This window comes from Eleutherodactylus coqui, chromosome 10 (assembly GCF_035609145.1).
Source record: "Eleutherodactylus coqui strain aEleCoq1 chromosome 10, aEleCoq1.hap1, whole genome shotgun sequence".
Lineage (NCBI taxonomy): Eukaryota > Metazoa > Chordata > Amphibia > Anura > Eleutherodactylidae > Eleutherodactylus > Eleutherodactylus coqui.
This window is the reverse complement of record NC_089846.1, coordinates 77,274,376-77,409,011: the sequence shown is the minus strand read 5'-3', so window position 1 is coordinate 77,409,011 and position 134,636 is coordinate 77,274,376. Positions and strand designations below refer to the sequence as shown.

General features: G+C 47.8%; 1 protein-coding gene across 2 annotated transcripts; it reads right to left on the bottom strand.

The window, feature by feature from the left end:
• Positions 1 to 52,017: 52,017 nt before the first annotated feature.
• Positions 52,018 to 107,997, bottom strand: LOC136580639 (mucin-3A-like). 2 transcript variants are annotated; one of them, XM_066581362.1, is made up of 10 exons: positions 102,955 to 107,997; positions 102,660 to 102,845; positions 97,593 to 97,711; positions 82,919 to 82,977; positions 80,724 to 80,878; positions 77,689 to 77,754; positions 65,039 to 65,192; positions 64,551 to 64,724; positions 52,703 to 52,764; positions 52,018 to 52,600 (listed from the first exon to the last, which is right to left on the bottom strand). In XM_066581362.1, exons 1-10 carry the CDS (start codon positions 107,900 to 107,902, stop codon positions 52,554 to 52,556), a joined length of 5,970 nt encoding a protein of 1,989 aa, XP_066437459.1. In that variant the 5' UTR covers positions 107,903 to 107,997; the 3' UTR covers positions 52,018 to 52,553. The 2 variants fall into 2 exon arrangements, with proteins under 2 accessions (XP_066437459.1, XP_066437460.1); XM_066581363.1 differs by lacking the exons at positions 52,018 to 52,600; positions 52,703 to 52,764; positions 64,551 to 64,724; ... (1 more) ...; positions 77,689 to 77,754; positions 82,919 to 82,977 and having other exon boundaries at positions 80,730 to 80,878.
• Positions 107,998 to 134,636: the final 26,639 nt, after the last annotated feature.

The following is a 134,636-nucleotide window of genomic DNA, read 5'->3' as shown; positions in this document are numbered from 1 at the left end:
CAGGCGAAGACAAAATGTATTTTAAACACAGCAAAGAAGAACCAGACACAAGGCCGTGTACTTGGCCATTTTCCCAGAAGCGCCATATCTAGATGAAGACCGTTCAACTATGCATCTGAACTTTCACTGTCTCAGGCCGGAAATCCGGACTTCCCATATATGGTTATGCGGTGAATTTGAGCCAATGAGCCCATCACCCATTCCTGGTGATGAGACCAAAGGGTATAAGATCCCATGTAATCTGTAATAAAGTGCGCAGTCATGTCCCCGTGTGAGGAACTATACCAGACCTCCGTGTGTGGTGTTTTCTTCTTTACCGCCGGCAGCGGGGCATTGGGGTGGGCCTGATTGGTGCTGTACGCAAGAAATTTCCCTGACAACCCCATCACAGTCACAGTGTCCCCATCACAAAAGAAGATAAATAGTCCAGGCAGCATGAGATGAAGCAAACTTGTATCTTTTATTCCTCCATAAAAGAAACACCAGCGAAGTTGAATAAAGGATACAAGTGACGTGGATTCATTTTGGTGTCCACAGCGTAATCGATAGGAATGTTTGCACCCTTCCAGATTTATGCTCAGAGATTGTGCGCACAATGTAAGAGATCACACGGAGACAAGACTGTCAGTGTAGAAAGTCTTCCTGACTGTTTATTAGTAGGCATAAAGCATCTTTTATAGCATTAAGGGTTAATTGCTCTTTATGGGCAGCAGGAAGCAATACGTGGTTGAAAGTCAAAGCATGGGATTGGGTGGTCCAAATATGGTCTTTTTGCATCCAGTCCTGCGTGAGTTGCTGTTGTCATAGATGTTCGACATCACGTGTCAAATGAGGCCTGAGGGTTATGTGCGGGTAAAAAATGTGCCCTGAGGTTATGAGCGCGTGTTTCTATCAAGCTGCATATTCTGATAACGGTTAGCAGTACAGGCACATTCCATTCTATTCTACTGGCTCAGATAGTGAAATAGACATTTCACCTTGTATATGTATATATATATATATATATATATATATATATATATATATTCCACAAACCCCCCTTGAAACTGTCTGCTTTACTAACTGTCCCTACACTAACCCGCAGTCCTCAACGGTTGACCCTTCTCGACGTCCCAGATCAAGGCAGGCCCTTCGAGCAAACCAAGACAAGCGCTCCGGGTCTACCACGGGGTTGTTCACAGCCCTTGCAACTGGACCACAGCTAGCCTGAGTCCCCCGTAGACACTGACTCGTTCCAAGGAGAGTGATCTGGCCCTAAGGCTGGAGTGTGTTGCAGACTGGGGTCAGAGGCTTTAAGGGGTTATGAGGCTTGTTCACATTCTCTAAGGACACGTTCAGCAGGTTCATGGTGGGAGCAGCACTGGGAGCAGCGGTTTTAGAGGTCCTCTGGATAAAAGGGGATTATGCAGCAGGCTACAACGATAAAAATAATTAATACACACGGGGCAGCGATCCCTACTTGGGCCCTGCTACCATGGGTCTTAGCTGGTCAGCAATTCCCTGTAAGGCATCTCTGGTGTAAATCAAGCTGCATATTCTGATAACGGTTAGCACTAGGAAATGTGCCAGCACATTCCATTCTATTCTACTGGCTCAGGTAGTGAAACAGACCTTTTTTTTTACCTTGCATAGATATACACACACACACATATATATATATGTATATATATATATATATATATATATATATATATATCCTCCACACAAGTTTGCTTCATCGTATGCTGCCTGGACTATTTATCTTCTTTTGCGGTCTTCAGTTGCTGCTGTGTGCATTATCTTTTCTACAGTGTCCCCATAACGGTCACAGTGTCCCCATCACAGTCACAGTACCCCATCACACTCACAGTGTCTCCATAACAGTCACAGTGCCCCACAACAGTCACAGTGTCCTCATAATAGTCACAGTGTCCCCATAACAGTCACAGTTTCGCAATCACAGTCACATTGTCCCCATCACAGTCACAGTACCCCATCACACTCACAGTGTCTCCATAACAGTCACAGTGTCCTCATAACAGTCACAGTGTCCCCATAACAGTCACAGTTTCGCAATCACAGTCACAATGTCCCCATCACTGTGCCCCGCAACACTCACAGTGCCCCGTTACAGACACAGTGTCTCCATCACAGTCACAGTGCCCTATAAAAATCGAAGTGCCCCCATTATAGTGCCAGTGCCCCACAACAGTCACAGTGTCCCCATCACAGTCACATTGTCCCCATTACAGTCACTCTGCCCCATCACAGTAACAGTGCCCCACAACAGTCACAGTGTCCCCATCACATTCACAGTGTCCCATAACAGTCACAGTGCCCCGCAACAGTCACAGTCTTCCCATTACAGTCACAGTGCCGCGCAATAGTTACAGTGCCCCATCACAGTCACAGTGTCCCCAAAACAGTCACAGTGCCAACCAACACTCACAGTGTCCTCATAACAGTCACAGTGTCCCTATCACAGTCACAGTGTCCCCATCACAGTCACAGTGCCCCACAACAATCACAGTGTCCCCATCACAGTCACAGTGCTCCATCACAGTCACAGTGCACCATCACAGTCACAGTACCCCACAACAGTCACAGTGTCCCCATCACAGTCACAGTGTCCCCATAAGTCATAGCGCCCCTTCAGTCACAGTGCCCCTTCACAGTCACAGTGTCCCCATCACAGTCACAGCACCCCACAACAGTCACAGTTACCTATAACAGTCACAGTGCCCCGCAACAGTCACAGTGCCCCACAACAGTCACAGTGCTCAAGCACAGTCACAGTGTCCCGAAACAGTTACAGTGTCCCTATCACAGTTACAGTGACCCCATAACAGTCAAAGTGTCCCTATAACAGTCAATAAGTCCCCATAACATTCACAGTGTCCCCATCACAGTCACAGTGCCCCACAACAGTCACAGTGTCCCAATGACAGTCACATTGTCCCCATCACAGTCACAGTGTCCCAATAACAGTCACAGTGTTCCCATCATAGTCACAGTGCCCCACAACAGTCACAGTGTCCCAATAACAGTCACATTGTCCCCATCACAGTCACAGTGCCCCACAACAGTCACAGTGTCCCCATCACAGTCACAGTGCCCCACAACAGTCACAGTGTCCCAATAAAAGTCACATTGTCCCCATCACAGTCACAGTGTCCCAATAACAGTCACATTGTTACCATCATAGTCACAGTATCCCACAACAGTGCCCCACAACAGTCACAGTGTTCCCACAACAGTCACAGTGACCTCATCACAGTCACAGTGACCCACGACAGTCACGGTGTCCTCATCACAGTCATAGTGTCCCCATCACAGTCACAGTGTCCTATAACAGTCAAAGTGCCCCACAACAGTCAAAGTGCCCCACAACAGTCAAAGTGTCCCCATCACAATCACCGTGCTCAACAACAGTCACAGTACCCCATCACAGACACAATGTACCCATCACAGTCACAGTGCCCCACAACAGTCATACTTCCCCCTCACAGTCACAGTGTCACGCAACAGTGTCCTCATAACAGTTACAGTGTCCCTATCACAGTCACAATGTACCCATCACAGCCACAGTGTCCTGATCACAGTCACAGTGCCCCACAACAGTCACAGTGTGCCCATCATAGTCACTGTGCCCCACAACAGTCACTCTGCCCCATCACAGTCACAGTGTCTCCATCACAGTCACAGTGCCACAAAACAGTCCAAGTGTCCTCAAAACAGTCACAGTGTCCCTATCTCAGTCACAGTGTCCCCATCACAGTCACAGTGCCCCGCCACAGTCACAGTGTCCCTATCACAGTCACAGTGCCCCATTACAAACACAGTGTCCCCATCACAGTCACAGTGCCCCACAACAATCACAGTGTCCCCATCAAAGTCACAGTGTCCCATCACAGTCAAAGTGCCCCACAACAGTTACAGTGTCCCATAACAGTCACAGTCCCCTGCAACAGTCATAGTGCCCCACAACAGTCACAGTGTCCCTATCGCAGTCACAGGGTCCCCATCACATTCACAGTGTCCCCGTCACAGTGCCCCACAACAGTCACAGTGTCCCCATCACAGTCACAGTGTCCCACAACGGTTACAATATCCCCATCACAGTTACTGTGACCCCATAACAGTCAAAGTGTCCCTATCACAGTCACAGTGCCCCGCAACAGTCACAGTGCCCCATCACAGACACATTGTCCCCATCACAGTCACAGAGCCCCACAACAGTCACAGTGTCCCCATCACAGTCACTGTGCCCCACAAAAATTGCAGTCTCCCCATTATAGTGCCAGTGCCCCACAACAGTCACAGTGTCCCCATCACAGTCACAATGTCCCCATTACAGTCACTCTGCCCCATCACAGTAACAGTGCTCCACAACAGTCACAGTGTCCCCATCACATTCACAGTGTCCCATAACAGTCACAGTGCCCCGCAACAGTCACAGTCTTCCCATTACAGTCACATTGCCGCGCAATAGTTACAGTGCCCCATCACAGTCACAGTATCCCCAAAAAAGTCACAATGCCAACCAACACTCACAGTGTCCTCATAACAGTCATAGTGTCCCCATCACAGTCCCAGTTCCCCGCAACAGTCACAGTATCCCTATCACAGTCACAGTATCCCTATCACAGTCACAGTGCCCCATTGCAAACAAAGTGTCCCAAAACAGTGACAGTGTCCCCACAACAGTCACAGTGTCCCCATCACACTCACAGTGCCCTATAACAGTCACAGTGTGCCCATCACAGTCACAGTGCCCCACAACAGTCACAGTGCCCCCATAACAGTCACAGTGTCCCCATCACAGCCACAGTGCCCCACAACAATCACAGTGTCCCCATCACAGTCACAGTGCCCCATCACAGTCACAGTGCACCATCACAGTCACAGTGCCCCACAACAGTCACAGTGTCCCCATCCCAGTCACAGTGTCCCCATAAGTCACAGCGCCCCTTCACAGTCACAGTGCCCATTCACAGTCACAGTGTCCCCATCACAGTCACAGCACCCCACAACAGACACAGTTACCTACAACAGTCACAGTGCCCTGCAACAGTCACAGTGCCCCACAACAGTCACAGTGTCCCGAAACAGTTACAGTGTCCCTGTCACAGTTACAGTGACCCCATAACAGTCAAAGTGTGCCTATAACAGTCAATGAGTCCCCATAACATTCACAGTGTCCCCATCACAGTCACAGTGCCCCACAACAGTCACAGTGTCCCAATGACAGTCACATTGTCCCCATCACAGTCACAGTGTCCCAATAACAGTCACAGTGTTCCCATCATAGTCACAGTGCCCCACAACAGTCACAGTGTCCCAATAACAGTCACATTGTCCCCATCACAGTCACAGTGCCCCACAACAGTCACAGTGTCCCCATCACAGTCACAGTGCCCCACAACAGTCACAGTGTCCCAATAAAAGTCACATTGTCCCCATCACAGTCACAGTGTCCCAATAACAGTCACATTGTTACCATCATAGTCACAGTATCCCACAACAGTGCCCCACAACAGTCACAGTGTTCCCACAACAGTCACAGTGACCTCATCACAGTCACAGTGACCCACGACAGTCACGGTGTCCTCATCACAGTCATAGTGTCCCCATCACAGTCACAGTGTCCTATAACAGTCAAAGTGCCCCACAACAGTCAAAGTGCCCCACAACAGTCAAAGTGTCCCCATCACAATCACCGTGCTCAACAACAGTCACAGTACCCCATCACAGACACAATGTACCCATCACAGTCACAGTGCCCCACAACAGTCATACTTCCCCCTCACAGTCACAGTGTCACGCAACAGTGTCCTCATAACAGTTACAGTGTCCCTATCACAGTCACAATGTACCCATCACAGCCACAGTGTCCTGATCACAGTCACAGTGCCCCACAACAGTCACAGTGTGCCCATCATAGTCACTGTGCCCCACAACAGTCACTCTGCCCCATCACAGTCACAGTGTCTCCATCACAGTCACAGTGCCACAAAACAGTCCAAGTGTCCTCAAAACAGTCACAGTGTTCCCATCATAGTCACAGTGCCCCACAACAGTCACAGTGTCCCAATAACAGTCACATTGTCCCCATCACAGTCACAGTGCCCCACAACAGTCACAGTGTCCCAATAACAGTCACATAGTCCCCATCACAGTCACAGTGCCCCACAACAGTCGCAGTGTCCCAATAACAGTCACATTGTCCCCATCACAGTCACAGTGTCCCAATAACAGTCACAGTGTTCCCATCACAGTCACAGTGCCCCACAACAGTCACAGTGTCCCAATAACAGTCACATTGTCCCCAACACAGTCACAGTGCCCCACAACAGTCACAGTGTCCCCATCACAGTCACAGTGCCCCACAACAGTCACAGTGTCCCAATAACAGTCACATTGTCCCCATCACAGTCACAGTGTCCCAATAACAGTCACAGTGTTACCATCATAGTCACAGTATCCCACAACAGTGCCCCACAACAGTCACAGTGTTCCCACAACAGTGACAGTGACCTCATCACAGTCACAGTGACCCACAACAGTCACGGTGTCCTCATCACAGTCATAGTGTCCCCATCACAGTCACAGTGTCCTATAACAGTCAAAGTGCCCCACAACAGTCAAAGTGCCCCACAAAAGTCAAAGTGCCCCACAACAGTCAAAGTGTCCCCATCACAATCACAGTGCTCTGCAACAGTCACAGTACCCCATCACAGACACAATGTACCCATCACAATCACGGTGCCCCACAAGAGTCACAGTGTGCCCATAACATTCACAGTGCCCCACAACAGTCACAGTGTCCCCACAACAGTAACAGTGTCCCAATCACATTCACAGTGCCCTACAGCAGTCACAGTGTGCCCATCACAGTCACAGTGCCCCGCAACAGTCACACTTCCCCCTCATAGTCACAGTGTCACGCAACAGTGTCCTCATAACAGTCACAGTGTCCCTATCACAGTCACAATGTACCCATCACAGCTACAGTGTCCTGATCACAGTCACAGTGCCCACAACAGTCACAGTGTACCCATCATAGTCACTGTGCCCCACAACAGTCACTCTGCCCCATCACAGTCACAGTGTCTCCATCACAGTCACAGTGCAACACAACAGTCCAAGTGTCCTCAAAACAGTCACAGTGTCCCTATCTCAGTCACAGTGTCCCAATCACAGTCACAGTGCCCCGCCACAGTCACAGTGTCCCTATCACAGTCACAGTGCCCCATTACAAACACAGTGTCCCCATCACAGTCACAGTGCCCCACAACAATCACAGTGTCCCCATCAAAGTCACAGTGTCCTATCACAGTCAAAGTGCCCCACAACAGTCACAGTGTCCCATAACAGTCACAGTGCCCCACAACAGTCATAGTGCCGCACAACAGTCACAGTGTCCCTACCACAGTCACAGGGTCCCCATCACATTCACAGTGTCCCCGTCACAGTGCCCCACAACAGTCACAGTGTCCGCATCACAGTCACAGTGTCCCGCAACAGTTAAAATATCCCCATGACAGTTACTGTGACCCTATAAAAGTCAAAGTGTCCCCATCACAGTGACAGTGCCCCACAATAGTCACAGTGTCCCTATCACATTCACAGTGCCCCGCAACAGTCACAGTGCCCCATCACAGACACATTGTCCCCATCACAGTCACAGTGCCCCACAACAGTCACAGTGTCCCAATAACAGTCACATTGTCCCCATCACAGTCACAGTGTCCCAATAACAGTCACAGTGTTACCATCATAGTTACAGTATCCCACAACAGTGCCCCACAACAGTCACAGTGTTCCCACAACAGTCACAGTGACCTCATCACAGTCACAGTGACCCACAACAGTCACGGTGTCCTCATCACAGTCATAGTGTCCCCATCACAGTCACAGTGTCCTATAACAGTCAAAGTGCCCCACAACAGTCAAAGTGCCCCACAAAAGTCAAAGTGCCCCACAACAGTCAAAGTGTCCCCATCACAATCACAGTGCTCCGCAACAGTCACAATACCCCATCACAGACACAATGTACCCATCACAATCACGGTGCCCCGCAAGAGTCACAGTGTCCCCATAACATTCACAGTGCCCCACAACAGTCACAGTGTCCCCACAACAGTCACAGTGTCCCAATCACATTCACAGTGCCCTACAACAGTCACAGTGGCCCATCACAGTCACAGTGCCCCGCAACAGTCACACTTCCCCCTCACAGTCACAGCGTCACGCAACAGTGTCCTCATAACAGTCACAGTGTTACCATCATAGTTACAGTATCCCACAACAGTGCCCCACAACAGTCACAGTGTTCCCACAACAGTCACAGTGACCCACAACAGTCACGGTGTCCTCACAACAGTCATAGTGTCCCCATCACAGTCACAGTGTCCTATAACAGTCAAAGTGCCCCACAACAGTCAAAGTGCCCCACAAAAGTCAAAGTGCCCCACAACAGTCAAAGTGTCCCCATCACAATCACAGTGCTCCGCAACAGGCACAATACCCCATCACAGACACAATGTACCCATCACAATCACGGTGCCCCACAAGAGTCACAGTGTCCCCATAACATTCACAGTGCCCCACAACAGTCACAGTGCCCTACAAAAGTCACAGTGTGCCCATCACAGTCACAGTGCCCTGCAACAGTCACACTTCCCCATCACAGTCACAGTGCCCCGCAACAGTCACAGTGCCCCAACACAGACACATTGTCCCCATCACAGTCACAGTGCCCCACAACAGTCACAGTGTCCCCATCACCGTCACAGTGCCCCACAACAGTCACAGTGTCCCAATAACAGTCACAGTGTTCCCATCACAGTCACAGTATCCCACAGCAGTCACAGTGTCCCCATCACAATCACAGTGCTCCGCAACAGTCACAGTACCCCATCACAGACACAATGTACCCATCACAGTTCCCCACAACAGTGCCCCACAACAGTCACAGTGTGCCCATCATAGTCACTGTGCCCCACAACAGTCACACTGCTCCATCACAGTCACAGTGTCCCCATCACAGTCACAGTGTCCTCATCACAGAGCCCCGCAACAGTCACTCTGCCCCATCACAGTCACAGTGTCTCCATCACAGTCACAGTGCCACAAAACAGTCCAAGTGTCCTCAAAACAGTCACAGTGTCCCTATCTCAGTCACAGAGTCCCCATCACAGTCACAGTGCCCCGCAACAGTCACAGTGTCCCTATCACAGTCACAGTGCCCCATTACAAACACAGTGTCCCCATCACAGTCACAGTGCCCCACAACAATCACAGTGTCCCCATCACAGTCACAGTGCCCACAACAGTCACAGTGTCCCATAACAGTCACAGTGCCCCGCAACAGTCACAGTGCCCCACAACAGTCACAGTGTCCCTATCACACTCACAGGGTCCCCATCACATTCACAGTGTCCCCGTCACAGTGCCCCACAACAGTCACAGTGTCCCCATCACAGTCACAGTGTCCCGCAACGGTTACAATATCCCCATCACAGTTATTGTGACCCCATAACAGTCAAAGTGTCCCCATCACAGTCACAATGCCCCACAACAGTCACAGCGCCCCCATAACAGTCACAGTGTCCCCATCACAGTCACAGTGCCCCATCACAGGCACAGTGCCACACAACAGTCACAGTGTCCCCATCACAGTCACAGTGCTCCTTCACAGTCAAAGTGCCCCACAACAGTCACAGTGTCCCCATCACAGTCACAGCGCCCCACAACAGTCACAGTGTCCCAATAACAGTCACATTGTCCCCATCACAGTCACAGTGCCCCACAACAGTCACAGTGTCCCCGTCACAGTGTCCCAATAACAGTCACATTGTCCCCATCACAGTCACAGTGTCCCCATCACAGTCACAGTGTTCCCATCACAGTCACAGTATCCCACAACAGTCACAGTGACCTCATCACAGTCACAGTGACCCACAACAGTCACGGTGTCCTCATCACAGGCATAGTGCCCTACAACAGTCACAGTGTGCCCTTCACAGTCACAGTGCCCCGCAACAGTCACACTTCCCCCTCATAGTCACAGTGTCACGCAACAGTGTTCTCATAACAGTCACAGTGTCCGTATCACAGTCACAATGTACCCATCACAGCCACAGTGTCCTCATCACAGTCACAGTGCCCCACAACAGTCACAGTGTGCCCAACATAGTCACTGTGCCCCACAACAGTCACACTGCCCCATCACAGTCACAGTGTCCCCATCACAGTCACAGTGTCCTCTACACAGTGCCCCGCAACAGTCACTCTGCCCCATCACAGTCACAGTGTCTCCACAACAGTCACAGTGTCCCAATCACATTCACAGTGCCCTACAACAGTCACAGTGTGCCCATCACAGTCACAGTGCCCCACAACAGTCAGACTTCCCCCCCACAGTCACAGTGTCACGCAACAGTGTCTTCATAAGTCACAGTGTCCCTATCACAGTCACAATTTCCCCATCACAGCCACAGTGTCCCCATCACAGTCAAAGTGCCCCACAACAGTCACAGTGTGCCCATCATAGTCACTGTGCCCCACAACAGTCACACTGCTCCATCACAGTCACAGTGTCCCCATCACAGTCACAGTGTCCTCATCACAGTGCCCCGCAACAGTCACTCTGCCCCATCACAGTCACAGTGTCTCCATCACAGTCACAGTGCCACACAACTGTCCAAGTGTCCTCAAAACAGTCACAGTGTCCCTATCTCAGTCACAGTGTCCCCATCACAGTCACAGTGCCCCGCCACAGTCACAGTGTCCCTATCACAATCACAGTGCCCCATTACAAACACAGTGTCCCCATCACAGTCACAGTGCCCCACAACAATCACAGTGTCCTCATCAAAGTCACAGTGTCCTATCACAGTCAAAGTGCCCCACAACAGTCACAGTGTCCCATAACAGTCACAGTGCCCCGCAACAGTCATAGTGCCGCACAACAGTCACAGTGTCCCTACCACAGTCACAGGGTCCCCATCACATTCACAGTGTCCCCGTCACAGTGCCCCACAACAGTCACAGTGTCCGCATCACAGTCACAGTGTCCCGCAACAGTTAAAATATCCCCATGACAGTTACTGTGACCCTATAACAGTCAAAGTGTCCCCATCACAGTGACAGTGCCCCACAATAGTCACAGTGTCCCTATCACATTCAAAGTGCCCCGCAACAGTCACAGTGCCCCATCACAGACACATTGTCCCCATCACAGTCACAGTGCCCCACAACAGTCACAGTGTCCCAATAACAGTCACATTGTCCCCATCACAGTCACAGTGTCCCAATAACAGTCACAGTGTTACCATCATAGTCACAGTATCCCACAACAGTGCCCCACAACAGTCACAGTGTTCCCACAACAGTCACAGTGACCTCATCACAGTCACAGTGACCCACAACAGTCACGGTGTCCTCATCACAGTCATAGTGTCCCCATCACAGTCACAGAGTCCTATAACAGTCAAAGTGCCCCACAACAGTCAAAGTGCCCCACAAAAGTCAAAGTGCCCCACAACAGTCAAAGTGTCCCCATCACAATCACAGTGCTCCGCAACAGTCACAGTACCCCATCACAGACACAATGTACCCATCACAATCACGGTGCCCCACAAGAGTCACAGTGTCCCCATAACATTCACAGTGCCCCACAACAGTCACAGTGTCCCCACAACAGTCACAGTGTCCCAATCACATTCACAGTGCCCTACAACAGTCACAGTGTGCCCATCACAGTCACAGTGCCCCGCAACAGTCACACTTCCCCCTCACAGTCACAGTGTCACGCAACAGTGTCCTCATAACAGTCACAGTGTCCCTATCACAGTCACAATGTACCCATCACAGCCACAGTGTCCTGATCACAGTCACAGTGCCCCACAACAGTCACAGTGTGCCCATCATAGTCGCTGTGCCCCACAACAGTCACTCTGCCCCATCACAGTCACAGTGTCTCCATCACAGTCACAGTGCCACACAACAGTCCAAGTGTCCTCAAAACAGTCACAGTGTCCCTATCTCAGTCACAGTGTCCCCATCACAGTCACAGTGCCCCGCCACAGTCACAGTGTCCCTATCACAGTCACAGTGCCCCATTGCAAACACAGTGTCCCCATCACAATCACAGTGCCCCACAACAATCACAGTGTCCCATAACAGTCACCGTGCCCCTCAACAGTCATAGTGCCGCACAACAGTCACAGTGTCCCTACCACAGTCACAGGGTTCCCCATCACATTCACAGTGTCCCCGTCACAGTTCCCCACAACAGTCACAGTGTCCGCATCACAGTCACAGTGTCCCGCAACGGTTAAAATATCCCCATCACAGTTACTGTGACCCTATAACAGTCAAAGTGCCCCATCACAGTGACAGTGCCCCACAATAGTCAGTGTCCCTATCACAGTCACAGTGCCCCACAACAGTCACAGTGTCCCATAACAGTCACAGTGCCCCTCAACAGTCATAGTGCCGCACAACAGTCACAGTGTCCCTACCACAGTCACAGGGTTCCCCATCACATTCACAGTGTCCCCGTCACAGTGCCCCACAACAGTCACAGTGTCCGCATCACAGTCACAGTGTCCCGCAACGGTTAAAATATCCCCATGACAGTTACTGTGACCCTATAAAAGTCAAAGTGTCCCCATCACAGTGACAGTGCCCCACAATAGTCACAGTGTCCCTATCACATTCACAGTGCCCCGCAACAGTCATAGTGCCCCATCACAGACACATTGTCCCCATCACAGTCACAGTGCCCCACAACAGTCACAGTGTCCCAATAACAGTCACATTGTCCCCATCACAGTCACAGTGTCCCAATAACAGTCACAGTGTTACCATCATAGTTACAGAATCCCACAACAGTGCCCCACAACAGTCACAGTGTTCCCACAACAGTCACAGTGACCTCATCACAGTCACAGTGACCCACAACAGTCACGGTGTCCTCATCACAGTCATAGTGTCCCCATCACAGTCACAGTGTCCTATAACAGTCAAAGTGCCCCACAACAGTCAAAGTGCCCCAAAAAAGTCAAAGTGCCCCACAACAGTCAAAGTGTCCCCATCACAATCACAGTGCTCCGCAACAGTCACAATACCCTATCACAGACACAATGTACCCATCACAATCACGGTGCCCCACAAGAGTCACAGTGTCCCCATAACATTCACAGTGCCCCACAACAGTCACAGTGTCCCCACAACAGTCACAGTGTCCCAATCACATTCACAGTGCCCTACAACAGTCACAGTGGCCCATCACAGTCACAGTGCCCCGCAACAGTCACACTTCCCCCTCACAGTCACAGCGTCACGCAACAGTGTCCTCATAACAGTCACAGTGTTACCATCATAGTTACAGTATCCCACAACAGTGCCCCACAACAGTCACAGTGTTCCCACAACAGTCACAGTGACCTCATCACAGTCACAGTGACCCACAACAGTCACGGTGTCCTCATCACAGTCATAGTGTCCCCATCACAGTCACAGTGTCCTATAACAGTCAAAGTGCCCCACAACAGTCAAAGTGCCCCACAAAAGTCAAAGTGCCCCACAACAGTCAAAGTGTCCCCATCACAATCACAGTGCTCCGCAACAGTCACAATACCCCATCACAGACACAATGTACCCATCACAATCACGGTGCCCCGCAAGAGTCACAGTGTCCCCATAACATTCACAGTGCCCCACAACAGTCACAGTGTCCCCACAACAGTCACAGTGTCCCAATCACATTCACAGTGCCCTACAACAGTCACAGTGGCCCATCACAGTCACAGTGCCCCGCAACAGTCACACTTCCCCCTCACAGTCACAGCGTCACGCAACAGTGTCCTCATAACAGTCACAGTGTTACCATCATAGTTACAGTATCCCACAACAGTGCCCCACAACAGTCACAGTGTTCCCACAACAGTCACAGTGACCTCATCACAGTCACAGTGACCCACAACAGTCACGGTGTCCTCACAACAGTCATAGTGTCCCCATCACAGTCACAGTGTCCTATAACAGTCAAAGTGCCCCACAACAGTCAAAGTGCCCCACAAAAGTCAAAGTGCCCCACAACAGTCAAAGTGTCCCCATCACAATCACAGTGCTCCGCAACAGGCACAATACCCCATCACAGACACAATGTACCCATCACAATCATGGTGCCCCACAAGAGTCACAGTGTCCCCATAACATTCACAGTGCCCCACAACAGTCACAGTGCCCTACAAAAGTCACAGTGTGCCCATCACAGTCACAGTGCCCTGCAACAGTCACACTTCCCCATCACAGTCACAGTGCCCCGCAACAGTCACAGTGCCCCAACACAGACACATTGTCCCCATCACAGTCACAGTGCCCCACAACAGTCACAGTGTCCCCATCACCGTCACAGTGCCCCACAACAGTCACAGTGTCCCAATAACAGTCACAGTGTTCCCATCACAGTCACAGTATCCCACAGCAGTCACAGTGTCCCCATCACAATCACAGTGCTCCGCAACAGTCACAGTACCCCATCACAGACACAATGTACCCATCACAGTTCCCCACAACAGTGCCCCACAACAGTCACAGTGTGCCCATCATAGTCACTGTGCCCCACAACAGTCACACTGCTCCATCACAGTCACAGTGTCCCCATCACAGTCACAGTGTCCTCATCACAGAGCCCCGCAACAGTCACTCTGCCCCATCACAGTCACAGTGTCTCCATCACAGTCACAGTGCCACACAACAGTCCAAGTGTCCTCAAAACAGTCACAGTGTCCCTATCTCAGTCACAGAGTCCCCATCACAGTCACAGTGCCCCGCAACAGTCACAGTGTCCCTATCACAGTCACAGTGCCCCATTACAAACACAGTGTCCCCATCACAGTCACAGTGCCCCACAACAATCACAGTGTCCCCATCACAGTCACAGTGCCCACAACAGTCACAGTGTCCCATAACAGTCACAGTGCCCCGCAACAGTCACAGTGCCCCACAACAGTCACAGTGTCCCCGTCACAGTGTCCCAATAACAGTCACATTGTCCCCATCACAGTCACAGTGTCCCCATCACAGTCACAGTGTTCCCATCACAGTCACAGTATCCCACAACAGTCACAGTGACCTCATCACAGTCACAGTGACCCACAACAGTCACGGTGTCCTCATCACAGGCATAGTGCCCTACAACAGTCACAGTGTGCCCTTCACAGTCACAGTGCCCCGCAACAGTCACACTTCCCCCTCATAGTCACAGTGTCACGCAACAGTGTTCTCATAACAGTCACAGTGTCCGTATCACAGTCACAATGTACCCATCACAGCCACAGTGTCCTCATCACAGTCACAGTGCCCCACAACAGTCACAGTGTGCCCAACATAGTCACTGTGCCCCACAACAGTCACACTGCCCCATCACAGTCACAGTGTCCCCATCACAGTCACAGTGTCCTCTACACAGTGCCCCGCAACAGTCACTCTGCCCCATCACAGTCACAGTGTCTCCACAACAGTCACAGTGTCCCAATCACATTCACAGTGCCCTACAACAGTCACAGTGTGCCCATCACAGTCACAGTGCCCCACAACAGTCAGACTTCCCCCCCACAGTCACAGTGTCACGCAACAGTGTCCTCATAAGTCACAGTGTCCCTATCACAGTCACAATTTCCCCATCACAGCCACAGTGTCCCCATCACAGTCAAAGTGCCCCACAACAGTCACAGTGTGCCCATCATAGTCACTGTGCCCCACAACAGTCACACTGCTCCATCACAGTCACAGTGTCCCCATCACAGTCACAGTGTCCTCATCACAGTGCCCCGCAACAGTCACTCTGCCCCATCACAGTCACAGTGTCTCCATCACAGTCACAGTGCCACACAACTGTCCAAGTGTCCTCAAAACAGTCACAGTGTCCCTATCTCAGTCACAGTGTCCCCATCACAGTCACAGTGCCCCGCCACAGTCACAGTGTCCCTATCACAATCACAGTGCCCCATTACAAACACAGTGTCCCCATCACAGTCACAGTGCCCCACAACAATCACAGTGTCCTCATCAAAGTCACAGTGTCCTATCACAGTCAAAGTGCCCCACAACAGTCACAGTGTCCCATAACAGTCACAGTGCCCCGCAACAGTCATAGTGCCGCACAACAGTCACAGTGTCCCTACCACAGTCACAGGGTCCCCATCACATTCACAGTGTCCCCGTCACAGTGCCCCACAACAGTCACAGTGTCCGCATCACAGTCACAGTGTCCCGCAACAGTTAAAATATCCCCATGACAGTTACTGTGACCCTATAACAGTCAAAGTGTCCCCATCACAGTGACAGTGCCCCACAATAGTCACAGTGTCCCTATCACATTCAAAGTGCCCCGCAACAGTCACAGTGCCCCATCACAGACACATTGTCCCCATCACAGTCACAGTGCCCCACAACAGTCACAGTGTCCCAATAACAGTCACATTGTCCCCATCACAGTCACAGTGTCCCAATAACAGTCACAGTGTTACCATCATAGTCACAGTATCCCACAACAGTGCCCCACAACAGTCACAGTGTTCCCACAACAGTCACAGTGACCTCATCACAGTCACAGTGACCCACAACAGTCACGGTGTCCTCATCACAGTCATAGTGTCCCCATCACAGTCACAGAGTCCTATAACAGTCAAAGTGCCCCACAACAGTCAAAGTGCCCCACAAAAGTCAAAGTGCCCCACAACAGTCAAAGTGTCCCCATCACAATCACAGTGCTCCGCAACAGTCACAGTACCCCATCACAGACACAATGTACCCATCACAATCACGGTGCCCCACAAGAGTCACAGTGTCCCCATAACATTCACAGTGCCCCACAACAGTCACAGTGTCCCCACAACAGTCACAGTGTCCCAATCACATTCACAGTGCCCTACAACAGTCACAGTGTGCCCATCACAGTCACAGTGCCCCGCAACAGTCACACTTCCCCCTCACAGTCACAGTGTCACGCAACAGTGTCCTCATAACAGTCACAGTGTCCCTATCACAGTCACAATGTACCCATCACAGCCACAGTGTCCTGATCACAGTCACAGTGCCCCACAACAGTCACAGTGTGCCCATCATAGTCGCTGTGCCCCACAACAGTCACTCTGCCCCATCACAGTCACAGTGTCTCCATCACAGTCACAGTGCCACACAACAGTCCAAGTGTCCTCAAAACAGTCACAGTGTCCCTATCTCAGTCACAGTGTCCCCATCACAGTCACAGTGCCCCGCCACAGTCACAGTGTCCCTATCACAGTCACAGTGCCCCATTGCAAACACAGTGTCCCCATCACAATCACAGTGCCCCACAACAATCACAGTGTCCCATAACAGTCACCGTGCCCCTCAACAGTCATAGTGCCGCACAACAGTCACAGTGTCCCTACCACAGTCACAGGGTTCCCCATCACATTCACAGTGTCCCCGTCACAGTTCCCCACAACAGTCACAGTGTCCGCATCACAGTCACAGTGTCCCGCAACGGTTAAAATATCCCCATCACAGTTACTGTGACCCTATAACAGTCAAAGTGCCCCATCACAGTGACAGTGCCCCACAATAGTCAATGTCCCTATCACAGTCACAGTGCCCCGCAACAGTCACAGTGTCCCATAACAGTCACAGTGCCCCTCAACAGTCATAGTGCCGCACAACAGTCACAGTGTCCCTACCACAGTCACAGGGTTCCCCATCACATTCACAGTGTCCCCGTCACAGTGCCCCACAACAGTCACAGTGTCCGCATCACAGTCACAGTGTCCCGCAACGGTTAAAATATCCCCATGACAGTTACTGTGACCCTATAAAAGTCAAAGTGTCCCCATCACAGTGACAGTGCCCCACAATAGTCACAGTGTCCCTATCACATTCACAGTGCCCCGCAACAGTCATAGTGCCCCATCACAGACACATTGTCCCCATCACAGTCACAGTGCCCCACAACAGTCACAGTGTCCCAATAACAGTCACATTGTCCCCATCACAGTCACAGTGTCCCAATAACAGTCACAGTGTTACCATCATAGTTACAGAATCCCACAACAGTGCCCCACAACAGTCACAGTGTTCCCACAACAGTCACAGTGACCTCATCACAGTCACAGTGACCCACAAAAGTCACGGTGTCCTCATCACAGTCATAGTGTCCCCATCACAGTCACAGTGTCCTATAACAGTCAAAGTGCCCCACAACAGTCAAAGTGCCCCAAAAAAGTCAAAGTGCCCCACAACAGTCAAAGTGTCCCCATCACAATCACAGTGCTCCGCAACAGGCACAATACCCTATCACAGACACAATGTACCCATCACAATCACGGTGCCCCACAAGAGTCACAGTGTCCCCATAACATTCACAGTGCCCCACAACAGTCACAGTGTCCCCACAACAGTCACAGTGTCCCAATCACATTCACAGTGCCCTACAACAGTCACAGTGGCCCATCACAGTCACAGTGCCCCGCAACAGTCACACTTCCCCCTCACAGTCACAGCGTCACGCAACAGTGTCCTCATAACAGTCACAGTGTTACCATCATAGTTACAGTATCCCACAACAGTGCCCCACAACAGTCACAGTGTTCCCACAACAGTCACAGTGACCTCATCACAGTCACAGTGACCCACAACAGTCACGGTGTCCTCATCACAGTCATAGTGTCCCCATCACAGTCACAGTGTCCTATAACAGTCAAAGTGCCCCACAACAGTCAAAGTGCCCCACAAAAGTCAAAGTGCCCCACAACAGTCAAAGTGTCCCCATCACAATCACAGTGCTCCGCAACAGGCACAATACCCCATCACAGACACAATGTACCCATCACAATCACGGTGCCCCACAAGAGTCACAGTGTACCCATAACATTCACAGTGCCCCACAACAGTCACAGTGCCCTACAACAGTCACAGTGTGCCCATCACAGTCACAGTGCCCCGCAACAGTCACACTTCCCCATCACAGTCACAGTGCCCCGCAACAGTCACAGTGCCCCAACACAGACACATTGTCCCCATCACAGTCACAGTGCCCCACACAGTCACAGTGTCCCCATCACAGTCACAGTGCCCCACAACACTCACAGTGTCCCAATAACAGTCACAGTGTTCCCATCACAGTCACAGTATCCCACAGCAGTCACAGTGTCCCCATCACAATCACAGTGCTCCGCAACAGTCACAGTACCCCATCACAGACACAATGTACCCATCACAGTTCCCCACAACAGTGCCCCACAACAGTCACAGTGTGCCCATCATAGTCACTGTGCCCCACAACAGTCACACTGCTCAATCACAGTCACAGTGTCCCCATCACAGTCACAGTGTCCTCATCACAGAGCCCCGCAACAGTCACTCTGCCCCATCACAGTCACAGTGTCTCCATCACAGTCACAGTGCCACACAACAGTCCAAGTGTCCTCAAAACAGTCACAGTGTCCCTATCTCAGTCACAGAGTCCCCATCACAGTCACAGTGCCCCGCAACAGTCACAGTGTCCCTATCACAGTCACAGTGCCCCATTACAAACACAGTGTCCCCATCACAGTCACAGTGCCCCACAACAATCACAGTGTCCCCATCACAGTCACAGTGCCCACAACAGTCACAGTGTCCCATAACAGTCACAGTGCCCCGCAACAGTCACAGTGCCCCACAACAGTCACAGTGTCACTATCACACTCACAGGGTCCCCATCACATTCACAGTGTCCCCGTCACAGTGCCCCACAACAGTCACAGTGTCCCCATCACAGTCACAGTGTCCCGCAACGGTTACAATATCCCCATCACAGTTATTGTGACCCCATAACAGTCAAAGTGTCCCCATCACAGTCACAATGCCCCACAACAGTCACAGCGCCCCCATAACAGTCACAGTGTCCCCATCACAGTCACAGTGTCCCAATCACATTCACAGTGCCCTACAACAGTCACAGTGTGCCCATCACAGTCACAGTGCCCCACAACAGTCATACTTCCCCCTCACAGTCACAGTGTCACGCAACAGTGTCCTCATAAGTCACAGTGTCCCTATCACAGTCACAATTTCCCCATCACAGCCACAGTGTCCTCATCACAGTCAAAGTGTCCCACAACAGTCACAGTGTGCCCATCATAGTCACTGTGCCCCACAACAGTCACACTGCTCCATCACAGTCACAGTGTCCCCATCACAGTCACAGTGTCCTCATCACAGTGCCCCGCAACAGTCACTCTGCCCCATCACAGTCACAGTGTCTCCATCACAGTCACAGTGCCACACAACTGTCCAAGTGTCCTCAAAACAGTCTCAGTGTCCCTATCTCAGTCACAGTGTCCCCATCACAGTCACAGTGCCCCGCCACAGTCACAGTGTCCCTATCACAGTCACAGTGCCCCATTACAAACACAGTGTCCCCATCACAGTCACAGTGCCCCACAACAATCACAGTGTCCCCATCAAAGTCACAGTGTCCTATCACAGTCAAAGTGCCCCACAACAGTCACAGTGTCCCATAACAGTCACAGTGCCCCGCAACAGTCATAGTGCCGCACAACAGTCACAGTGTCCCTACCACAGTCACAGGGTCCCCATCACATTCACAGTGTCCCCGTCACAGTGCCCCACAACAGTCACAGTGTCCGCATCACAGTCACAGTGTCCCGCAACAGTTAAAATATCCCCATGACAGTTACTGTGACCCTATAACAGTCAAAGTGTCCCCATCACAGTGACAGTGCCCCACAATAGTCACAGTGTCCCTATCACATTCAAAGTGCCCCGCAACAGTCACAGTGCCCCATCACAGACACATTGTCCCCATCACAGTCACAGTGCCCCACAACAGTCACAGTGTCCCAATAACAGTCACATTGTCCCCATCACAGTCACAGTGTCCCAATAACAGTCACAGTGTTACCATCATAGTCACAGTATCCCACAACAGTGCCCCACAACAGTCACAGTGTTCCCACAACAGTCACAGTGACCTCATCACAGTCACAGTGACCCACAACAGTCACGGTGTCCTCATCACAGTCATAGTGTCCCCATCACAGTCACAGAGTCCTATAACAGTCAAAGTGCCCCACAACAGTCAAAGTTCCCCACAAAAGTCAAAGTGCCCCACAACAGTCAAAGTGTCCCCATCACAATCACAGTGCTCCGCAACAGTCACAGTACCCCATCACAGACACAATGTACCCATCACAATCACGGTGCCCCACAAGAGTCACAGTGTCCCCATAACATTCACAGTGCCCCACAACAGTCACAGTGTCCCCACAACAGTCACAGTGTCCCAATCACATTCACAGTGCCCTACAACAGTCACAGTGTGCCCATCACAGTCACAGTGCCCCGCAACAGTCACACTTCCCCCTCACAGTCACAGTGTCACGCAACAGTGTCCTCATAACAGTCACAGTGTCCCTATCACAGTCACAATGTACCCATCACAGCCACAGTGTCCTGATCACAGTCACAGTTCCCCACAACAGTCACAGTGTGCCCATCATAGTCGCTGTGCCCCACAACAGTCACTCTGCCCCATCACAGTCACAGTGTCTCCATCACAGTCACAGTGCCACACAACAGTCCAAGTGTCCTCAAAACAGTCACAGTGTCCCTATCTCAGTCACAGTGTCCCCATTACAGTCACAGTGCCCCGCCACAGTCACAGTGTCCCTATCACAGTCACAGTGCCCCATTACAAACACAGTGTCCCCATCACAGTCACAGTGCCCCACAACAATCACAGTGTCCCATAACAGTCACAGTGCCCCTCAACAGTCATAGTGCCGCACAACAGTCACAGTGTCCCTACTACAGTCACAGGGTTCCCCATCACATTCACAGTGTCCCCGTCACAGTGCCCCACAACAGTCACAGTGTCCGCATCACAGTCACAGTGTCCCGCAACGGTTAAAATATCCCCATCACAGTTACTGTGACCCTATAACAGTCAAAGTGCCCCATCACAGTGACAGTGCCCCACAATAGTCAGTGTCCCTATCACAGTCACAGTGCCCCGCAACAGTCACAGTGTCCCATAACAGTCACAGTGCCCCTCAACAGTCATAGTGCCGCACAACAGTCACAGTGTCCCTACCACAGTCACAGGGTTCCCCATCACATTCACAGTGTCCCCGTCACAGTGCCCCACAACAGTCACAGTGTCCGCATCACAGTCACAGTGTCCCGCAACGGTTAAAATATCCCCATGACAGTTACTGTGACCCTATAAAAGTCAAAGTGTCCCCATCACAGTGACAGTGCCCCACAATAGTCACAGTGTCCCTATCACATTCACAGTGCCCCGCAACAGTCACAGTGCCCCATCACAGACACATTGTCCCCATCACAGTCACAGTGCCCCACAACAGTCACAGTGTCCCAATAACAGTCACATTGTCCCCATCACAGTCACAGTGTCCCAATAACAGTCACAGTGTTACCATCATAGTTACAGTATCCCACAACAGTGCCCCACAACAGTCACAGTGTTCCCACAACAGTCACAGTGACCTCATCACAGTCACAGTGACCCACAACAGTCACGGTGTCCTCATCACAGTCATAGTGTCCCCATCACAGTCACAGTGTCCTATAACAGTCAAAGTGCCCCACAACAGTCAAAGTGCCCCACAAAAGTCAAAGTGCCCCCCAACAGTCAAAGTGTCCCCATCACAATCACAGTGCTCCGCAACAGTCACAATACCCCATCACAGACACAATGTACCCATCACAATCACGGTGCCCCACAAGAGTCACAGTGTCCCCATAACATTCACAGTGCCCCACAACAGTCACAGTGTCCCCACAACAGTCACAGTGTCCCAATCACATTCACAGTGCCCTACAACAGTCACAGTGGCCCATCACAGTCACAGTGCCCCGCAACAGTCACACTTCCCCCTCACAGTCACAGCGTCACGCAACAGTGTCCTCATAACAGTCACAGTGTTACCATCATAGTTACAGTATCCCACAACAGTGCCCCACAACAGTCACAGTGTTCCCACAACAGTCACAGTGACCTCATCACAGTCACAGTGACCCACAACAGTCACGGTGTCCTCATCACAGTCATAGTGTCCCCATCACAGTCACAGTGTCCTATAACAGTCAAAGTGCCCCACAACAGTCAAAGTGCCCCACAAAAGTCAAAGTGCCCCACAACAGTCAAAGTGTCCCCATCACAATCACAGTGCTCCGCAACAGGCACAATACCCCATCACAGACACAATGTACCCATCACAATCACGGTGCCCCACAAGAGTCACAGTGTCCCCATAACATTCACAGTGCCCCACAACAGTCACAGTGCCCTACAACAGTCACAGTGTGCCCATCACAGTCACAGTGCCCCGCAACAGTCACACTTCCCCATCACAGTCACAGTGCCCCGCAACAGTCACAGTGCCCCAACACAGACACATTGTCCCCATCACAGTCACAGTGCCCCACAACAGTCACAGTGTCCCCATCACAGTCACAGTGCCCCACAACAGTCACAGTGTCCCAATAACAGTCACAGTGTTCCCATCACAGTCACAGTATCCCACAGCAGTCACAGTGTCCCCATCACAATCACAGTGCTCCGCAACAGTCACAGTACCCCATCACAGACACAATGTACCCATCACAGTTCCCCACAACAGTGCCCCACAACAGTCACAGTGTGCCCATTATAGTCACTGTGCCCCACAACAGTCACACTGCTCCATCACAGTCACAGTGTCCCCATCACAGTCACAGTGTCCTCATCACAAAGCCCCGCAACAGTCACTCTGCCCCATCACAGTCACGGTGTCTCCATCACAGTCACAGTGCCACACAACAGTCCAAGTGTCCTCAAAACAATCACAGTGTCCCCATCACAGTCACAGTGTCCCATCACAGTCACAGTGCCCACAACAGTCACAGTGTCCCATAACAGTCACAGTGCCCCGCAACAGTCACAGTGCCCCACAATAGTCACAGTGTCCCTATCACACTCACAGGGTCCCCATCACATTCACAGTGTCCCCGTCACAGTGCCCCACAACAGTCACAGTGTCCCCATCACAGTCACAGTGTCCCGCAATGGTTACAATATCCCCATCACAGTTATTGTGACCCCATAACAGTCAAAGTGTCCCCATCACAGTCGTAATGCCTCACAACAGTCACAGTGCCCCCATAACAGTCACAGTGTCCCCATCACAGTCACAGTGCCCCATCACAGGCACAGTGCCACACAACAGTCACAGTGTCCCCATCACAGTCACAGTGCTCCTTCACAGTCAAAGTGCCCCACAACAGTCACAGTGTCCCCATCACAGTCACAGCGCCCCACAACAGTCACAATGTCCCAATAACAGTCACATTGTCCCCATCACAGTCACAGTGCCCCACAACAGTCACAGTGTCCCCGTCACAGTGTCCCAATAACAGTCACATTGTCCCCATCACAGTCACAGTGTCCCCATCACAGTCACAGTGTTCCCATCACAGTCACAGTATCCCACAACAGTCACAGTGACCTCATCACAGTCACAGTGACCCACAACAGTCACGGTGTCCTCATCACAGTCAAAGTGCCCTACAACAGTCACAGTGTGCCCTTCACAGTCACAGTGCCCCGCAACAGTCACACTTCCCCCTCATAGTCACAGTGTCACGCAACAGTATTCTCATAACAGTCACAGTGTCCCGATCACAGTCACAATGTACCCATCACAGCCACAGTGTCCTCATCACAGTCACAGTGCCCCACAACAGTCACAGTGTGTCCAACCTAATCACTGTGCCCCACAACAGTCACACTGCCCCATCACAGTCACAGTGTCCCCATCACAGTCACAGTGTCCTCATCACAGTGCCCCGCAACAGTCACTCTGCCCCATCACAGTCACACTGTCTCCACAACAGTCACAGTGTCCCAATCACATTCACAGTGCCCCATTACAAACACAGTGTCCCCATCACAATCACAGTGCCCCACAACAATCACAGTGTCCCCATCACAGTCACAGTGTCCCATCACAGTCACAGTGCCCACAACAGTCACAGTGTCCCATAACAGTCACAGTGCCCCGAAAACAGTCACAGTGCCCCACAGCAGTCACAGTGTCCCTATCACACTCACAGGGTCCCCATCACATTCACAGTGTCCCCGTCACAGTGCCCCACAACAGTCACAGTGTCCCCATCACAGTCACAGTGTCCCGCATGGTTACAATATCCCCATCACAATTATTGTGACCCCATAACAGTCAAAGTGTCCCCATCACAGTCACAATGCCCCACAACAGTCACAGTGCCCCCATAATAGTCACAGTGTCCCCATCACAGTCACAGTGCCCCATCACAGGCACAGTGCCAAACAACAGTCACAGTGTCCCCATCACAGTCACAGTGCTCCTTCACAGTCAAAGTGCGCCACAACAGTCACAGTGTCCCCATCACAGTCACAGCGCCCCACAACAGTCACAGTGTCCCCATCACAGTCATAGCGCTCCACAACAGTCACAGTGTCCCAATAACAGTCACATTGTACCCATCACAGTCACAGTGCCCCACAACAGTCACAGTGTCCCCGTCACAGTGTCCAAATAACAGTCACATTGTCCCCATCAAGGTCACAGTGTCCCAATAACAGTCACAGTGTTCCCATCACAGTCACAGTATCCCACAACAGTCACAGTGACCTCATCACAGTCACAGTGACCCACAACAGTCACGGTGTCCTCATCACAGTCATAGTGCCCTACAACAGTCACAGTGTGCCCATCACAGTCACAGTGCCCCGCAACAGTCACACTTCCCCCCATAGTCACAGTGTCACGCAACAGTCTCCTCATAACAGTCACAGTGTCCCTATCACAGTCACAATGTACCCATCACAACCACAGTGTCCTCATCACAGTCACAGTGCCCCACAACAGTCACAGTGTGCCCAACATAGTCACTGTGCCCCACAACAGTCACTCTGCCCCATCACAGTCACAGTGTCCCCATCACAGTCACAGTGTCCTCATCACAGTGTCCCGCAACAGTCACTCTGCCCCATCACAGTCACAGTGTCTCCACAAAAGTCACAGTGTCCCAATCACATTCACAGTGCCCTACAACAGTCACAGTGTGCCCATCACAGTCACAGTGCCCCGCAACAGTCACACTTCCCCCTCACAGTCACAGTGTCACGCAACAGTGTCCTCATAAGTCACAGTGCCCCTATCACAGTCACAATGTCCCCATCACAGCCACAGTGTCCTCATCACAGTCACAGTGCCCCACAACAGTCACAGTGTGCCCATCATAGTCACTGTGCCCCACAACAGTCACACTGCTCCATCACAGTCACAGTGTCCCCATCACAGTCACAGTGTCCTCATCACAGTGCCCCGCAACAGTCACTCTGCTCCATCACAGTCACAGTGTCTCCATCACAGTCACACTGCCACACAACAGTCCAAGTGTCCTCAAAACAGTCACAGTGTCCCTATCTCAGTCACAGAGTCCCCATCACAGTCACAGTGCCCCGCAACAGTCACAGTGTCCCTATCACAGTCACAGTGCCCCATTACAAACACAGTGTCCCCATCACAGTCACAGTGCCCCACAACAATCACAGTGTCCCCATCAAAGTCACAGTGTCCCATCACAGTCACAGTGCCCACAACAGTCACAGTGTCCCATAACAGTCACAGTGCCCCGCAACAGTCGCAGTGCCCCACAACAGTCACAGTGTCCCCATCACATTCACAGTCTCCCCGTCACAGTGCCCCACAACAGTCACAGTGTGCCCAACATAGTCACTGTGCCCCACAACAGTCACACTGCCCCATCACAGTCACAGTGTCCCCATCACAGTCACAGTGTCCTCATCACAGTGCCCCGCAACAGTCACTCAGCCCCATCACAGTCACAGTGTCTCCACAACAGTCACAGTGTCCCAATCACATTCACAGTGCCCTACAACAGTCACAGTGTGCCCATCACAGTCACAGTGCCCCGCAACAGTCACACTTCCCCCTCACAGTCACAGTGTCACGCAACAGTGTCCTCATAAGTCACAGTGTCCCTATCACAGTCACAATGTCCCCATCACAGCCACAGTGTCCTCATCACAGTCACAGTGCCCCACAACAGTCACAGTGTGCCCATCATAGTCACTGTGCCCCACAACAGTCACACTGCTCCATCAGAGTCACAGTGTCCCCATCACAGTCACAGTGTCCTCATCACAGTGCCCCGCAACAGTCACTCTGCTCCATCACAGTCACAGTGTCTCCATCACAGTCACACTGCCACACAACAGTCTAAGTGTCCTCAAAACAGTCACAGTGTCCCTATCTCAGTCACAGAGTCCCCATCACAGTCACAGTGCCCCGCCACAGTCACAGTGTCCCTATCACAGTCACTGTGCCCCATTACAAACACAGTGTCCCCATCACAGTCACAGTGCCCCACAACAATCACAGTGTCCCCATCATAGTCACAGTGTCCCATCACAGTCACAGTGCCCACAACAGTCACAGTGTCCCATAACAGTCACAGTGCCCCGCAACAGTTGCAGTGCCCCATAATAGTCACAGTGTCCCCATCACATTCACAGTCTCCCCGTCACAGTGCCCCACAACGGTCACAGTGTGCCCAACATAGTCACTGTGCCCCACAACAGTCACACTGCCCCATCACAGTCACAGTGTCCCCATCACAGTCACAGTGTCCTCATCACAGTGCCCCGCAACAGTCACTCTGCCCTATCACAGTCACAGTGTCTCCACAACAGTCACAGTGTCCCAATCACATTCACAGTGCCCTACAACAGTCACAGTGTGCCCATCACAGTCACAGTGCCCTGCAACAGTCACACTTCCCCCTCACAGTCACAGTGTCACGCAACAGTGTCCTCATAAGTCACAGTGCCCCTATCACAGTCACAATGTCCCCATCACAGCCACAGTGTCCTCATCACAGTCACAGTGCCCCACAACAGTCACAGTGTGCCCATCATAGTCACTGTGCCCCACAACAGTCACACTGCTCCATCACAGTCACAGTGTCCCCATCACAGTCACAGTGTCCTCATCACAGTGCCCCGCAACAGTCACTCTGCTCCATCACAGTCACAGTGTCTCCATCACAGTCACACTGCCACACAACAGTCCAAGTGTCCTCAAAACAGTCACAGTGTCCCTATCTCAGTCACAGTGTCCCTATCACAGTCACAGTGCCCCATTACAAACACAGTGTCCCCATCACAGTCACAGTGCCCCACAACAATCACAGTGTCCCCATCAAAGTCACAGTGTCCCATCACAGTCACAGTGCCCACAACAGTCACAGTGTCCCATAACAGTCACAGTGCCCCGCAACAGTCGCAGTGCCCCACAACAGTCACAGTGTCCCCATCACATTCACAGTCTCCCCGTCACAGTGCCCCACAACAGTCACAGTGTCCCCATCACAGTCACCATGTCCCGCAACGGTTACAATATCCCCATCACAGTTATTGTGACCCCATAACAGTCAAAGTGTCCCCATCACAGTCACAATGCCCCACAACAGTCACAGTGCCCCCATAACAGTCACAGTGTCCCCATCACAGTCACAGTGCTCCTTCACAGTCAAAGTGCCCCACAACAGTCACAGTGTCCCCATCACAGTCACAGCGCCCCACCACAGTCACAGTGTCCCCAAAACAGTCACAGATGGCACAGTGTCCCCATCACAATCACAGTGCCCTACAACAGTCACAGTGTGCCCATCATAGTCACTGTGCCCCGCAACAGTCACACTGCCCCATCACAGTCACAGTGTCCCCAGCAAAGTCGCAGTGTCCTCATCACAGTCACAGTGCCCCACAACAGTCACAGTGTGCCCATCACAGTCACAGTGCCCCATTACAGTCCAAGTGTCCTCATAACAGTCACAGTGTCCCATTAGAAACACAGTGTCTCCATCACAGTCACAGTGCCACACAACAGTCCAAGTGTCCTCATAACAGTCACAGTGTCCCATTAGAAACACAGTGTCCCCATCACAGTCACAGTGCCCCACAACAATCACAGTGTCCCCATCAAAGTCACAGTGTCCCATCACAGTCACAGTGTCCCATAACAGTTACAGTGCCTCGAAACAGTCACTGTGCCCCACAACAGTCACAGTGTCCCTATCACAGTCACAGGGTCCCCATCACATTCACAGTGCCCCCGTCACAGTGCCCCACAACAGTGACAGTGTCCCTATCGCAGTCACAGTGTCTCCATCATAGTCACAATGCCCCACAACAGTCACAGTGTCCCCACAACAGTCGCAGTGTCCTCATCACAGTCACAGTGCCCCATCACAGTCACTGTGTCTCCATCACAGTTACAGTGTACCCATCACAGTCACAGTGTCCCCATCACAATCACAGTGGCCCACAACAGTCACAGTGTCCCCATCACAGTCACAGTGTCCCCAAAACAGTCACAGTGTCCTCATCACAATTACAGTGCCCTACAACAGTCACAGTGTACCCATCATAGTCACTGTGCCCCGCAACAGTCACACTGCCCCATCACAGTCACAGTGTCCCCAACACAGTCACAGTGTCCTCATCACAGTCACAGTGCCCCATCACAGTCACAGTGTGCCCATCACAGTCACAGTGCCCCATTACAGTCACAGTGTCTCCATCACAGTCACAGTGCCACACAACAGTCCAAGTGTCCTCATAACAGTCACAGTGTCCCATTAGAAACACAGTGTCCCCATCACAGTCACAGTGCCCTACAACAATCACAGTGTCCCCATCAAAGTCACAGTGTCCCATCACAGTCACAGTGTCCCATAACAGTTACAGTGCCTCGAAACAGTCACTGTGCCCCACAACAGTCACAGTGTCCCTATCACAGTCACAGTGTCTCCACAACAGTCACAGTGTCCCAATCACATTCACAGTGCCCTACAACAGTCACAGTGTGCCCATCACAGTCACAGTGCCCCGCAACAGTCACACTTCCCCCTCACAGTCACAGTGTCACGCAACAGTGTCCTCATAAGTCACAGTGTCCCTATCACAGTCACAATGTCCCCATCACAGCCACAGTGTCCTCATCACAGTCACAGTGCCCCACAACAGTCACAGTGTGCCCATCATAGTCACTGTGCCCCACAACAGTCACACTGCTCCATCACAGTCACAGTGTCCCCATCACAGTCACAGCGTCCTCATCACAGTGCCCTGCAACAGTCACTCTGCTCCATCATAGTCACAGTGTCTCCATCACAGTCACACTGCCACACAACAGTCCAAGTGTCCTCAAAACAGTCACAGTGTCCCTATCTCAGTCACAGAGTCCCCATCACAGTCACAGTGCCCCGCCAGAGTCACAGTGTCCCTATCACAGTCACAGTGCCCCATTACAAACACAGTGTCCCCATCACAGTCACAGTGCCCCATAACAATCACAGTGTCCCCATCAAAGTCACAGTGTCCCATCACAGTCACAGTGCCCACAACAGTCATAGTGTCCCATAACAGTCACAGTGCCCTGCAACAGTCGCAGTGCCCCACAACAGTCACAGTGTCCCCATCACATTCACAGTCTCCCCGTCACAGTGCCCCACAACAGTCACAGTGTGCCCAACATAGTCACTGTGCCCCACAACAGTCACACTGCCCCATCACAGTCACAGTGTCCCCATCACAGTCACAGTGTCCTCATCACAGTGCCCCGCAACAGTCACTCTGCCCCATCACAGTCACAGTGTCTCCACAACAGTCACAGTGTCCCAATCACATTCACAGTGCCCTACAACAGTCACAGTGTGCCCATCACAGTCACAGTGCCCCGCAACAGTCACACTTCCCCCTCACAGTCACAGTGTCACGCAACAGTGTCCTCATAAGTCACAGTGTCCCTATCACAGTCACAATGTCCCCATCACAGCCACAGTGTCCTCATCACAGTCACAGTGCCCCACAACAGTCACAGTGTGCCCATCATAGTCACTGTGCCCCACAACAGTCACACTGCTCCATCAGAGTCACAGTGTCCCCATCACAGTCACAGTGTCCTCATCACAGTGCCCCGCAACAGTCACTCTGCTCCATCACAGTCACAGTGTCTCTATCACAGTCACACTGCCACACAACAGTCCAAGTGTCCTCAAAACAGTCACAGTGTCCCTATCTCAGTCACAGAGTCCCCATCACAGTCACAGTGCCCCGCCACAGTCACAGTGTCCCTATCACAGTCACTGTGCCCCATTACAAACACAGTGTCCCCATCACAGTCACAGTGCCCCACAACAATCACAGTGTCCCCATCAAAGTCACAGTGTCCCATCACAGTCACAGTGCCCACAACAGTCACAGTGTCCCATAACAGTCACAGTGCCCCGCAACAGTCACAGTGCCCCACAACAGTCACAGTGTCCCCATCACATTCACAGTCTCCCCGTCCCAGTGCCCCACAACAGTCACAGTGTTCCCATCACAGTCACCGTGTCCCGCAACGGTTACAATATCCCCATCACAGTTATTGTGACCCCATAACAGTCAAAGTGTCCCCATTACAGTCACAATGCCCCACAACAGTCACAGTGCCCCCATAACAGTCACAGTGTCCCCATCACAGTCACAGTGCTCCTTCACAGTCAAAGTGCCCCACAACAGTCACAGTGTCCCCATCACAGTCACAGCGCCCCACCACAGTCACAGTGTCCCCAAAACAGTCACAGATGGCACAGTGTCCCCATCACAATCACAGTGCCCTACAACAGTCACAGTGTGCCCATCATAGTCACTGTGCCCTACAACAGTCACACTGCCCCATCACAGTCACAGTGTCCCCAACAAAGTCGCAGTGTCCTCATCACAGTCACAGTGCCCCACAACAGTCACAGTGTGCCCATCACAGTGCCCCATTACAGTCCAAGTGTCCTCATTACAGTCACAGTGTCCCATTAGAAACACAGTGTCTCCATCACAGTCACAGTGCCACACAACAGTCCAAGTGTCCTCATAACAGTCACAGTGTCCCATTAGAAACACAGTGTCCCCATCACAGTCACAGTGCCCCACAACAATCACAGTGTCCCCATCAAAGTCACAGTGTCCCATCACAGTCACACTGTCCCATAACAGTTACAGTGCCTCGAAACAGTCACTGTGCCCCACGACAGTCACAGTGTCCCTATCACAGTCACAGGGTCCCCATCACATTCACAGTGCCCCCGTCACAGTGCCCCACAACAGTGACAGTGTCCCTATCGCAGTCACAGTGTCTCCATCATAGTCACAGTGCCCCACAACAGTCACAGTGTCCCCACAACAGTCGCAGTGTCCTCATCACAGTCACAGTGCCCCATCACAGTCACTGTGTCTCCATCACAGTTACAGTGTACCCATCACAGTCACAGTGTCCCCATCACAATCACAGTGGCCCACAACAGTCACAGTGTCCCCATCACAGTCACAGTGTCCCCAAAACAGTCACAGTGTCCCCATCACAATCACAGTGCCCTACAACAGTCACAGTGTACCCATCTTAGTCACTGTGCCCCGCAACAGTCACACTGCCCCATCACAGTCACAGTGTCCCCAACACAGTCACAGTGTCCTCATCACAGTCACAGTGCCCCATCACAGTCACAGTGTGCCCATCACAGTCACAGTGCCCCATTACAGTCACAGTGTCTCCATCACAGTCACAGTGCCACACAACAGTCCAAGTGTCCTCATAACAGTCACAGTGTCCCATTAGAAACACAGTGTCCCCATCACAGTCACAGTGCCCTACAACAATCACAGTGTCCACATCAAAGTCACAGTGTCCCATCACAGTCACAGTGTCCCATAACAGTTACAGAGCCTCGAAACAGTCACTGTGCCCCACAACAGTCACACTGTCCCTATCACGGTCACATGGTCCCCATCACATTCACAGTGTCCCCGTCACAGTGCCCCACAACAGTGACAGTGTCCCTATCGCAGTCACAGTGTCCCCATCATAGTCACAGTGCCCCACAACAGTCACAGTGTCGCCACAACAGTCGCAGTGTCCTCATCACAGTCACTGTGTCTCCATCACAGTTACAGTGTACCCATCACAATCACAGTGGCCCACAACAGTCACAGTGTCCCCATCACAGTCACAGTGTCCCCAAAACAGTCACAGTGTCCCCATCACACTCACAGTGCCCTAGAACAGTCACATTGTGCCCATCATAGTCACTGTGCCCCGCAACAGTCACACTGCCCATTCACAGTTACACTGCCCCATCACAGTCACAGCGCCCCCCTAGAGTCATACCACTCCACAACAGTCACAGTGTCCCTATCACACTCACAGGGTCCCCATCACATTCACAGTGTCCCTGTCACAGTGCCCCACAACAGTCACAGCGTTTCCATCACAGTCACAGTATCCCGCAATGGTTACAATATCCCCATCACAGTTACAGTGACCCCATAACAGTCAAAGTGTCCCCATCACAGTTACAATGCCCCACAACAGTCACTGTGTCTTCATCACAGTCACAGTGCCCCACAACAGTCACACTGTCCACATCACAGTCACAGTGCCCCTTCACAGTCACAGTGCCCTACAACAGTCACAGCGCCCCACCAGAGTCATACCACTCCACAACAGTCACAGTGTCCCCATCACAATCACAGTTACCTATAACAGTCACAGTGCCCCGCAACAGTCACAGTGTCCCTATCACAGTTACAGTGACCCCATAATAGTCAAAATGTCCCCATAACAGTCACAGAGTCCCCATAACACTCACAGTGTCACGCAACAGTCACAGTGTACCCATCACGGTCACAGTGCCCTGCAATGGTCACAGTGCCGCATCATAGTCACAGTGTCCCCATAACAGTCACAGTGCCCCACAATAGTCACAGTGTACCCATCACAGTCACAGTGCCCCGCAACAGTCACAGTGCCCCATCACAGACACAATGTACCTATCACAGTCACGGTGCCCCACAACAGTCACAGTGTCCCAAAAACAGTCACAGTGTCCTCATCACAGTCACAGTGCCCCACAACAGTCACTGTGGCTCCATCACAGTCACAGTGTCCCCACAACAGTCACTGTGTGCCCATGATAGTCACTGTGCCCCGCAACAGTCACACTGGCCCATCAAAGTCACAGTGTCCTCATCACAGTCACAGTGCCCCACAACAGTCACGATGTCTCCATCACAGTCACAGTGTCCCCATCACAGGCACAGTGTCCTATAACAGTCACAGTATCCCGCAACACTCACGGTGCCCCACAACAGCCACAGTGCCCCATCACATTCACGGTGCCCCACAACAGTCACAGTGTCCCCATCACACTCACAGTGCCCTACAACAGTCACAGTGTGCCCATCACAGTCACAGTGCCCCACAAAAGTCACACTGCCCCATCACAGTCACAGTGTCTGCATCACAGTCACGGGCGTCCCCATAACAGTCACAGTGCCCTACAACAGTCACAGTGTCTCCATTACAGTCACAGTGTCTCCATTAAAGTCACAGTGCCCCACAACAGTCACAGTGTCCCCACAACATTCACAGTGTCCCACAACAGTCACAGGGTCCCCATCACAGTCACACTGCCCCATCACAGTCACAGTGTCTGTATCACAGTTACAGTGCCCCACAACAGTCACAGTGCCCCACAACAGTCACGGTGTCCCCATCACAGTCACGGCGTCCCCATAACAGTCACAGTGCCCTACAACAGTCACAGTGTCCCCATTACAGTCACAGTGCCCCACAACAGCCACAGAGTCCCCATCACAGTCACAGTGCCCCACAACAGTCACAGTGCCCCACAACAGTTACAGTGTCCCCACAACATTCACAGTGCCCCACAACAGTCACAGGGTCCCCATCACAGTCACACTACCCCATAACAGTCACAGTGTCTGCATCACAGTTACAGTGCCCCACAACAGTCACGGTGTCCTGATCATAGTCACGGCGTCCCCATAACAGTCACAGTGCCCTACAACAGTCACAGTATCCCCATAACAGTCACAGTGTCCCCATTAGAGCCACAGTGCCCCATCACATACACAGTGCCCCATTACAGTCACAGTTTACTAATAAGAGTCACAGTGTCCCCAAACCAGTCACAGTGCCCCATCACAGTCATAGTGTCCCCATCGCAGTCACAGTGTCACCATCACAGTCATAGTGCCCTGCAACAGACACAGTGTCCCCATTACAGCCACAGTGCCCCGCAACAGTTACAGTGTCCCCATCCCAATCACAGTGCCCCACAACAGTCACAGTGCCCTGCAACAGTCTACCACCACAGTCACAATGCCCTACAACAATCACCGTTTCCCTATCACAGTCACAGTGTCCCCATCACAGTCACAGTGACCCGCAGCAGACACAATGTCCCCATTACAGTCACAGTACCCCATCACAGTCACAGTGTCCCCATCACAGTCACAGTGTCCCCACAATAGTCACAGTGTCTCCATTACAGTCATAGTACCCTACAACAGTCACAGTCTCCCCATCCCAGTCACAGTGCCCCGCAACAGTCACAGTGTCCTCATCACAGCCACAGTGCGCCACAACAGTCACAGTGTTCCCATCACAGTCACAGTGCCCCGCAACAGTCACACTGCCCCATCACAGTCACAGTGTCCCCATCACAGTCACAGTGTCCCCATCACAGTCACAGTGCCCAACAACAGTCACAGTGTCCCCACAACAGTCACAGTGTCCCCATCACAGTCACAGTGCCCCACAACAGTCGCAGTGCCCCACAAAAGTCACAGTGTCCCCATCACAGTCACAGTGCCCTGCAACAGTCACAGTGTCCCCATCACACTCACAGTGTCCCCACAACAGTTACGGTGTTCTCATAACAGTCACAGTGTCCCCATCACAGTCACAGTGCCCCACAACAGTCGCACTGCCCCACAACAGTCACGATGTCTCCATCATAGTCACAGTGTCCCAATCACAGGCAGAGTGTCCTATAACAGTCACAGTACCCAGCAACACTCACGGTGCCCCACAACAGTCACAGTGTCCCCATCACAGTCACAGTGCCCCACAACAGTCACAGTGCCCCATCACATTCACAGTGCCCCACAACAGTCACAGTGTCTCCATTACAGTCACAGTGTCCCCATTACAGTCACTGTGCCCCACAACAGCCACAGTGTCCCCATCACAGTCACAGTGCCCCACAACAGTTACAGTGTCCCCACAACATTCACAGTGCCCCACAACAGTCACAGGGTCCCCATCACAGTCACACTACCCCATCACAGTCACAGTGTCTGCATCACAGTTACAGTGCCCCACAACAGTCACGGTGTCCTGATCACAGTCACGGCATCCCCATAACAGTCACAGTGCCCTACAACAGTCACAGTATGCCCATAACAGTCACAGTGTCCCCATTAGAGTCACAGTGCCCCATCACATACACAGTGCCCCATTACAGTCACAGTTTCCTAATAAGAGTCACAGTGTCCCCAAACCAGTCACAGTGTCCCCATCGCAGTCACAGTGTCCCCATCGCAGTCACAGTGTCACCATCACAGTCACAGTGCCCTGCAACAGACACAGTGTCCCCATTACAGTAACAGTGCCCCGCAACAGTTTCAATGTCCCCATCCCAATCACAGTGCCCCACAACAGTCACAGTGCCCTGCAACAGTCCGCCACCACAGTCACAATGCCCTACAACAATCACCGTTTCCCTATCACAGTCACAGTGTCCCCATCACAGTCACAGTGACCCGCAGCAGACACAATGTCCCCATCACAGTCACAGTACCCCATCACAGTCACAGTGTCCCCATCACAGTCACAGTGTCCCCACAACAGTCACAGTGTCTCCATCACAGTCATAGTACCCTACAACAGTCACAGTGTCCTCATCACAGCCACAGTGCGCCACAACAGTCACAGTGTTCCCATCACAGTCACAGTGCCCCGCAACAGTCACACTGCCCCATCACAGTCACAATGTCCCCATCACAGTCACAGTGCTCACAACAGTCACAGTGTCCCCAAAACAGTCACGGTGTCCTCATAACAGTCACAGTGTCCCCATCACAGTCACAGTGTCCCCACAACAGTCACAGTGTCCCCATCCCAGTCACAGTGCACTGCAACAGTCACACTGCCCCATCACAGTCACAGTGTCCCCACAACAGTCACACTGCCCCACAACAGTCACGGTGCCCCACAACAGTCACGGTGTCCTCATAACAGTCACAGTGTCCCCATCACAGTCACAGTGCCCCACAACAGTCGCAGTGCCCCACAACAGTCACAGTGTCCCCATCACAGTCACAGTGCCCTGCAACAGTCACAGTGTCCCCATCACACTCACAGTGTCCCCACAATAGTCACGGTGTCCTCATAACAGTCACAGTGTCCCCATCACAGTCACAGTGCCCCACAACAGTCACGAGGTCTCCATCACAGTCACAGTGTCCCCATCACAGGCACAGTGTCCTATAACAGTCACAGTACCTTGCAACACTCACGGTGCCCCACAACAGTCACAGTGTCACCATCACAGTCACAGTGCCCCACAACAGTCACAGTGCCCCATCACATTCACAGTGCCCCACAACAGTCACAGTGTCCTCATCACACTCACAGTGCCCTACAACAGTCACAGTGTGCCCATCATAGTCACAGTGCCCCGCAACAGTCAAACTGCCCCATCACAGTAACAGTGTCCCCATCACAGTCACAGTGTCCCACAACAGTCACAGTGTGCCCATCACAGTCACGGTGCCCCACAGCAGTTACAATGCCCCACAACAGTCACAGTGCCCCACAACAGTCACGGTGTCCTCATAACAGTCACAGTGTCCCCATCACAGTCACAGTGCCCCACAACAGTCGCAGTGCCCCACAACAGTCACAGTGTCCCCATCACAGTCACAGTGCCCCGCAACAGTCACAGTGTCCCTATCACAGTCACAGTGTCCCCATCACAGTCACAGTGCCCCACAACAGTCACAGTGTCCCCATCACAGTCACAGTGCCCTGCAACAGTCACAGTGCCCCACAACAGTCACAGTTCCCCACAACAGGGACTTTCTAAAATGTTACCAGAGCTACATGGCAAGTGTGGTCACAATACATGAAGTCACCGTATTACACTGCAGCATCGCACCTGATGATTGTTAGTGGGGTCAGTCACACGCGACTTTACTGCAGCCTGTCTGCAATTTTGCTGTATTTTAACTGCTACATGGCAACTATGACTTTAACAAAGTCTGCTGTGTAGTCCTGTACTCTCCAAATGCAATAGAACTCTATGCGGTTCTCGCAACTTGCGTTGGAGGCCACCTGCAGATTGCAAAAATCAGACTGCAGCAAGTTTCTACACAACCGCATTGAATTCTGTTGCCCTGTGAGATTACACGACCGCACGGTGATCTTTTGCCCCTCAACCAGAGTTGTCATGTAGTCCTAACTGAACAGTCAGATTGCAGCTCTAATACAGTCACATGACAGCGAGTTGCAGACAATTTGCACACATTTTTTGGTCGCCCAACTTTTCTGAGGCTTGATGTTGCGCAACCAAAGTCGCCATGTAGCCCCTTGCCTCATTTTGTAGGGAAATGGTCTCTGGCACCTGCGCAGCGCGCCTCCCGGGGAGACCCCAGACGGCTATCCTTTCTCCTAACACGTAAAGCACATGACACGATTACCGGAGTTGTGGCTTCTAATGTAAACAGCATTGCATGCAGAAAATCCCCATATTTTATTGTCTTCCCCAACAATGAGAGCCTTATGTGCAAAGTGTAACGTCAGTCCCAAAATAACCTTAAGCCCTTCACTTCCTCCACCCTTCCTGGGCTTCGCCGGATGTCCTACAGAGTCGGGGAACTTAATAACAGCAGACCCCTGTATGTCAGAGAAGAGGGGAGCAGGGAGGTATTAGACTACACTTCTGTCACCGCAGCGACGGACGTGGACTACTGATCCATTGGGAGTGCGCATCCGTAAGTGCACATCTGCCGAGATACTGACATTGAAGCGCCCTGTTAGTAACCTTCTCCCCGTACACTGACTTGCGGACCCTCGTTGTGAGAAGTTATTATTGTAAAAGAAACCTCTACCTATTAATTTACCCCTCGTTTTGAGGAGATTACGTAAGCGCAGCGCACAATGACCCTTCATCATTGGAGAATAAACAGTTTATTGAAGCAAGATGGCATACAGCGCTGTTCTGTTTTTACGGAAACTGCTAAGTGCGTGCTTTAAGCCGTGTGATCGGCAGTTCTATGTGAGCCGTCCACCAACTGCACTCATGGAGGAAGAGTTGTATCCCGCCAACGTAGTTGGAGGGCCAGAATAGTTTAGGGGAGGAGCTTAGGGGGGAGAGTAAGAGGGTTCAAGAATGTAGTCGGTGGATGAGGACGTGTCAGCTGGAAGCTGCAGCTCGCTATTGCTTCCACCTGTGCAGAGCCATGAGATGTATTCCCTCTCGGGACCGAAGCTTGGAACAACTGTTTTCTGCTGTCACTGAAAATCAGAGAGAGAGTAACTAGCAAAGAGGTAAAATAAAAAGTCGAGTGTTTCACTGTGTCAGGAGTGTGCCCCAGGGATCTTCCAATCAGATAACTAAGACTGGGGACATCTAGATAACAGGAAGAAAAGTGACTCCTAGTAAGCGAGTGTATTTAACTGCGTGTGAAGGAAAGAAGTTTACCCGAAGTGATATGCCTGAGAATGTCAATGTATGTTAGCCTTGGTAAACCCAAAACTTGTCAAGTGTGAGTAAAGACAAACTGTGTACCTCCGGTTTATGAAAACTATATTCTTAAATGTGGACTCTGGCCCTCCAACTACGTCACTCACACAGTTAAAGAAAAAAACAGACTCAAACAACCACATACAAACATACCAAGGACAGTTCACATCAAACAATCATACACACATGCTAAAGACACCCCAACTTCGGGCCAATACAACCATATATCTTGATTTAGGTGGTGTAGTGGCCCAAAACACCATCCTGGTCGCCTCCATACATGTCATACATGTTTGTCTTATGTAGATGCACTGTGCAAAGCTTGTCTTGTCATTTCCAGTGTGTGTGTTGCACTGCTGTGGCACTTGAGAGGTTAAAGGGGTTGTCCCGCGCCGAAACGTTTTTTTTTTTTTTCAACCCCCCCCCCCCCCGTTCGACGCGAGACAACCCCGATGCAGGGACGTAAAAAAAAAACCGCTCAGCGCTTACCTTAATCCCCGCGCTCCGGTGACTTCTATACTTACCGGTGAAGATGGCCGCCGGGATCCTCTTCCTCCGTGGACCGCAGCTCTTCTGTGCGGTCCATTGCCGATTCCAGCCTCCTGATTGGCTGGAATCGGCACGTGATGGGGCGGAGCTACACGGAGACGGCATCCTGCACGAGCGATCCCATTCATAAAAGAAGAAGACCCGGACTGCGCAAGCGCGGCTAATTTGGCCATCGGAGGGCGAAAATTAGTCGGCTCCATGGGAACGAGGACGCTAGCAACGGAACAGGTAAGTATAAAACTTTTTATAACTTCTGTATGGCTCATAATTAATGCACAATGTACATTACAAAGTGCATTAATATGGCCATACAGAAGTGTATAGACCCACTTGCTGCCGCGGGACAACCCCTTTAACTTAAATAAAATCATTGCCTGCGTGTAAATGTATCAGTCTGTCATGTCATGTGGTATGAGTGAAGGTATAAATAAAAGTGTTTGAGAGCAGGAAAGGCAGTCCATCTTCAGGAGGAGAGAGTGCTAACACGGAGCTGCATGGAAGCACCTTCAGCTTCCATGTAGGTGAAGATGGAGGAAGAGGAGAGATATCCCGCAGTGATTGGAGTCTGGATGTGAGTGCAGTGAGTCCTAAGATCCTGAAAGAGAGCATCTCTCAACAATTCTGTATACAGAGACCCATCGTTCAGGTAACAATTCAGACCACAAGTTTTGCCTGTGCGACCGTCCAAAGTCAGGATCCCCGCATAGAGGTACGCTACTGAGACACACACATGCGCCTGCTGTGTGGGGTGTTATTGTTAATCCTTTGATTGAATAATTGTCTGCGGAAGTGTTTGTGAAATGACCCCTGCCCCCTTCCTCCTCCAGAGTGCTCCCAGTTCAGAAGCGGTACCTGACAGATAATGTGGACTGTAAGACTGGTTTCATCCTGTGTATCCTCCCTGACCTCTGAGCTCTAGCCTGCTTGTACTTAAAATAATTGTACCTGCATTTCTGTGAATAATTGTTTGACAAAGTTATTTCAAGTAAACTTATACCGGGCCCTAACCGTTCCTGGGACCCAAGGTACTATACACTAGTCTCTGTGTTATTTTTCCGCCATGTAGCATACCGGTGGCATCACGAGTGATAACTACCACTGCCCCCATCAACCCCTTTATTGGCATTCCCTATCCTAGAGTTGTCGAAGGTGACCTGCAATCCTGCTCTGGCCTTGGCTACAAGTCATCCCTCTGGGACCAGAGCCTGGTAATTGCCGCCGTAACAAGCCAACACTTATCTCTTCTAGCTCTACACGTTAGTCAAGTGTCCAGGGTACTCCTCTGGGGAGTTGCAACGGGACAGTCCCGTTTTAGGACTCTGTGTCCAGCTTACCCCAATGTACCAAGCAGGACAGCCGCTTGTCCCGCTTTTCTACCACTTTCGGGATGCCTGGTCACCATGAAGATGATTTACCAGCTCAGGTGCCGCCGCTCCCTGGCTGGTAATCACTCACTGGCCCTGCTGCAGGATGCACACACTGACGTCAGTGTGTGCACCTGAGATCCTCCTCACTGGTTCCACAGGAGGAGAGGAGAGGGGAAGAGGAGTCCGGACGCACACACTTCTGCCCGCAGCAGCGCCGAGCAAAGGATTAACAGTGTTCAGAAGACCAAGAGAAGGGTGAGTATATTGTTTTCAGGCTTTTTCAGTTATTCACATTACCCCATGAGTTACTCTCTTATATTTATTGACTTCAAATTGTCTATGTGATACACTTTTTACTATACTTCTACAGGGAGACATTGTTTGTTCTATTAGATGAGTAACTATGTACTATCCTATTGTATTTATTGTTATTAACATTACTATTATTCTTATTGCTGATTGTATGACTACCATTACTTTTACTGTTATGACTATGTCTTGAGTATATTTTATGTTTTCTCCCTACCTTTCTTCTGATTTTGTACTTCTATTTTATCAATACTTTTAAACTTAAATGTTTTTCTATGCCTTGTAGCATGTCATGCCCCAGCAATTAGTGAAGAAGAGGTTGTTCCTTGAAACGCATTTGTTTTGCTGGTTTTACCCATCATATAATAAAGTACTTATATCTTACCATCCTCACCATTGTTTGGAGTTGTTGCGCCTTCAGCCATTTTTCTCTCACTCCCACATTATTACTACCAAGGCCACTGCAGGAGAAAACTATTACCATTGGGGCCTATATAGGGGACACTATTACTACTGGAGTCACCAATATAGGGGTGACTATTACTACTGGAGGCACTGTGGGGGACACTATTACTGCTGGGGCTGATATAGGAGATGCTATTACTACTGGGGTCACCAATATAGGAGTCACTATTACTGCTGAGGCCACTGTGCGGGTCACTATTACCACTGAGGCCACTGTGGGGGTTACTATTACTACTAAGGACACTGTGGGGGGACAGAATTACTACTGAGGCCACTGTGGGGGTCACTTTTCCTACTGAGGCCACTGTGGGGGGTCCTATTACTACTGAGGCCACTGTGGGAGTCACTATTACTAGTGAGGCCACTATGGGGGATCACTATTTCTACTGGGGCCACTGTTAGAGTCAACATTATTACTTGGGCCACTGTGGTGCTGACTATTACAATTGGGGCCACTGGGGGGGGATACAATTACTACTGAGGACACTGTGGGGGGATACAATTACTACTGGGGCCACTGTGGGGGTCACTATTACTACTGAGGCCACTATGGGGGATACTATTACTACTGGGGCCCCTGTGGGTGTCACTATTACTACATGGGCCACTCTTACTACTGAGGCCAATGTGGGGGGGTCACTATTAGTACTCGAGACACTGGGGGGGCTTACTATTCCTACTGAGACCACAGTGGGGGACACTATTACTATTAGGGCCACTGGAGGTCACTATTACTACTGGGGACCCTGTGGGGGTCACTATTCTTACAGAGGTTACTGTGGGGGGCCACTCTTATCACTAAGGCAACTGTGAGGGTCAGTATTACTACTTGGGACACTGGGGGGTCACTATTCCTACTGAGGCCACTGTGGGGGGCCACTCTTACTACTGAGGCCACTGTGAGTGTCACTATTACTACTAGGGACACTGGGGGGTCACTATTCCTACTGAGGCCACTGTGGGAGACACTATAACTACTAGGGCCACTGTGGAGGTGACTAGTACTACTGGGGACACTGTGGGGGTCACTATTGCTACTGAAGCCACTGTGGGGGTCACTATTACTACTGAGGTCACTATGGGGAATACTATTACTACTGGGGCCACTGTCGGTGTCACTATTATTAAGAGGCCCCTCTTACTACTGAGGCCACTGTGGGGGACACTATTACTACTGGGGACACTGTGGGGGTCACTATTCCTACTGAGGTTACTGTTGGGGGCCACTCTTACTACTGAGTACTATTGCTACTTAGGCCACTATGCAGGTCACTATTACTACTGGGGACACTGTGCAGGTCACTATTACTACCAGGGCCACTGTGGAGGTCACTATTACTATTGAGGCCACTAATACTACTGGGGCCACTGTGGGGGTCACTATTACAACTGAGGACGGATACAATTACTACTGGGGAAACAGGGGGGTTTCTATTCCTACTAGGGCCACTGGGGGGTTATTATTCCTACTGAGGCCACTCTGGGGGGAACAAATTCCTACTGAGGGACACTGCGAGGGGGAGGGGTTTACTATTCCTACTGAGGCCACTGTGGGAGTCAGCATTACTACTGGGGACACTGTGGGGCTGACTATTACAATTGAGCTACTGTGGGGGGCACTATTACTACTGGGGACACTGTGGGCGTCACTATTCCTACTGAGTTCACTGTGGGGGGACACTATTACTACTGAGGCCATTGTGCAGGTCACTATTACTACTGGGGAAACTGGGGGTCACTATTCCTACTGGAGCCACTCTGGGAGTCAACATTACTACTTGGGCACTGTGGGGCTGACTATTACAATTGGAGCCACTGTGAGGGTCACTATTCCTACTGAGACCACTATAAAGGTCACTATTACTACTGGGGACACTGCGAGGGGGAGAGGGGTTTACTATACCTGCTCAGGCCACTGTGGGAGTCAGCATTACTACTGGGGACACTGTGGGCGTTAGTATTCCTACTGAGTTCACTGTGGGGGGACACTATTACTACTGAGGCCACTGTGCAGGTCACTATTACTACTGGGGAAACTGGTGGGTCACTATTCCTACTGAGACCACTGTGGGGGACACTATTACTACTGGGGCCACTGGAGGTCACTATTACTACTGGGGACACTGTGGGGGTCACTATTCCTACTGAGGTTACTGTGGAGGGACACTCTTACTACTGAGGCCACTGTGAGGGTCACTATTACTACTCGGGACACGGGGGGTCACTATTCCTACTGAGGCCACTGTGGGGGGCACTATTGCTACTAAGGCCACTATGCAGGTCACTATTACTACCGGGGACACTGTGCAGGTCACTATTACTACCAGGGACACTCGGGAAGGGGGGGGGTGGCACTATTCCTACTGAAGCCACTCTGGGGGGAACGCATTACTACTGAGGCCACTGTGGAGATCACTACTTGGGACACTAAGGGGACACTATTCCTACTCAGGGCCTCTGTGGGGGTCACTATTACTACTGAGGCCACTATAGAGGCCACTATTAATACTGGGGCCACTGTGGGGAAGAGTTAGTACTGGAGCCCGTGTGGGGGTCACTATTAGTACTGAGGCCACTGTGGGGGTTACTATTACTACAGGGGACACTGGGGGTCCCTATTACTACTAAAGACACTGTGGAGGACACTATTACTACTGGGGCCACTGTGGGGGTCAATATTACTACTAAGGTCACTATGGGGAATAGTATTACTACTGGGGCCACTGTGGGTGTCACTATTATTACAGGGGTCACTCTTACTACTGAGGCCACTGTGGGGGGGTCACTATTACTACTCAAGACATTGGGGGGTCACTATTCCTACTGAGACCACTGTGGGGGACACTATTACTACTAGGGCCACTGGAGGTCACTATTACTACTGGGGACACTGTGGGGGTCACTATTCCTACTGATGTTACTGTGGGGGGCCACTCTTACTACTGAGGCCACTGTGAGGGTCACTATTACTATTCGGGACACTGGGGGGGTCACTATACCTACTGAGGCCACTGTGGGGGACACTATTGCTACTGAGGCCACTATGCAGGTCACTATTACTACTGGGGACATTGTGCAGGTCACTATTACTACCAGGGACACTCAGGGGGGGTGGCACTATCCCTACTGAGGCCACTGTGGAGGTCACTATTACTATTGAGGCCACTAATACTATCAGGGGCCACTGTGGGGGTCACTATGACTACTGAGGACACTGTGGGGGGATACAATTACTACTGGGGCCACTGTGGGGGTCACTAATCCTACTGGGGACACTGGGGGGGGGTCACTATTCCTACTGAGGCCACTCTGGGGGGAACGCATTACTACTGAGGCCACTGTGGAGATCACTACTGGGGACACTAAGGGGACACTATTCCTACTCAGGGCCACTGTGGGGGTCACTATTACTACTGAGGCCACTATTAATACTGGGGCCACTGTGGGGAAGAGTTACTACTGGAGCCACTGTGGGGGTCACTATTAGTACTGAGGCCACTGTGTGGGTTACTATTACTACTGGGGACACTGGGGGTCCCTATTACTACTGAAGCCACTGTGGGGGACACTATTACTACCGGGGCCACTGTGGGGGTCAATATTACTACTGAGGTCACTATGGGGGATACTATTACTACTGGGGCCACTGTGAGTGTCACTATTATTACAGGGGCCACTCTTACTACTGATGGCACTGTTGGTGGGTCACTATTACTACTGAGGACACTGTGGGGGGTATACAATTACTACTGGGGCCACTGTGGGGGTCACTAATCCTACTGGGGACACTGGGGGGGTCACTATTCCTACTGAGGCCACTCTGGGGGGAACGCATTACTACTGAGGCCACTGTGGAGATCACTACTGGAGACACTAAGGGGTCACTATTCCTACTGAGACCACTGTAAAGGTCACTATTACTACTGGGGACACTGCCGGGGGGGGGGGGTTACTATTCCTACTGAGGCCACTGTGGGAGTCAGCATTACTACTGGGGCCACTGTGGGGCTGACTATTACAATTGAGCCACTGTGGGGGGCACTATTACTACTGGGGAGACTGTGGGCATCAGTATTCCTACTGAGTTCACTGTGGGTGGACACTATTATTACTGAGGCCACTGTGCAGGTCACTATTACTACTGGGAAAACTCGGGGGTCACTATTCCTACTGGGGCCACTGTGGGAGTCAACATTACTACTTGCGCACTGTGGAGGTCACCTTTACTACTAAGGCCACTATGGGGGACACTATTACTACTGGGGCCACTGTGGGGATCACTTTTACTACTGGGGCCACTGTATGGGTCACTATTACTACTGGGGCCACCAATATAGGGGTCACTATTACTGCTGAGGTCACTGTGGGGGTCACTATTACTACTGAGGCCACTGTCAGGGTCCCTATTACTATTGGGAACAATGGGCAGGGGGTCACTATTCCTACTGATGCCTCAGTGGAGGTCACTATTACTACTGGGAACACTGGGGGGGTCACTATTCCTACTGAGGCCACTATGGGAGACAGCGATACTACTGGGGCCTATGTGAGTCTGACTGCTACAACTGGGGCAACTGTGGGGGACACTATCACTACCGAGGCCACTGTGGGGACACTATCCCTACTCAGGGCCACTGTGGGGGGTCACTATTACTATTGAGACCACTATGGAGGACACTATTAATACTGGGGCCACTGTGGGGGTCACTATTAGTACTGAGGCCACTGTGAGGGTCACTATTACTACTTGGGACACTGGGGGGGGTCACTATTCATACTGAGGCCACTGTGGGGGACACTATTGCTACTAAGGCCACTATGCAGGTCACTGTTACTACTGGGGACACTGTGCAGGTCACTATTACTACCAGGGACACTCAGGAAGGGGGGGTGGCACTATTTCTACTGAGGCCACTCTGGGGGGAACGCATTACTACTGAGGCCACTGTGGAGATCACTACTTGGGACACTAAGGGGACACTATTCCTACTCAGGGCCACTGTGTGGGTCACTATTACTACTGAGGCCACTATAGAGGCCACTCATAATACTGGGGCCACTGTGGGGAAGAGTTAGTACTGGAGCCCCTGTGGGGGTCACTATTAGTACTGAGGCCACTGTGGGGGTTACTATTACTACTGGGGACACTGGGGGGTCCCTATTACTACTAAAGCCACTGTGGAGGACACTATTACTACTGGGGCCCCTGTGGGGGTCAATATTACTACTGAGGTCACTATGGGGAATAGTATTACTACTGGGGCCACTGTGGGTGTCACTATTATTACAGGGGTCACTCTTACTACTGAGGCCACTGTGGGGGGGGGGTTACTATTACTACTCAAGACACTGGGGGTCACTATTCCTACTGAGACCACTGTGGGGGACACTATTACTACTAGGGCCACTGGAGGTCACTATTACTACTGGGGACACTGTGGGGTCACTATTCCTACTGATGTTACTGTGGGGGGCCACTCTTACTACTGAGGCCACTGTGGGGGTCACTATTACTATTCGGGACACTGGGGGGGGGGCACTATACCTACTGAGGCCACTGTGGGGGACACTATTGCTACTGAGGCCTCTATGCAGGTCACTATTACTACTGGGGACACTGTGCAGGTCACTATTACTACCAGGGACACTCAGGGGGGTGGCACTATTCCTACTGAGGCCACTGTGGAGGTCACTATTACTATTGAGGCCACTAATACTATCGGGGGCCACTGTGGGGGTCACTATTACTACTGAGGACACTGTGGGGGATACAATTACTACTGGGGCCACTGTGGGGGTCACTAATCCTACTGGGGACACTGGGGGGGGGGTCACTATTCCTACTGAGGCCACTCTGGGGGGAATGCATTACTACTGAGGCCACTGTGGAGATCACTACTGGGGACACTAAGGGGACACTATTCCTACTCAGGGCCACTGTGGGGGTCACTATTACTACTGAGGCCACTATTAATACTGGGGCCACTGTGGGGAAGAGTTACTACTGGAGCCACTGTGGGGGTCACTATTAGTACTGAGGCCACTGTGGGGGTTACTGTTACTACTGGGGACACTGGGGGGTCCCTATTACTACTGAAGCCACTGTGGGGGACACTATTACTACTGGGGCCACTGTGGGGGTCAATATTACTACTGAGGTCACTATGGGGGATACTATTACTACTGGGGCCACTGTGAGCGTCACTATTATTACAGGGGCCACTCTTACTACTGATGACACTGTGGGTGGGTCACTATTACTACTGAGGACACTGTGGGGGGATACAATTACTACTGGGGCCACTGTGGGGGTCACTAATCCTACTGGGGACACTGGGGGGGGGTCACTATTCCTACTGAGGCCACTGCGGAGATCACTACTGGAGACACTAAGGGGTCACTATTCCTACTGAGACCACTGTAAAGGTCACTATTACTACTGGGGACACTGCCAGGGGGGGGGTTACTATTCTTACTGAGGCCACTGTGGGAGTCAGCATTACTACTGGGGCCACTGTGGGGCTGACTATTACAATTGAGCCACTGTGGGGGGCACTAGTACTACTGGGGACACTGTGGGCATCAGTATTCCTACTGAGTTCACTGTGGGTGGACACTATTATTACTGAGGCCACTGTGCAGGTCACTATTACTACTGGGAAAACTCGGGGGTCACTATTCCTACTGGGGCCACTGTGGGAGTCAACATTACTACTTGGGCACTGTGTGGCTGACTATCACAATTGGGGCCACTGTGAGGGTCACTATTCCTACTGAGGTCACTGTGGAGGTCACCTTTACTACTAAGGCCACTATGGGGGACACTATTACTACTGGGGCCACTGTGGGGATCACTTTTACTACTGGGGCCACTGTATGGGTCACTATTACTACTGGGGCCACCAATATAGGGGTCACTATTACTGCTGAGGCCACTGTGGGGGTCACTATTACTACTGAGGCTACTCTGAAGGTCACTATTTCTACTGAGGCCACTGTGGCAGTCAGAATTACTACTGGGGCCACTGTGGGGGTCACTTTTTCTACTGGGGACACTGGGCGGGTCACTATTACTACTGGGGACACTTGGGGGTCACTATTTTTACTGAGGCCACTGTGAGGGGGGACACTTTTATTACTGAGGCCACTGTGCAAGTCACTATTACTACTGGTGACACTGGTGGGGGACACTATTACTACTAGGGTCATTATTCCTACTGAGGCCACTATGGGGGACAGTATTTCTACTGAGGCTACTGTGGGGAACTCTATTACTACTGAGGCCACTATGGGGGACACTATTACTACTGGGGCCACTATTACTATTTGGGCCATTGTGGGGGACACTTTTACTACTGAGGACACTGGGGGTGGGGTCAATGACAGGCATATACCAGCATGGCGAGGTAGCTGGCAGAGGCGCTATGCGCCAAGGGAAAGTGCAGTAGTTGGAAATGATATATCGCATTTTGTGAGGTGTGAGAAATGTACTTCAACACCTCTGGTGCTCTGAGGTCGTGTTGTTGGTGTGCGTCGGGGACCTCCTGAAATACATTATGCAGAAGAAAATGTACAGATATAATGAGGGATTGAAGCGCCTTGCCGGGCCGAGACTGACAGATAATGTTATTGTGAACTTCCACTTAAACCTATTATGCAACGTTTGAAGCATTACTGCCCTCCTACGAGGTGAAAAGCCGTCTGTAAAGTTCCAGTTAAGTAATGTTATATTTTTATTAGTCTGTCAGCTGCTGAATCTGTTGTCACACCACCGCCCGCGACACACAGGGCCAACAGAAATTAACAGGCTTTTAGCACTACGTATCATGTGCTTGAAAAACACACAGTGACAATAATCCCGCGTGAGTGAGCCTGCAATGTAAAAAGTACCATAGTGAAAGCGCAAATGACTTTTATGTATTGTTCAATCGAAAGAGTTGAGTATAACCTAGTGGCCGCAGTGCGGTACTACAACATCTCCAGGATTTCTTTAATCCCTTAAAGACCAAATCAATGTTGACTTTGATGGGATCCAGGTTTTCAAAATTGCTGCCTTTTCATGAGGATAGACCATCCATGTCTGACCGGTGGGGGTCTGACGCGATCAGGTGCTCGAAGAGGCCGTGAAGCTCCTGTGATCACTGCGGTTTCTGTTTACATTAGATCAGTAAGATGTTTGTCCTTCATGCTTTTCATAGCAGCCGTTCTCAGTACTGCAGCTTTGTTCTATGCACTTTGGGGTACAAAGAACTGGACAACCACGGATGGGATATTGATGGCCGCTCCTAAAGAGAACCATCAAATTTTAAAACCTGGATAACCCCTTAAATTAGGGCTCATTCACATCAGCATTTTGCTTCTCATTTTAATGGATCCGTTTTGAAAAATGAGATTGATAGCAAAATGGATGAAGACCGAACCAAACAAAAATCACTGGAGCAGGGCGAACACCAGATGGTCAATTGAATTTGTCACTGTAGGGTTCGGAACTAAAACATAACTTTTATTAAATCTTTGTAAAAAAGAACTTGATAAACAAGTCTCGAGAAAGACACACACAGAACTAAAAGAAAATACTCCTTTGACAGGGTTCCCAGAATTAGTGTATAGAACGGAATGACCGTATTCCGGGAAAGAAGGTTTAAAGCTATGGATTCTTGTCCAGAGCTTTAAAAGGAGTAGACCATGAATGGTTCAAACAATCAACGATTTGCTACAGAATTACGTAGTATAGCTGTAGCCGTTTAATTAAAGGGTCAACCTAGCTATTACGTTCAGATGTTTTCAGAACACCGATCACCTAGAGAAGTCCCCGTAGCCCTCCAAGTAAGGGGTTAACTTTGTGATTGTGTTCAGAAATTAAGGAACTTCACACGTTACCCCAGCCTGGTTTAGTGCACAGGGGTATAAATAAATCCCTATAGGTTGCACTCTAATAAAGACTGAAGGGTACTCTCAGCAGAAAAAAGAAGATCCAGTCCTCTCAGATTTAGTCCACTGGATATAGATGAATCCCTATATGGCTATATCAGATAAAGAATGAACCATCGATGACCCAGAACGTATTCCAAAATTGATTAGTTCCACTCCAAACAAGGAGGGAATGGGTAATCCGTCAATTATATGGAATAGTGGTGCTGCTACCTCTTCTCGTTCTTATTGCTACAGGGGGGAATCTCTGGGGTATATCTAACCCTTTGAATGCTAGTATTTTTTTGTAAAAGTAAAACCGCCGAGTGGAACCGAAATGAGCGTAAATGAAGTTTAGAAAATTCCACTGAAATCAACAGGAAGTAAAATACAGCCGCTTTCCCCCCATTTATTGCTCCCCCAACAGAACAGCACATCAAAAAACAAAAACGCTGACGTGAACGCGCCCGGCGCAGGAATCTTTTTTGTCAATTTGCTCCATCAAGTCTGACAGAATTGCCAGCAGAGTCTCCAGCGAACAAACGGTCAGACTTTTAGGTAGGTTTGTAGGACAAGATTTAGTGCTTTCCCCACATCGGGCTGCACATGATGACAGTCCTATAGAGGCAGATGGTATAAGATGAGACAAAGGGTGTCAAATCTTACAGCTTTATTGTGTAGAAAAATAAATAGATCTCAACACACATCCACAGTGAGAGGAAAGCGCCCCCTAGCATTATACACCCCCGTGATGCGATCTCTAGATGTGCATAAATACAATAACTATATACAATAAATGATTACAGCAAAGTCAAAAGGTTGGAGTGAAGAACTCCAGCAGCTCCCCATATAATACTCCACCACTTCCATATGTGCCCGACTGGAGTTCCCTTATTGCAGTTGTTTACTATAAAATGATGGACTTGAAATGGTTGGAGTCCGATCCAAGTAACATCAAGGAGACCGCCATCTCCGTACTTAGGTGTCATTGTCATGTGGCAGTCCAATGCTAGGGGAAGCGGTACATCCTGTTGTCTCCACCTCTTTCATACATGCTCAACATGACATCATCAGAGGGTGACATCATTCATATGTATAGCTCCCTGAAATTCAAAGTAAGGTCTTCAGTATTTATAGTGCAAGAAACAAATCCTCTAAAGTCCCCCGAGGTCTCTTGTTTTCCTTCTGTGTTTAGGTCATTTCCTCCACATCTTCATTTCTCTTCAGTTGTACCGAAACTAGAAAGTAACAGATCACACAAGTGATTTATTCTCATACTTTAATAATGTTGTGACTAAATCCTGGAAGAGGATTACCTGCTGCTTCCAAAACTTACTCACCTCTTGGGATGTACCACTGTGGTCCGGTGACGGAGTCCGTAAAGTCGGAGTCAAAACTTTCTCTGCAAGACAAATCTTGGGAGTCAGGTCGGTGGAGATATGTCAAGGGTGAAGGACTTCTTACACGCTAAATCTAAGCCATGTAAATCAACGCTGATCAAATAACATCTGTGCTCGTTGAGATGGTTGCTACAGTATGATCATTATCATTAGCACATCCCCCATTCACACGGGGAGATGTGCTGCCAACAACCATGATTTTCTTCAGCTGCACAAAAGATGGGATCAGCTGTTGAAGGGGTTTGCTCACTCATCGGCTGATCAGGTGTAGCTTCACACAGCCAATGATCCAGCAAACAAATCTTCCTATAAATATTCCTTTCAATCATTAATCCACATAAAAAGGTATGTATGTACACAACTATTCTGCATACACAGGCTCAATATGGTGGCACAAGGGGTCCCGGACATTAAAGGGATTGTTTTAGCTTATAAAGTTATCCCTTATCCACAGGGTAGAGAATAGCTTTATGATTGGTGGGGATACTGGTATACCGCTAGGGGACCCCCGCCATACACAGTTATGTCACCGCGGCCCGTGGTCCAGCTGTGGGTGGCACCCAGGGAAGGGAGGGACTGTTACCCGGGGAGCTGGCAGCCAATTGCAGACTGCAGACTTCCTTGGCACGCCGCCTGCTCTTCCACTGAGAGACTGCAGTTATGATTGGTCACAACTGTAGTTTATCGGTGCATTACCAGTCATCGGTCCGGCTGGCAGTGCACTGAACGTGTACTTATAGAGGAGAGCAGAATCTGCGGATCATGCAGTGTAAGAAGATATGTACCACATGTAATCCTATATGTATAGCTGGTATAACTTATACTAGCTGTAAACATATAATTATATACAGGTGATACCCAGGTTATACCAGCATGCTCCATTTCACTATATACAGGGAATTGCGGATTTCACTTTTCTGTTCCATTGGGGGAGTAGGAAAGGGGAATCCCCAGGGCCGAGGGGGCTTGTCTTTGGACGGAACCAAACAGTGTCGGACAGCCCCCATTGACTATACTGGGGTCCGTCTGCTTTCCACTCAGCTGCCCGGCTTTTGGACAGAAGTAAAAGCTCTGTATAAAGCACTTTTTCTTCCGGTATTTTGAGCTGGATCTGCGAGGGAACCTCCGACCGGAGGATCCAGTGCAAATGTGAAACCGGCCTTGCACCAGCATGGTTGATATCACTGTATACAGACTGTGTATTTACTTCTTCTGCATATAGGGATATGGAGCATACTGGCATAACCTGAGTATCTTCTGTGTTTAATTGCACACAATTAAAAATGCATCAAAAACCTGCATGCGGTTTATAAAAAACAAAATAAAATGCATGTGTTGTTTAAATTCACATGTGGTTTTTTTATAGTGTAGACAATTTCTTAAAAACATTTGTGGTTTTTGAATACTGCCTGCAGTTTTTTAATTTATTTTTTAAAATTGTGGTTTAATAATGAAGCAAAAAACATGAACACAGCCCAAGGCTCAGTCGGACATAAGTGTAAGACACGCAGTGGAGCCACCGGTGAGCTGCCCTATTACTGCGTATAACAGCGAAATTGTACGGTGCATGACAGCACTGTCACACGCAATCCATCTGTTTCGGGTTTTTTTGTTTATATTTCCGTCGCTTCGGAATGGCGCATAAGCACACTGCCCATACGCAATGTAATTACATATGGGTGACTTTGATTATGCTCCAATAGAGAACAATGGGCTCTCTCATGTTCTTTTTTACACTCATATATTACGCAATTCCTATTTGCAAATGTGAGCGGAACTGCATATGGCAATGTATTTGATTGCCTGCGAATTACCATGTACCAAATGCATGTACAACGCATGCGTAATAAGCTGTAATCATACGCCCGTGTGAGCCTAGCCTAAAGGGCTATAAACAAATTTCCACATGTTCCAGGAAATTAGTTATGCGAAGGGGCTAGATCATGTATGTAAATTTGTTTTGCAGCTGTATACTGCGTGGTTTAGGTACAGGTGGGGGTCCAAACTGAACTTTTGTTTTGCACCTGGGCCCCTGAGCCATTAGTTACACCCCTGGGTGGAGATCCAACTGCTAGAACTCCCACCAGTTTCAAGAATGGAGGTCCAGAAGGTTCCTTCGCATGAATAGATCGGAGGTCATACATGCACGCTGCTGCTCCATCCATATGAATGTGAGTATTGGAAATCACAGAGTATAAATGTTCAATAATCTCCAGCACTACCATTGCAATAAATCCATTCATGCGGGACCTTTGAGACCCCGGTTCTCAGGATTGTTGTGGGTCCTAGTGGTTGGATGCCCTGCAATCAAACCTGTGAATAGGAAATTATTTTATAACTTGGCACAATCCCTTTAAGTATCAACAATCTATAGGTACTCTGTGTGCTACCATATGGTGATTCTGTGAGACACTATATATATCCTCTCCTAGAAGCAATATTCTCACTTAGCCCAGTCTATAGAGCAAAAAATAAATCTAGCACTACACATTGACATTGTTTCTGAATGTAAAGGTCTTCCCTGCCAAGTTTTGGCGGTTTGCTGGTCTGGTGCATTCAGGAGTGTGTTAACACAATGCCAAGGAGGAAAAACATCAGTAAAACTACATCAGAATGGCTTTGAAAAAAAATCAAGGCATTGCGATGGCCCAGTCAGAGTCTATACCTCAACCCTACTGAAATACTGCAGTGGAACCTTAACCCTTTAACGACTGTCCATAGATCGTTTGACGATGGCCGTTAAGGGGCTTAATTCTGATGTCTTTTGACATGAGTCTCCAGTTCCAAAGAGCGTGGATGCTCAGCTGCTGGAGCTAGAAAGAAACGACGGGTCCCCACTGCTTAACCCTTTACATGCTGCAGTCAGTGTGACCCTAGCATATAAAACAATGACAGAGGGAGGAGACTCCCCCTCACCGATCAGATCCCCACGATGTGAATGTGGGGTCCTGATGAGTCTGCCAGCTACAGTGGCCTGTGAGACTCAGCCTCTAGTTGAGCTTTGTAGACTTTCTAGTACACTGTCATACTGAAGTATAGCAGTGTAGTAGAAGAATGATAAAAAAAAGCTGATAAAAAATAAATAAATAAAAAATGTTAAACCCCTCCTTTCCCCCTTTACTTTGTAAAAAAATTACATATCTTGTATCGCGGTGTTCGTAATGACGCAAAGGAAAAAGTTAGTACATTATTTAACCCACACAGTTTTGCCTATATCACTTTACAAAAAATGGAATCAAAAGTGTTCAAAACGTTGCATAGATCAACAAAGAGTGACATTAGAAAGTACAACTCACTCCACACAAAAAAACCCTTACACAGCACCACTGACAAAAAATAATGTCAGGGGTCTTTGAATGCAGCGATTATCAAAAAGTAGATTTTAAAAAAGTGTCAAGAAGTTGCAAAAAAAAAAAGATAAAAGCTATCTAAATTTTGTATTGACATAATTGTACTGGCCTGAAAAATTAATGTAACATATCATTTATACGTCACGGTGAAGGCCATTAAAAATAAAAATTAAAAAAACATGCCAGAACTGCAGATTTTGTTAACCATGCCTTTAGTAAAAAAAGGAATAAAAAAAACAATCAAAATGTTATAAGTTCCCAAAAATTGGATAAAAAACAACAACCTTCGTATAGCTTTCTGATGGAAAAATAAAAATGTGGTCACAGAAAAGCAAATCTTTTAAAGAAAAAAGAATATTTTTTGTGTACAAAAACAGCAAAACATTAAAAAAAAATGTATAAACTTGGTATCGTCGCAATCGCGCTGACCCCGAGATTAATGCGATCACATGATTTATTTTGCATGCTGTAAGGTCTCCCAGTGCCGGCGACATGCAGCAGTCGGGCTGAGAAGGGAATATTTCTCTGGCCCACACACAGGAGGGAGACAGCCTCACTATCCCTCACAGCTCAGGTTCTACCTTAGCCCTACTGGCTCCAGAGGGTCCTTGCGCTTAACTCTTCCTCTCCCTCCTCCTCCATTACTGGCTTAGAACGAAGCATCGGGAACGTCATTGGGGGCGCAGCTGGTGAGAGCCCCAATGTTGGAAATAACCTTTCCCCCTCTCGGGAGCTCACTCTCTCCTCACCCTCCCTCGTTTCCCCCCCTCAACCATCCACTCTTAACCCTTCCCATTCCCCCTTTTTGTCTTCCACAGTATGTTCTGTTTGAACAGGTCCTTGCAATAATTACTCACAATACTGGCCTTGGTTGAGACCTGATGATCCCCTCTTTCTCTTTCTTAACCCAAAGGTACTCTACATGCCCCGCGGTAATGTCTAGATATAGCAGATTGTTAACCCCTTAGTGACCAAGCCTGTTTACGCCTTAATGACCAGGCCAAATTTTGCAAATCTGACACGTGTCACTTTAGCATGGAAAAAGACCAGAAAGGTTTTGCATATCCAAGCGATTCTGACAATGTTTTATCGCCACATGTTGTACTTCATTTAGGTGGAAAAAAAAGACCGATAGAATTTGTGTTTATTTATTAAAAGCGCCAAAATTGGGAAAATTTTGAAAAAATCGTCATTTTTTCACATTTCCAACTGCAATATCTCAAATATGTGCAAACATAATATAGAAATTTTTGCTAAGATTTATATTTCCATCCGTTTACTTTATTTTGGGCGCACATTGGAAAAACTTTAGTTTTTTTTTAACCATTTAGGAGACGTACAAATGTAACATTACTTTTCAGCATTTTGAGGAACACTTTGTTTTCCTACACCAATCCAAGATTGGAAAGGCTCATAGGAGTCAAAATGATAGATACCCCCACAAGTGACCCCATTTTAAAAACTACACCCTTTAACGTATTCACTGAGGGGTGTCATGAGTATTTTAACCCCACAGTTTTTTTTCAGGAGTCAATGCAATTTAGAAGAGAAAAACAAAAATTTCATATTTTTGCAAATATGTCATTTTAAAGACAGGACTTTTTTCTATAGTACACATGAAAATTAGGATTTGCACCCCAGAATGGATACCCCTGTTTGTCCCGTGCTCAGAAACATACCCATTGTGGCCCTAATCTTACGTTTGGATGCACAATGGGGCCCAAAATGAAAGGAGCAATCGGTGGCTTTCGGAACAGAAATTTTGCTTGAAGGAGATTTAGGCCCCATTGCCCACTTGTAGAGCCATTGAGTGACCAAAACAATGGAGAACCCCCACAAGTGACCCTATTTTGAAAAGTAGACCCCTTAACGAATTTATCTAGGGGTATAATGACTTTTTTGACTTCACAGTTTTTGAATGAATCTAAGCCAAGCCGAAGAAAAAAAATTACAATTTTCATTTTTTTGGTAATTCTGTCATTTTAAAAGCATTTTTTTTGTACAGCACATATATGAATGAAGACTTGCACCCCAAAATGGATACCCCTGTTTCTCCCGTGCTCAGAAACATACCCATTGTGGCCCTAATCATATGTCTGGATGCACAATGGGGCCCAAAATGAAAGGAGCAACCGGTGGCTTTTGGAACAGAAATTTTGCTTGAAGGAGATTTAGTCCCCATTGCCCACTTGTAGAGCCCTTGAGTGACCAAAACGATGGAGAACGCCCACAAGTGACCCCATTTTGAAAAGTAGACCCCTTAACGAATTTATCTAGGGGTAGGATGACTTTTTTGACTTCACAGTTTTTGAATGAATCTAAGCCAAGCCGAAGGAAAAAAAATACGATTTTCATTTTTTGGTAATTCTGTCATTTCAAAAGCAGTTTTTTTTGTACCACACATATATGAATGAAGACTTGCACCCCAAAATGGATACCCCTGTTTGTCCTGTGCACAGAAACATACCCATTGTGGTCCTAGTATTACGTCTATATGCACAATGGGGCCCAAAATGAAAGGAGCAACCGGTGGCTTTCGGAACAGAAATTTTGCTTGAAGGAGATTTAGGCCCTATTGCCCACTTGTAGAGCCATTGAGTGACCAAAACGATGGAGAACCCCCACAAGTGACCCCATTTTGAAAAGTAGACCCCTTAACGAATTTATCTAGGGGTAGGATGACTTTTTTGACTTCACAGTTTTTGAATGAATCTAAGCCAAGCCGAAGGAAAAAAAATACGATTTTCATTTTTTGGTAATTCTGTCATTTCAAAAGCAGTTTTTTTTGTACCACACATATATGAATGAAGACTTGCACCCCAAAATGGATACCCCTGTTTGTCCTGTGCACAGAAACATACCCATTGTGGTCCTAGTATTACGTCTATATGCACAATGGGGCCCAAAATGAAAGGAGCAACCGGTGGCTTTCGGAACAGAAATTTTGCTTGAAGGAGATTTAGGCCCTATTGCCCACTTGTAGAGCCATTGAGTGACCAAAACGATGGAGAACCCCCACAAGTGACCCCATTTTGAAAAGTAGACCCCCTAACGAATTTATCTAGGGGTATAATGACTTTTTTGACTTCACAGTTTTTGAATGAATCTAAGCCAAGCAGAAGGAAAAAATTACGATTTTCATTTTTTTGGCAATTGTGTCAATTTAAAAACTGTTTTTTTTGGAAAGTGTACATAGGAATGAAGACTTTCGCCCCAAAATGGATACCCCCATTTGTCCCGTGTTCAGAAACATACCCATTGTGGCCCTAATCTACTTAAAGGAAACATAGCTAGGCCTATAATGGAAGGAGCACCCGTTGGATTTCAGGGTACAACGGAATAAATTCCAGTCCCCATTGCCCACATGTAGAGCCATTGAGCGTCCAAAACGATAGAGAACCCCCACAAATGACCCATTTTAAAAACTAGACCCCTTAACAAGTTCATCTAGGGGTGTACTGCATATTTTGACCCCAAAGTATTTGAATGAATCTAAGCAAAGCAAAAGGAAAAAATTACGATTTTCATTTGTTTGGCAATTTTGTCAATTTAAAAACTGGTTTTTTTGTACAGTGTACATAGGAATGAAGACTTTCACCCCAAAATGGATACCCCTGTTTGTCCCCTGTTCAGACACATGGCTAGGCCCATAATGGAGGGAATGCCCGCTGGATTTCAGGGCAGAACTGAATAAATTCAAGGCCCCATTGCCCACTTATACGGAAAAAAAATTGACTTCCTAAAAATAATCCCCCCCCCCCCCCCCGCCATCCCCATTTTTTGGCATTCCCTAAATATTAGATAAAGGTAATAATATAAATGCGTTTTATGTCCGAAGACAGGGGTAATTACGGAGGCTGGTTGGGCTGGGCACATGGGGCAAGAAAACCGGGTATCCCCCCCCCCCTCCTCTCATGTATTTTGGGGGGTATTTCGTAACCTCAGCAGCGGGGATGGGGTGTAGAAAGTGGCGCTGTGAGGCTTTGTAATCTTGCTGCGGTGCAGCGGTCTCACAGAGAAGACGCTCAACAAGCTGCTCCTGGAACTGCAGGAAGGCGAGCATTCCCGGGGCTTCTTGTAAATTACGGATTACAGGTAGCGGTCTGAATAACGCCGGGCTCACGTAGCCGTAGGCGGAATCCGCTTGCGGAGGCCCGCAGCGGATTCCAGCTGTGAGCCCGGCTGTGACCCTGCGTACGGTTGCGTAATGTACTGCACATAACTGCCTACTCACACAGGCGGTTTTTTGTTTGCATTTCCTGCGCCGTCGCTTAGAGATGACTCGGGTACCCGCAGCCCGTACACAATGTGTTTGCATATGGGGTGCGAGTATATCCGCGGTCATAGAGCACAAAGGGCTCTAGGTCGCATATATTCGTGGTAAAATATAGCATGCTGTGTTCTGTTTCTGCGAGGGGATTACGTAATTCCGACCCGCTAATTGGGGGGAATTGTGTAATCCAATGCATGCGATTGATCCGTGGATTACCGCTGATCAAGCGCATGCAGAACCTGTAATTCCTCTCCGGTCACGCGTGACCGGCCTAATGTTAGTTCGCTACTTTATCATGTGACCGGGGACCGCTCAGCGAGGCCACCGGTCACTGCTCCAAGCACTCAGCAACCGTTGGTCGCTGGGAGCAAGGAGATTTAACATTTCCTGGGCTTCCCGGCTCCTGCGAATGTGTCCGGCATTTTGCCGGCGGGCGCAAGCGCAGCAGCCGGAAGGGTCCATGGAGGATAATCGCATCTGGATTCAAATGCGGAAGCCTCCGAGAAGATGTTTCATCTCCCCCCTCCGATCGCATCGGTGAGGGGAAATGAAACTGCCACTTTTTAAAGAACTTTTACGTGATCGCCATTATGCATTGGATAACGGCGATCACGTGACCAGTAACCGCATACCGCGGCTCCCCGTGACATCTCCAGGCTCTTGGCTACCTTTTGTAGCCAGCAGCAGGGAGATTTTATATTTCTTGGGCAATCTTTCACTTTTGCGCATGCGTCCGCCATCATGCTGACGGGCGCATGCGCCGAAGCTGGGGTAACATCCGCGGATCAACATCCCACCAGGGAACAAATCCGGGACCTTGGGTACGTAATTTCATCCCCCCTTACGGATACGATCCATAAGGGGAGATGAAACTTTAACTTTTTAAACTTTTTTTTACTTTTAACTTTTTTTTTTTTTTTTTACTTTTTAACTTTATATGATCACCGTTATCTGATGGATAACGGTGATCATATGACTGGAAACCGCATACAGCGGTCCCCAGTCATATCTCCCTGCACTCGGCTATCTGTGACAGCCGGGTGCAGGGAGATTTTGAATTTGCCGGGCTCGCCGGCTTCTGCGCATGCGCGCCGCATCGGCACATCGCAGAAGCCAGCGGGGGGTCCAGACACCGGCCGGAGGACATCGGCGGACCTGAGGTGAGTATTTTCACCTCCCCTCATGGATCCGATCCATGAGGGGAGGTGAAACTTTTCTTTTTTTACACTTTTTTTAAACTTTTTTGCGATCACCGCTATCCATTGGATAACGGCGATCGCGGTACCGGGGACCGCTCACCGCAGTCCCTGCTGACATCTCCTGCCTCCCGGCTACCTACAGGAGCCAGGAGATTTTAAGTCTCCCGCGCCGCCGGGCCTTCTGCGCATGCGGCTGACGTAATGCCGCCAGGCGCGCATGCGCAGAAGGACGGCTACGGCGCCCGGAGCATCGGGACAGCTGGGAGTCGTGCGACGGACATCGGTGAGTAATTTCAGCTGCTCCGATGGATCCGATCCATCAGAGCAGCTGAATCTTTAACTTTTATTGCACTTTTATTTACTTTTTTGCGATCGGCGCTATCCATTGCATAGCGCCGATCGCAATGCCGGGGGGGCTCCGAACAGCCCGGGATGACAGCTCCATGCTGTCAGCTACCTGCGGACACCAACAGCATGGAGCTGTCACGTCCACAGCCCGAGGGGCATTATTCTCTGCAGGAAGCATGTTTTTACGTCCTCAGAGAATAAGGCCCACTTCGGGAGGACGTAAAAACACTATGGGCTGGTCGTTAAGGGGTTAATGCATATGTTTATCCTTGTCTACAGTTCTACATATGTACGGTACGCTGTAAAATTCTCTTTTGTCTATTATTGTGAAAATTTCAATAGAAATTGATTTTAAAAAAATAAATAAATAAAATGAATTTCAAAAAACATGGCAAATTTTTTTTTTTCCTAGTCCCCCTAAAAATTTTTTTATAAAAATTATACATTATATGTACCCAAAAATAATGCCATTAAAAAATACAAACAAGCCCTCATACGGCCATGTAGACAAAAAAATTTAAAAATTATGGCTTTGGGAATTCGACGATGAAAAAAACTGAAAAATGAGTTGGTCATTACGGCACAAACTAAGGGGTTCAGAGAGCTGTGAATAAACTAATTCCCCCAAAAGTCAATGAACTGAAGCAATGTTGTAAAGAACTGTGGGCCAAAATATCTCCAGAATGATGTAAGAAACAGAAAACCATTACTTCAACTTATTGCTGCTGCAGATGGCTCTGGAAGCTACTGATTCATAGGCTGTACTTAATTTTTCACACAGTACTTCTGCATTTTGGCCTAGTTTCTGTTCAACAAATAACAACACGGTGTAATTAGTCATGTATTGTTGCTCACTGTAGGTTGTATTTTCCTAATTTTAAAGGAGCAGTACTTACCTCTTCCCTGTCGCCACGATCGAGAGCTGCAGTCCCGCCGTGGTCCTGGCATTTGTTGTGACATGATGTCACCAGAAGTCAGGTGATTGCTGCAGACAATCAGTGGCTACAGCGTCACTGCTGGTTCCCCTGGCATCAGCGCTCATACACTGAGCACCGTGATGCCAGGAGTTTGGGAACTTCCTCTGATTGCTTGCAGAGGTCACTTGACTTCCAGTGACAAAAAAAGACAAAATAAGTGAGCACTTCCCAAAGAAATCCATAGGTGTACGTTAAACCATGGCTGCAATAGAAGCAGAAACCAAAAGGTGGCAACATCACTCAGAATACATTTACTATCAGAGGTATACATTCCTATAATAAATACTCTAACCACATTAAATAATGCAAGGTTCTTGGTATATAATTTCATCAAATTACATTGGCCCAACTACCAACGTCCATGTGACCAAGCTCTCAGATGGGTCCTAACCCTAATACCAGGTGGTTTAATCTTAACCTGGGTAAGATGGGTATATACCTCTAAGAATCAAAATATATACTGTAGTAGTGCAGTACACAGAAGGGCCTGTAGAGGGCCAGAGACAGGACTTCTGGTGCGAGGGTTAACCAAGGGGTGGAGCAGGAACGAGATAAAAAGCCAGTTCCTACCAAGAGAGGGGGAGAACCAGCGCAGCAGAGTGAGGTGCTGCAGGCTGGTGGCCTGGAAAGGCAAGAGGTTGACAGGGTGACGCCCCTAACCTCAACATCCAGGTGGGGTGTGTATATATGGACTTTATGTTGTATGGAAGTACGTTATCTGGACTCTGTTATGTTGTTGGTGCCGTGAATAAAGACTGGCATGAGCCACGGTTAAAGAAATTTCCATGTCTCCAGAGAGTGTTCTACACGGCTGGTGCCCATTCCGGTCTAGAAGTCAGCGATCCTGCAGGCAAGAGTACCCCCCTTGCCACAATACCAAGAACCTTGCATTATTTAATGTGGTTAGAGTATTTATAATAGGTATGTATATTTCTGATAGTAAATGTATTTTGAGTGCTGTTGCCGCTTTTTGATTTCTGCTTCCATTTACTTCCGGTGGCATCATCTGTCACAACAAATGCTAGGACCACAGGGGTGCTGCAGCGCTGGATCGTGGCGACAGGGAATAGGTAACTACAGCTCCTCTTCTTATTTTAGCACAGGGGGCACTAATGGGGCCATGTTGTCCAGCAACTGGACAGCCCCTTTAAAAGCTTACAAGGATGCTTTCCATTATGTCCTCATAGAATGTAAAGAGGGTGTACTTAGTTTTCTCCTGACTGTACACTGCCCCTTCTTGTGGAGAAGTAATGTGGATGAACTTCATTCTAATTTATTGACTGTAGTAACTGACAATATTGCAGGATGGTGGCTGCCAGTTCCATGTATACACACTAGGTGCACCAGCCATGCAATGAAACCAGTAGTTTGCAGTTTGTATCCTTGAAGCTATGGGTTTGAAGAAGACCAGATAAACATCTGCTTACATTCCACTCTGTTTTGAGTTTCCTACAATTAGTGGACCCAACACTCCAAAGATAATGTTAAAATCATGGGTTTAAACACCAACCACAGCTGAAGGCCTCGAGATCCAACCTTGAAGATCGGGTTTCGAAATTCAAGGTTTATAGAGAAAGACATAAGAATCCACTAAGTTAGAAAGTTTAAAACATCCTCAGGAAACTCATAAATAAGACCCACCTTGAAGTTATCTCTGCCTTCCCACATCTACGGAAGGAGAATATCAACAAGATGATTACAAGGATGAGGAGAAGCAGTGCTAGGAGTGCGGAGAACCCTCCAATGATTCCAGGTCTACTGATCTCAGTCTGACAGTAGTTTCCAAAATACCAGAAATGTTCTGTATCGGGACACCTGTGAAGAGAGGAGACGGTGACAACGGCAGCAGGATATATGGTGGCTGATGCGGTCGTGATATTTCAAGGTTGTTGAATTGGGAAGGCTTAGCTCTCTCGCAAAATTACTATAAATGGCCAAACCCCTTCAAGTTCAAGACAAAGCAGCCTGATGGTGTTTTTTCCCCTTTTGGCTTGACTCCTAGGCTGCTTCTCTATGCTTACAATGGTGGGTCATTCATAGTTGCAGACATCACTGTTTTTTTCCTCCATCATTAATCCCACACCCTAGGCTCCGTTATAACATGACACATGTGTGATATATAAACTTACAGACACTCAGGCCCTGTTTTCAATAGTTTGCAGTCCCCATAGTGACAGTTCATTTCTCCTGGCCATCCCGGTGTACAGGCAGACATACAACTTAATCTTGATTCCGTAAAGCTGGGGAAGTAGAATTCCGAAAACCCATCAGCTTGGCAGATTTCTGAAATGAAATAAAAGTAAAAGAATGTAGCATCAAATATAAAAACTGGGTCTGTCTCACAGAAAGGCCTTCCTAAAGAACATATGCACATAAGAATGACATCATATGCCCCAGCCCATGTAGTGGCCGCAACCTTTCGTGTGGAATGATACAGCTATGTAGATTTTGTAATTGGTTCAGTCACCTTCTAACTACATTACATTATTTATCCTGTACTGATCCGGAGTTAAATCCTGTATTATACTCCAGAGCTGCACTCACTATTCTGCTGGAGGAGTCACTGTGTACATACATACATTACTTATCCTGCACTGATCCTGAGTTACATCCTGTATTATACCGCAGAGCTGCACTCACTATTCTGCTCGTGGAGTCACTGTGTACATACATTACTTATCCTGTACTGATCCGGAGTTACATCCTGTATTATACACCAGAGCTGCACTCACTCTTTTGCTGCTGGAGTCACTGTGTACATACGTTACTTATCCTGTACTGATCCTGAGTTACATCCTGTATTATACTCCAGAGCTGCAGTCACTATTCTGCTGGTGGAGTCACTGTGTACATACATTATTTATCCTGTACTGATCCTGAGTTACACCCTGTATTATACTCCAGAGCTGCACTCACTATTCTGCTGGTGGAGTCACTGTGTACATACATTATTTATCCTGTACTGATCCTGAGTTACACCCTGTATTATACTCCAGAGCTGCACTCACTATTCTGCTGGTGGAGTCACTGTGTACATAGATTACTTATTCTGTACTGATCCTGAGTTACATCCTGTATTATACTCCAGAGCTGCATTCACTATTCTGCTTGTGGAATCACTGTGTACATACATTACTTATCCCGTACTGATCCTGAGTTACATCATGTATTATACTCAAGAACTGCCGTCACTATTCTGCTGGTGGAGTCACTATGTACATACATTACTTATCCTGTACTGACCCTGAGTTACATCATGTATTATACTCCAGAGCTGGGTTCAGAAACACTCTTTTCTCCTTAGGGAGAGCAACTATATACTATAAATAAGTGAGGAGACTCAAATGGCCACGCACGCTCCTCTGGGTAATATGCAAATAAGGGAGATGGAATAAATCCTCCACAGTGCCACCTACTAAAAGGCAGCATTCCTTCGAGTCAAAGTGGGACTTTTTATACAAGTCTTGCTACAATGACTGGGAATCAAAAGCAAAGCCAGACCCCATGTACATACAGCTGTTTCCGGGTTATTGCCCATCATCAGTGTACAGTAGGAGTCTGGCTTTTGCTAGTGAGAGGCCTGGGACAGGGGTCAGAAACACTCTTTTCTCCTTAGGGAGAGCAACTATAGACTATAAATAAGTGAGGAGACTCAAATGGCCACGCACGCTCCTCTGGGTAATATGCAAATAAGGGAGATGGAATAAATCCTCCACAGTGCCACCTACTAAAAGGCAGCATTCCTTCGAGTCAAAGTGGGACTTTTTATACAAGTCTTGCTACAATGACTGGGAATCAAAAGCAAAGCCAGACCCCATGTTCATACAGCTGTTTCCGGGTTATTGCCCATCATCAGTGTACAGTAGGAGTCTGGCTTTTGCTAGTGAGAGGCCTGGGACAGGGGTCAGAAACACTCTTTTCTCCTTAGGGAGAGCAACTATATACTATAAATAAGTGAGGAGACTCAAATGGCCACGCACGCTCCTCTGGGTAATATGCAAATAAGGGAGATGGAATAAATCCTCCACAGTGCCACCTACTAAAAGGCAGCATTCCTTCGAGTCAAAGTGGGACTTTTTATACAAGTCTTGCTACAATGACTGGGAATCAAAAGCAAAGCCAGACCCCATGTACATACAGCTGTTTCCGGGTTATTGCCCATCATCAGTGTACAGTAGGAGTCTGGCTTTTGCTAGTGAGAGGCCTGGGACAGGGGTCAGAAACACTCTTTTCTCCTTAGGGAGAGCAACTATATACTATAAATAAGTGAGGAGACTCAAATGGCCACGCACGCTCCTCTGGGTAATATGCAAATAAGGGCGATGGAATAAATCCTCCACAGTGCCACCTACTAAAAGGCAGCATTCCTTCGAGTCAAAGTGGGACTTTTTATACAAGTCTTGCTACAATGACTGGGAATCAAAAGCAAAGCCAGACCCCATGTACATACAGCTGTTTCCGGGTTATTGCCCATCATCAGTGTACAGTAGGAGTCTGGCTTTTGCTAGTGAGAGGCCTGGGACAGGGGTCAGAAACACTCTTTTCTCCTTAGGGAGAGCAACTATATACTATAAATAAGTGAGGAGTCTCCTCACTTATTTATAGTATATAGTTGCTCTCCCTAAGGAGAAAAGAGTGTTTCTGACCCCTGTCCCAGGCCTCTCACTAGCAAAAGCCAGACTCCTACTGTACACTAATGATGGGCAATAACCCGGAAACAGCTGTATGTACATGGGGTCTGGCTTTGCTTTTGATTCCCAGTCATTGTAGCAAGACTTGTATAAAAAGTCCCACTTTGACTCGAAGGAATGCTGCCTTTTAGTAGGTGGCACTGTGGAGGATTTATTCCATCTCCCTTATTTGCATATTACCCAGAGGAGCGTGCGTGGCCATTTGAGTCTCCTCACTTATTTATAGTATATAGTTGCTCTCCCTAAGGAGAAAAGAGTGTTTCTGACCCCTGTCCCAGGCCTCTCACTAGCAAAAGCCAGACTCCTACTGTACACTGATGATGGGCAATAACCCGGAAACAGCTGTATGTACATGGGGTCTGGCTTTGCTTTTGATTCCCAGTCATTGTAGCAAGACTTGTATAAAAAGTCCCACTTTGACTCGAAGGAATGCTGCCTTTTAGTAGGTGGCACTGTGGAGGATTTATTCCATCTCCCTTATTTGCATATTACCGAGAGGAGCGTGCGTGGCCATTTGAGTCTCCTCACTTATTTATAGTATATAGTTGCTCTCCCTAAGGAGAAAAGAGTGTTTCTGACCCCTGTCCCAGGCCTCTCACTAGCAAAAGCCAGACTCCTACTGTACACTGATGATGGGCAATAACCCGGAAACAGCTGTATGTACATGGGGTCTGGCTTTTCTTTTGATTCCCAGTCATTGTAGCAAGACTTGTATAAAAAGTCCCACTTTGACTCGAAGGAATGCTGCCTTTTAGTAGGTGGCACTGTGGAGGATTTATTCCATCTCCCTTATTAACTCCAGAGCTGCACTCACTATTCTGCTGGTGGAGTCACTGTGCACATACATTACTTATCCTGTACTGATCCTGAGTTACAACCTGTAGATCTTTTCTTATTTACAAAAGTATAAAATCACAATAAAAACAAATATGTACAAAAAAAAATAAACAAAATAGTAAAAATGCAGAATATAAAGAATAGCTTCACTATTACAATACATGCATTACAGGAAAATAAACTAAATACTATTTACAATAAACAGAATCCACCCCATACTATACATACTGTATATATAAGTGTTAGTCCAACCACAGACCATATACACACACATTATGCAACCCCCCCCCCCTACAGCCAAAATAATAAACATAATATATACATAAAATAGTAACATAAATAAAACCCAAACCATAACTCTACCCAGATACATGCAACCACATAATCACTCCCACAAGTATGTTACACCCTTAGCGAATATTGCCCATCCGACCACATGCATTAATATTCACAATATATACAGTAAAGACACTATATACATATATAGCACTTTAACCTGCTAATAAAAAACACTAGTGACAAAAGTTTATTTTTTTCTTCTTTTTAAATATTAATACACAATAATACATGGAAAACAAGCCTAAAGTAAACGTGCCATCGGTCCACCGCCCAAACTAGATACAGACATACACAGAATTATCACGTTTTATACACACATAATTATATCCCTGCATGATAAACAAAAAATAAAACCAACCCTCTCATACACCAGGAACCCAAGTCCACTTTATAATCTAAAGAAACCACCCCACCTAAATATAGCCCCCCCTATACTGATTTACAATATATTCAATGCAAACAAAACATAATATAAACATTAACACCTCACCAAAACTAAGACAAGAAGACTTCTGCAGCCTCAAGGCCTGACCGAAGTTTGGTTTCCCGTGAGCCTTCTGAACCATACTTACCCTCAAAAAACAAATCAAATGCTAAGGTGAAAGGAATCAGCCTCCCATCAGGATATAGGAGCCTACTGAACTAAGACACCCTAAAAGAAAAGCCCCTTCAGAGAAGAACTGCCCTGGATGCACCCAGTCTTTCAAACTCCAACAAATGCATATTCACCAGGTCACCAAGAACGTGTTCCAAATGGCCACCTGACCACTATGCTAACCAAGAATAAAGTGAAGCAATCCCTGCCACCTAGGTCTCTGAAGACCATATAACACCACTTGGTGTAGGAGAGGTCAGCTAGGCACAGCCAAATGTTGGAAACACCTACCCTATTGTATACCTCTATGTCAAAAGGACAGTGTAGCAGGAAGTGGTCCGCGCTCTCCAGCATATTGCCACATACCTTTCATGGACAGTCCCTTTCCTTGGTGCTCCTACACTTCAGACTGTCCCTTACATATAGCTTACCATGGAAGCAGTCCCAAGCCAATTCCCCAGACTTTAAAGGGATTCTTACAGAATGTAAAAGAATCAGCCCTACTCTCAAATCCCATCTTGGGCAGCCCCTGAGAGCCAATTGTCCTTGGAAATGAATCGTTAAAAGCCTCCCGTCAAACAATTTCCTTGACAGCATCCTGACTTTCCACATACCCAGACCCCATTGGTGCATAACCTTTAGAACTGGTATAACATAAACCAGGAGATGTCCATGCACTGTGCGAAGTTTCTTCACTTGTCCCCCTGTCTCCTATTCCTGGAATTAAGGCTGAAACCATCCCTTACAGGATGATATCCACGGAGGAGCACTCTCTGTCTAGAGATTGGCAATACTGATCTATAAAGAGGTATCTACTAGGAATACCACTGGGTTGACCATACCCAACCCTCCTAGTCTCCTTGTACAGTAATGAACTTCCCTCTTGACTAGGTTCAACCTATTACCCCAGAACAGCTGGAAGAATAAGCTGTAGACTTGCATCCAAAGAGGTTCTGGTAAAATGCATACACTACCCAGATATATTAACCCCTTAACGACCAGCCCATAGTGTTTTTACGTCCCCCCGAAGTGGGCTTTATTCTCTGAGGCCGTAAAAACATGTGTCCTGCAGAGAATAAAGCCCCTCGGGCTCTGGACGTGACAGCTCCATGCTGTCGGTGCCCGCAGGTAGCCGACAGCATGAAGCTGTCATCCCGGGCTGCATGGACCCCCCCCCCCCCTCCCGGCAATGAGATCGGCGCTATCCAAACGATAGCGCCGATCGCATAAAAGTTTTTAAAAAGTTGAAAAAAAGTTAAAGATGCAGCTGCCCTGATGGATCGGATCCATCAGGGCAGCTGAAATTACTCACCCGGGTCCGCCGCACTGCTCCCCGCTCTCCTTGTCCTCCGGGCCCCGAAGCCGGTCTTCTGCGCATGTGCGCCAGGCGGCATTACGTCAGCCGCATGCGCAGAAGGCCCGGAGCCGCGGGAGATTTAAAATCTCCTGGCTCCTGTAGGTAGCTGGGAGGCAGGAGATGTCAGCGGGGACCGCGGTGAGCGGTCCCCGTTACCGCGATCGCCATTATCCAATGGATAATGGCGATCGCGGAAAAGTGAAAAAAAGTTTTAAAAAAAGCAAAGTTTCCCCTCCCCTCATGGATCGGATCCATGAGGGAAGGTGAAAATACTCACCTTGGTCCTCCCCGATGTCCCACTGTCCCGGGAGCCGAAGTCCCCTTCTGCGCATGCGCAGAGGGGCTCGAGCCCTGGGAAATTCAAAATCCCTCTGCTTCTGGCTGCCATGTGTAGCCAGGAGCAGAGGGATGTCACCCAGCATGTGATCACGGTTATCCAATGGATACCAGTGATCATTTCAAGTAAAAAAAAGTGTAAAAAGTAAAAAAAAAAAAAAAGTAAAAAAAGCTTACGTTTCATCTCCCCTCACGGATCATATCCGTGAGGGAGGATGAAAGTACGTACATAAGGCCCCGGATTAATCCGTGGAGCTTACCCCAGCTTCTGCGCACACGCCCGTTGCCAAAATGGCGGACTCATGCGCAAAAGCCGTGGATTGCCAGGATAATTTAAATTTTCCCTGCTCCTGGCTACAAAACATAGCCAAGAGCCTGGAGATTTCACGGAGAACCGCGGTGAGCGGTTCCTGGTCACGTGTTCGCTGTTATCCAATAATGGCGATCATGTAAAAGTAAAAAAAAAATTGAAGTTTCACCTCCCCTCACCGATGTGATCGGTGAGAGGAGATGAAACTTTTTACCGGAGGCCTCCGTATTTGAACCCCGATGCAATCCTCCTTCATGAACCTTCCGTAATTCTGCACATGCGATTGCCGGCAAAAAGCCGGACACATGCGCAGGAGTCAGGGGAGCCCAGGAAATTTAAAATTTCCTTGCTCTCAGCGACCAACGGTCGCCGAGAGCCTGGAGCAGTGACGGGTGGCCTCATTGAGCGGTCACCGGTCACGTAATAAAAAAGTAGCGCTCTAACATATGTCGGTCTCACATGACCGGATAGGAATTACAGATTCCGCATGCGTCTGATCCGCGGTAATACGCAGATCAATCGCATTGGATTACACAATTCTGCTCACATTAGCGGGTTGGAATTGTGTAATCCACTCGCAGAAAAGAGAACGCAGCAGGTTATATTTTACCGCGGATATCCGCAACATAGAGCCTATTGTGCTCCATGGTCGCGGATATACCCGCTGCCCATACGCAACTACGTTGTATACGGGCTGCGGGTACCCGCGTCATCATTAAGCGACGGTGCGGGAAATACAAACAAAAAAAAGGTGTACTGCGCATGACCGCCCGTATAAGTACGAAGTTATGCGCAGTACATTACGCGGCCGTACGCAGGGTCACAGCCGGGCTCACAGCTGGGATCCACTGCGGGCCTCCGCAAGCAGACTCCACCTATGGCTGCGTGAGCCCGGCGTTATTCAGACCGCTACCTGTGATACGTATTTTACAAGAAGCCCCGGGAACGCTTGCCTTCATGCAGTTCCAGGAGCAGCTTGTTGAGCGCCTTCTGTGTAAGACCGCATCAAGCTTACGGAGATTCACGGAACGCCACTTTTTACACCCCATAACCGCCACTTAGGTCAAGAAATGACCCCCAAAAAGCATGAGAGGAGGGGGGATACACGGTTTTATTGCCCTATGGGCCCATTCCAACCAGCCTCTGTAATTACCCCTGTCTTCGGAAATACCACACAGTTCACATTATTACTTTTATCTAAGATTTGCGAACGCCGAAAAGGGCGCGGAGTGTGTGTGTGTGGGCGGGGGGGGGGAATTTTTAGGGAGTCAATTTTATTCCGTACAAATAAGCAATGGGGCCTGGAATTTATTCAGTTGTGCCCTGAAATCCAACGGGTGTTCCCTCCTTTATAGGCCTTGCCATGGGTCCTGTAAGATTAGGGTCACAATGGGTATGTTTCTGAATATGGGAAAAACAGGGGTATCCATTTGGGGGTGAATATCTTCATTTCTATGTACCCTGTACAAAAAAAACTGTTTTTAAATTTAAAAAATTGCCCCAAAAATTGAAAATCGTAACTTTTTTCTTCTGCTTTGCTTAGATTCATTCAAATATTGTGGGGTCAAAATGCACAGTACACACCTAGATGAATTTGTTAAAGGATCTAGTTTTCAAAATGGGGTCATTTGAGGGGGTTCTTTATAGTTTTGGCCGCTCAATGGCTTTATAAGTGGGCAATGGGGCCTGGAATTTATTCAGTTGTACCCTGAAATCCAACGGGTATTCCTTTCATTGTAGGCCTAGCCATGTGTCCTGTAAGTCTATTAGGGCCACAATGGGTATGTTTCTGAACATGGGACAAACAGGGGTATCCATTTTGGGGTGAAAGTCTTTATTTATACATGTGCTGTACAAAAAAAACTGTTTTTAAATTACGCAATAGCCCAAAAAATGAAAATCGTAATTTTTTCTTACTGCTTTGCTTAGATTTATTCAAAAATTGTAGGGTTAAAATACACAGTACACCCCTAGATAAATTCTTTAAGGGGTCTAGTTTTCAAAATCGGGTCATTTGTGGGGGTTCTCTATGGTTTTGGGCGCTCAAGAACTCTACAAGTGGGCAATGGGGCCTAAAAGGACTTCAAGCAAAATCTATGTTCTGAAAGCCACCGATTACTCCTTTCATTTTGGGCCCCGTTGTGCATGCGGACATAAGATTAGGGCCACAATGGGTATATTTCTGAAAACAGCACAAACAGGGGTATCCACTTTGGGGTGCAAGTCTTCCTTCATATGTGTGCTGTACAAAAAAAGCTGTTTTTAAAATGACAGAATTGCCAAAAAACGAAAATCCTAATTTTTTCCTTTTGCTTTGCTTGAATTTATTCAAAAACTGTGGTGTCAAAATACACAGTACACCCCTAGATAAATTCGTTAGGGAGTCTAGTTTTCAAAATGGGGTCATTTGTGGGGGTTCTATATGGTTTGGGGCGCTCAAGAACTCTACAAGTGGGCAATGGGGCCTAAAAGGACTTCAAGCAAAATCTATGTTCTGAAAGCCACTGACTACTCCTTTCATTTTGGGCCCTGTTGTGCATCCAGACATAAGATTAGGGCCACAAAGGGTATGTCTCTGAACACGGGACAAACAGGGGTATCCATTTTTGGGTGCAAGTCTTCATTCATATGTGTGCTGTACAAAAAAAGCTGTTTTTAAAATGACAGAATTGCCCAAAAAAATGAAAATCACAATTTTTTCCTTTTGCTTGGCTTGAATTCATTCAAAAACTGTGGGGTCCAAATATGCAGTACACCCCTAGATAAATTCCTTAAGGGGTCTAGTTTTCAAAATGGTGTCATTTGTGGGGGCTTTCTATGGTTTTGGGCGCTCAAGAACTCTACATGTGTGCTATGGGGTCTAAAAGGACTTCAAGCAAAATTTCTGTTTTGAAAGACACTGACTACTCCTTTCATTTTGGGCCCCGTTGTGGACTCAGATATAACATTAGGGCCACAATAAGTATATTTCTGAACACGGAAGAAACAGGGGTATCCATTTTGGGATGTAAATCCTCATTTTCATGTAAACTATAGGGAAAAAAATATGTCTTCAAAATGACAGATTTGCAAAAATATGAAAATTTACTTTTTCCCCTCTAAATTGAATTAATTCCTGAAAAAAAACTGTGGGGTCAAAATACTCATGACACCCCTCAGTGAATACACTAAGGGGTGTAGTTTTTAAAATGGGGTCATTTGTGGGGGTATCTATTATTCTGACACTCATGAGCCTTTCCAATCTTGGCTTGGTGTAGGAAAACAAAGTGTTCCTCAAAATGCTAAAAAGTAATGTTAAATTTGTACGTCTCCTAAATGGTTAAAAAAAAACGAAAGTTTTTCCAATGTGCGCCCAAAATAAAGTAAACGGGTGGAAATATAAATCTTAGCAAACATTTTTATATTATGTTTGCACATATTTAAGATATTGCAGTTGGAAATGTGAAAAAATGACGATGTTTTCAAAATTTTCCCAATTTTGGTGCTTTTAATAAATAAACATAAATTCTATTGGTCTATTTTTTCCGCCTAAATGAAGTACAACATGTGGTGAAAAAACAATGTCAGAATCGCTTGGATATGCAAAACCTTTCTGGTGTTCTTCCATGTTAAAGTGACACATGTCAGATTTGCAAAATTTGGCCTGGTCATTAAGGCGCAAACAGGCTTGGTCACTAAGGGGTTAAGAGAGGGAGCAGGTAAGTTTTGATCAAATAAATTCTTTCCCTCAGGGCCTTCTCAAGGGGACAGCAGCAGGGTCAATACAGGATGAATGCAAAAATCCACATTAATGACATTTTCAGACACTGGACGCTGCTTATCTTCAATTTTTTACAACAACAGTTGTTTTAGACTCTGCACTCCCAGCAACTGGGGGAGCCTTTTCAATGCACAAATTTGCTGCTGATCCTTGTGCAGCATCCCATAGGGAGACCCCAACACCTGACATAAGTGGGTAGCTAGGAGGGTAGAGTGCTGACTTGCCATGGTGGCACTTACCAGGCTCCTTCCTGGAGGGACACACACAGCCAAGGCCAGAGTAGCACTGCAGTCCACTACGGACACCCCTAGGTTAGGGATTGCCAACCAACTGGATACCAGGGGTTGTAGTTATCACGGGTGACACCATCGTTCCTTCACACACTGGTATGACCCTCAGTGGATAATAGATTCAGTCACAGAGACTTCTGAGTACTACGGGTGTCTAGGAATGGTTAGGGCTCGGCATAAACTTTACTTGAAACTTGGAAAACAGATAATACAAAGCAGTTCAGTTGTAGACTTTACAGTGCAGGCAAATGACTTCAGCATGTAGTACCTCCACACGGCTCTCATAAGCTCGAAGACGCACATATGGGAACAGTCATTATAATCTTGCAGTACCTCCACCCCGACTTGGAGACGCGTGGGTGTGACAATTAAAGGGTGTACCTCTACGCAGTGATCCAGACCTCAGACGGCTGCGTAGGAAAATTAGAGAATTAATTAGTATATCTGCACTGGCCTTGGAAGACAGTCGTTACTTACAAATGCTCTCACTCTCACTCTTTGGGGCTCACTCCGCTTACATGCGGCACTGGAAATCTCCTCTTCACCACAAGAAGGCTGAAGGTGCCTCCATGTGGCTCTGTATTAGGTGGAACTCAGGTGGCAGACAAGATGGAAGACCATGAACCCCTTCCCTCTCTCATACCACATGACATGACAGACTTGATACATTTGCATGCAGGCTTTGGATTTTTTTAAGTTAACCTTTCAAGCGCTGCAGCTGTGCAACACACACACTGGATATGACAGGACAGCTTTGCACAGTGCATCTACATGGAAGGCCTTTTACCTGATTGTGGCCCAACGCTGTCCATGCTACCTTTACTTACAGGGACTGTGTTCTCACACTCAGCCTGTACCTCCATATTCTGAGAAGGGAACATAGACAAGTCTCACCTCCTCGGCAGACTTCTTCTTCCGTCTCTTGAAGTCTTTGTATCGTCACCTAGTTTGCCTCCAAAGGAGAACTGATGGTTCTCTCTTGGGTGATTCCATTGACTCCTCCATCAGTCTCCCTCCCGGGCTGAAATCACTTTCTTCACCAGCTGAGCCGGACCTGATTCTGTAGTAGAAGGTAAAGCTACCTGTCCAGATGGAAGATGCTCCACCTTATGACAGCCCTCAGGTGCGTCCTTAATCATTGCATTTGGGGTCTCAGGTACGCTCTGGGTTAACCCCTTCTCTGCCACACTGTGGGTTAACTCCTTCCTCTCAGTCATAGCAATACAACGGTTCTGATTATTTAGCTTTTCAAAGAAGGAACCGCTGTTATTAAGAATCAAGTATCTTCTTTCCTCTGGTGTCTCAATTTCTTCATCCTCTTACATAAATCTACACTCTGGGTTTTGGGGGACATATCAGCTTTTGCTCGAGCACATCGCAATAGCGTCCTGAGATTTTTTAGGATTTTTCCCGAAACCTCATACTTCTGGAAATTCACCACAATCTAATATGTGTACTTTTTTTGCGACTCACCAGCATTCTTTGTCTCCCAGTCTCCTCCAGACTGCTTCAGATCTTCATGAACCCTTTGGGTTTCTGAGGAGTCTCTTACTTCCACATCTGGTTCAGAATCTGGGGGCCTTTCAGTGTCCACTGGTTTCCAAAGGAAGGGGAGCAGGAGACGCATCGCTGCGCCTCTGGCTTGATCTCCTGAGTTCTCTCCTTGCGTCCGGTAGCTGTTCTAAATGGCTCCCAGCCAGCCTGGCCGGGAGAAATCGAAATATGGTATCCAGCTGCAGTGCCCATGCCCAAGAACCCTCTATCTCCCTGGGCAGGAGAGAACAGGCCTCAGGTGCAGAGATCTTCTTTCCCTGGAGCACACAGCAGAGAAAGGTACGACCATAGCCAAGCCTGATTACAGACTGACTGCCAGAGCTGCACTCACTATTCTGCTGGTTGCTATTGAAAAAAATGTGGCCAGAGTTTGAGTTCTACTTAGTTTCACTTACCATATCACTATTGCTCTAGATATGTTGTGCTCTTCCTCACTAGGTCGCTCTTGACGTTCGTGACGGCTATGACAACATAACAAAGTAATAATGTTGTCATGGACCGCCTGAAGTTTTTATTGGAATTACCACAACTGTCGCCATCAGTGATCGTAGATATTTAGTTATTTATTCCCTGTATAGACAGAGTAACTGGTGGATAAGGAGGTCATCTGATATGTACGAGGGCTATATGCATGACAGCAGTGGTTGAGTCCGTGGAGTTACAATAGGCTTGTAATGCACATGGACAGCCTAAAAGACTCTGGCTCTTACCTTCATAGTTGATGTAAAGTGGATCTGCACGAGTGGAGGTATTACGGAAGCAAAAAATATCTGGACCTGATGGAGACACAGAGAAATTATTGTTGGGCAATTTTTGTATGTATCAAAAGATGTATGAGAAAGTACAAGTACATCCCTTGAACTGAAGCTGTAGAGTCTGCTATGGATCCCCGTCAAAATCCTCACAAACAGAGCAGATTTTGCTGGGATTTTGGTTCTATTTACTCTCCTGCCCAATACCTACACCAAATCTGCCACGTGTGAACACACCATAAGGGCTCATTCACACAAGCGTGAAATTCCCGTCAAACATACCGGCGCAAAAAAAAAATCGCAGCTAACTGCGTGGAAAATAGCACGAATGGATGATTTCCGTAATCAAGCCACGAGCTTAATTAGCGGTGAAATTGCCCATTCACACGAACGAGAGCTGTGTGTCACGGCAAATGAGCGCTGCAGCTCCGAGAGGGGAGAGAGATAGAGATGATGGAAAGCCCCAGGGCAATCCCCTTCTCTGGAGGAATGCGATGTTGGGGTTCGCCTGCAGGGGAGAATAAGGAAATCCCCAGCAGTGCAGGATTTCCTTATTCTCCCCTGCAGACGAACCCCAACATCGTGCTGCTGGAGATTTCCTTATTTTCCCCTTCAGACGAACCCTGGCTCTTCAGGATTCCCCCATAGCAAGGAGAGAGCAGGGTGGGGCTAGAGAGAGAGCAGGGCTATATGGGGTTATCCCAGGGATTCCCCCATAGCAAGGAGACAGCCCAGGGCTAGAGGGTGGTTGCCCCTAGACCCACACCCCCCTCTGTCCCCACACTGGGGAAGCCCTTTAGCCCCGCACCCCCTTTCTCTCCCTGCTATAGGGATTTCCTTATTCTTCCCTGCAGGCGAAGTGAAGCCCTGCATAGAAAGGAGTTCCCTGGAGGCTTTCCTTCACCTCTGTCTCTCCTCGCTGCAGTGAGAGAGAGGTTCGCCTGCAGAGGAATTCCTTCTTTCCTCCCTACGGGGAATTCCTCATTCGGGGAGTTCTGAACAGCACATTTTAAACGTCTCACTCTAAACTCCTGTTAAGGCCCATTTACACTGAAAGATGATCGCTCAAAAATCACTCAAACGACAGTTTAAGTAACAGTTTTGAGCGATCATCTTTGCATAAATTCTTAAGTAGCTAATTAGCTATTTAAAAGGTCAATGCAGGCGGAGCGAAACACGGCTGATAACTCAAAGAACAGCAGCTGCTTTGTATATGCAGACAGCTGCTTTGTTCTCAGAGCTGTCAGCTGGTATCCCGCGGTGCTGACAAGGCAATCGCTGATTTCTAGCTTGCTTATAGTCAATGATAAACCAATAGTGCACAAACAGTGCATGATGGTCGTGCGTTTAGACACAACGATTATTGCTCAAAAGATGGCTTTTGAGCGAATTTTGAGTGATAATCGTTGTGTCTAAATGGGCCTTTAGTCCCCTCATCCTTGGGACTAACAAGAGCTTACAGCGGGACATTTAATATGTGCTTGTGTGTTTAGCTGTGCAGCAGCCCTCCCCCCCTCTCATCTCCAATTTCGATTGTTCAGAAGTTTACACTAAATAATTGGAATGATTACCTCATTAACCTTCCCCTTGTTATGCACCTCTCATAGGAGTCTATGGAAACTCCTGCACTTCGCGCACCAAAGATGGGTCAGGTCCTATCTTTCCATGCAGCAGGGAATTTCAGTTGCAGGATTGCGCGCCTGGACTATTATTTTAGGTGCAATTTTTTTTTTTAACATGCTTAAAATTCTCCCGTCTGAACGTTTTCATAGGAATCCATTGGTTCTGTTAGCCATGATTTTTTTGCTCACATGAAAGAGCCCAAAGGGTAAGTTCACAGGCAGAATCCGATACGTTATTTTGCACATGGATTGCACCTCTAAAAACAATGGCAGAAATCCATAGCAGAGATGCGTAGTTTTACTGTGGGTATGCCCCTGTATGACTGCAGATCTGCACACAGACGTATCTGTCTTCTCATTCACATGTAGCCGAATTAGGCCTAGTGCCCACGGCCGTGACGGGCTCCGCAAGCGGAATTCCGCAGTGGAGTCCATCACGGCGCCCCCCCCAAAGACTCCATACTCACCTCCGGATCCGCTGCCCGACGTCCCGCATCCCCTGCCGGTGCGCATGCGCGATACAGCGCATAACGCGCTGGCACTGTCATGTGACACGCCGGCAGCATCATATGACACGCCCGTGGTAATTAGGCCTTAGTGCAGATTCTTTATTTCCCCTTCTGTGATGTAGTGCCGATTTACTGCAGCCGAAAATCCCCACCAAAATCTGTCAACTTCTGCCCCCAAAATAGTTTCAAAATCCGCACATTGGTGCATGTTTTAGTGCGGAGTCACAGCACAATTCACCCCTCCAATTAAAAGGATGAAATCTGCAACAGATTGACATCAAAAGATGTGTCAAAATATGGAAAGCATCAAAATCCTGACCAAATGGTGCAGATCCATACCAAAATCCACAGCACAAAATACATTGCAGATTTTGGTGCGGTTCTGCACTAAAATCTGCAACATGTGAATGTACCTTTTAGCAGGCAAATCCAGATGCAGATTTTTCAGATTCTGCTTAGAATCAGCATGAAATCTGCGTCAAAAAGTGACATGTAACTCTTTATGGACTGGATTTGCTGCAGATTCCATGTTACAGCCACGTCCAATTTTGAGCTATGTGAACGGGGATCTATGGTCTATAAGTGGCGCCATCCTTAGAATTCTGGAGGACAAGGTCAGCAGAGTTTAGAAGCATGCACACAAAAATACAGAGAATATAAAAGTACACATCAGAAAATACAATAGCATGATAAACATAACACTTGTTTCTAGCACTTTTAGAAGAAATCTGCTTGGCTTTACAGCTGCTGACTGGCACTGTAGTGGAACCAAGTACAGAACCAACTCCACTCAAAACCTTCCACTAGCTTAATATATGTCAACCTCAAATGATATATCGCACTTTGAATGTGCCAGTTGTACCTTGGGTTTGATCACAATGCGGTGCGGACTGATTTGCGGCAAGTATGTTTTGCAACATAGTGTCCACCGTTGTATTGAAGTTGCTGTTCATCGCCTGCTTGGTTCCAACGGGGAGGGTGATATTCACCACATAAGCCACATCAATACTTCCATTCCTGGTACAAAGAAAAGAAATTGATGATGTTCTACTAGAAGCAAAAATATCCCTTATATAAAGCCACTAGTCAACAAAGACAGACTTTCAAGTGAGACAAATGAAGTAAGCCCCCCATATATAGGTTAGAGCTGGTGGACTCCATTGTTTTTCATGTGGTATCTTGAGGACCTCATGTTTACAAGTCAAAATGAACATACCAAATGTCTAGACCTATTTTGAAGGCCAATATCCACTGGAAACCACTGGTGCAACTTTTAAAGGCAAGGCCGTACTGTCCCGGAACCATGGCAGTCGAAACCACAATGACTGGGATAGGCGGCGAGGGTACATGGGCACAACAGCCAATAGAAGTAGCAGAGGGGTGGCCGAGGTCAAAGGTGGGGCTGGATATTTTTTACGCTTATCTCTGGAAGGCCGAGTTTCTCTTTCCCATTGGGCAGCTTGGAAGGCACATCCCCGCCACCCTTATTTTGGTCTACCCTGTCTTTGTTCTTTCAGTCCTTCAGGCTTGGCTGATATTAACAGAGAATGCATTGGGGTCTCTATACTCTGCTAGGGTGGGTGCTTGTGTGTAGGGTATCAGGGTGTAGGTGTTTTTGTCATAGCAGCTACGGGAAGAGTTGGTGGAAGGCTTGTTTGTGATTGGGGATTATAAAGTATGCACTCCCTGAAATGAACCTAATATGTATTACGTATGCCGTGGCTGGATGTGGGGTCTCCGTTGGGGTGTCATTCCTCTGCCGATGGTTAAAGCGGTAATCTATGTCATCTGCAGGTGGCTTTTAGCTGTGCCTTCGAGCCAGATTTCCTGCTAGGGGTAAGTTGGTTGGGCAGCATACCACCAGAATTGTGTAGCTCCAAAGACTTTCCCTGTTGTCAAGCATTTCTGTTGTACGTTATGTGCGTCGGGGAGGGTCAGTCATTGACAATTATATTAGGATTTGTTGGTATTGATGCTTTAAGATTGTTTCCATTTTTTTTCTGTTAATAAAATGGCTGCTGTGGCAATTTATGTCCATTCCCATCTCTCTGTGTTTTCTCTATGCTGTTAAGCCTGCGGGGAGGCGGAAATGTTTGTTGGGCAACTGTGGCTCGACTTACCCATGTTAACTAGGCTTGACCAACCTATTAATAGTCAACTCTACAATGTGGGCAAATCCTTTTCTTCTGTAAAATAGGCATTACAATGAATCTGTTTTTAAATGCTTGGCTGTTTACAATGTTCACTTCTAATTATGTTCCTTTAATCACAAAAACTGCAGCATTTTCAAAAATGTTAACCACCACAATACAAGAACTGTAAGAGGGGATGAAACTCAGCTGTGAAAGGTCCACAGACTTTTTCAAAGATGCATGAAGGATGTAGTATTCTTGGGATACAGCAGAATAAGACATCACTCAGACGGGTGTATTTTGTGCCTATTTAAAGAGATGTCCAGTTGTAAACTATTGATGGACTAGCCTCAGGAAAAGGTCATCAATACTAGATTGGCTGGGGTCTGTCGCCTAGGCCCCCACTAATCAGCTGTCCTCTGGGCCAATGCACTTGCACACTGAGCTGATTGTTGCTCTGTTCTTACTGCAGTGGCCGAGCACCCAAGTTGCCTTTCGTTTCAATAGCATTGATGACCTAGTACTAAGGATCTTTCCGGAGGAAAGCCCATCAATAGATTACAACTGGACAGCCCTTTTAACTCCGGATGTAATGTTCGGCCCCGCTACAGCCATGCTGAACTGAATTTGCAGCATCATAAAATGACAAAGTTGTGGTAAATCCAATCCATGGAGATATCCGACTGCTACATCCAGAATGCATGGGTATAACATGTTTGTCTAAATTATATATGTAAAGAAAAAATGAACTCTAGGTCCCCTGGTCAACAAGGCCACTATGTACTGAGAAAGTTGGGATTCTTGAGGCCCATTGTTGCCCAAAGGGACCCCTCTGATCACTTATTGGTGGCTTTGAGAAGCTTCTCCATTTTTTGTGTGGCCTAATTTCTGTACACCGGACTGCAGTGTTTATATCAAGACTTACGTGAAAACAATATCTGAAATTCCGCTGAAGCGGGAAACATTTTGGAAAATAAACTTCATCTAAAAATATAAAGAGATATTTAGTCAATAATTAGATTTTTTCTATAATCTTAGTTTGGTTTTCAGGTGAATAAATATTGCAGTTGAGATTAAAACCAGAACAAAAACAACCTATAAAAATATCCTGATCACATGCTGAAGTTAACCTCTTAGTAAGCAGCCACATGAGTTTTTACAGCAGTCACTAAAGGGTGTGAAAACACAGCGACCTAGTGTGAGACTGACATGGGTGGTGGGAACAGCCAGGCTCCCCGCATTATGGCTACCGGGCTCCCCGCATTATGGCTACCGGGCTCCCCACATTATGGCTAACGGGCTCCCCACATTATGGCTACCGGGCTCCCCACATTATGGCTACCGGGCTCCCCGCATTATGGCTACCGGGCTCCCCGCATTATGGCTACCGGGCTCCCTGCATTATGGCTACCGCGCTCCCTGCATTATGGCTACCTGGCTCCCCACATTATGGCTACTGGGCTCCCCGCATTATGGCTACCGGGCTCCCCGCATTATGGCTACCACGCTCCCTGCATTATGGCTACCGGGCTCCCCGCATTATGGCTACCGGGCTCCCCGCATTATGGCTACCACGCTCCCCGCATTATGGCTACCGGGCTCCCCGCATTATGGCTACCGGGCTCCCCACATTATGGCTACCGCGCTCCCTGCATTATGGCTACCTGGCTCCCCACATTATGGCTACTGGGCTCCCCGCATTATGGCTACCGGGCTCCCCGCATTATGGCTACCACGCTCCCTGCATTATGGCTACCGGGCTCCCCGCATTATGGCTACCGGGCTCCCCGCATTATGGCTACCACGCTCCCCGCATTATGGCTACCGGGCTCCGCGCATTATGGCTACCACGCTCCCTGCATTATGGCTACCGGGCTCCCCACATTATGGCTACCGGGCTCCCCGCATTATGGCTGTCGGGCTCCCCGCATTACGGCTACCTGACTCCCCGCATTACGGCTACCGCAACCCCTGCATTATGGCTACCTGGCTCCCCACATTATGGCTACTGGGCTCCCCGCATTATGGCTACCGGGCTCCCCGCGTTATGGCTACCGGGCTCCGTGTATTATGGCTATCTGGCTCCCCGCATTATGCCTACTGGGTTTCCCTTATTATGGCTACCTGGCTTCCCGCATTATGGCTACCAGGCTCCCCGCTTTATGGCTACTGGGCTCCCCGTATTATGGCTACCGCAACCCCTGCATTATGGCTACCTGGCTCCCCACATTATGGCTACTGGGCTCCCCGCATTATGGCTAACGGGCTCCGTGCATTATGGCTACCTGGCTCCCCGCATTATACCTACTGGGTTTCCCGCATTATGGCTACCTGGCTTCCCGCATTATGGCTACCAGGCTCCCCGCTTTATGGCTACTGGGCTCCCCGCATTATGGCTACCGCAACCCCTGCATTATGGCTACCGGGCTCCCCACATTATGGCTACCGGGCTCCCCGCATTATGGCTACCGGGCTCCCCGCATTATGGCTACCGGGCTCCCCGCATTATGGCTACCGCGCTCCCTGCATTATGGCTACCTGGCTCCCCACATTATGGCTACTGGGCTCCCCGCATTATGGCTACCGGGCTCCCCGCATTATGGCTACCACGCTCCCTGCATTATGGCTACCGGGCTCCCCACATTATGGCTACCGGGCTCCCCGCATTATGGCTGTCGGGCTCCCCGCATTACGGCTACCTGACTCCCCGCATTACGGCTACCGCAACCCCTGCATTATGGCTACCTGGCTCCCCACATTATGGCTACTGGGCTCCCCGCATTATGGCTACCGGGCTCCCCGCATTATGGCTACCTGGCTCCCCACATTATGGCTACTGGGCTCCCCGCATTATGGCTACCGGGCTCCCCGCATTATGGCTACCGGGCTCCCCGCATTATGGCTACCGGGCTCCCCGCGTTATGGCTACCGGGCTCCGTGTATTATGGCTATCTGGCTCCCCGCATTATGCCTACTGGGTTTCCCTTATTATGGCTACCTGGCTTCCCGCATTATGGCTACCAGGCTCCCCGCTTTATGGCTACTGGGCTCCCCGTATTATGGCTACCTGGCTCCCCACATTATGGCTACTGGGCTCCCCGCGTTATGGCTACCAGGCTCCGTGCATTATGGCTACCTGGCTCCCCGCATTATACCTACTGGGTTTCCCGCATTATGGCTACCTGGCTTCCCGCATTATGGCTACCAGGCTCCCCTCTTTATGGCTACTGGGCTCCCCGCATTATGGCTACCGCAACCCCTGCATTATGGCTACCTGGCTCCCCGCATTATGGCTACTGGGCTTCCCGCATTATGGCTACCGGGCTCCCCGCGTTATGGCTACCAGGCTCCGTGCATTATGGCTACCTGGCTCCCCGCATTAGGCCTACTGGGCTTCCTGCATTATGGCTACCTGGCTTCCCACATTATGGCTACCAGGCTCCCCGCTTTATGGCTACTGGGCTCCCCACATTATGGCTACCGCGCTCCCTGCATTATGGCTACCTGGCTGCCAGCATTATGGCTACAGGGCTCCCCGCATTATGGCTGCCTGGCTTCCCGCATTATGGATACCGGGGTCCCCGCATTACGGCTACCTGGCTCCCCATATTACGGCTACCAGGCTCCCTGCATTATGTCTATTGGGCTCCCCGCATTATGGCTCCCCGGCTCACCGCATTATGTCTTCTGGCACCCCACATTAGGTCTACCCGGCTCCCCGCATTATGTCTACCCGGCTCCCCACATTATGGCTACCGGGCTCCTGTTCTGAAAGGCCAGAGGTGGGGAAGCCTCCGATCCGACAATTTAACCTGTTACAGGGTGCAATCAGTAGCGATTATGGCATGTAAGGGACCATTCACACCTCTGTTTGGGGCTTCAGTCACAATTCCTTTTCTCTGTTCTGTTTATAGAGCAGAAACACAGAATTAAAATGGAAATTAACAATAAAAAACGGACGTCAACCAGAAATCTTTCAGTTTCATTCCGTTAGGTCTCTGTTTTTTACTGGAACAAGGAGCGCTGAAGACTGCTGCTAAAGAAACGTAAACCTAACAGAGCAGGAGAGAAAAAAATCTTTCAGTTTACTTCTCATTTTGTTTTTAAACCCATAGAATTCATTGAGGAAAAAAATGGAAGTATTTTTCCGTCTAAGGGTGACTACCCACTACAGTTTTTTTTTCACTGCGAAATTCGCAGCGTTTTTTTTTCTGCAGGGGTCTATGGGACTTGTAATGTTAAAATCGCAATCGCGCAAAATTGTGATTTTGCGGTAAATTGCGATTTTTGATTTTAACATTACAAGTCCCTCAGACACCTGCAGAAAAAAAAAAACGCAGCTAATTTCGCTGTGAAAAAAAACTGTAGTGGGTAGTCACCCTAAGGGCTCTTTCACACGATCGTAGGCATTTTTACATGCACCCGCCGGCGTAGTAAAAACACATAAATAGGTGTACAAATCTAACTCTTGTGCGCCCGTTCAGACGGCATAGGCGCGACGCATATACGCCGAGGCTGCAATGCCGCTGCCTCCCCTTTCCTCCTCCTCGCCGACTCACCTCCTCTCTCTTTTCCTCTGGCTGTTAGCAATGGGAGTGGGCGGGGTGTGGGTGGAGCTAAGCACCTGCCCCTTGTTTGCAGCCAGCAGGATGGGGAAGAGCAGGGTGGAGTTTAGCTGCACCCTTGCCCCCCCCCCCCCCTCCCATTGCAAACAGCCAAAGGGGAAGAGAGAGAAGATGAGAAGAGGGAGAGAGCTTAGCAGTCACGCTGCTAAACTCATTCCAACCTCCCTTCTCCGGCCGCTGTCATTGGCTCCCATAGGAGTCCATGCAGCAGCCGACGTATTCCGGGCACAAAGATAGTTCCAGGACTATCTTTGCTGCCCGGTGTAAAAGCGTCCAGAGCTATATTTGCCGACTTGGTGCTTTTAAGATTAGGGAATATGCCTGTGTGTTCTGATGCATTGGAATCCAGTGCATCAGATCGTAGCGTATATCGGCTGGCCGTGAAAATGGTGGCCGATATATGCTCGTGTGAATAAGCCCTTAATTCTGTTTTTCAGATTCAAAAATGGAACAGTGAAACATAATTGTGACTGAAGCTCTAAACGTAGGTGTGATTGGACCCTATTGTTGATTTTTTTATTTAATGCTAGTTTTAAGGTAAAAAAAAACAGTAATAAAAAAGTTAATAATTAAGAAATATCGTAAAAATAAAATATGGTAAATATAACAATATGTCATTTATCTCATGCGGTAAAGGGTGTAAAGGAAAATTAAACCACGCCAGAATTGCTATTTCCCATTAATCTGTCTTTCAAAAAACACAATAAAAAGTAATCAAAAAGTCACATCTACTCCAAAACGGTACCGATGGAAACTACAATTCAACCAGCAAAAGAGCTCACAGAACTCCACTTTTGGAAAAATACAAATGTTCCATCTCTTGCAGTGCGGCAGCGCGAATTCATTCTTTTAAAAAAGTGTTTTTATTGTAGAAAAGTTGTAACACATAAAAAACTGCATAAATTTAGTATTGCCGTAATTGTACGGACCCGCAGAATAAACGTAACGTCATTTATACTGCCTGGAGAAGGCCAAAAACAGCTAAGAAAAGAATGGAGGTATTCCTGGGTATTCCACCACCCCCTTCTCAATTTTTTAAAATAAAGGTTAAACAATACGTTGTAAGTATCCCAATGTGGCGCCATCAGAAAACACAACTCATGAAAACAAGCCCTCATACGGCTGTGTCACAGACAGAATAGGAGCGTCACGGCCCCTGAAATGTGATGATGGAAAAACAGAACAAATGCCGGGTTATTAAGGTGCAAAATAGGCTGGCAATGAGGCATGGAAAGAAAACAACTAAGGCCGTTCTCATACAAGTGAGAAAATCGCACAATTTTTGCGTTACGCGAGAGTCAGTAAAAAAACAGATTATGAATCCAGTGATTTCCAACTGTTTCCTTCCCATCAGTGATGTTTTCACACGTGCGACTTTGTGAGAGCATTAAATTACAGCACACTCAATCTCTCTGCGTTTTGCCTTTTTTTTATCGCCCATGTTTCCCTACGGAGCGTTCGTTTTATCACATCGCAACGCACGAAACGTGCATTGCAAAGTGATTTTAAGATTAGAAACTCCTATTAACTTTTGTGATAAAAAATCGTGCAATTTCATCATGGCCGGCAGCGCTATGATGCGGGATTATTTTTTTAAAAGCATAGTTGACGCTCAAAAATCGCGAGAATAAGGAAGTGATTTTGTCGCTATTTTCTCATAGCTTTAGGCCGCTCTCACACCGGGGGTTGGGGTCAGTTTAAGATTTCTGTCTCTCTGCTTTGTTTTTGGAGAAGAGAAACTAAAATAAAACTGAAAAAACATTAGTTTTTTTACCATTGATTTCAATGGGGTCTCAAAAAATAGCAAGCAAATGGAAAGGCTTCTTTCTGCTCCTATTTCGTCAGGTTTCTGGTTTTTTGGACTGAAAATGAATGCTGTAGACTGCGCTATTTTTCCTACCAAAAAAACGGAAACCTGACAGAATGAAAGCAAATGAAGCCTTTCCATTTGTTTTCTGGTTTCTTAAAACCCATATGAAATCAATGGGGAAGAAATGATGTTTTTTCAGTTTTATTTCAGTTTCTCTTGTCCAAGAACAAATGGAAACCCTGAACTGACCCCAACGCAGGAACTTCTAGCCCGGGCGCAGAGAAGGAAACTGGCTTAATTTTTAGGATAAACGGATTAGCCAGCCCCCGGCAATTAGGTGACTATGGCATAATGTGCATTGACTTCTATAGGAGTTACAGAAACAGTGTAGTCCAACTGTTTCTGTATTCCCAACCACCCGGCTACCTTGTACAGAGCAGAAAATTCCATGCAGGAAAAAGTGTCATCCACGCTTGCTTGCAGAATAAAATGTATAATCTTCCTTTATTTAAGCATATTTAAAATTTGCCAGGTATACACATCTCTGGACCAGACGCGTATCGGCTGCACAGAGCCTTCGTCAGTGGTATGATCTGAATAGAGTGTGGGACCAGCTTAAATAGGTGGAACAGAACAAATAATTACAATGGCTGTCAGCTGTACAGGCTGTAGGGCAAAGAGAAAATACACAGAAACATCAAACTATTGCTGGTAAGATAATGCTTGTGAAACTTGTAATAAGCACATATAGCAATATAACACAAAAAGGATACCAACGGGCGCTCTGCCAAAGCTTCATATATTTCATTTATTGCAAGATTAACCCCTAGTTGCACTATGTTTGTATCTGCTGAGTTGAACCTCACAATTGGGTTAATAAAAATTGTATATATAGAGGACCATACAAATTTCCCTTGCTATGCGATGGCATTATACTTAGCTCCCCTTTTATATAGAAATTAGCCTGCATGTTCAGGAACAACAAAACAAAAAAATAAAAACTTTAAAAAAAAATAAAAAAATTTTTAAAAATTAAAAAAAAACCAAAAAAAAAACGCATTCTACAACGGGCAAAAAAAACAGTAGCTTCCAGACAAACAAGAGATACCAGTCCAAATGAGAAGTATTTAGATAAATTAAAAAGCAGAGAATGCATCACATTTTCAACCCCATTTAGCAGACAATTCACACAGATCAAAAAGATTTTTTTCAACAATCTAGCCATTTTAAAACAAGATCCCAAATTAAAAGTTATATTGGAGTCGGGCACCAGATGTGTGTCTAGAAGGGCGAAATCGATTGATTTCATGTTTAGGCAAAATAGAGTTCACCCAAACAGAAACAGCAACAAACAGACAGACACCAATTGGTTAAAAAACAATGGTTTTTATAGATGCATGCAATCACGGTGCCCTATGTGTTAATTTGTACCAAGAAGTGTTAAGGAGTTTGGTAGCGACAATACCAGTACTGTATATGCAATCAAATCATATATAAATTGCAAATCAACGGGAGTTGTCTATATGGCAGGCTGTTCGTCATGTAAGTTACAATTAGAGATGAGCGAACGTACTCGTCCGAGCTTGATACTCGTTCGAGTATTAGCGTGTTCGAGATGCTCGTTACTAGAGGCGAGTACCACGCGATGTTCGAGTTACTTTCACTTTCATCTCTGAGACGTTAGCGCGCTTTTCTGGCCAATAGAAAGACAGGGAAGGCATTACAACTTCCCCCTGCGACGTTCAAGCCCTATACCACCCCCCTGCAGTGAGTGGCTGGCGAGATCAGGTGTCACCCGAGTATATAAATCGGCCCCTCCAGTGGCTCGCCACAGATGCATTCTGACATAGTTCACGGAAAGTGCTGTCTTGCTGGAGTTGCTATAGGGAGAGTGTTAGGAGTTATTTTAGGCTTCAAGAACCCCAACGGTCCTTCTTAGGGCCACATCTAACCGTGTGCAGTAGTGTGGAGGCTGCTTTTTGCAGTGTTGCACTTTTTTTTTTCTTTGTATATCGGCCGTGCAGAGCATAGCGTCCTGCAGTAATTTTACATTGTCCAGGGCCAGTAGGGGTGAGGCAGGGACAGAAGACATATTTAGTGGATATAGGCAGTGGGCCTTTCCAAAAACATTTGGGGAAAAAAATCTATTTGGGCTGCCTGTGACCATCCTCAGTGTACTGGGTCTCAGCTGGGGGTAGTTGTCCTAATTCATACGCAGCCAGCTAAGTGTTACAGCAGGCTTGCGCAAAATTCTTTCCTGGCTCTGTGTTGCCTGTTACATCACCGCTGTATTCCTGTCCACAGTGAAACAGTCTGCAGTAATTTTACATTGTCCAGGGCCAGTAGTGGTGAGGCAGGGACAGAAGACATATTTAGTGTATATAGGCAGTGGGCCTTTCCAAAAACATTTGGGGAAAAAAATCTATTTGGGCTGCCTGTGACCGTCCTCAGTGTACTGGGTCTCTGCTGGGGGTAGTTGTCCTAATTCATACGCAGCCAGCTAAGTGTTACAGCAGGCTTGCGCAAAATTCTTTCCTGGCTCTGCTGTGCGTTCCATAAGCGAAGTCAGCCTCCAACCACAGGCCAATAAGCGGCACATTTAATTACAGCGTTCTGTTTCTGCACTACTAGTTACTGCCTAGAGTACGTGGACGGGGCCGAGGACGCGGAGGCCCAAGTCAGGGTGTGGGCACAGGCCGAGCTCCTGATCCAAATGTATCGCAGCCGACTGCTGCGGGATTAGGAGAGAGGCACGTTTCTGGCATCCCCACATTCATCTCACAATTAATGGGTTCACGCGGTAGACCTTTATTAGAAAATGAGCAGTGTGAGCAGGTCCTGTCGTGGATGGCAGAAAGTGCATCCAGCAATCTATCGACCACCCAGACTTCTGCGCCGTCCACTGCTGCAACTCTGAATCCTCTGGCTGCTGCTCCTCCTTCCTCCCAGCCTCCTCACTCCATTACAATGACACATTCTGAGGAGCAGGCAGACTCCCAGGAACAGTTCTCGGGCCCCTGCCCAGAATGGGCAGCAATGGTTCCGAATCCTCTCCCACTGGAGGAGTTTGTTGTGACCGATGCCCAACCTTTGGAAAGTTCCCGGGGTCCGGGGGATGAGGCTGGAGACTTCCGGCAACTGTCTCAAGAGCTTTCAGTGGGTGAGCAGGACGATGACGATGAGACACAGTTGTCTATCAGTGAGGTAGTAGTAAGGGCAGTAAGTCCGAGGGAGGAGCGCACAGAGGATTCGGAGGAAGAGCAGCAGGACGATGAGGTGACTGACCCCACCTGGTTTGCTACGCCTACTGAGGACAGGTCTTCAGAGGGGCAGGCAAGGGCAGCAGCAGGGCAGGTTGGAAGAGCCAGTGCGGTGGCCAGGGGTAGAGGCAGGGCCAGACCGAATAATCCACCAACTGTTTCCCAAAGCGCCCCCTCGCGGCATGCCACCCTGCAGAGGCCGAGGTGCTCAAAGGTCTGGCAGTTTTTCACTGAGAGTGCAGACGACCGACGAACAGTGGTGTGCAACCTGTGTCGCGCCAAGATCAGCCGGGGAGCCACCACCACCAGTCTCACCACCACCAGCATGCGCAGACATATGATGGCCAAGCACCCCACAAGGTGGGACGAAGGCCGTTCACCGCCTACGGTTTGCACCGCTGCCTCTCCCCCTGTGCCCCAACCTGCCACTGAGATCCAACCCCCCTCTCAGGACACAGGCACTACCGTCTCCTGGCCTGCATCCACACCCTCACCTCCGCTGTCCTCGGCCCCATCCACCAATGTCTGTCAGCGCACCGTCCAGCCGTCGCTAGCGCAAGTGTTGGAGCGCAAGCGCAAGTACGCCGCCACGCACCCGCGCGCTCAAGCGTTAAACGTTCACATAGCCAGATTTATCAGCCTGGAGATGCTGCCGTATAGGGTTGTGGAAACGGAGGCTTTCAAAGGTATGATGGCGGCGGCGGCCCCGCGCTACTCAGTTCCCAGTCGCCACTACATTTCCCGATGTGCCGTCCCAGCTCTGCACGACCACGTCTCCCGCAACATTGTACGCGCCCTCACCAACGTGGTTACTGCCAAGGTCCACTTAACAACGGACACGTGGACAAGCACAGGCGGGCAGGGCCACTATATCTCCCTGACGGCACATTGGGTGAATTTAGTGGAGGCTGGGACAGAGTCAGAGCCTGGGACCGCTCACGTCCTACCCACCCCCAGAATTGCGGGCCCCAGCTCGGTGGTGGTATCTGCGGCGGTGTATGCTTCCTCCACTAAACCACCCTCCTCCTCCTCCTCCGCAACCTCTGTCTCGCAATCAAGATGTGTCAGCAGCAGCACGTCGGCAGCAGTCGGTGTCGCGCGGCGTGGCAGCCCAGCAGTGGGCAAGCGTCAGCAGGCCGTGCTGAAACTACTCAGCTTAGGAGATAAGAGGCACACGGCCCACGAACTGCTGCAGGGTCTGACAGAGCAGACCGACCGCTGGCTTGCGCCGCTGAGCCTCCAACCGGGCATGGTCGTGTGTGACAACGGCCGTAACCTGGTGGCAGCTCTGCAGCTCGGCAGCCTCACGCACGTGCCATGCCTGGCCCATGTCTTTAATTTGGTGGTTCAGCGCTTTCTGAAAAGCTACCCACGCTTGTCAGACCTGCTCGGAAAGGTGCGCCGGCTCTGCGCACATTTCCGCAAGTCCCACATGGACGCTGCCACCCTGCAGACCCTGCAACATCGGTTTAATCTGCCAGTGCACCGACTGGAACTCTACGCTCCACATGTTGGCCAGGCTCTATGAGCAGCGTAGAGCTATAGTGGAATACCAACTCCAACATGGGCGGCGCAGTGGGAGTCAGCCTCCTCAATTCTTTACAGAAGAGTGGGCCTGGTTGGCAGACATCTGCCAGGTCCTTGGAAACTTTGAGGAGTCTACCCAGATGGTGAGCGGGAATGCTGCAATCATTAGCGTCACCATTCCTCTGCTATGCCTCTTGAGAAGTTCCCTGCAAAGCATAAAGGCAGACGCTTTGCGCTCGGAAACAGAGCCGGGGGAAGACAGTATGTCGCTGGATAGTCAGAGCACCCTCCTGTCTATATCTCAGCGCGTTGAGGAGGAGGAAGAGGAGCATGAGGAGGAGGGGGAAGAGACAGCTTGGCCCACTGCTGAGGGTACCCATGCTGCTTGCCTGTCATCCTTTCAGCATGTATGGCCTGAGGAGGAGGAGGAGGAAGAGGATCCTGAAAGTGATCTTCCTAGTGAGGACATCCATGTGTTGCGTACAGGTACCCTGGCACACATGGCGGACTTCATGTTAGGATGCCTTTCTCGTGACCCTCGCATTACACGCATTCTGGCCACTACGGATTACTGGGTGTACATACTGCTCGACCCACGGTATAAGGAGAACCTTTCCACTCCGATATCCAAAGAGGAAAGGGTTTCGAGAGTGATGCTATACCACAGGACCCTGGCGGACAAGCTGATGGTAAAATTCCCATCCGACAGCGCTAGTGGCAGAAGGCGCAGTTCCGAGGGCCAGGTAGCAGGGGAGGCGCGGAGATCAGGCAGCATGTACAGCACAGGCAGGGGAACACTCTCTAAGGCCTTTGACAGCTTTCTGGCTCCCCAGCAAGACTGTGTCACCGCTCCCCAGTCAAGGCTGAGTCGGCGGGAGCACTGTTAAAGGTTGGTGAGGGAGTACGTAGCCGATCGCACGACTGTCCTCCGTGACACCTCTGCTCCCTACAACTACTGAGTGTCGAAGCTGGACACGTGGCCTGAACTCGCGCTGTATGCCCTGGAGGTGCTTGCTTGTCCTGCGGCTAGCGTCTTGTCAGAGAGGGTGTTTAGTGCGGCTGGGGGAATCATCACAGATAAGCGTACCCGCCTGTCAACCGACAGTGCCGACAGGCTTACACTCATCAAGATGAACAAAGCCTGGATTTCCCCAGACTTCTCTTCTCCACCAGCGGACAGCAGCGATACCTAAGCAATACGTAGGCTGCACCCGCGGATGGAAGCATCGTTCCCTATCACCATCAAAAACGGGGACATTTTTGCTTCATCAATCTGTATATAATATTCATCCTCCTCCTCCTGCTCCTCCTCCTGAAACCTCACATAATCACGCCGAACAGGCAATTTTTCTTAGGCCCACAAGGCTCAGTCATATCATTTTTGTAAACAATTTTTATACGTTTCAATGCTCATTAAAGCGTTGAAACTTGCACCTGAACCAATTTTTATTTTAACTGGGCTGCCTCCAGGCCTAGTTACAAATTAAGCCACATTAACCAAAGTGATTAATGGGTTTCACCTGCCCTCTTGGTTGGGCATGGGCAATTTTTCTGAGGTACATTAGTACTGTTAGTACACCAATTTTTTTGGGCCCTCGCCTACAGTGTAATCCAATTAATTTTTTGCCCACCTGCATTAAAGCTGACGTTACCTCAGCTGTGCTGGGCACTGCAATGGGATATATTTATGTACCGCCGGTGGGTTCCAGGGAGTCACCCATGCTGTCGGTCCACACGGAGTTGTAACTGCATGTGTCCACTTCTAAAGAACCCCAGTCTGACTGGGGCATGCAGTGTGGGCCGAAGCCCACCTGCATTAAACATGACATTACCTCAGCTGTGATGGGCAATGCATTGGAATATATTTATGTGCCGCCGGTGGCTTCCTGGCACCCACCCATGCTGTCGGTCCACAGGGACTTCACAATAGGGAGTTGTACCTGCCTGTGTCTATGAATTAAAAACCCCGGTCAGGTTGGGGCATGCAGTGTGGGCCGAAGCCCACCTGCATTTAATCTGACGTTAGCTCTGCTGTCCAGGGCACTGCAATGGGATACATTTATGTACAGCCGGTGGGTTCCAGGGAGCCACCCATGCTGTGGGTGCACACGGAATTCCCATTGCGGAGTTGTACCTGCCTGTGACTATTTATAAAAAAACGCGGTCTGACTGGGGCATGCAGACACCTTGACAGAATGAATAGTGTGTGGCACATAGGTTCCCCATTGCTATGCCCACGTGTGCAGCTCCTGATGGAGGTGGCACAGGATTATATTTCTCACTGCTTCTGTACAGCATTGTGGGCTATCGTCCTGCCCCTTTTAAAGAGGGTCGCTGCCTAGCCGTGCCAACCCTCTGCAGTGTGTGCCTGCGGTTCCTCCTCATGGCAGACGCACTTATAAATAGACATGAGGGTGGCGTGGCATGAGGGCAGCTGAAGGCTGCGCAGGGACACTTTGGTGTGTGCTGTGGACACTGGGTCGTGCGGGGGGGGGGCAGCATGTAACCCAGGAGAAGTGGCAGCGGAGTGTCATGCAGGCAGTGATTGTGCTTTGTTGGAGGTAGTGTGGTGCTTAGCTAAGGTATGCATTACTAATGAGGGCTTTTCAGAAGTAAAAATTTTTGGGAGGGGGGGGGCCACTCTTGCCGCTATTGTGGGACCTGGGAACTTGAGATGCAGCCCAACATGTAGCCCTTCGTCTGCCCTATCCGTTGCTGTGTCGTTCCCATCACTTTCTTGAATTGCCCAGATTTTCACAAATGGAAATCTTAGCGAGCATCGGCGATATACAAAAATGCTCGGGTCGCCCATTGAACCCTCGAGCATCGCGAAATTTTCGTCCCGAGTAACGAGCACCTGAGCATTTTGGTGCTCGCTCATCTCTAGTTACAATATTATGGATGTACCACACGCAAACTGAGCATCAGAATATCAGACCATCTACAATATATAGCAAAAGGCCAAACTGGTAGCTCAAATCTGGCCAATCATTTCATCAATTCACACTCATGCAGTACCGCTAGTTTCACATGTTTTGGTATAGAGAAAGTAACCAATAACAGGCGCGGCAAAGCAACGTTCAATGATATACTGATCAGAGAGTCCTTTTGGATCCATAAACTGGGGGCTAGATCCCCTCAGGGGTTAAATTATAAGTCAGACCTGCATTGCATATACAGGAATCAAACATAGAGAAGAAAGTACATTTAAACCAGACCCTTTTCTTTGGGGGGAGGGGGGGGGGTTATACTGCAAGTCAAACCTGCACCATATATATAGAAACATCATATATGCAGAAAACCAATATGAGTATATTTGTCCAGGATAAAAAATAAATGGAATTTATTTATTTATTTTTTCTCCCTCTGGGATCAGATCCCTTTATGGGGGCTATACTTCAAGTCAGACTAATATCATGTTCATAGAAACAACATATATGCTCATGTTTGTACTTATCTTTTGACAAAGAGAAATAAGGAAAAGGTTTTTTTGTTTTGTTGTTCCTGAACATGCAGGCTAATTTCTATATAAAAGGGGAGCTAAGTATAATGCCATCGCATAGCAAGGGAAATTTGTATGGTCCTCTATATATACAATTTTTATTAACCCAATTGTGAGGTTCAACTCAACAGATACAACAAACATAGTGCAACTAGGGGTTAATCTTGCAATAAATGAAATATATGAAGCTTTGGCAGAGCGCCCGTTGGTATCCTTTTTGTGTTATATTGCTATATGTGCTTCTTACAAGTTTCACAAGCATTATCCTACCAGTAATAGTTTAATGTTTCTGTGTATTTTCTCTTTGCCCTACAGCCTGTACAGCTGACAGCCATTGTAATTATTTGTTCTGTTCCACCTATTTAAGTTGGTCCCACACTCTATTCAGATCATACCACTGACGAAGGCTCTGTGCAGCCGATACGCGTCTGGTCCAGAGATGTGTATACCTGGCAAATTTTAAATATGTTTAAATAAAGGAAGATTATACATTTTATTCTGCAAGCAAGCGTGGATGACACTTTTTCCTGCATGGAATTTTCTGCTGTTTAAGCCCAGTACTGGGGGCAGGTGAACCCGTTTGAGCAAGCAGTGGATCGTGAGACATATGAAGTGAGCAAGTTGACAGCACAGCACACTATTGTCAAGTGTCTTTTTCCTTGTACAGAGCAGTCTTGTAATCTTGGCCATGGTTGGCCAAGATGCGATCACTGCTTCAATACACAGGTAGATTTTGGAGTAATGTAACATTTTTGTGATGACGAAAGAAAGAACTTTGTTATTCCATCAGCTTTTGAACGCGAAGAACCGTTCTTAGACAATGTAATAGATGACATTCAGGCGTCCTCATGTTTGGACAAAAAGATATTCCTCACCTGCTCTGTGAAATTACCGGCCAAGGCTTTATACTCCGTAGTGTTGTGATCGCTAAGATTGCTAGAAAAGTTCTGATTGTAAATCTTGACATGAAGTGTTGCCGTCACGTTAACTTCACCTGTAAACATAGTAGTAACATTGTATGGGAGCTCAGTGCCACCGTGAACCATGAATGTCGGTTATGTTGATGCGACTTCACACTTACATCAATCCTTTAGGCTTCAGCAATTCCAAGACATGGGTTGTGATATATAATTCAACTCTATAAGAACTCAATTATAGGAACCTCTGCCGGAGTAAAACACAGAACAAATGGTCGAGCAGAAGGCAACTCCATATTGAAGTTGTCAGGCTTTGAGCTATCTCGTGGAGACAGCAACTGGGGAACCACAGTTTTCACCCTTGACCCCTCCAAGTGGGATACGGTCTTTGCTGTGGGGTCCTCAGGCCGTTTCTCACACAGATAGTCCTGGTGGTGTGGCTGCTGGCACTGCGCAAGGCCAAGGAGCCGTACCAAATGGTGTAAACTAGAGCGTAGTGGATTAACATGTAAAGTTCAAGGCTGGCAGCAGTTCCGGAGATAAAGTTCAGGCAGATAGTCAGAGCAGGCAGTGAGCGAGTAATCCAATAACCACAGCTAAGGTCAGAGAGCACATATATTAGAGTATTTAAGTGTCAGGCAGGAGTCAAAAACCAGAATGCACTGTGCTACAATGGCTATAGACAATAGGCTTAAGCATCAGCCATTTGGGGAGGATGCCTGATATAGCACTCAGTTGCACTGGCTCTTTAAAAATTGGGTCAGAAGTACGTGCATGACTTACAAGCTGAATGCAGGAAGCAGCACATGCAGGCTGCAGACAACAGCAGTGACCAACCACAGCTCCAGTGACAAGTGAGTCGTGGTGGAAGCACACCATGGCAGAATTGACTTTGGGGGTCAATCATTAGCCCGTAGAGCAGGCCTGCACAACATGTGGCCCAGCAGAGGATTTTTTGTGGCGCGCTGACTCTGACCTGAGCAGTAAAGTTTAGGTCAGCAGTAGTGGCACCGCTAGCATAACATGACTGTGCAGGCAGTCCTTTACTAAAGGACCTTCAGTGAATGACAGTCATGTGACTATCATGTTCAGAGAAGGCCGCGGGACCTGACCTACTGCCAAGTTGTGAAGGCCTGCCCTAGAGTCAGGTTATTTGTCAAATATCCCATAAGAAACAATTTGTAGTGATGGCTGACTCTAGATGCGGACCCAATAGGACACTAATGGATTTGGTGTTAGGCTAAACCAGGGAGCACTGTCTAAGGAACCATGGAGTCTTGACGCTTAGCTCCTGCAATGCAGTGTGGACTTTCCCCCATGGAATGCAAAAATGACTACCTCTTGGGTAGTCTGATAGCAAAATCTGATATGGGCAATAAGTCGTTCCCAATTCAAGGTACCAAAGCAGCAGGCAGGAGATGTAGTTGGGCGGTGCAAGAGTTGAAGCTGGCAGAGTTCACTTGTGATGGTAGAGCAGGACAAGGGCATGAGAAGCAGCATACAGGAGAACGTAGTAAAGATAACAAGTCAAGTCACAACCAAGAACAGACATAGGCAGAATGAATCTAAGGGGACTTATTGGTCTGGCACAGAGCACTATGGAAAGGATCCTTCAAAAGCCTAGATCACTTTGGCATTGGCTAGAGTCGGGTGAATTTAATGTGCACAGGCCCTTTCAGAGGCTGAGACCCAACATGAGCATGAGACTCATAGCCACAGCAGTTGGAGTATGATGCCAGGTATATAGAGAGGTTAGCTGCCGGATCGATAACCTATTAGATCCTATTAATGATAAGTCCTGCATGTGCAAGTTTATAGAACAATGGTGGGAACTTGGAGTCATTTCCCATGATGGCCCAGGGAACCCCAGACGTACACTGTTGATTTGAGTGCATATAATGGGAAGTAGCTGAAATATTACGCTTCACTTATCTTGCACTGTTTTAACTTGCATAGTCTTTTCACACATTGGGTACTTTATCTGTAGCATGGACCAAATACACTATATGGACAAAAGTGTTTGGACACTGCAGAAAATCAGCAAATATGCAAATCCTGAGTTCGGCGCACGGTATGCTGGGAAGGGCATGGGAAAATAAAAAGCTGCTTATTTTGTAATAACCATTCATCCAATCAAATAAGGGAAATGGAATACCTCCACAGTGCCACCTATTGAAAGGCAGCATTCCTTCAAGCCAAAGTCAGACTTTTTATTCAAGCCTTGTTACAATGACCAGGAATTAAAAGCAAAGCCAGACTCCATGTACATACAGCTGTTTCAGGGTTTTTGCCCTTCATCAGTGTACAGTAAGAGTCTGGCTTTGCTAGTGAGAGGCCTGGGACGGGGGTCAGAAACGCTATATTTTCTCCTTATGGAGAGCAACATGGCCATTTGAGTCTCCTCACTTAGTTTATAGTTGCTCTCCATAAGGAGAAAATATAGCGTTTCTGACCTTCATCCAATCAAGCACTTGTGGGGCGAACTGGAGCGATGGGTACGACACTGCCACCCACACCCATCCTCACAACCATCTCTTCCCACAGCCTGATAGGAGGAATGCCTTCTATTCATGCCCTAACTTACAAAGAACTTGTGGAGAGTATGTAATACAAGCAGAAGGACGGCCGACACCTTACTAAATAGGACAATAAAGCACTTTGTCTGAAAGACATGCAGAGTCCAAATACTTCTGTCCATATAGTGTATATCAATCCCCAGTGGAAATACAGACCCAATACCCCTTTCTCCCTGTCCTAACCATATGAATGAATCATAACGACCAACGACCACTAGTAACTTCAATGCTCCAGCTGGAGGCTGTTGGAGGTTGTAAGATCATGAAGCCTGAGAGCTAACAGAAAAGTAGCAGAATTCAAAGTCCACCACAATACAATTCATTATCTCAGCTAATCTGTTCAAATTGGTTGCCTCATCTATTAGGGCACATGGACAACGTAGAGGTTCCTACTGTGTGCCAACATGAATAGTTACTACCGTGTTTCCCTGAAAATAAGACCCTGTTTTATATAATTTTTATCCCCAAAAGAGGTGCTAGCTCTTATTTTTGGGAGATGTCTTATTATACTTAACTATCAGGCTCGGTCCAGGTCTCTTCTGCTGCTCTCTGGAGCTCCAATGCGCTGAACAGTGATGTTGATTGGCCAATTCATAAATCTGCCTCCACAACACGATGGCTGTGATTAGTTCTTTGACTGCTGCTCAGCTAATCAATGCAGCGCTCGCTGAACCAATCACAGCCATTGCATTTTTTCATTGAGCACTGAATTGCTTGGCTGAGCAGTGCTTGAGGACCAATCAAAGCCATCACTTCCTGGAGGTGGGATTTATGGATCCCGGAACCAGGAAGGGACCTTCTGTGGGTGAATGAGGACTGCAGGATGCACCGTAGGGCTCCAGACAGCAGCAGGAGGACCCAGGCCGAGCCTGCTAGGTAAGTATGCCTTTCTTTCAATGTAATACGGCTAGGGCTTTTTTTCAGGGTAGGGTTTATATTTCAAGCCTCCCCGAAAATCCCGAAAAATCAGGGTAAGTCTTATTTTTGGGGAAACAAGATAGCAGCTTTTATTTTGAGGACCTGGTCTACCCACATAGATGTTCATTAATCCTTTTGTATCACACATACGACTATATACGACCTAACTGCACATACCCCGGGCAGCTGCTCATAGAGTATGCTATGTTTGGAGGGGTCTCAGGAGCCAAACCCACTCCATATACGGAGAGTATTAGCTGTCTTTAACAGCCAACACCCGCCATCAGAGAGAACTGCCAGCGTCATTTAAATGTCCTGATCAGGACTGAAATGTCCCAAACAGCGCCAGCACAATAGCATCGTGGAGGGCCGTCCTAGGGCTGCCATAATTATTTGCCTATAAGGGCTTATTCAGACATCCGTATATTGGCCGGATTTTCATGCCCAGCCGATATACGCTGTCTCTCTCTGCAGGGGGATGAGGCGGGACAGGCCGGGAGTAGTGTAATGAGCTCCCGTACCCTCTCCGGCCCTCGCCTCTGTTTGCAATGGGAGGGGCGGGATGGGGGTGGCACTAAATTCTGCCCCCGCCCAATCCCATTGCAAATATTGACGAGGGGCGGAGAGGGGGCGGGAGCTCAGTGCACTGCTCCTGGCCCATCTCGCCTCCCCCCCTGCGGAGAGAGAGAGTGTATATTGGCCAGACGTGAACACCAGCCAATATATGGACGTCTGAATATGGCCTAAAGGATGTGCTTATGGCGTGTCTTTAATAGGAAACGTGTAAAAATATAGTATTATGCAATATAATATTATTGCATTATTCTGTATAAATGATTGCAAGTTCAAGTCGCCTATGAGAACTAAGAAAAAAAGGTAAAAATAAGTAAATTAAAGAGAAAATAAACAGTTTTCAATTATTATAAAAATATTAAATGTAAAAGAAAAAAACATTCCCAGGCATTGCACTTAAAAAACTAAAAAAAGTTGTTCTTCTTTTAAGTAATACTATATGTAAAAAAACTACTATAAATTTGGTGTCATTGCACTTGTACTGACACACAGAATAAAACAAAATGTCATCTTTACCGCGCCATGAATGCCATAAAAATATATCCTCCCCCCTCCCACAAATGGTGCAATTGTGGAGTTTTTCCCACTTTGCCCACTTATAATTTTTTAAAAGTCTTCCAATATTTTATATGACACATAATATGGTGCCATTGAAAAATACAACTCGTACCGCAAAAAACAAGCCCTCATGTAGATATGTCACACGAAAATAAAAATAAAAATTATAGTTATAGTTTTTTGAAATTGGAAATACCAAAACTGCAGAATGTGACTTAAATGCAGGTGCATCGGTGGCCTTGGTCATGAAATGATTAACTTGTAAGACTGTATGTAAGGCTACATTTCCCCTGTAGAAATTGGTACACAACAGTTGAACAGCCAAAGAGAACTTTCTGAGCAAAATCAGCTGCAGTCTATGCTTTACAGAATAACGAGCCAAAAAACATAATTGACTTACTGATATTGAAAGATGGTGATAAAAATTGACATGTAGGAGGCTGGAACCGTTCTGGGCAGTGGCATTCTTTCCCATCAAATGTCCCCCCATTGTAACAGCGATTGGCTGGGGATTCACACTGCGGCCCTGTGAAGTTAGCTGGGCAGACGCAGTGCGTTCCATTCATATCGCCTCCGTTCAAGCAATCTACAAAAAATAAATGCATGCATGAATATATAACACTTTCCTATAAATACAGGGACAAGACAAAACATACAGAGTAACCGCCAATATACAAACCGTCAGTAACACTTACATGGAGTGCTCTGGAATTCAGTAGTGGTAACAGTAGTGGTAACAGTAGTGGCGCTCTCGGTGGCAGTATAGGCTGTATTGTCACTGATGGCGGGTGAAGCTGCGGTATGAGCAGTAGTCGTTACAGATGTACCATTCATACTATGAGTAGGACTGGTGCTCTCCGAAGTGGGACCAGTAGATTGTGCAGTAGTGTGGGTCATGTTCTCATGTGGAGTAGTATTAGCATGCTCCACTGTAGTATGGGATATGATCTCTTTTGGAGTAGTATTAGTATGTTTCACTGTAGTATGGGACAAGTTCTCATGTAAAGTAGTACTAGTATGCTCCACTGTAGTATGGGACATGTTCTCATGTGGAGGAGTATTAGCATGCTCCACTGTAGTATGGGATATGATCTCTTTTGGAGTAGTATTAGTATGTTTCACTGTAGTATGGGACAAGTTCTCATGTAAAGTAGTACTAGTATGCTCCACTGTAGTATGGGACATGTTCTCATGTGGAGTAGTATAAGTATGTTCCACTGTAGTATGGGACATGTTCTCTTCTGGAGTAGTATTAGCATGCTCCACTGTAGTATGGGACATGTTCTCATGTGGAGTAGTAATAGCATGCTCCACTGTAGTATGGGACATGTTCTCTTCTGGAGTAGCAGTAGTAGTATGCTCCACTGTAGTATGGGACATGTTCTCTTCTGGAGTAGTATTTGTATGTTCCACTGTAGTATGGAACATGTTCTCATGTGGAGTAGTATTAATATGTTCCACTGTGGTATGGGACATGTTCTCTTCTCGTGTAGTATTTGCATGCTCCACTGTAGTATGCGACATGTTCTCATGTGGAGTAGTATAAGTATGTTCCGCAGTAGTATGGGACACGTTCTCTTCTGGAGTAGTATTAGCATGCTCCACCGTAGTATGGGACATGTTCTCTTCTGGAATGGTATTAGTATGTTCCACTGTAGTATGGGACATGTTCTCATGTGGAGTAGTAATAGCATGCTCCACTGTAGTATGGGACATGTTCTCTTCTGGAGTAGCAGTAGTAGTATGCTCCACTGTAGTATGGGACATGTTCTCTTCTGGAGTAGTATTTGTATGTTCCACTGTAGTATGGAACCTGTTCTCATGTAGAGTAGTACTAGTATGCTCCACTGTAGTATGGGACATGTTCTCATGTGGAGTAGTAATAGCATGCTCCACTGTAGTATGGGACATGTTCTCTTCTGGAGTAGCAGTAGTAGTATGCTCCACTGTAGTATGGGACATGTTCTCTTCTGGAGTAGTATTTGTATGTTCCACTGTAGTATGGAACTTGTTCTCATGTAGAGTAGTACTAGTATGCTCCACTGTAGTATGGGACATGTTCTCATGTGGAGTAGTATAAGTATGTTCCGCTGTAGTATGGGACACGTTCTCTTCTGGAGTAGTATTAGCATGCTCCACTGTAGTATGGGACATGTTCTCTTCTGGAATGGTATTAGTATGTTCCACTGTAGTATGGGACATGTTCTCTTCTGGAGTAGTAGTAGTAGTAGTATGCTCCACTGTAGTATAGGACATGTTCTCTTTTGGAGTAGTATTAGCATGCTCCACTGTAGTATGAGACATGTTCTCATGTGAAGTAGTAGTAATAGTATGCACCACTGTAGTATGGGACATGTTCTCTTTTGGAGTAGTACTAGTATGCTCCACTGTAGTATGGGACGTGTTCTCTTCTGGAATAGTAGTAGTAGTAGTATGCTCCACTGTAGTATGGGACATGTTCTTTTCTAGAGTAGTACTAGAATGCTCCACTGTAGTATGGGACATGTTCTCATGTGAAGTAGTAGTAATCGTATGCACCACTGTAGTATGGGACATGTTCTCTTCTGGAGTAGTAGTATTAGCATGCTCCACAGTAGTATGGGACATGTTCTCTTCTGGAATAGTAGTAGTACTATGCTCCACTGTAGTATGGGACATGTTCTCATGTGGAGTAGTACTAGTATGCTTCACTGTAGTATGGGGCGTGTTCTCTTCTGCAATAGTAGTAGTAGTATGCTCCACTGTAGTATGGGACATGTTCTCATGTGGAGTAGTACTAGTATGCTCCACTGTAGTATGGGACGTGTTCTCTTCTAGAATAGTAGTAGTAGTATGCTCTACTGTAGTATGAGACATGTTCTCTTTTGGAGTAGTATTAGCATACTGCACTGTAGTATAAGACATGACCTCTTCTGGAGTAGTAGTATTAGCATGCTCCACTGTAGTATGGGACATGTTCACATGTGAAATAGTAGTAATACTATACACCACTGTAGTATGGGACATGTTCTCTTCTGGAGTAGTAGTATTAGCATGCTCCATTGTAGTATGGGACATGTTCTCTTCTGGAATAGTAGTAGTAGTATGCTCCACTGTAGTATGGGACATGTTCTCATGTGGAGTAGTACTAGTATGCTCCACTGTAGTATGGGGCGTGTTCTCTTCTGGAATAGTAGTAGTAGTATACTCCACTGTAGTATGGGACATGTTCTCTTTTGGAGTAGTATTAGCATGCTCCACTGTAGTATAAGACATGTTCTCTTCTGGAGTAGTAGTATTAGCATGCTCCACTGTAGTATGGGACATGTTCTCATGTGAAGTAGTAGTAATAGTATGCACCACTGTAGTATGGGACATGTTCTCTTCTGGAGTAGTAGTAGTAGTATGCTCCACTGTAGTATGGGACATGTTCTCATGTGGAGTAGTACTAGTATGCTCCACTGTAGTATGGGACGTGTTCTCTTCTGGAATAGTAGTAGTAGTAGTAGTATGCTCCACTGTAGTATGGGACATGTTCTTTTCTAGAGTAGTAGTAGTATGCTCCACTGTAGTATGGGACATGTTATCATGAGGAGTAGTACTAGTATGCTCCACTGTAGTATGGGACACGTTCTCTTCTGGAGTAGTATTAGCATGCTCCACTGTAGTATGGGACATGTTCTCATGTGGAGTAGTACTAGTATGCTCCACTGTAATATGGGACGTGTTCTCTTCTGGAATAGTAGTAGTAGTAGTAGTATGCTCCACTGTAGTATGGGACATGTTCTTTTCTAGAGTAGTAGTAGTATGCTCCACTGTAGTATGGGACATGTTATCATGAGGAGTAGTACTAGTATGCTCCACTGTAGTATGGGACATGTTCTCTTCTGGAGTAGTATTAGCATGCTCCACTGTAGTATGGGACATGTTCTCATGTGGAGTAGTAGCAGTATGCTCCACTGTAGTATTAGACTTGTTCTCTTCTGGAGTGGTAGTAGTAGTATGCACCACTATAGTATGGGATATATACTCTTCTGGAGTAGTATCAGTATGTTTCACTGTAGCATGGGACATCTTCTCTTCCGGCGTAGTATTAATATGCATGACTGTAGTATGGGACACGTTCTCTTCTGGAGCAGTAGTAGTAGTATGCCACGCTGTAGTATGGGATTTGTTTTTTTCTGGAGTAGTAGTATGCCCCACTGCAGTATGGGACTTGTTCTCTTCTGGAGTAGTATTAGTATGTTCCACTGTAGTATGGGAAATGTTCTCTTCTGGAGTAGTAGTAGTATGCTCCACTACAGTATGGGACATGTTCTTTTCTGGAGTAATATTAGTATGTTTCACTGTAGTATGGGACATGTTCTCTTCTGTAGTAGTAGTAGTAGTAGTATGCTCCATTATAGTATGTGACATGTTCTCTTCTGGAGTAGTAGTATGCTCCACTGTAGTATGGGACATATTCTTTTCTGGAGTAGTATTAGTATGTTTCACTGTACTATGGGACATGTTCTCTTCTGTATTAGTAGTAGCATGCTCCACTATAGTATGTGACATGGTCTCATGTAGAGTAGTAGTTGTATGCCCCACTGTAGTATGGGACGTGTTCTCTTCTGTAGTAGTATGCTCCACTGTAGTATGTGACATGTTCTCTTCTGGAGTAGCATTAGTATACCCCAGTGTTGTACGGGACATGGTTTCTTCTGGAGCAGTAGTAGTAGTAGTAGTATGCTCCACTGTAGGATGGGACATGTTCTCTTCTGGAGTAGCAGTAGTATACTCCACTGTAGTATGGGTCATGTTCTCATGTGGAGTAGTACTAGTATGCCCCATTGTTATATGGGACATGTTCTCCTGTGGAGTAATATTAGTATGCTCCACTGTAGTATGGGATATGTTCTCTTCTGCAGTAGTATAAGTATGCTCCACTGTAGTATGGGACATGTTCTCTTCTGCAGTAGTATTTGCATGCTCCACTGTAGTATGGGACATGTTCACTTCTGGAGTAGTAGTAGTATGCTCCACTGTAGTATAGGACATGTTCTCTTCTGTAGTAGTATTAGTATGCCCCACTGCAGTATGGGACATCTTCTCTTCTGAAGCAGTAGTAGCATGCTCCACTGTAGTATAGGGCATGTTCTCATGAGGATTAGTATTAGTATGCTCCACTGTATTATGGGACATGTTCTCATGAGGAGTAGTACTATTATGCTCCACTGTAGTATGTGACATGTTCTCATGTACAGTAGTGCTAGTGTCCTCCTCAGTAGTATGGGACATATTCTCTTGTTGAGTAATGTTAGTTTGCTCTACTGTAGTATGGGACATGTTCTCTGGTGGAGTAATATTAGTATGCATCTTACTAGTATGGGGCATGTTCTGATGTGGAGTAGTATTAATATGTTCCACTGCAGTATGGGACATGTTCTCTTCGGGAGAAGTATTAGTATGCTCCTCAGTAGTATGGAGCATGTTTGCATGTGGAGTAGTATTAGTATGCTCCACTGTGGTATGTGACATGTTCTCATGTGAAGTAATATTAGTATGTTCCTCTGTAGTATGGGACATCTTCTCTTGTGTAGTAGTACTAGTATGCACCACTGTAGTATATGACATGTTCTCATGTACAGTAGTATTAGTATGCTCCACTGCAGTATGGCGCATGTTCTCATTTGGAGTACTATTTGTATGTTCCACTGTAGTATGGCGAATGTTCTCATGTGGAGCAGTACTAGTATGCACTACTGTAGTTTGGGGCATAGTCTTATGAGGAGTAGTACTAATATGGCCCTCCGTAGTATGGGACATGTTCTCGTGTACAGTATTATTAGCATGCTGCACTGAAGTATGGTGCATGGTCTTAGTTGGAGTAGTATTAGTGTGCTCCACTGTAGTATGGAACATATTCTTATTTGGAGTAGTGTTAGTATGCTCCACTGGTGTATGGGACATGTTCTCTTGTGGAGTAGTATTAGTATGCTCCTCTGTAGTATGAGGCATGTGCTCGTGTGGAGTAATATTAGTATTTTTCTTTGTAGTATAGGACATGTTACCATATGGCATAATATTAGTATGCTCTACAGTAGTATGGGATATTTTCTCTTGTGGAGTAATATTGGAATGCTCCATTGTAGTATGAGACATTTTCTCATGTGGAGTAGTATTGGTATGCTCCACTGTATTATGTGACATGCTCTGATGCACAGTAGCACTAGTATTCTCCTCAGTATTATGGGATGTGTTCTCATATACAGTAGTACTAGTTTCCTCCTCAGTAGTATGGGACATGTTCTCATGCACAGTAGTACTAGTGTCCTCCTCAGCAGTATTATGGGACATGTTCTCATGTACAGTAGAACTAGTATCCTCCTCAGTAGTATGGGACGTGTTCTCATGTACAGTAGTATTAGTGTCCTCCTCAGTAGTATGAGACATGTTCTCATGTACAGTAGTACTAGTATCCTCCTCAGTATTATGGGATGTGTTCTCATATACAGTAGTACTAGTTTCCTCCTCAGTAGTATGGGACATGTTCTCATGCACAGTAGTACTAGTGTCCTCCTCAGCAGTATTATGGGACATGTTCTCATGTACAGTAGAACTAGTATCCTCCTCAGTAGTATGGGACGTGTTCTCATGTACAGTAGTATTAGTGTCCTCCTCAGTAGTATGAGACATGTTCTCATGTACAGTAGTACTAGTATCCTCCTCAGTATTATGGGATGTGTTCTCATATACAGTAGTACTAGTTTCCTCCTCAGTAGTATGGGACATGTTCTCATGCACAGTAGTACTAGTGTCCTCCTCAGCAGTATTATGGGACATGTTCTCATGTACAGTAGAACTAGTATCCTCCTCAGTAGTATGGGACGTGTTCTCATGTACAGTAGTATTAGTGTCCTCCTCAGTAGTATGGGACATGTTCTCATGGACAGTAGTAGTAGTGTCCTCTTCAGTAGTATGGGACATGTTCTCATGTACAGTAGTACTAGTGTCCTCGTCAGTAGTATGGGACATGTTCTCATGTACAGTAGTACTAGTATCCTCCTCAGTAGTATGGGACATGTTCTCATGTACAGTAGTACTAGTGTCCTCCTCAGTAGTATGGGACATGTTCTCATGTACAGTAGTACTCTTGTCCTCTTCAGTAGTATGGGACATGTTCTCATATACAGTAGTACTAGCGTCCTCCTCAGAAGTATGGGACATGTTCTCATGTACAGTAGTAGTAGTGTCCTCCTCAGTAGTATGGGACATGTTCTCATATACAGTAGTACTAGTGTCCTCCTCAGTAGTATGGGACATGTTCTCATATACAGTAGTACTAGTGTCCTCCTCAATAGTATGGGACATGTTCTCATGTACAGTAGTACTAGTGTCCTCCTCAGTATTAGGGGACGAGTTCTCATATACAGTAGTACTAGTTTCCTCCTCAGTATTATGGGACATGTTCTCATGCACAGTAGTACTAGTGTCCTCGTCAGTAGTATGGGACATGTTCTCATGCACAGTAGTACTCTTGTCCTCTTCAGTAGTATGGGACATGTTCTCATATACAGTAGTACTAGCGTCCTCCTCAGAAGTATGGGACATGTTCTCATGTACAGTAGTACTAGTGTCCTCCTCAGTAGTATGGGACATGTTCTCATGTACAGTAGTACTAGTATCCTCCTCAGTAGTATGGGACATATTTTCATGTACAGTAGTACTAGTATCCTCCTCAGTATTATAGGACATGTTCTCATGTACAGTAGTACTAGTGTCCTCCTCAGTAGTATGGGACATGTTCTCATGTACAGTAGTACTCTTGTCCTCTTCAGTAGTATGGGACATGTTCTCATATACAGTAGTACTAGCGTCCTCCTCAGAAGTATGGGACATGTTCTCATGTACAGTAGTAGTAGTGTCCTCCTCAGTAGTATGGGACATGTTCTCATGTACAGTAGTACTAGTGTCCTCCTCAGTAGTATGGGACATGTTCTCATATACAGTAGTACTAGTGTCCTCCTCAGTATTAGGGGACGAGTTCTCATATACAGTAGTACTAGTTTCCTCCTCAGTATTATGGGACATGTTCTCATGCACAGTAGTACTAGTGTCCTCGTCAGTAGTATGGGACATGTTCTCATGCACAGTAGTACTCTTGTCCTCTTCAGTAGTATGGGACATGTTCTCATGTACAGTAGTACTAGTGTCCTCCTCAGTAGTATGGGACATGTTCTCATGTACAGTAGTACTAGTGTCCTCCTCAGTAGTATGGGACATGTTCTCATGTACAGTAGTACTAGTGTCCTCCTCAGTAGTATGGGACATGTTCTCATGTACAGTAGTACTAGTGTCCTCTTCAGTAGTATGGGACATGTTCTCATGTACAGTAGTACTAGTGTCCTCCTCAGTAGTATGGGACATGTTCTCATGTACAGTAGTACTAGTGTCCTCCTTAGTAGTATGGGACATGTTCTCGTGTAGAGTAGTACTGGTGTCCTCCTCAGTAGTAAGGGACATGTTCTCGTGTAGAGTAGTACTGGTGTCCTCCTCAGTAGTAAGGGACATGTTCTCATGTACAGTAGTACTAGTGTCCTCCTCAGCAGTATGGGACATGTTCTTATGTAGAGCAGTACTGGTGTCCTCCTCAGTAGTATGGGACATGTTCTCAGTATAGTGTTTTTCTCCCTCACTATGTATCAGTGGTGTTTCCATAGTCCTATGTATAAGCTTGTCTTTAAGCTGAGAAGTTTCCATCACACTCTCCTCTGCTGGGGGGGTATCTGTAGGACATAGCAGGCATGGTTCTCCCCCGTTGTCTGTGTTTGCTGGGAAACAATAAAAAATAATATCACATAAAAGACATTTCAGATGCTCGGCGCTCCAGACTCCACTTCTACAAACCAACACTGTTGTTATAGGGGGCGCTAAAGGAGTACATACCCAAAATCCTGCTATAGTGGGTGCTCCAGACTAGTGTTATAGGGGCACTTCAACACTAGACTAAATGCCCAGCCTGCTGTTATAGGGGGCGCTCCAGCACTACAGACCCAGATGGCTGTTATAAAGGGCACTGCAGCACTACAGACCCAGTCTAATGTTATAGTGGCGCTCCAGCACTACAGACCCAGTCTAATATTATAGGGGCGCTCCAGCACTACAGACCCAGTCTAATATTATAGGGGCGCTCTAGCACTACAGACCCAGTCTAACATTATAGGGGCGCTCCAGCACTACAGACCCAGTCTAACATTATAGGAGACTCTCTAGTCTACATGGGCATACTGCTGTTATAAGAAGCACTTAAGCACTACAGACCCAGTCTAAAGTTATAGGGGCGCTCCAGCACTATAAACCCAGGCGGGTGTTATAGGGGCGCTCCAGCACTACAGATCCCAATCTAACGTTATAGGGGCGCTGCAGCACTACAGACCGTGTCTAATGTTATAGGGGCGCTCCAGCCCTACAGACCCAGTCTAACGTTCTAGGGGGCTCTCTAGTCTACATGGGCACACTGCTGTTATAAGGAGCACTTAAGCACTACAGACCCAGGTGGCTTTTATAGAGGCGCTCCAGACTACACATCTAGACTGCTGCTCTAGGGGGGTGGGGGGCGCTCCGGAATTTTTGCGTTGTATTACATCTTTATAGTAGCTTAATAATCTCTCCCTACAGCTTATTTAAAGGAAGGGAGCGTCTAAAATTTTGAGCTTAAAATAATTTAAGCTTGAATAATATCATTACTATTTAATCAAATTTCCTTTCCTCCTATTCCTAGCAGGTCTGCCGTGATTTATACGTCATTTATGCTGCTCCACCTTAAAATATCAGAACAGTCACAAACAAAAGAAGTCGCCAAGTAATGCGCTCACCGCTTATCTGTATAGGTGAGAGTATGAAGCTTCAAGAGAGTTTCTAAAGACTGTTGGAAGATAAGGCCGGGTTACTAAATAACATCTATTTGTGGTAACAGCCGATCGTTGCAGTTATGCCAGACGGTTTTGTGGATACTGAAAAAACAATGTAGTTCAGCATCACCTTCATATTTACCGGAATTCGGTGAGCATTACACTGTATGCCTGCATATAACATATACAGTATATCAGACTTATGTCCCAAATGCTATGCCAACTGAGTCTAAAGATATATATTTTCACCTGGGTAGATACATACGTACTACTATAGCTGCTGCTGCAGGGCCCGTGTCTCAGGGGGGTGTTGGCTGCCCAGACCCTCCTGAAACTGTGATTACTATAAAAAGTGATTCAATACTGTAAAACAAAAAACAGAGTGCGCGGCACATAACTGCTGTGGGCGATCCCCAGCCGCATGAGACCAGAGATTGGTCGCAGCAGTCACATACTCAGACAGCACATGAGGCTAGTGGAGCTGTGGGGACAGCAGAGCTGCCAGGTGGGAGTATACTCTCCTCTTTTATTTTACAACATAAAGGTGCCATAACCACTGACTGGGTGCTATAAATACTAAGTGGGGGCAGAAATAGTGAGCGGGAGCATAAACCGGATTATAAATACTGAGTCAGAGCATAAAGCGGGCTATAAATTCTATAAGGAGTCATAAAGGAGGCATAAATAGTGAGCAGGAACATAAAGGGGAATATATATATATACTGAGCAGGAGCATAAAGAGGGCTAAAGCTACACAGCAGTAGAGCTATAAATATTGAGTTGGAGCATAAAAGGGGCCACAAATACTGAGTGGGGCCCAAGAAAACATTATTACTAATCATAGGCACAAGGATCCTCTTTTACTCTGTGTGTTAGGGTTCGCTGCTGGGCTCTGTTGTTCCACATGGGTTTCCAGCAGCGCAGCCCCACAGGTGGGGTTGATTGAGCTGGCTGGGTGTGGATTTCTCCAGCCAGCCAAATCACTACTGGTCTGCTGCTCATATATACCAGCTCTTCTGCTAGAGGCTGCTGGGCTTTCCTCTGTTTGTTCAGTGTGAATACTTCTTGTATGTAGTTTGCTAGTTGGTGGGGGAGCCCAAGATGTCAGCCAGTGTGGCCCACCTTAGAGATACAGGGCAACCCGCTGTCATATCAGCCAGGGTTGATATCCTGTATGGTGGGTCACCACCTATCTATGGCTGACATCTTTGGTATCGTTCACATGTGCAGGCTTTTAGTATATGCAGTCACTCCTCCCCATTCTGGGCTGGGTTGAGTGGGTGACTGCATATTAGCTTGCCAGGAACAAGTTGCTCCTCCACACATTATTGTCTGGCTGACTACATATCCTCAGGGCTTAAGGCCATTGCGCCTGCCCTACGGCGATTGTGCCGGTGGCGATTGTGCCTGCCTTATGGCGATCGTGCCTATGGCGACCGTGTCTGCTTTGCAGACCTTCAGGTATTTTTGGCTTTTTCAGTGAATGTTTGTTTTTTTCTTTTTCCTCACCTCTGTGATTTTATGTAATTTATTGTGAGTTAGCGTAGGTACTGACGGAAGCGGTGTGACCTCGACGCGGTCCGTCAGCCTATGCGTTTTGGCCAAAATGCAGTACTAACACCCGCATTTTATCAGTATGCATTAGTACTTTTGTATGTAGTTTGCTAGTTGGTGGGGGAGCCCAAGATGTCAGCCAGTGTGGCCCACCTTAGAGATACAGGGCAACCCGCTGTCATATCAGCCAGGGTTGATATCCTGTATGGTGGGTCACCACCTATCTATGGCTGACATCTTTGGTATCGTTCACATGTGCAGGCTTTTAGTATATGCAGTCACTCCTCCCCATTCTGGGCTGGGTTGAGTGGGTGACTGCATATTAGCTTGCCAGGAACAAGTTGCTCCTCCACACATTATTGTCTGGCTGACTACATATCCTCAGGGCTTAAGGCCATTGCGCCTGCCCTACGGCGATTGTGCCGGTGGCGATTGTGCCTGCCTTATGGCGATCGTGCCTATGGCGACCGTGTCTGCTTTGCAGACCTTCAGGTATTTTTGGCTTTTTCAGTGAATGTTTGTTTTTTTCTTTTTCCTCACCTCTGTGATTTTATGTAATTTATTGTGAGTTAGCGTAGGTACTGACGGAAGCGGTGTGACCTCGACGCGGTCCGTCAGCCTATGCGTTTTGGCCAAAATGCAGTACTAACACCCGCATTTTATCAGTATGCATTAGTACTTTTGTATGTAGTTTGCTAGTTGGTGGGGGAGCCCAAGATGTCAGCCAGTGTGGCCCACCTTAGAGATACAGGGCAACCCGTTGTCATATCAGCCAGGGTTGATATCCTGTATGGTGGGTCACCACCTATCTATGGCTGACATCTTTGGTATCGTTCACATGTGCAGGCTTTTAGTATATGCAGTCACTCCTCCCCATTCTGGGCTGGGTTGAGTGGGTGACTGCATATTAGCTTGCCAGGAACAAGTTGCTCCTCCACACATTATTGTCTGGCTGACTACATATCCTCAGGGCTTAAGGCCATTGCGCCTGCCCTACGGCGATTGTGCCGGTGGCGATTGTGCCTGCCTTATGGCGATCGTGCCTATGGCGACCGTGTCTGCTTTGCAGACCTTCAGGTATTTTTGGCTTTTTCAGTGAATGTTTGTTTTTTTCTTTTTCCTCACCTCTGTGATTTTATGTAATTTATTGTGAGTTAGCGTAGGTACTGACGGAAGCGGTGTGACCTCGACGCGGTCCGTCAGCCTATGCGTTTTGGCCAAAATGCAGTACTAACACCCGCATTTTATCAGTATGCATTAGTACTTTTGTATGTAGTTTGCTAGTTGGTGGGGGAGCCCAAGATGTCAGCCAGTGTGGCCCACCTTAGAGATACAGGGCAACCCGCTGTCATATCAGCCAGGGTTGATATCCTGTATGGTGGGTCACCACCTATCTATGGCTGACATCTTTGGTATCGTTCACATGTGCAGGCTTTTAGTATATGCAGTCACTCCTCCCCATTCTGGGCTGGGTTGAGTGGGTGACTGCATATTAGCTTGCCAGGAACAAGTTGCTCCTCCACACATTATTGTCTGGCTGACTACATATCCTCAGGGCTTAAGGCCATTGCGCCTGCCCTACGGCGATTGTGCCGGTGGCGATTGTGCCTGCCTTATGGCGATCGTGCCTATGGCGACCGTGTCTGCTTTGCAGACCTTCAGGTATTTTTGGCTTTTTCAGTGAATGTTTGTTTTTTTCTTTTTCCTCACCTCTGTGATTTTATGTAATTTATTGTGAGTTAGCGTAGGTACTGACGGAAGCGGTGTGACCTCGACGCGGTCCGTCAGCCTATGCGTTTTGGCCAAAATGCAGTACTAACACCCGCATTTTATCAGTATGCATTAGTACTTTTGTATGTAGTTTGCTAGTTGGTGGGGGAGCCCAAGATGTCAGCCAGTGTGGCCCACCTTAGAGATACAGGGCAACCCGCTGTCATATCAGCCAGGGTTGATATCCTGTATGGTGGGTCACCACCTATCTATGGCTGACATCTTTGGTATCGTTCACATGTGCAGGCTTTTAGTATATGCAGTCACTCCTCCCCATTCTGGGCTGGGTTGAGTGGGTGACTGCATATTAGCTTGCCAGGAACAAGTTGCTCCTCCACACATTATTGTCTGGCTGACTACATATCCTCAGGGCTTAAGGCCATTGCGCCTGCCCTACGGCGATTGTGCCGGTGGCGATTGTGCCTGCCTTATGGCGATCGTGCCTATGGCGACCGTGTCTGCTTTGCAGACCTTCAGGTATTTTTGGCTTTTTCAGTGAATGTTTGTTTTTTTCTTTTTCCTCACCTCTGTGATTTTATGTAATTTATTGTGAGTTAGCGTAGGTACTGACGGAAGCGGTGTGACCTCGACGCGGTCCGTCAGCCTATGCGTTTTGGCCAAAATGCAGTACTAACACCCGCATTTTATCAGTATGCATTAGTACTTTTGTATGTAGTTTGCTAGTTGGTGGGGGAGCCCAAGATGTCAGCCAGTGTGGCCCACCTTAGAGATACAGGGCAACCCGCTGTCATATCAGCCAGGGTTGATATCCTGTATGGTGGGTCACCACCTATCTATGGCTGACATCTTTGGTATCGTTCACATGTGCAGGCTTTTAGTATATGCAGTCACTCCTCCCCATTCTGGGCTGGGTTGAGTGGGTGACTGCATATTAGCTTGCCAGGAACAAGTTGCTCCTCCACACATTATTGTCTGGCTGACTACATATCCTCAGGGCTTAAGGCCATTGCGCCTGCCCTACGGCGATTGTGCCGGTGGCGATTGTGCCTGCCTTATGGCGATCGTGCCTATGGCGACCGTGTCTGCTTTGCAGACCTTCAGGTATTTTTGGCTTTTTCAGTGAATGTTTGTTTTTTTCTTTTTCCTCACCTCTGTGATTTTATGTAATTTATTGTGAGTTAGCGTAGGTACTGACGGAAGCGGTGTGACCTCGACGCGGTCCGTCAGCCTATGCGTTTTGGCCAAAATGCAGTACTAACACCCGCATTTTATCAGTATGCATTAGTACTTTTGTATGTAGTTTGCTAGTTGGTGGGGGAGCCCAAGATGTCAGCCAGTGTGGTCCACCTTAGAGATACAGGGCAACCCGCTGTCATATCAGCCAGGGTTGATATCCTGTATGGTGGGTCACCACCTATCTATGGCTGACATCTTTGGTATCGTTCACATGTGCAGGCTTTTAGTATATGCAGTCACTCCTCCCCATTCTGGGCTGGGTTGAGTGGGTGACTGCATATTAGCTTGCCAGGAACAAGTTGCTCCTCCACACATTATTGTCTGGCTGACTACATATCCTCAGGGCTTAAGGCCATTGCGCCTGCCCTACGGCGATTGTGCCGGTGGCGATTGTGCCTGCCTTATGGAGATCGTGCCTATGGCGACCGTGTCTGCTTTGCAGACCTTCAGGTATTTTTGGCTTTTTCAGTGAATAAATATTGAGTTGGAGCATAAAAGGGGCCACAAATACTGAGTGGGGCCCAAGAAAACATTATTACTAATCATAGGCACAAGGATCCTCTTTTACTCTGTGTGTTAGGGTTCGCTGCTGGGCTCTGTTGTTCCACATGGGTTTCCAGCAGCGCAGCCCCACAGGTGGGGTTGATTGAGCTGGCTGGGTGTGGATTTCTCCAGCCAGCCAATCACTACTGGTCTGCTGCTCATATATACCAGCTCTTCTGCTAGAGGCTGCTGGGCTTTCCTCTGTTTGTTCAGTGTGAATAGTGGTGTGCTCCTTCGTGTCTGTGCATGTGGCTGGACATGAGGTGCAAACGGGCATGTTCTGTGTGTTTTTAGATGTGAACAGTGTCATGCTCCTGCATGTCTGTGCAGGTTGCCATACATGTAGTGTGAACTGTATCTTGCTGTGGTTCCTTTATCATCTAGGATGAGGTAGGTCCCTAGGTTCCAGCATGGGGTTGTCTCTACCAGGACAATCGCCCCGCATGCAGACAGGCTTCTTGGGGTTAGTTGTCTCAGTGTAGGGACCCACGAAACGAGGACCCTTGAAGTAGGCTCGCGGGTTTAAGTATTTTGGTCAAAATAATAACCAATATATAATAATAATCATATATATTTACATCTGTTTATGCATGCAGGTATGCTTGGTCATGTTTTGTGCGTTTGTCAGTCAGTATGTTATGTCTGTCCATGAGTTATGTCCGCTGTTTCCGAGTTCCACCAACGTTTCACCAGTTCGTAAGTGTGAATGACGTAACACTGTGGGGGCAAGAACACCAGCATTTACTGTGTGGGGCTTACAGTGGGCACAAAAGGGGGTATTACTATTGTGTGGTGCCACAAGTGGCATTATTACTATTGGGGCACTATCAGTGTGGATATTATGTAGAGGGGGGAATATGGGGGGGGGGGGGGGTTGTACAATGCTCTGTCCGGTCATTTATCTGCACTGGAGAATACTTCCGCACATACCTAGAGATGGGAAGGTATGGAGAAAAATGGTAAAAATTGTAAAGTTTTTTTTTCCAAAGCCATTTTTTGCCGGAAAAATTGAAGAAAAAAAAAGGGTGTAGAATATGTTATTTTCCAATAATAAATAATACATCTATGACATGGTATACAAACTATGTAACATAAAGAATGGCTTTGGTAAAAAGGACATTTTTTTCCCACAGTTTATCAGTTTTTTTCCAGGCCTTCCCATCTTTGTACATACTCCAGACAATAGAATAATAATAATAATAATAATCTTTATTTGTATAGAACATGCCAAGCTTTTTTTTTTCAGACGTCTTTTCTGGAATCTAACTAAAAAGACCTCCATGTGTGTCCGTATGAATGTAACGGGTCTGCTGCGGGTTCAGTGCCTTTCTGTTCTAACCCGAGGGGACAGCAAAGTCAGAGGAAAGCCAGAGGTCGATAATGGGTAATATCTGTTGTGGTACAAGGAGCAGGCATGTAGCGAAGTCAGGGGAAGCCACGGGTCAGTAACAGGTAATATCTAGAGATGAGCGAACGTACTCGTCCGAGCTTGATACTCGTTCGAGTATTAGCGTGTTCCAGATGCTCGTTACTCGTGACGAGTACCACGCGATGTTCGAGTTACTTTCACTTTCATCTCTGAGACGTTAGCGCGCTTTTCTGGCCAATAGAAAGACAGGGAAGGCATTACAACTTCCCCCTGCGACGTTCAAGCCCTATACCACCCCCCTGCAGTGAGTGGCTGGCGAGATCAGGTGTCACCCGAGTATAAAAATCGGCCCCTCCCGCGGCTCGCCACAGATGCGTTCTGACATACTTTAGGGAAAGTGCTGTCTTGGTGGAGTTGCTATAGGGAGAGCGTTAGGAGTATTTTAGGCTTCAAGAACCCCAATGGTCCTTCTTAGGGCCACATCTAACCGTGTGCAGTACTGTGGAGGCTGCTTTTTGCAGTGTTGCACATTTTTTTGGGGGGGGTATATCGGCCGTGCAGAGCATTGCGCCCTGCAGTAATACTCCAGGGCCAGAAGTGGTGGTTAGGCAGGGACAGAAGACATATATTGCAAAAACATTTGGGGAAAAAAATCTATTTGGGCTGCCTATGACTGTCCTCGGTGTTCTGGGTCTGTGCTGGGTGTAGTAGTCCTCCTAATTCATACGCAGCCAGCTAAGTGTTACAGCAGGCTTGCGCAAAATTATTTCCTGGCTCTGTGTTGGCTGTTAAATCACTGCTGTATTGCAGTCCACAGTGCAACACTCTGCAGTTATTTGACATACTCCAGGGCCAGTAGTGGTGACGCAGAGAGAGAAGAGATATATTTATTGAATATAGGCAGTGGGCCTTTGCAAAAACATTTGGGGAAAAAAATCTATTTGGGCTGCCTGTGACTGTCCTCAGTGTTCTGGGTCTGTGCTGGGTGTAGTAGTTCTCCAAATTCATATGCAGCCAGCTAAGTGTTACAGCAGGCTTGCGCAAAATTATTTCCTGGCGTTCCGTAAGCGAAGTCAGCCTCCAACCACAGGCCAATAAGCGGCACATTTAATTACGGCGTTCTGTTTCTGCACTACTGGTAATACACCATGCTGAGGGGTAGGGGTAGGCCTATAGGACGTGGACGCGGGCGAGGACGCGGAGGCCCAAGTCAGGGTGTGGGCACAGGCCGAGCCAGTGCGGTGGGCAGGGGTAGAGGCAGGGCCAGACCGAATAATCCACCAACTGTTTCCCAAAGCGCCCCCTCGCACCATGCCACACTGCAGAGGTCAAGGTGCTCTACGGTGTGGCAGTTTTTCACAGAGACGCCTGACGACCGACGAACAGTGGTGTGCAACCTTTGTCGCACCAAGATCAGCTGGGGAGCCACCACCACCAGCATGCGCAGGCATATGATAGCCAAGCACCCCACAAGGTGGGACGAAGGCCGTTCACCGTCTCCGGTTTGCACCACTGCCTCTCCCCCTGTGCCCCAACCTGCCACTGAGATCCAACCCCCCTGAGGACACAGGCACTACCGTCTCCTGGCCTGCACCCACACCCTCACCTCCGCTGTCCTCGGCCCCATCCAGCAATGTCTCTCAGCGCAGCGTCCAGACGTCGCTAGCGCCACTGTTTGAGCGCAAGCGCAAGTACGCCGCCACGTACCCGCACGCTCAAGCGTTAAACGTGCACATTGCCAAATTGATCAGCCTGGAGATGCTGCCGTATAGGGTTGTGGAAACGGAGGCTTTCAAAAGCATGATGGCGGCGGCTGCCCCGCGCTACTCGGTTCCCAGTTGCCACTACTTTTCCCGATGTGCCGTCCCAGCCCTGCACGACCACGTCTCCCACAATATTGTACACGCCCTCACCAACGCGGTTACTGCCAAGGTCCACTTAACAACAGACACGTGGACAAGCACAGGCGGGCAGGGCCACTATATCTCCCTGACGGCACATTGGGTGAATTTAGTGGAGGCTGGGACAGAGTCAGAGCCTGGGACCGCTCACATCCTACCCACCCCCCGAATTGCGTGCCCCAGCTCGGTGGTGGTATCTGCGGCGGTGTATGCTTCCTCCACTAAACCACCCTCCTCCTCCTCCTCCCCCTACGCAACCTCTGTCTCGCAATCAAGATGTGTCAGCAGCAGCACGTCGCCAGCAGTCGGTGTCGCGCGGCACGGCAGCACAGCGGTGGGCAAGCGTCAGCAGGCCGTGCTGAAACTACTCAGCTTAGGAGAGAAGAGGCACACGGCCCACGAACTGCTGCAGGGTCTGACAGAGCAGACCGACCGCTGGCTTGCGCCGCTGAGCCTCCAACCGTGCATGGTCGTGTGTGACAACGGCCGTAATCTGGCGGAGACTCTGCAGCTCGGCAGCCTCACGCACGTGCAATGCCTGGCCCATGTCTTTAATTTGGTGGTTCAGCGCTTTCTGAAAAGCTACCCACACTTGTCATACCTGCTCGGAAAGGTGCGCCGGGTCAGCGCACATTTCCGCAACTCCAAGACGGACGCTGCCACCCTGCGCACCCTGCAACATCGCTTTCATGTGCCAGTGCACCGATTGCTGTGCGACGTGCCCACACAGTGGAACTCTACGCTCCACATGTTGGCCAGGCTCTATGAGCAGCGTAGAGCTATTGCGGAATACCAACTCCAACATGGGCGGCGTAGTGGGAGTCAGCCTCTTCAATTATTTACAGAAGAGTGGGCCTGGTTGGCAGACATCTGCCAGGTCCTTGGAAACTTTGAGGAGTCTACCCAGATGGTGAGCGGGGATGCTGCAATCATTAGCGTCACCATTCCTCTGCTATGCCTCGAGAAGTTCCCTGCAAAGCATAAAGGCAGACGCTTTGCACTCAGAAACGGAGGTGGGGAAAGACAGTATGTCGCTGGATAGTCAGAGAACCCTCATGTCTATATCTCAGCGCGTTGAGGAGGAGGGGGAGGAGCATGAGGAGGAGGGGGAAGAGAAAGCTTGGCCCACTGCTGAGGGTACACATGCTGCTTGCCTGTCATCCTTTCAGCGTGTATGGCCAGAGGAGGAGGGGGAGGAGCATGAGGAGGAGGGGGAAGAGACAGCTTGGCCCACTGGTGAGGGTACACATGCTGCTTGCCTGTCATCCTTTCAGCGTGTATGGCCAGAGGAGGAGGAGGAGGAGGATCCTGAAAGTGATCTTCCTAGTGAGGACAGCCATGTGTTGCGTACAGGTACCCTGGCACACATGGCTGACTTCATGTTAGGATGCCTTTCTCGTGACCCTCGCGTTACACGCATTCTGGCCACTATGGATTACTGGGTGTACACGCTGCTCGACCCACGGTATAAGGAGAACCTTTCCACTCTCATTCCCGAAGAGGAAAGGGGTTCGAGAATGATGCTATACCACAGGGCACTGGTGGACAAACTGATGGTAAACTTCCCATCCGACAGCGCTAGTGGCCAAAGGCGCAGTTCCGAGGGCCAGGTAGCAGGGGAGGCGCAGAGATCAGGCAGCATGTACAGCGCAGGCAGGGGACCATTATCCAAGGCCTTTGCCAGCTTTCTGGCTCCCCAGCAAGACTGTGTCACCGGTCCCCAGTCAAGGCTGAGTTGGCGGGAGCACTGTAAAAGGATGGTGAGGGAGTACGTAGCCGATCGCACGACCGTCCTCGGTGACGCCTCTGCCCCCTACAACTACTGGGTATCGAAGCTGGACACGTGGCCTGAACTTTCGCTGTATGCCCTGGAGGTGCTTGCTTGTCCTGCGGCTAGCGTCTTGTCAGAGAGTGTGTTTAGTGTGGCTGGGGGAATCATCACGGATAAGCGTACCCACCTGTCAACCGACAGTGCCGACAGACTTACACTCATCAAGATGAACAAAGCCTGGATTTCACCAGACTTCTCTTCTTCACCAGCGGACAGCAGCGATACCTAAGCAATACGTAGGCTGCACCCGTGGATGGAAGCATCGTTCTCCATCACCATCCAAAACGGGGACCTTTTTGCTTCATCAATCTGTGTATAATATTCCTCCTCCTCCTCCTGAAACCTCACATAATCACGCCGAACGGGCAATTTTTCTTAGGCCCACAAGGCTCAGTCATATAATTTTTGTAAACAATTTTTATACGTTTTAATGCTCATTAAAGCGTTGAAACTTTCACCTCAACCAATTTTTATTTTAACTGGGCTGCCTCCAGGCCTAGTTACCAATTAAGCCACGTTAACCAAAGCGATTAATGGGTTTAATGGGTTTCACCTGCCCTCTTGGTTGGGCATGGGCAATTTTTCTGAGGTACATTAGTACTGTTGATACACCAATTTTGGGGGGCCCTCGCCTACAGTGTAATCCAATTAATTTTTAGCCCACCTGCATTACAGCTGACGTTACATCAGCTGTGTTGGGCACTGCAATGGGATATATTTATGTACCGCCGGTGGCTTCCTGGCACCCACCCATGCTGTCGGTCCACACGGAGTTGTAACTGCATGTGTCCACTTCTAAAGAACCCCAGTCTGACTGGGGCATGCAGTGTGGGCCGAAGCCCACCTGCATTTAATCGGACGTTACCTCAGCTGTGATGGGCACTGCAATGGGATACATTTATGTACAGCCGGTGGGTTCCAGGGAGCCACCCATGCTGTGGGTGCACACGGAATTCCCATTGCGGAGTTGTACCTGCCTGTGACTATTTATAAAAAACCGCGGTCTGACTGGGGCATGCAGACACCTTGACAGAATGAATAGTGTGTGGTACATAGGTTCCCCATTGCTATGCCCACGTGTGCAGCTCCTGATGGCGGTGGCATAGGATTATATTTCTCATTGCTTCTGTACAGCATTGTGGGCTATCGCCCCACCCCTTTTAAAGAGGGTTGCTGCCTAGCCGTGCCAACCCTCTGCAGTGTGTGCCTGCGGTTCCTCCTCATGGCAGACGCACTTATAAATAGACATGAGTGTGGCGTGGCATGAGGGCAGCTGAAGGCTGCGCAGGGACAATTTGGTTTGCGCTGTGGACACTGGGTCGTGCAGGGGGGGTTGGTCAGCATGTAACCCAGGAGAAGTGGCAGCGGAGTGTCATGCAGGCAGTGATTGTGCTTTGTTGGAGGTAGTGTGGTGCTTAGCTAAGGTATGCATTGCTAATGAGGGCTTTTCAGAAGTAAAAGTTGTTCGGAGGGGGGGGGGGGGGGGGCACTCTTGCCGCTATTGTGGCTCAATAGTTGGACCTGGGAACTTGAGATGCAGCCCAACATGTAGCCCCTCGCCTGCCCTATCCGTTGCTGTGTCGTTCCCATCACTTTCTTGAATTGCCCAGATTTTCACAAATGGAAACCTTAGCGAGCATCGGCGATATACAAAAATGCTCGGGTCGCCCATTGACTTCAATGGGGTTCGTTACTCGAAACGAACCCTCGAGCATTGCGATAATTTCGTCCCGAGTAACGAGCACCCGAGCATTTTGGTGCTCGCTCATCTCTAGTAATATCTTTTGCAGTTCAAGGAGCAGGCACGTAGAGTAGTCAGGGAAAGCCAGAGGTAAGTACACATTAGTGTCAGTTTGGTTGACAGGAGCAGACAGGTGGTGGAATTTGATTTCAGGCTAGGAGCTCAATAATCACGCAGGGAGGAAGTGGCAGGGCCAGGCTTAAATAGTCTGCCTAATCCAGGGAATGGGGGCACAACCAGACAGGAAAACAGGAACTTAATAAAACCGAAGCAAGGTCTAGGCTACACTTTGGCAGGGGAAGCTCAGGAGGTAGAGCTTCTGCCTTGAATACAGGAGTTCCCAGGTTCTAGTCCTGACAATGAAGTTTAAAGAATAGGAGATACAGAAAAGCCCCATCCATTAAAAGCTGGACTTCTCCAGTCTGTACCCCTAAAATTCACAAAAAGAATGCGATCAGAAGCCGCCGTCTGGATGTACATCATGTCTACAGCAGGTCATAACTGCAAAAGGGTCTCTACTAAGTACTAAAGATGATTGCCATATAGGAGTTCAAAAATTCTGAGCACAGGAGTCATTAAAAGTGACATTTTGTAGTGAATTTGGAAAAAACACTTGCTATGTAAATGTACCTAATCTAATTCTCTAACTTCCCAATGTCGTAAAAAAATTAAATTTGGGATGATTATTCTTTAGATCCTAAATAGAGAAAGTAAAGGGGTGACAGCTCGATTATTCAATGTTAATTCTAAAAGTAAGTGCATTCCTATGTAATGTACCTAATCTGATTCTCTAACTTCCCACTGTCGTACAAACATGACATTTGGCAGGAGCATTCTTTAGCTCCTAAGTAGGAAAAGTAAAGGGGTTACAACTTGATTATTCAATTCTAAGTGCAAAAGTAAGTGCACCCATATGTAATGTAACTAATAACACATCTGTACCGCACAAATGTGAAATTTGGCACAACCATTCTTTAGGTCCTAAATAGGAAAAGTAAAGGGGTCACAACTCGATTATTAAATGCTAAGCACCAAAATAAATGAACCCTTATGAGATGTAACTAATAACACACATCTGTACCACACAATTGTGAAATTTGCCACAACCATTCTTTACGTCCTAGGAAAAGTAAAGGAGTCGCAACTTCAATATTCAATTCCAAGTGCAAAAATTATAATAATAATGTTTATTTGTATAGCGCCAACTTATTCCGCAGTGCTTAAATGCAAAAATCCATAATACATGAAAGAATTCTTTTCTTAGAAACCATAAGGCCTCGGGAAATTATTTGTATACTGAGGAGAATCTACCTCTATACCTACATTGCCTCCCTCCTGTCCGTACACCACCCAGCCCGCTCACTCCGATCCGCTAACACACTCAGACTAAACACCCCTCTAATACAGACCTCACATGCTCGCCTACAGGACGACACCAGAGCAGCACCCATCCTCTGGAACGCTCTACCCCAAGGCATCCGGACAATCCCGATGCACAAAATTTTAGACGGGTCTTAAAACCGCACCTCTACAGAGAAGCATACCAAATCCCCTGACCGAGTCCGGCTCCCCTCCCTATGGCTACCCACACCTCCCACCCTGCCTATCACATACGACCTCTACCCCTGCACCTCCTTACTGCCCCACCCCGTTTGCTTTCTAATAACTGATTTCCACATGAAATCCCCTACTGCCTGTGTTCCCCATGCCTCGCTCCCCTCCTTACACCTCCTGTATCACCCCCACCCCATTTGTATGCACTATACAAATAAAGATGTATTATTATTCTTATTATTAGATTTTAACTGACCACTAGGTCTATACACTGAGGACAATCTACCTCATCTCAATGTGTATATACTGAGGACAATCTACCTCATCTCGATGTGTATATACTGAGGACAATCTACCTCATCTCGATGTGTATATACTGAGGACAATCTACCTCATCTCGATGTGTATATACTGAGGACAATCTACCTCATCTCGATGTGTATATACTGAGGACGATCTAATTCATCTCTGCGTATATACTGAGGAGGATCTACCTCCCCACTATGTGTATATACTGAGGAGAATCTACCGCACCTCTGTGTGTACATACTAAGGAGAATCTACCTCACCTCTGTGTGTACATACTAAGGAGAATCTACCTCACCTCTATGAGTATATACTGAGGAGAATCTCTCCTCACCACTATATGTATATGCTAAAGAGAATCTAACTGACCTCTTTGTGTATATACTGAAAAACATCTACCTCACCTCTATGTGTATATACTGAGGAGAATCTACATCACCTCTATGAGTATATACTGAGGAGAATCTACCTCACCTCTATATGTATATACTAAGGAGAATCTAACTGACCTTTATGTGTGTATACTGAAAAACATCTACCTCGCCTCTGTATGTATATTCTGAGGAAAATCTACTTCACCTCTTTGTGTATATACTGCAGAGATTCTAACTGACCTCTATGTTTATATACTGAGGGGAATATAACTGACCTCTATGTGTATATACTAAGGAGAATCTCGCTCACCTCTATGTATATATATATATTGAGGAGAATCTACCTCTCCTCTGTGTATATACTGAGGAGAATCTACCCCTCCTCTGTGTGTATATACTAAGGAAAATCTACTTTACCTTGATGTGTATATACTAAGGAGAATCTACCCCACCTCTATGTGTGTATACTGAGGACAATCTATCTCATCTCTGTGTATATACTGAGGAGGATCTACCTCACCTCTATGTGTTTATACTGAGGAGAATCTACCTCACCTCTGTGTGTATATACTGAGGGTAATCTACCTCCCCTCTATGTCTATATACTGAGGAGAATCTACCTCCCTTCGGTGTGTCTATACTGAGGAGAATCTAAATGACCTCTCTATGTATAAACTAAGGAAAAGTTACCTCACCTCTGTGTATATATACTGAGATGAATCTATCTCACCTCTGTGTACATACTGAGGAGGATCTACCTCTCCTCTAGGTGTATATACTGAGGAGAATCTAAATCACCTCTATGTGTCTATACTGAGGCGAAGCTGGGTATATCAGCTGTAATAAATAAACAAAACATTTTGTATCACTGCATCCATAATAGTCTGATCTATCAAAGTAGTGCATTATTTATTTTGTACGGTGAACGTGATATGGAAAAAAAATATACATAATGCAAGAATTGCGCTTTTTTGGTCACCTTGTCTCCAAGAAAAAGCATAATTAAGAGTGATCAAAAAAACTGTATATACTCCAAACTGGGACCAATAGAAACAACAGGACGTCCTGCAAAAAATGAGCCCTGGCACAAGTAGGCCTATGGAAAAATCAAAAAAACAATTTTCAAGTACCGGTAGTACATCAGAGTTTGCGACTGTCCGCTGAGCGTGGAGAGTAGTCCACCTCCAGTCCACCTGTGCGCTCCATTTGCCTAGGGTGAGGCTGTGCTGTAGACAGGCGGTGGAGCTGTGGGAGGTGGAGGCGCTGGGGGAACCCTCTCCCTACAACACCCTCTCCTCCTGCGGACAGGCTACCTGGCTCTGACAACAGGGATGCACAGACTGTGTGGCATTATCAGTGGCCACTGAACTGTCCGGTGGCCGGCGCAGCCCGCGGCTGACTGGTGAACGCTGCAAATATCCAGCTCTCTGCATGTTCTGCTTGTGTGACTCAGCTTTCAGCCAGCAGTGAGACATTACTGCTGCACCTAACAGGAAATTCGGTTTCCCTTGCTCAGCCGTGCTGTGAGATTACAACATTACATGGAGCCACGAGCGATTCAAACCACAGCCTATTAACTATTTTGTTTGGGGCGGCACTCGCGCTAGAATGGTATTTTCCAGTGTAGCTCAGCCCTATGAAATAGGTGAATGAAGGCTTCATCAGTTTTTGTCATTTTTCACAATACATGTAATGGACATTCTTGACTCATCTATTTGTGGACCGCGAGAGCAGCTTGCTGGAGATAAATATCCTTCTAAAATCAACAACGAGAACAGCAAAAATCTACAAAAGATTTTGTTGTTGGCCTAAAATGGGCCAAAAGAAAACCAAACCTACAGCTCCCAGGAAACGTACAGATTCTCTCTCTTCTGGAACCCAGGAGGGAGGGGCAGATTCTTAGGATCATGGGTCAGAAGAGGAACAAACAGCAACAAATTTTCAGGAACGAGGTTCTTCATCATGACGTTCCTCTACTGGCCTTTCCTCAACAGAGACAGTGGAACAATGCCTGACTTCCAGAAAGGTCACTAAAGAGGTATTTGGGCTGCCCACAGACCTACCCCAACACTAAGGACCCTTCTTCCAAAAAAGGAAGTCATTCTACCACTGCAGATGATCTAAACATGGAGAACCTCTCCTGTAATTACAATTGTATCCGGGTACAATTAACCACTAATACATTGATGGAGCTGCATTTCTTTTGTTATGTTAATTATTTAAAAATAATTTCAATAAAGAACTAATTATTCAAAAAAAGTACAAGTAAAAAAAACAAACTATATAAATTTGGTATCGTCATATTCGTACTGACCCATAGAATAAGTGTACACCATAAAAACAAGACTCCCCCAAAGATGGATAAATTTCATTCTTTTTGCCATTTCAATCCACAGAATTTTTTTGTTAAGTTTTTCAGTACATTAAATGGTACCATTGAAAAATGCAACTCGTCCTGCAAAAAACAACAAACTCTCCGACAGCTGATGGAGAAATTAAAGAGTTATGATTTTTTCAAAATGGGGAGGAAAATCCAAAAATGGAAAAAAAAGAGCTACGTCATTAATGGGTTAAATTGCTTTTGTTTGATTGATTTTTTTGCAAACAGTTCTAATTGCGGCTCCATCATTTGGATTACAACTGTTGTATCTGGAATCGTATGGGGACACCGTCCAACATTGTAAGGGGAGGATCTCCCACCATGTATGAAAGCAACTGTAGAACTGTATGGAGACGACTCCAGTGTTGTAGGAGAACAAGTCTGGCATTAGATAGGTATATCACCGGCATTGTGTGGGAACATGTACCCATCCAATGCCAGACTTGTTCCCATACAATTCTGGCAGTGTATCCATCTAACGCCAGACTTGTTTCCATGCAATGCCGGCGGTGTACCCATCCAATGCCAGACTTCTTCCTGTACTATGCCGGTGGTGTACCCATCCAATGCCATATTTGTTCCCCTTACTATGCTGGTGGTATACCCATCCAATGCCAGACTTGTTTTCGTACTATGCCGGCGGTGTATCCATCTAACACCAGACTTTTTCCCATACTATGCCGGAGTTGTACCCATCTAATGCCAGACTTGTTCCCATACGATGCAGGCGGTGTACCCATCCAATGGCAGACTTGTACCCATACGATGCAGGCGGTGTACCCATCCAATGGCAGACTTGTACCCATACGATGCAGGCGGTGTACCCATCCAATGGCAGACTTGTTCCCATACGATGCAAGCGGTGTACCCATCCAATGGCAGACTTGTTCCCATACGATGCAAGCGGTGTACCCATCCAATGGCAGACTTGTTCCCATACTATGCCAGCAGTGTACCTATCCAATGGCAGACTTGTTCCCATACTATGCCGGCGGTGTACCCATCTAACGCCACACTTGTTCCCATCCAATGCCGACTTGTTCCTGTACTATGCCGGCGGCGTACCCATCCAATGCTAGACTTGTTCCCCTTACTGTGTCGGCGGTGTACCCATCCAATCCCAGACTTATTTTCGTACTATGCCGGCTGTGTATGAATCAAACGCCAGACTTGTTCCCATACAATGCAGGAGGTGTACCCATCTAACACCAGACTTGTTCCCATACGATGCAGGCGGTGTACCCATCCAATGCCAGACTTGTTCCCATAATATGCCGGCAGTGTATCCATCCAATGCCAGACTTGTTACCATACTCTGCTGGCGGTATACCCATCTAACGCCAGACTTGTTCCCATGCAATGCCGGAGGTTTACCCATCCAATGCCAGACTTGTTCTCGTACTATGCTGTCAGTGTGCCTATCCAATGCCAGACTTGTTCCAGTACTATGTCGGCAGTGTACCCATTTAATGCCAGACTTGTTCCTGTGCAATGCTGGCAGTGTACCCAACTAATGCCAGGCTTGTTCCCATACAACACTGGAGTCAGCTTCATACAGTTTGAGAGATACATGGCAGGAGATGAGCAGAAAATGCGTATTGTAGCTGAAGGCCAATGTATGGGAACAATTTCAGCATTAGATGGGATCATCACCAGCACTGTATATGGACATATTTCTCAGTGTATGGGTACATCACCAGTTATGCACGGAATCATCTGTGGAATTGTAGTGTGACATTTCTGGCATTGTAGGTGGAAATCGTTGGCAATGGAGCATTCTATGGGCATCAGCAGATAGTACATACTACCGCTTAGGAAACCGCAGTGTCTCCCAGGAACGCTAGGGTTATTGCTGTAGGATCTTCTCTCAGATGCAGGTTGAGGTTTTGTGTCCCTTTAATTTTCCTGTTTAGGAATATACTACAATTCTGTGTTCTTCAAGTACCGTACCATGTATGACCCAAACCTTTACTAACACCATTCCAAGCTCTACCCAGCCGTAATCTCTTCCATAGCCTTTAGCTACAATATTCCATAGAACTCCATCTCCCCATCAGCATCAAAGCATCTATCCCTGCCAACGTCCATGTTACTCACCAGGAGAGCCGTGTATGTAGGATACAGACAGACACAACATGCATCCGAGGACCGAGCGCACAGCCGCACTCAGCGCCATCTCCACGGGTGTGGGTGATCGGGAGCACAGACCGTGAAACAATCCTAACAAACTTACTGCATATCTAATTAATAAGGAAATATTTCCAAAATTATTCTCCCTAAACTACACCCAGAGGTTAAGTATAAAGTTAGGGCGGAACTCTGATAAAGGAGACGCATTCGTCACTCAGCAAACAAAATCTGTAGTCATTTGATTCCGGAAAAAATTGTGTTCAGAGTGCAATGTTGACAATAAGGATTTGTATAAATGTGTGCAGTGCTGCGGCTCCCAGGGGCCCCTGTGCCCGCTTACACTGCCAGTCATGTGTTACTTCGGTGGCTAAGACGACCCAAATGGTCATGGGTGCAACTCCTTTTGGCACCCAGTACAGCAGTTGTGACCTGCTAGCGCTACCAAGCCAATCACGACAGAAGACAGAATTAACACGTGGAGGGCAGACACAAGACTTTCATCCGCTAGGGAGTACAAAACTAGATTTTCTTAAAATAGTGGCAGATTCCCTATAGTAGGTTAGTTACAGTCCGGCTACAGCGGGGAATCCGCGGCGGATCAGCAGGTTAGTTACAGTCCAGCTACAGCGGAGAATCCACGGCGGATCAGCAGGTTAGTTGTATTCCGGCTACAGCGCGGAATCCGCGGCAGAGCAGCAGGTTAGTTACAGTCCGGCTACACCGAGGAATCTGCGGCGGATCAGCAAGTTAGTTACAGTCTGGCTACAGCAGGGAATCCGCAGTGGTTTTTAATCCTCTACGTAGGATTTGCTTTAATCGCATTCACTTTAACAGTAACTCTTCCACTGCAAAAAAAGCAAAAACAAACCTCTACATTTCCTTAACGTCAAAGGGTTTTCCGGGAGTAAACTATCGCTGACCTGTCCTCAAGATGGGTCACCAGTAGATGATTGGCAGGGTCCACCGCTCGGGATCCCCGCCCATCAGCTGATTGAAGAGGCTGTCACAGTCATTCATCATGTGGCCTGAATGCAGCTGGATTCAAGTAATTGGGGACAGAGTTTCCATACCAGGCTAAACCGTATATGGCGCTGTCCCTGGTATGGACTCTAGGGGCAGTGATGCACACACAAGCACTACTGTCACTTTAATCAGTTGATCGGTGAGTATCCTGGGTGGTGGACCAGCTGATCAACCATTGATGACCGATTCTGAAGATAAATCCTCAATAGTGTATTCTTGGAAACCCATTTATATTGGATATCCTTTGCTAAGCATTGATGCTTGACTGATTACACTTACCATCAGCATCTGATGGCAGCAGGGGGGACAGTTGGCACCCTCATTAATACCTAGAATGGAAGGGGCTTGTTCCAAGGAGGTGGTTAGGATATGATAACTAATGCATACAATGTTCTTCACCCCATTCCCCAGAAGTAATAAAAACAATACAACCCCTCCCCCCCCCCCCCCCCCCCCCCCGACGGCATTCGCATGCTGCGGAATTAACCCAAAACCTGCAACAAATCCACAACCTTTCCGCAACGTGTGAGCGCTCCCCAAAAGGCTCATTCACATCCACTGTTTTGCTTCCCATTATTTTCAAAGGGTGACAGAACGGTTCGGAAAGGTTTCAGTTTGCTTGCATAGTTGTTGCCCGTTTAGCGGATCTGGTTTTAAAAAAATATGTGGAGAAGGGAAGAGAGACAAACGGATCCATTACAAACAGAAGAAACTGAAGACAGTCGTTTCCGGTTTAATTCGTTTTGCTTTTTCAATTTTTTAAAAATAGATCCATTACAAACAGAAAGCAAAAGGCTGATAAGAAGATCTTACTGAAAGAGTACAGATGAGGCCTACAGCCCATGTGACAAAGTTACCCCAAGCCTCGGAGGAGCCATGGACCATAAGACAGGGTGATCAAAGAAGGAACAACGGGGGTGGGGTAGAGTTGGGCATGGCCTAGATGGCTCTGATGGCAGACTGCTTTGTGTGAGCTCTGCTAAAGAAATTCACCCAGAGGAACTCACACCAACTACTAAGGAGAAAAAATACCTGCAGCCGCTGCCGGAACACACACACAGCACCCAGCGATGTCACGGAGAAGGCAGACGAAGCAGGGTCCCAGGCACCTGACGGACTTCTTCTCCGTGCGAAGTGAATGAGCGGGAGATGGAGCACGCGGTAGACAGTGACCGGACTGGTGAGGAGCCGGAGGCAGTGTGCAGGGGGGACTCGGCGCACAGAAGAGGAGGTAAGCGTGCTTCTTCCTGTCCCTCGTCTCCCACACAAGTTCCCCATGCCCAGAAGCTGCAGTCTCCCCAGCAAGACCCTCGAACAGCAAGGAGAAAGCTGGGGGAAAGATGGCTCCGCTCGGTACAAAGAAGAAGGGGGAGGAGACTAACAGACCAGCGCCATCTTATGCTCATAAAAATATGCAGGGAGAAGGAAAGGCAAAAACAGATTCCTCCAGTTATAGCCCGGAAAAGAGAAGACAAAAAATGAATGAAACCATACCTGACCCTTCCACAGCACACAATAGCATGGATGAGGACATTGCAGACCCTATTCTTGATATAGAGTGCACTAGCCAAAAAGCTTCTGAATACTTTATCAGAGACATGGTGCTTGCACTCAGAGGATCACTAAAAAGCGATTTAGCAGAGAGTAACACAAGAGTCAGCTCGGCCATAACAAATCTTTGAGAAAGTGTGGACCACTTAGAAAACAAAACAGGTGAAATAACGAGTTCGCACAACGAACTAATAGACCCCCACTACAAATTAGAAGATGAAGTTGAAGCGCTTACACAAAAAATGGTAGACTTGAAAAACCACAACAGGCGCAACTACATTAAATTCAGAGGAATATCAGAAACAGTGAGACCAGAAGAGCTCAACAAATATGTACAGTACAAGATCTCATGAACACCATCCTACCAAACTCCAAACCACAGGAGCACATCCTTGAATTCACAGGCTACCTAAGCCCAGGAATATTCCTGATAATGTGCCGATAGACGCCATCGCTAGACTTCATTTTTACCACGTTAAAGATGAGCTAATGAAAGTGTCTAGAAACCTAAAAGAATTATCCGAACCATATAATAACATCAAACTATACTTAGACTTTTCGCAGCCGACTATGCTGGTGCAAAAGAGACTCTCGCAGGTTACGGCTATCCTCAGAGAACAAAAAAATTCTCTACAGATGGGGATTCCCCACAAAGCTCATTATTAACAAAGATGGCAATACCAACATCATCAATACTCAGGAAGAAGGCATATCCTTCCTAAGAAAATGGAAACTCCCCATCCCGCAGGAAGTTGCCCCTCCCTACAAAGCTAAGGAATGGCTTCAAAAACAGGCTCGTAAAGCCAGCAAACAATCATCTCCTCATCGCTAGGGAAATGGCAATACCACTTGCTACCTTCTATAGATCTTCAAAACAAAGAAAAAGGGTGACATCCACAAACGGCTGAACTTTAAACACCCCAGTTAATGGCCTTTTGTACACGGGGTCTGGCTGAGTGTAGGCCCCGGAAAGGCTCATTTTTGTTTAAATCTTACAAGATGGCTACACGAAACTTAAGACCAATCTGCATGGTTATAAAAAGTGTTTTGTTTCACCTCTACCCTTCCATAACAGGATCCTTTGTCAGGACATTCTCTCTCGCATCCCAATACATTATCATATCATCCAGGGCCTACCCGAGCGCATCCTCGAGAAGGAAATTCAGATAATTAAAGCTCAATCCTTGGAACTAAAATGGAGCTGAATATGCTATCTCTAAACGCCAGAGGTCTCAACACACCCTTTAAGAGATCCGCTCTATGGAAAGAAGCCAACACCTC

Bases quoted from the DNA above. Each gene is read 5' to 3' on its own strand.
- LOC136580639 (XM_066581362.1), bottom strand. From the start codon at position 107,902: ATGCGCCATACTGCAGTGGAGCATACTAATACTACTGTACATGAGAAC. The intron at 97,712-102,659 runs GTAAGTCAATTA...CTATGTTTACAG, and splicing joins ATCACCATCTTTCAATATCA to GTGAAGTTAACGTGACGGCA. The intron at 80,879-82,918 runs GTAAGTCTTGAT...TCTTTGTACCAG, and splicing joins ATTTCAGATATTGTTTTCAC to GAATGGAAGTATTGATGTGG.